The 144,179-nt window shown below is 42.6% G+C and overlaps 1 protein-coding gene across 2 annotated transcripts; it reads right to left on the bottom strand.

The window, feature by feature from the left end:
* Positions 1-2,844: 2,844 nt before the first annotated feature.
* Positions 2,845-96,642, bottom strand: ST18 (ST18 C2H2C-type zinc finger transcription factor). 2 transcript variants are annotated; one of them, XM_043484023.1, is made up of 22 exons: positions 96,604-96,642; positions 95,371-95,470; positions 88,465-88,519; positions 85,452-85,482; positions 62,952-63,151; positions 54,596-55,390; positions 48,844-48,978; positions 47,621-47,711; positions 46,555-46,659; positions 43,584-43,771; positions 41,165-41,376; positions 31,606-31,851; positions 22,914-23,029; positions 18,934-18,996; positions 18,098-18,166; positions 17,515-17,577; positions 17,330-17,410; positions 15,453-15,674; positions 8,970-9,058; positions 6,494-6,597; positions 6,245-6,388; positions 2,845-5,195 (listed from the first exon to the last, which is right to left on the bottom strand). In XM_043484023.1, the coding sequence occupies exons 3-22, from the start codon at positions 88,517-88,519 to the stop codon at positions 5,055-5,057; spliced, it is 3,150 nt and encodes a 1,049-aa protein (XP_043339958.1). In that variant the 5' UTR covers positions 95,371-95,470; positions 96,604-96,642; the 3' UTR covers positions 2,845-5,054. The 2 variants fall into 2 exon arrangements, with proteins under 2 accessions (XP_043339958.1, XP_043339957.1); XM_043484022.1 differs by having other exon boundaries at positions 85,452-85,485.
* Between the last annotated feature and the right edge of the window lie 47,537 nt (positions 96,643-144,179).

Consider the following 144,179-nt stretch of genomic DNA (forward strand, 5'->3'; position numbering starts at 1 on the left):
TGGGAAGGTCCCATGGAGAGGGAAATGGCACCCACTCCAGTGTTCTTGCCTGGAGAATCGCAGGGATAGAGGAGCCTGCCTTGCTGCAGTCCGTAGGATTGAGAGTCGGATGTGACTGAAGCAACTTAGCACACATGTGTCTGGGCCCAACAAATCTTTTTTTTTTTTTTTTAAACATTCAACTTTGGAAAAGCACATAGCAGTATTTATTAGAGCTGGCTAAAATCCCATTCTTAGTTTTAGACCTGAAAGAAATAAGTGAATACCAATAGATGTCATAATCTTGACTAATTCTTGTTTTCTTTCTTTGTGTTGACACAGCTCACAGGTAAGCAGACAGAGCCCCATGGCTGAGATACTAAAAACAGTGGAAAGTGGTCCAATCCGACTGTATCTTTTCCTGGTTTTCTGGTCTTGGGCAACTTATCCACTTTCCTGAGCAACAGTTTCCTCATCAGTGTCTTTGGGCCTCGGGATGTTTACTTCATAAACGTGCTTGAGGATTTCAGGACATGACTATATAGGCATCAATGATGGGGTCTGACGGTGTTGACAGTGATTAACCAATTAAATCTGCTTGTGTCGTAATCAACTGCTCAATCATGACAGGAAATAGCAAGGTACTGCTCCCAGACCACAATAAAATGGATGTGATGTGTGGAAAGAGACATAGAAAACATGAGTTATAAGATTAGTAAAATATTTACGTATCATGATGTCAACTTTTAAAACATTTTCTAGGTAGCCAAATCAAAAACTCATTTACCCTCTTCTTTTTGCTCATAACATAATTACAGTGGAAGAATTTTACTTCTCTGCCTAAAGGCTCCAGGACTTTTCACGGGCTGGTGACAAGGTTTTCACCTGAAAACAACCACAGCAAAACTCATCATCAGTTTTTATTTCCTACCAAATATCAGAGGTACAGCACTGAACACAATTGTATTGCATTCAGGTAAGAAATTGTAGGGCTTCCCTGGTGGCTCAGGCGGTAAAGAATCTGCCTGCAATGCAGGAGACCCAGGTTCAATTCATGAGTTGGGAAGATCCCCTGGAGAAGGGCATGGCAACTCACTCCAGTACTCTTGCCTGGAGAATTCCATGGACAGAGGAGCCTGGTGTAATTGTTTGAATAGGTGGAATACATTGTCTTTAATGGAGATTTGATCCTTCTTTGGTTTTAGATCTTTCTTTGGTATTCTGAAGTCTGCGTGTGGAAATTACAATTCTTTAGCACAGATGTTTATAAAATGACCCCCTCTCCCACTTACCTGGGCTTCTTGCTTCTTATGGCCTCACTTCTCACTTATTTTGCGATATTTCAAACACCTGCTTGGTGGATGACCGTCTCATTGTCATCTTTTGTAGAAGCTTCTCCACGCTGCCTGCAAATTCTTTCTTCTAACTTGCCAACTCGTCTGTAACCAGCGCTTCTTTCCAGGGAATTGGAGTCAGGGTGGTACCCTGCTCACTGTGTCCACAGGAGGCTGTGTCCCTGTCACTCACTTCCCTGTCTCCTGCTAGGCGGAACTCCCCGGGAGTGGGCCTGGCACACACGCCTTCTGATAAAACACCTGTCGTCTGAACATCTCTGACTCGGCATCCTGTCTTGTTTCTCCTCTTCTGCCACATCGACTGGGATGTGTATGTGGCTCGCAGACATAAAACTCCATGGAGGGCAAGATGCCTGTGCTCTGCAAGGGGTTCGTGGAGCAGATTTGCAGCTTGTGATCCCTTTATAGGATGGATCACATGTGCATCGTAGATAGATCAACTGGTGATTATAAGCGAGCTACAAGGACTTCCCTAGTGGTCCAGTGGTTAAAGAATCAGCTTAGAAATACAGGGGACATCTGTTCGATACCTGGATCAGAAAGATCCCACATGCCTCGGAGCAACTAAGCCTGAATACCACAACTACTGAGCCGGCATGCCTAGAGTCTGGGAGCCACAACTTGCGAGTCCAGAAGCCACAACGACAGAACCCGAGTGATACAGTGAAGTCCCCCACTTGCTCCAACTAAGATCTGATGCAGCCAAATAAATAAGAATTTTTTAAAATATTAAAAAAAAACAAGCTAAATATATCTTTAACTGCTGTGTGCCAACCCCTGTGATGCAAAGGTCTACTCAGGTATCTGTCTTTTCTCTGGGGACCCAGACTCCCTTTCAGTCAAGTTTGCTTTAACACAAGGATGACATGGGTTTGTTTTTAAAAACCATATTGAGTATAAATGGCAACCAACCTAGAGACGTGTAAAAGTGAGCAAGAAACTGGAAAATTAAATCAAGCTGTTTGAAACAAGATAGGAAAAATATGCAAGACAAAGAGGTGCTGTGAAGAATTAATGATTTTCCTTTAATCTGAGTTCATCTGGCTTGTAGGAATACACAGAGATACTCCTCAAAGCAGGGTTAGCATTAGGAGGGTGGGGCCTCTCTCTTACTGCTCACCAGACGCGGGTGAATTTCCAGCAAAGGTTTCCTGACATCAGAGGCAGTGGCCCTTCTGTATGTGCATTTACTGGAACCCAGACTGGGATGGTGTAGCAGCTGGCAAAAAGTCCTCTCCACTTGGGGTGAGAAATCAAGCCAAGCAGACTGGTTGATGGACCCCAAAGAATCAAAGTGACGCAGAGGCTCAGGGGTGCCCTCCCCTCCCCCACTGAGCTCCTGGGGTTGGGGGAGAGTGTTTATCATGGGCTGGCCACAAGCCTCTCTATATAGCAGCTCGAGAAGGACCACACTGAAACTCTTTTCCGTTTTTATTTCCTACCATACACCAAATGTACAGCACTGAACACAATCGGTTGCTTTGATGTAAGAAATATTAATTGTTTGAAGAAACGGTGTACAAACTACTTCAAATTAAAAAAAATGCATACATCATTGCTTTTTTTGTTTGTTTGTTTACAAAAGACCCAATTTACAGTATCGATCATTAACATCATGGAAAGAAACAAAAATTCAGTGCACGTTACAAAACAGACCAAGTACAAAGGAGGCAAATAAAAACAAACATCCTTCACAAAACCATCCTGTTCAAACTACGCAAACACAAATCAACGAACCTGAATTGCAGTAAATTATGGTAATAAATACATAGGTTGGTGTAAGAGATTTCTTTTAAATTAAATAAAATATATAACAAACTCGTTAAAATATTTAGCAAATTAAACCTTTGTCTTTGTAATAAGTGAACTCATTTGTATGCATCTATCGAGGACTGTATAGCAAAATGTTTGTAAATACATAACTTTAATAGAAAATTTCGTTTGGTGTCCCGTTTATAATAGACAGCACACGCGTTAGCTCTTTTTTCTTAAAGTTGATTTTTAAATACTCACCGCTCCTACCTAAGAACTGACATCTCATTTTCACTAGACTAAGAGTCAAGGATTTCAATGAACGCCAAACCAAAGATAAGCCCCACTTCATACAGAACAGTGACTAGTGTCGTGGTGGGGGGATTACTGCGCATGGCGCTTCAGCTGGTGCAGCAACGGTAACAACAGTGGAAAACAGCAAGCCTGCCAGCACCGTGGCATCCAGTCCACATACACATCCATGTTGCTAAGAAAAATAAACACTTTGTTACAGCACAGAAATCAAGCCCATTTACACAGAGGCACGTCGCACACCCAGGGTGTGTGCACAGCAAAAAGGCAGTTTAGCTGGTTGTCTATACCTTTCTCTTAAAAAAAATAAATATAAAAAAACTTTTGAAACAATGCTTAACTACTTTACAATCCCTGAAATAGACATCGCCTTTCCTATAGCAACTACTAACCTCTGATCCATCCAGAAACTCGAGATCGAAGGCTCAATCTCGCGTCGGTGAGCGTGTCTGTGTGCCTGTGGGTGTGAGTGTCTGTACTTTGCAGCACGCCTCTGTCTGCAGAAAGACTTTTGTCAAATCAAAAGCTGTCTGTTTGCCTCAGGAGGCTGAGACAATGTTGCCAGTGTTTAAAGCAGTGACTCAGATCCGGGTACCATTCTTGCTTGTGTGACTGTATTTTCCATTCCTTTCCAGTCAACCCAGTAAGATAAATGCTATTTCAGGGGGATATGGTATCTACACAGTTTTCCATGTGGGTGCGTTTACATTTGCTAAGTACAAATCTACAACACTGTCCCTTGTGTATTGTACCAACAAGTGGCAGGAAAGCCTGGCCAGTCACATCGAGTCTTACTTCTCGTCTTGGGGTAAGAGCTGCCAACTATCTGGTGTAACCTGAAAAACAAATAGACAAACCTGCATCGCTAAAAAGCTTGTTTCTTGAAATAATTTCAAATAAATACTTCATATGAACTGAAACCAGACAGCGAAGTCGAATACTTTGCTGATTGCTCTATTTAATTATTGCTAACAAATTTGAAACAGGCTGGTTTTCAGTCCACTGTGCTTCTGTAGGACACACATCCTGTGAGTGAGTGCCTTTTATCTTGTGCCCCTCCACGTGTTTTACCCAAGCCCATTCATAAACACAAAGCTCGTGAAAGGGGTTGGGGGTGAGGGGGTAGAGTGTGCAATAAAAATTAAACTGGACCACAGTGCAGTCCTTAGACAAGGATTTTCCTTCATATTTTTTTTGTCTTCTCCTTTAAACCCAGCCAGATATGTGATTTGAGAATAGCATTTCTAATATTTAAATTCTATTGGAAAATAAATTAATAAACACACTTGTAAAAATATGGCAGACTTCAAAATGCAGTTAAAAGATAAAAAACTCTTTGATTAGAAATAAATAAAATATAAAAATGTCACATTTATTTTACATATACTGTACAAAAAAAAACCCAAAAGAGTGCAATGAAGGAATAAAAGGAAAACATATGAAAATAAATAAGATCTAATATTTGACTGCATTGCTTTTTCATCCAAAGAGTCTATCATAGTTTTTCTTTCCTTTTCACGTCAGCTGGAGGGGGATAAATTAGTGCAATGTTGCAATTGTAAATGCAGTATGGCCACTGCCTGCCCGGGCGGCCTGGAGCCCCCCCAGGTGCGTCTGTGAGGCTGGCAGGGCTCCCCGGGGCTGGGGCGCTGCAGTCTACACGTGGATGCCCTTGACCGCCTGCCTGATGCTCTCCAGCAGAGCTTTGCATTCCGGCGAGGAGTCCTGCTCCAGGTTGCTGTACATGTCTGTGAGCGTGTTGACATACGCCTCGAAATTCTGCTCACTGATGGGCCCCTGAAGGAGGACAGAACACGGGGCTCCAGTCACGTGACCTGGGCTGCTGGGAAAGGGGGAGCAGGTCTACAGGGTGTGGTATTCTGACCCTGGAGCCTGGGGAGGCAGGAGGGGCCCCGTGTGGCGGTAGGAGTTCAGGGGGAGGCAGGGGTGAGTGTGTGATGGGCGGGTCTGCTCACTCTTGACTCGGCTACCGGGGTGAGTGTGACCCCGTGTCTGTGCGTGTGTGCCAAGTCCCTTCAGTTGTGTCCGGCTCTTTAAGACCCCATGGACTGTAGCCCACCAGGCTCCTTTGTCCATGGGATTCTCCAGGCAAGAGTAATGGAATGGATTGCCATTCCCTACTCCAGGGGATCCTCCCAACCCAGGGATTGAACCCACGTCTCTTACGTCTCCTGCATTGGCAGGCAGGTTCTTTACCACTAGCGCCATCTGGGAAGGCCATCCGACTGTCCATACTTTGGGAAAAGCTGGGAGCCACACAGGGTGGAGGTCTGGCTACTGGGTCAGGCCCCTCCCAGCTACACCCGTTCTGCACCCCTTCTCCTAAGGAGGGGTCTCAGCCTCAGCTCATGTGTCCATGAGCTCAGCACGGAGACCTCATCTGTGGAAGGGGGTGCAGGCCAGGTGGGGGAGGGGAGGCCCTGCTCATGCCAGAAGCTTCCCCAGACTGCCCTGAGCTGGGACCAAAGGAATGTGGGGGTGAGGGGGCAGCTGTGTGGTGGGAATTGTCCTCCTTCACCCTCAGACCCCTTTGTCCACATCCCGCTTCCGGAGAGTCAGAGGCAGGCTCTTTTCCCCTTTTCTCTGTCCCTCCAGGTGATGATGGGAGCCACAGTCAGGTTTGCTCACCTCGGCTCTCTGTGTGCTGGGGCACCTCCTCTCCCTGACCTGATGGCTCAAACTGAACAGCCCCCCGACACATGGAAACTGCACATGAGTGGAAGGACCGAGCGACCAGCAGGTCTCCCCTGCCCGAGCCACCCCTCTGCCCTAGCCCTGGGAGGGAGCCTGGGGGCACGGGGAGGGAGCCGTGGCCTCAGACTGACCATCTGCGGGAGCTGGATGTCAGCAAGGCTGGAGATGAGGGCCTGGCTGAGCCCCGCCAGCTCCTTCAGCAGGCTCTCGTTGTTCTGTTCTATCAGCTTGTTCTCCTCCTCGATGGTCTTTAAGTTGCTCTCCATGGACGTGATCTGAAAGGGAGAGAACTTGGGAACATGGAAGCAGATTCCGGAAGGACAGGGCACCAGGTGGGTCTTGTCCCATCCTGACCCCCTTCCCTCTTTCTTTCTTTTTACCTGCGTCTGGAGTTTCATCATATCGGCTTCAATTTTAAGGTTGGACTCATTGAGTTCCTTTATTTCTTCATCCAAATGCCTAATTTCTTCATCACTCTCTATACCTGTAAAAAGTCAGATTATTTCAAAGTGAAAAAAGAAGACTGACAAATCTGAGTCCATTTATGTTTAATGTGTGGTTTGCTAAGTGAGAGCTGGACCGTAAAGAAGGCAGAGCACCAAAGAATTGATGCTTTTGAACTGTGGTGCTAGAAAAGACTCTTGAGAGTCCCTTGGACTGCAAGGAGATCAAACCAGTCAATCTTAAAGGAAGTCAACCCTGAATACTCATTGGAAGGACTGATGTTGAAGCTGAAGCTTCAATACTTTGGCCACCTGATGCAAAGAGCCAACTCACTGCAAAAGACCCTCAGGCTGGGAAAGATTGACGGCAAAAGGAGAGGGTGACAGAGGATGAGATGGTTGGATGGCATCACCAGTGCAATGGACATGAACTTGGGCAAACTCCAGGAGATGGTGGGGGACAGGGAAACCTGATGTGCTGCATTTCATGGGGTTGCAAAGAGTCAGACACGACTTGGCGAATGAATAACGACAAGAGAAAGTAAGACTTTAACTTGAAATGCTGAATTTTTACCCAAACCCATGCCCAAGATTCTAAGAAAGTGGGTTTAAAGAGTTGCAGGATGGACTCCCTTGGTAAGACATGCCCTAGGGTTAAATGTAGCTCTGCTGTGTTCCAGGTCTGCTGCCAGATGGGTTCACAAGTAAGGTCTCATTGGAAGTTGGCTGGACCCTGTGGGGCAGGAGTCATCACCCCTCCTCCCATGAAGGCCAGAGCCTCACAAGGCTAAAGGAGGCTCACTGAGCACCCACACGACCACATCACCTGGCTGGGGCCAAGGGCAGGGGCAGGGCTGACCTGAGATCCAAGGCCTGTGAGTCCTCTTGTGCACAATGCTACCGGGACAGGAGCACCCGGACTGAGCTGATTAATGACCAAATGTAGGGACCTTCTGAGCCACTGTTAGAGGCAGAGGGGGGTCCTGGCAGGGGGGTTCGAGCCCAGGGACCCACAGCTTGGCTTCTTCATGGACTTTAATCAGAAGCAAATGTGGTCTGGGGGCAGTGCGGCTTTGAATTCTGAACACTGCCTGACCCTTGTTCTTGAAGTTGAGTTACTTCACCTCCTCATGCTTCAATAAAATGCTGTGAGAATTAACACAAAAAAACATAAAGTGCTGAACAGACAACAGGTTCTCAATGAACGGGGTTATCTTCCTGTCATTCTTTTATAAGAGGAATATGAATGAATATTAAAGATTTTGAAAGCTAGGAATAGTGGCTGATATTCAGAGGCCAGGAGCCGGATTTAAGGTCATCTCAACAGTCCAGAATGACAACTCTAAACCAGAAGATGACAATTCAGCAGGATAAATGTGGTCACCAGCATTTAGATTTAGTAAGATCAATGCCTGGAAGTAGGCTGAGTGGGACTCGACAGCTTGTGTGAAGAGGTGCAGGCTCTGGTACCCTCCTGGGTGACTGTTCTGGAACAACAGTGCATCACCTACTGAAGTGGGGCCTCACAGGCTCCACGGCCCAGCAACTTTATCCCTAGGCCCGCACCTGGGGCAAACTCTACAACAGGAAGATGTGCAAGGTGCACGAGGCATATTGTGCATGGAAGCACAACCTGGAAACAAGACACTATTTCTAAGAGTCATGCATGGATTTAAAAGATGGAGCAATGCTTTCAGAGAAATAAAGTAGCAACAACTGCGAGTCCCTGGCTCAGTTCTACTCGTGTAGAACTGAGTGCCAAAGATGCCATTGACTAAAATCGATAAAGCAAAGTAATGACTTCACCTCTGTTTCCCAGATGCGTCAGGATGATCTTGTAAGAGAAGAACACACGTGTGAGAAAACACTGATGAGAACTCAAGAAAAGTACTCGGGAATCAGAGGGACATGAGAAGATTCCAGTAGGGAGGATGGCTTAGCCACTGTGTTGGGGGTCGGCCCTGGGAAAACGTGCAGGGAAATAGACACAGAGATCCTGAATTAAATCATCTGGATTCACCATAAAAATATCATTCTGGGTGTAGGACAAAAGGTAAGGATTCAAACATGGGTGCCCAGACCTTGAAATTTGATAGAGGGCTCATACCAGGAACACACATACATGCAGGCTCATACAAAAACTGTCATTTTAAGATTGAAGGACACAAGTTCAACCAGTGTACCCTAATTCATCCAGCATCATTGACCGATTTTCTCTGTTGGAGATCCTTATTAAAAAATAAGGAAAAAAACCAAGACATTGTTTTTTAGAGAAAGTTATAGCTTAGTTCAAATTTCAGGAAAGTGTCTTTCTTGCCTGTTTAAATAGCACTTCCAGCATGGAGCAGGGTTTGGATGTGGGCCCCTTGGGGGGCCAAACCTCGGGGGTCGTGGCCCCACCCTGTCCTCCTACCTCCAGATGCTTTGACCTTGATGGTCATTAGTTCTTCAGAGACCTTGCCCTTCTTGATGGCTTGTGCATTGAGAGGACATCCGGACAAGCTGTGAAAGTGAAAATTACACCAGTGGGTGAAACCAGTACTGTTTCTTAGAAAAATTAAAATTTTGTATTCACTACATACTCTTTAGTCTTTGCCTGCCTACTCATTACATTATAATCTGCAGTCTCTGTGCAGAAAGTAACAATATCTTCTAAAACAAAAGCAGTGAAAGTGAAAGTCTCTCAGTCATGTTTGACTCTTTGCGACCCCATGGACTATACAGTCTGTGGAATTCTCCAGGCCAGAATACTGGAGTGGGTAGCCGTTCGCTTCTCCAGGGCGTCTTCCCAACCCAGGGATCGAACCCAGGTCTCCCACATTGCAGGCAGATTCTTTACCAGCTGAGTCACAAGGGAAGCCCAAAAGTACTGCAGTGGGTAGCCCATCCCTTCTCAGGAGGATCTTCCTGACCCAGGAATTGAGATGGGATCTCCTGCATTGCAGGTGAATTCTTTACCAGCTGAGATACCAGGGAAGCACACAAATAATGTAAAATGTTTTGTATTTTTTCTTAAAATACAAATAGCTACTGTTGATCATTATCATTTAATTAATTTTTTTAAAATATCACTATTTTGTATTTTTGTGTCATTTTTTTTCTTTTAGCAGTAGTTACTTTATTTTCTGTAAATGTAAAATTGTACCTATATATTTTGAATAAGATTTGCTCCAAATTAGTCAAAATGCCATGGATAATAAATCTAGTTCTTTCTGTCTCTATACACACTGTCATTGGATCTTTACAGAATGACTCAAAATAATACAAGCTCAAAATAATTATTCTACTCCGTGATGGCAAATTCAGTTTGGGTAAGTGAAAGTTTCAAATTTACTCTTTAATTTTTCTTAAAAAAATTGTTTTGTTGGAGTATAGCTGTTTTACAATTCTGTATTATTTTCTGCTGTACAGAAAAGTGAAGCAGCTATTCTGTAACTTTTTTATTTCCCCTCTAAGACTTCATTTTGTAAAAATGATGTTTTGCTTCTTCAGAGCTTTATTTTCCTTTTCTTCTTTTTTTTTTTTACTTAATAATTTTATTTATTTTTTCTTTCAGCCATGGATAAAACGTCATTTTTCATTAAAAAAATCTCTTTGTTGTTGTTTAGTTGCTAAGTCGTGTCTAAGTCTTTTCAACCATGTGGACTGTAGCCCGCCCGGCTCCTCTGTCCATGGGATTCTCCAGGCCAGAGTACTGGAGTGGGTAGCCTTCCCCTTCTCCAGGGGATCTTCCCAACCCAGGGATCGAACTCGAATCTCCTGCATTGGCAGGCAGGTTCTTTACCACTGAACCACCTGGTACCCGACAGGAAAAGAAAAGGAGGGGCTGCAGGCATATTTATGTGCCTTCACTGCTCACAGTGCACTGTCTTGTAGACTGTTTATATATCTTTCCTATGAAGCTGTTCCGTTCAGGCCTGCTTCTTTCATCTGTTTTATTTAAATTGCACCAAAATGATAATGACAACATTGAACAAAACATGTTTTCTGTTGGACATGACGAGATGATTTTTTGTTCTAAGCAGCCATTAATTTTTTGTCATTTGTTATATTTTTGGATCAACAATTTTGAAATAAAATTAAAAAATTATAATAATCAACCATTGAAAATATTTTTTCCCACAGAAATTTGGTTTCTAATTATTCATGAAACAATCATTTTCCATCCAAAGATTAGGACATTTGGTAGAGTGAAAGAGGATATTTCTGAAGCAAAACCCTTAGTAAACGCTTGTAGAGTGCATGCATATTTTGAAGAATTTAAAATTAATATTTAAAATATTAAGATGATATGAAATAAAACAATACAGATATGTAATACTACATGTAAAAGGAAGGCTGTGTGGTTTTCCAAGACTTGATAAATTATGAAATATTTTAAAAGGGAAAAAAATAATGAAAAAGTAGAAACTGAACTGTGACCATGATATTTTTTTTTGGAAACTGCTCACGTAAAGGGTGGCCTCAACTGGCACAACACTGCAAAACAATTATCTTCCAATAAAAAAAAAAGAAAGAAGATGTGAGAAAAAAAAGAAAAAATCCTCTATAAGCTGCATTATCTTTTTTTTTTTTTTTTCTGGAAAGTTTTTGCAAGGCTGTCTTGTTTTAAGTCACCTATTGTGTTCTTAGAAAAGGGTCACAAACAGGATTACTGTCTAGTTGGTAAATGGGACTTTAAAAGTGTGAAACAGATCACCAGCCCAGGTGGGATGCATGAGACAAGTGCTTGGGCCTGGTGCACTGGCAAGACCCAGAGGAATCGGGTGGAGAGGGAGGTGGAAGGGGGGATCGGGATGGGGAATACATGTAACTCCACGGCTGATTCATGTCAATGTATGACAAAACCTATTGCAATGTTGTGAAGTAATTAGCCTCCAACTAATAAAAATAATTGAAAAAAAAAAAAGACTCTGAGTTGCCAACAAAGGGGGTGCAGGCTCAATCCCTGGTCAGGGAACTAGATTCCACATCCCGTGGAACATGGCCAAAAGATAAAAATAAGAGTAACAATAAAAAAATTTTTTTTAATAAATAAATAAAATTAAGTTAAAAAAAAAAAAAGTGACCTGTGGGAGGCTGGTAACAAGATGGAGGTTAACACCTCCAGAGAGTTCTCTGACTCTACCCTTGAGGGTCTGGGTTATCCAGGCAACACGGGGTGAGAGGAGCGGTTGTGTGGATGGTCATTGAAGCCCCACAACCACGGGACTGACATCTAGTACAGTTCATGACAGATGCGAGACTCTGGTCTAAAAATGCCACTGCGGGCTTCCCTGGTGGGCCAGGGGTTAAGAGTCCAAGCTTGCAATGCAGCGGGCACGGGTTCCATTGTGGTGGAGGAACTAAGATCCCACATGCTCGTGGCGGGGCCAAGAAAATTTTTAAAAACACTAGTGGGTATTTTCTATCTCCTGGGATATGAAACAAATTCTAAATTTAAGAAAACTGGGGCTTGAAAATATTTTTAAAGTTCCTTTTTCTTTTGAGGAGGCCAGGTCCTCCACAAGGCTCAGTTCTGCTGCTCAGGGAAAGGGAAGGTTGGCTGGGCATCACCTTCAGGGTCTGGGCTATGTGTTGTAAAGGCAGAAAAGATGTGCTTTTTATGGCTTGGACCAAATTCACAGTGCTATTGAAGTACAGGAAGGCAATTTTAAACTATATCTTTGTCTGCCCTGTTATAATGAAATTGCAGGCAACACATTTGTGTGAGGGACATCCCTCTATAATATATTTATAATCTTCAATAAAATGACAGTTACATGTAGTAGTAAATGAGTTATATTTAGTCCCAGGACTTCTGGTTTTCAGCTTCGAACATCCATGAGTGTGTGCATTTGTTTGTGTATTTAACACAACACCATTCGTCACCTCAGTTGCCATTCTTTCAAAGTGGAGGTTTGTAACATGAAGACGAAAAGCAAGGTTGTAAAGTAATTAGCATGTAACCCTGATGCTAGAAAAGATTGAAGGCAGGAGGAGAAAGGGGCGGCAGAGAATGAAACGGTTGGATGGCATCACTGACTCAACGGAGATGAGTTTGAGCAAACTCCAGGAGATAGTGAAGGACAAGGAAGTCTGGCGTGCAGCAGCCCACGGGGGTTGCAGAGAGTCAGACACGACTTAGCGACTAAACAGTAACAACAAACACAGCCCTGACGTCAAGCACATGTAACTGTTCTCTAGGCAAGTTTCATAATTATTCTCGTTTTGCTGAATCTTAAATGAGAAAAGTTACAGACCGTGCCTTAGAGGATGGCCAAGAGAAATCTGCAGGAGTGTTTGCCTGGTGGTTGGAAGGAGCCAGGAAACACCAGGGGTGGGCTGGGACCTAGCTCAGAAGAGCTTTGTGTCCTGATGCTGTGAGCTGTGCACGGGGGCAATTCTTGAACTTCCCCGCACAAGGATTTGTCTGTCAACAGAGGCAACCATAGCGCCTGTAGCTCATGGGGTTTGTGAGAGTTTAAAGGAATAAACAGTGTGAGGAACTTATTTGGAACAGGCTCTCTGCCAGGACAGAGCAACCTGGATAGCGGCGGGCCTTTGGCAGAGATGGGAAAGACAACCGAACCACGTCAGGATGTTAGGGGAGAGAACAGGACAGATAAAGGTGTATCGTGGGTCAGTAGTGTGATCCTAGCACAAGTCATTCCGACTGTAATGAATTATTGCATACCTGCACATATATTAATACAACTGTACAAAAGGGAAAGGAAATAGTCTGTGTCAAACACTTATTATGTGACAGGCAATAAGCTAGGCATTTTATTATATTACTTGTATGAAATCCCATACAGCGTAAAAGAAAAGCATTCCACCTCAAAGAGAATTTCCCCAGGTGACGTTCAGGCTCTCTGAGTAGCAAGACTGAAAAGCAGTGAAATCTGAATTATTCATTTGTCTAAAGTCTTAATTGTTTCTCTTCTATAAAATAATATCTCCGCATTAATATTGCAGCCTATACTTTTTGAGCTCCTCATTTCTTTTTTCATGTTATGAAATAAACGATCTGTACATAGATACACACAATGCATATCTGCAGTTGAAAGAACAGCCTTGAGGGGTTTACCACGCATTTACCTGCAAACACAGAACATGCTTTCCTCACCAGCCCTGTAGCAAGAGCTGTCTCCTGGCCCCCAGAGATGGCCACTGACTCCAACTATAGAGGGATAATTGCCTGACTCCTTAAAAATGGGATTTTGCTACGTGTTTTTTCACTTGGTGGAAATAAAATCACATCACACGTGTCCCTCAGTACTGAGTCACTCAGTCCCTGCTCCAGTCCTGGAGGCGCCTTCAGGTCCACACGAATCGGCAGCCTGCACGTGGAACCACTCCTGTTTCCTGTGCTTCGGGGACCATGGTGGGGGGCGGGTGGGGGGCCAGTGAGGGGCTGGGGGGGGGCAGGTGGGCCCCAGCCTGGAGTCAGGGGAGTGGACTTCCTGGGACACGTCTGTCTCTGGCTCCAGGTTCAGGAGGGTCTCTGGGGCTGAGCCAGCAGCTGGATGGCAGGGCACCCTCGCCCGCCTGCCCCATGACACCTGATACATCAGCTTCCTGACACAGTTCTTCCAGCTCCTCCTCCTCCATCCACAGCCCTGAGGGTCCCTGCACCCTCATCAGGCCTTGGTGTCATCATGGAAGACTACCTGGGAGTTCACAGAGAATTCTAACTGAGGGATGTGCTTGCCACCGTCCAGCATTGATGTCTCATTATTGATGCCAACACGGATGTTACAGGCTCTGCGATAAGGAAGCATGACCGCTGTGGAGCCCGTGTGCCCCTCGGCTCACCTGATTTGTGGCTGTCCTTCCTAAATAGGAGATGACAGTGCAGACCCAGCAGAAAACAGTGTGCATTGCTGTGAAGGTGATCAGGCATCTGAGAGCCATCAGAAAAGAAACCACCAGAAGCATTCAGGGGCACTTTCCTGGTGGTCCAGTGGCTAAGATTCCGCACTCCCAATACAGAGGGCCCAGGTTCAATCCCTGGTCAGGGAACTAGATCCCAAAGGCTGCCACTAAAGATCCTATATGTTGCAACTAAGACCCAGCACAGCCAAATAAATCCATAAGTAATAAATAAATGTTAAAGGATAAAGAGTCCAGGTTCCTCTACAAGCAGGTGTGACTCTCGGAGAAGAGAACCTCATTTCCAGACACACAGACGTACACCTGGGAATGGAATCAGCTTTGCTGTGTTTGCATCCTGCCCATGAGCAGAGCACCAGGACTCCCTCATGCTTTATTAGATCTTAAATCTGCATCATGAACCACGGCCCCACGATGGGAAGGGCACAGTGCCAGGAGAAGTGTGCAGGAACCCTCCAGGTCCTCTCCTTGGGGTGGAATGAGGACGACACCTGGGCTAGGATCAGTGCTCCTGGCCACGGGCCGGGGTGAAGTACATGCCACTGAGTGAAGAAGGAGCTGAGTACTTGGGAAGCTAGAAAGGCTTTTCTAAACCTCTCCCGCCCTCTGTGTACTTAGCAGTGGCTGTGTCCTTTACTTTCTGGCTGCTGGGGACGAGTCACAGCTTCCCAGCTGCAAACTATCTATATGACATCAGAGAGTCGCTGTCACCACCCAGAAGTAAAACAAACCCTTGAAAGACAGAACCATCCGAAAAACAGTGGCACAGCACGAGCGACATTTTAGGACAAAAGACACAAGCACAGTTTCGAAAGTACCTGAAAACCGAGCAGGGAATTTCAGAAATAGAGGAAAGAACATTTTCCATCCTTCAAACTGGTCTAATATCTCTCTGGCAAGACTCATTGCTCGAAATCTAAGGTGCTCATTGCCCAAACATTCCTGACCTTGGGGGTCTCTCCCCCGAACCCAGGAGGTGACAATCAATCACAGCAACCACAGGAAAGACAGCAAAGCTCACCTCCTGTGGGTGACGAACACGTTGTTGACATGGCCCAGCCCATTGCAGCCTGGCAGGGGGCAGTGAGGAAGCTCCTGTTTGTTCAGTTTCCAGGAGAGGGGTGCCCCATTGAGCGGGTTCTCCTTCTGTCTCTTGGCAGCCAGGGGACATCCAGATGCCGTGCGGTGGGATGTATATTTACCTGATATATGACCTTGGCCATCACACCCAATCACAGGGCATCTAGAGAGACACAGCACAGTCATTAGCTGCTGGGGGGAATGAGATAACCCAGGTGAGGTGCTGTGACTTAATCGAGGAGGCGATGGTGAGTTCAAATCACACAGGAATCAACTGAGGGAGATGACATGGTTTACCAGATGTCTGGTAGATGCTGTCTCCCTTCGACCAGGGACACAATGGATCCTGGCAATAACAATGGTCCCCAGGTCTGAATTAAGCAACTGTCATGCATCATCTGGAGGAGAGAGCTGTCATCCCATTTTATCATGTCATTGTGCCAACTCCCTTCAGTCATGTCCGATTCTTCCTGACCCTATGGACTGTAACCCACCAGGCCCCTCTGTTCAAGGGACCCTCCAGGCAACAATACTAAAGTGGGTTGCCATGCCCTCCTCCAGGGGATCTTCCCAGCCCCAGGATCAAACCCGCATCTCTTAATGTCTCCTGCATTAGCAAGTAGGTTCTTTACCACTAGTGCCACCTGGGAAGCCCATCCCATGTTATAGGTGGGGAGAATGAGATTTTGAGAGCTCATGGAACCTGCCACCCAGTTTACAGGGAGTGGAGGCTAGTTTGTGGCCACACTCTCAGCTTCAGAAACAACCAGGGAAGCACCTGGTTGCTGGTTACATTGCCTCCAGACAAAGTTCAGTTCAGTTCAGTCGCTCAGTTGTGTCCTACTCTTTGCGACCGCATGAACCACAGCACACCAGGCCTCCCTGTCCATCACCAACTCCCAGAGTCTACCCAAACCCATGTCCATCGACTCAGTGATGCCATCCAACCATCTCATCCTCTGTCGTCCCCTTCTCCTCCTGCCCCCAATCCTTCCCAGCATTAGGGTCTTTTCCAATGAGTCAACTCTTTGCATGAGGTGGCCAAAGTATTGGAGTTTCAGCTTCAACATCAGTCCAGACAAAGACTGAGGGTCTAAATGTTAACAGCCTCCCTGCATCACAGAGCCCATGGCTCAAAAAACAGGAGATTTGGTTTCCAAATGTCTAAGGGTTTCATGTTGTAGAGCAAAAATTGGTACATTTCCACACTTGTCTCTGCATCCATCCCCCAAGTGAAAGTGCGAAAGTGTTAGTCTCTTCAGTTGTGTCCGACTCTTTGCAACACTATGGACTGTAGCCCACCAGGCTCCTCTGCCCATAGGATTCTCAGGTGAGAATCCTGGAGTGCATTGCCATGTTCTCCTGCAGGGGATCTTTCTGACCCAGGGATGAAACTCACATCTCTTTTGCATTGGCAGGTGGGTTCTTTACCACTAGTGGTACCTGGGAAGCCCATCACCCAAGGCTTGAGGCATATTTCTCAGGGGAGGGAATTCAGTTTAGACAAAATTGTGTCTAAGGCAGAATGGAAGTTCCAGGGGAGGTGCAGCCACATTGATGACACCAGGGCACATCCCCAGGAGACCTCCTTTTGAAACAAACTGAGAAAATAAACCCACCATGCCTCCTGCAGCATCCGAGAACCGAGCGAGCAGAGGTGGGGAGGGGAGGTTTCCTCCAGCCCCTGACCGCTCTGTCTGTGCTGTTCCAGAGCTTGTGATGCTCATGATGCTGGGTCCCCAGCCACCTCCCAACCTGGATCCCAAGTCCTGCCCACTGACCCTCACGAGGCTTCTGCACTGAAGCCGGGTCGCTTACTTGAGTTCAGGGTCTTCCTTTTCTTCCTTCGTAGGAGTCACCTTGACACCACCTTTTCTGGCCCGAGGGCAGCCGGACAGGCTGAAACAGAGACCCAACAAAGAGCAAGAGAGAAGCGTGTGATCTCACGGCATGCTGCCGCCCCGCTGATCTCCATCTCGGGGTGGGGGGGGGTTCTGTCCTACCTGCGGTGGGAGGCATAGTTTCCGGTCACGTGCCCTGAACCGTCGCAGCCTGGGGTAGGACACCTGGAAAAATGAAAGCAGAGCTGGGGCCCCGTGGGCGTGGAGGGGGTGGGTCCCACCATACAGCACAGAGCCAGGTATTCAAAAACAGGATGAGCCGATTTTGGGGGGCTCTTTTTGCTTAAATATGACTGGTTTTGGCTAAGAATCCATTTTTAAAATGGAAATGCTGATATGTAACTACTGCCCAATGCTTGGGAGAAACCGTATCTGTTGTTATTCTGCACTCTTCTTTTCTTCTTTTTAAACATTATTTTGCAATAACCTGAGATTTGACCCAGAGTTTACCACTGGGCACCTGTCAACACCATGCAAAGTTCTCATCTTTTGCTCAAGGCCAGTACATTTCCAAGGCCAGTACATTTACAGGCCAGTAAAGGAACTAAACTAAATTTCAGGGACTTGGTTTTAGTTGCGGACTTTTGGTGAGAGGGTACGCGGTTGTGATTTACTGAAGTGCCATCTGCCCCTAGTTAGGACCACCCTGGCCAGACATAGGTGCGGAGGTTGGGTCTACACTTACTTGAGCTCCTGAGAGTTGGCTGCCATGAGGGATTTCAGGGTCTTATCTGCCAGGGGGCATCCAGAAACACTGAAGAGGGAGGAGAGAGGCAAAAACAGAGATATGCTGCCACACTCAGGCCCGACCCAGGGGCAGCCTCAGCTTGTGAACAAACCCATGTTCAACCCATGGACAGGGGTCTGGGAAAAAGAAGCAGGTCTGAACCCGGGTTTGCTGCTCTAGCTGGATCAGGCTTTGGACACCTGGGCTACTTCTAATAGACTGTGGTTTGCTATTTACCAAGCCAGGGGCTTTACCCAGGGAAACCCAGACCCTAGTGATGACCGACCCAGAGAACCCTCTGTCTGAATCCTGAGGGATGGTGCTCAGGGTTAAAGCCACGGCCAGAGGGACAGGGAGCCACACAGTGACGCAGGAGGGTGGAAGGGCCGAGCTCCCACTGTCTGCTCCGATGTCTCTTTAATCCTGCACCAGCCGCCTGCCCCGGGGAGGAAGTCCCCACAGCCTGAAGGGTCAGCCCAGTTACTGCTGTCCTACCTAGGTTTCATGTAAAGCTAAACAGGACCACAGCCTGAGGTGAACCCTAACTTCTGGGTTGTAGCCTGCACCACAGGATCAGGAAATCATTTTTGATCACAAAAGTATAATTTCTTTACAACATAAGTAGAAAGACTGAAGATTTAAGTTAGCTTTATTTCTGAAAAACAAAATGAACCAAACACCCAACTAACTCAGCCCCCAATTTCTGATGGAGAGAATGTCTTTCTAGAAGGGGTGAGGACAAATCTTTGAAGAGGATGGGATGATGGAGCCTGACCCAGCAGGCGGTGAGCTACCTGCGGTGAGATGCGTAGTTGCCCGTGACGTGGCCACTCCCATCGCATCCTGGTGTCGGACAGCTGGGTCAATAAAAACACAGAATCAGGATTAGGTGCATTCGTGGGGGCACTGGCTCTGCCTGGCTGGTCATGAATGTGGTAGCTTCTCTTTTAAGACCAATTAACACATGTGAGATGTGCAGAAGCTAAAGTAACTAAGGAACTAAGGATATAGCTATATAAGGACCTGGAGACTCGCTAAGAAGAAACTTGTATGGGTTGAGCTGCTCAGTCATGTTTGATTCTTTGTGACCCCATGGACTGTGGACCACCAGACTCCTCTGTCCATGGAATTCTCCAGGCAAGAATACTGGAGTGAGTTGCCATTTCCTCCTCCAGGGGATCTTCCCAACCCAGGCATCAAACCTGTGTTGCCTGCATTGGTAGGTGGGTTCTTTACCACTGAGCCACCTGGAAAGCCCAAGAAGAAACTTATGGTCCTGAATTATGAGCTTCCAGCCTTGTATCAGTTCTCTGATTCAGAATGATGCCAGAAAGTGATGTTAAAATGTGTGTTCTGGTGATGGGTGAGAGTCAACAGTCAATGCTGTTCTAGTTCTTTGAAAATAAGAGTTAAAAAATAATTATTATAAACCCATGCTTTATCATGATAGCAGCTCTTAGGAATACTGGTACCAACTACATCACAGATTTCAGAAAGTTTTGTAAATTTTTAAAGAGAAAGATAACATTGTAGCTTCATAAACATGTTAGAAATCACCTGAAAAAGATCTTTGAAAATATGACCTATGGCTGACACGTAAATTGACATTTCAGATGGGAAAGCTGCTCATAGTACAGAAATAGGTAAGAAGTTTAGTTAATAAAGCTGTGATCAGTTTTATCCTAAGGTTCGAACCCACCAAAGACACTCACGAATCAACAACCTAAGCAGTAGTCTCTCCCACCCACCTGCCCAGAGTCTGTCCCAGGCACTTCATTCATCTGAGAAGCTGGTCACATTCTGTGTATCTTATGTGTGGTTTAAAAATAATGAAAGAGGATAGTTATCCTGAACAGGTTTACTCCCATAGTTAACAGGTATACCTTGGTTTCTCAGCCATTTATTTTTCTCTGACACTGCTAAAATGTTGCTGGGGTGAGCAGATTGACCCCCGCCCACTCAGCAGTCTTTATGATGGTGCCAATAATCAGAGGAAGCATCAGCTACTGATGTTCTAGGCACCCTGCCTTATGGAGAGGTTTACCCATGGGTGGAATCAGACTCTGTCCCTTTAGAGGGGTACCTGGGGATAGTTTTATGACATTCAAGATTTCTGAAATGTCACCTTCTCAGTATAATTTTTCCTGTAAGCTACTTTCCAATAGTTCTCAGGTATTCTAAAGAAACTATAAGGGTAGAACACCTCCACCTCTCGGGAGAGGCCTAATTTTCAGAGCTTAACCTGAGCTAAACCAGCCAGCTCTCTGCCCACCACCATCTTAGACAGAACATCAGGAAGGAAAATTCAAAACTACAAATATATGCAAACAAAAAAAGAGAACAACAATTCACATCTGAGCTGAGTTATCCCGCAAGTGACATTCGCCCGCTCAACAGAGAAACAGTCTTTTCTGATCATTATGCAGCTGGAATATTCAGAGCGTGAGGGATGGCTTATAACGGCCTGGGAATTCCCACTTTGGAAATACATCGCCACCTGGTGTGCCAAAACAGCGTTGCGTTTATTTTATTTCACTTTAAATTTTATTTCTATTTTTTAATCATCCTTTAAAGAAGTGCCAATGATTTTTAAACCAGACAGTGACAAATTACTTAGAAAGTATAATGATAAAGTGTGCATTTAGGAAGTATAATGATAAAGCATGCATTTAAATAGTGGCTAATTATTTTGTTTAAGCTTTGTGCTTTAAAGAGGTCAAGCAATAAAGCAAAGGCTGAAGGAGTGACATAGTAGGAAAAATTGATGCGTTGGGCTCTGATGGCTGGGTTACTTTACAGATCTTCAATGAGAAATCTTACACAGTAACATGTACCAGTTGGGTGATAGGTTCTGGGAAGATTTGCAAAGGAAAGCGTCACAGTTTAGAGAAAGGAAACCAGCTAGTTCCCTCAGTAAGTGATGCTCAAAATCTAAATGAATTATTGTTGATCCCACAGCATCGAAAAATCTATTCTAGCCAGTTTCTAGTAAGCAATGAAGGTACATTTACCGGTTAGAAACATAAAGCATAATAAGGACTGGGTGAGTTGTTTACAGAACCTGTGTGTGAAGCAGGTTTGTGGGAATGCGTGGTACCCACCCCAGTGCTCACCTGTCCTGAAACAAGAGGAAAACCACAAGGCCTCTAAGGAGTTCATTTCCTAGGAATTCATGACTACATTCTGAAAATCATTTACCACATTTTCGGAGCCCTTTCCCTTTGCACCAATGAGAAGGGCCCGTGACAAAATAATCGCACTTCATTTTTCTGTTCAACATGGTGATGCAGGTTAATCATCAGTTTTTCACACTACATTTAGTTTGAAACGACTCTGGAAATTTCCAAAATCTGCCTTCAAAGGATAAACATTGGCCCTTTTTGAGAGTCTTTGAGATAATATGCAGAAACAAAATCCATACAAAAATTTTAGAAACTTGACTAGCAGGCCACAAGGACGTAAGTAGATGGCTGCCCAGGTCACCTCCCAGAGGCTACAGTGCTCAGTGAAGCTCAGGCATCAGGAAACATTATTCTTGTAAGGGAACCGGATGCTTGGGCGTTCTGCCTTTTCTGCTTTGACTTCGTTGAATTTCCTGTGGCATTTGAAACCACCAAGGGCCCCGGTGGGAATTTTCTGAGCTCTCAGCTCCCATGACCATCACTTTCCTCCTTGCCCCCAGGTCTGTATTCTTTGTGGGCGTCTCTGACCCTCTCAGGTCCCAGCAGGATGCGTGCTCTCGAATTCTGGGATGAGCACTCTGTCCCCTTCCTTCTATATGTCTTCCCCAGAGGCACCGTCTCCCAGGCCACATCTCACGTCTGCATCTCTAGTTAATGTTTTAGATGATCTTTCTGAGCCCAGACGGTCCCCCACATGCATACGGCCTCAGAAGAACTCGGAACACTGCTCTTTCCCAAATAGCCCAGCACGAGCTCATGTTTCTGCTCAAATATCTTACGGTCTGTTCATGGAAAACTTGCAAGCAGGCCATCTTCTCAGGGCGCTTGTCCTGCCCCACCTTCTGACTGTCTCTGTCTCTCTCCAGGCCTCCTGGTGCGGGGCTCGGTGTAGGGCCTTCTGGTCCCGGAACCCCTTCCTGATGGAGAGCCCACTGCAGCTTGACCAGCACTACCTGCCTGGGTCTTTCAACTCTCCTGAGTCACAGAACTCCTTGAGAATGTAACAAAAACCATGAACTCCCTTCCCAAATAACATCCTGCAGGAAGTTTTAAAAGTTTCTGGGCTTCCTTGGTGGCTCGGATGGTAAAGAATCTGCCTGCAATGCGGAGAGCCTAGGTTTGATCCCTAAGTTGGGAAGATCCCCTGAAGACAGGAATGGCAACCCACTCCAGTATTCTGGCCTGGAGAATTCCATGGACAGAGGAGCCAGGCGGGCTACAGTCCTTGGGGTCACAAAATGTCAGACACAGCTGAGCGATTAACACTCATGCAGACTATCTCTGGCCCTAATGGCTCCTCTGAGGTCAGGGAATGTCAGATTAAGATTTCTGATCAGAACATAAACATTTCTAATTGTGTTGCATATTTTGTTTTCAGTTTGACTTTTAATTCCCTTAGCACAAGATCAAGGCATGCACCTTTTTCCATAATCTTCTTAGTTCTGAGTAGAGGTCTAGATACACACAGAATATTTAACTATTGGTCAGTCCAAAATTGCCCTAAAATAGTGCCAAGTCAGCTCCATAAACCAAGGTGTTATTACTTAAGGCTTCGATCAGCAGTCTCCATTCTAGAACCATAGGTCACTCACGTGATGAGTTCTTTCTTGAGATCTCTGGTGTGGAGCTTGGGTTTAGGGCTTGGTATAGAGGCCTCTCCAGAGAACTTCTTTTCCTCTAAATTTTCTAGAGAGCTCACTGGGTCTTTCTGGAAATAAAAAATACAGAAGCACACAAGGTATTAGGAAACCCTGGAAAAACAATTGTATTTGAAGTCATCAGGGTCAAACCTCAGTTTTGGCTTAAAGACTTAGATGACATCCCTCACTGGATTTGTACACAAAATAAATAAGATAATAAGGGTACACCCGGACTGCCATGGACCTTTATCCTTGGTAAAGAGTGAGAAGTTTTAACTCACAGGCACAATTTAAAAAAGTTCACATGTTGGCAGATAAAACTACAGAGGAATTTCTTGAGCCATGTAAATAAGTTAATATCTTAATATATTAACTTCAACATATTTCAAGCTTTACAGTATAATAAACATTTCCTAGAGAACATGGAAATAGTTCTTTATGTACATAGCATGCAAGTATGCTAAGTCACTTCTGTCATGTCTGACTCTTTGTGACCCCACATACTATAGCCCACCGGGCTCCTCTGTCCTTGGGATTCTCCAGGCAAGAACACTGGAGTGGGCTGCCATGTACTCAGTAGTCACTGGTAAAACAAAAGTAATTCTGCAAAAAATGAATCACACAAATTTTTAAATAGAGAATGAAGAAGTAAATTTAGCTTATTAGAATGTCCTTCCTGATATGCAGATAAGATTTAAACTATTTGTTTAAATGCATAGTGGCTGAGTCCACAATGTCTCGGCAGCTTTTAGCTTGATTTTTCTGGACACCTGTTTTTAGTCTCACATCAGTCACTTCCTGTTTTCCTTAAATTACCTCTTTTGCTAAATTGGTTTTTTTCTCATGTTTTTACTCTCTGGGTGGACTGTCTTGTTGGATTATCATTAATTTTCATGGTCTCCTTTTAAGCTTAGTACTGATCCTGATTTCATAAGGAAATCTCATTGATCCTTTCACATCACTTATTTACCATCTGAAATATTATTGTCAGACAACTAATGATGGTTTCACTCAAACACATAATTAGTTTACTTTTATCATTAAGCTTATATTCAGTAAATGTAATACTTTCTGGATTTAATATTAAAATCAGGTTAACTACTATTTTTAAAAAAAAAACTGTCTCCTAAATCTCAAAAGTATTGATACATTTAAGATGAGAAAACAATTTTGAGTTACTGAAGGCAAATCTCATTTAAATCACATGGACATGACATTGCAAGGATAAATACAATTTTAATCATTCTGAGTTGACACTCAAAATCAATGGAAAAACAAAATCCGTGGATTTTCCCAACCTAAGAAAAATTCTAAGCCTTGATCTCAGTTATAAAGACAAATGTAATTTCCTTCATTAATTACTTGGGTAACAGTTCAATCGATTATTTTACATAAGACCACACAGTGGTGAAAAAAATGTGTGAATGACCTCAAAGGAACAGGATCTTCAGAGCAAATTAGTAAAACCTGATTTGGTCTAATTTCTTTTTTCTTATTATTTTTAATACTGAGTATTCCATTTTAAATTATTGATGTTTGAAACTAGTAGCAGAAAATCATACACCACTAAAAAACAAAGAGAAATGGGTACTTGATGATCAGTGTCTATTAAGGTACAAGGAGAAGGGTTATTTTAATGCTGCTTCTGTGAAATCTATAGAAAACAAGTGAATGATGCTTATCCTTTTCACCTTTCACAATGTGACTAGAGCGAAGCAATTCCTAATTATAAGACCTTAAACTGGATACACTATTTTTTAAAAAATAATGTTTGTTATTTATTTGCTGTGCTGGGTCTTCATTACTGCCTAGGCTTTTCTCTAGTTGTGATGAGCATGGGCTACTCTCTAGTTGTGGTACATGGACTTTTCATTGCAGTGGCTTCTCTCGTGGAGAGAAGCTTGTGGGGCACAGGCGCTAGGCGCACAGGTGCTTCAGCAGTTGCAGCTCCTGGGCTCCAGAGCACAGGCTCAGGAGCTGTGTCGCACGAGCTTAGTTGTTCCGAGATACGTGGGATCATCCTGGACCAGGGATCGAACCCATATCTCATGCATTGGCAGATGGATTCTTTACCACTGAGCCACCAAGGAAGCCCCCAGATACACTATTATCCATTTCATTTGGAGGTGCCTGGATTCAGCATGGGTAGTGTTTTCCACTATAATTCACAACATGTCTGGGCCTTTTGAAAGTGGATACAAATGTATATCCAATGACCTCTTCTGCTAAGTTGATATTTTGTAATGCTTTTTACTCACTGGATGGAATTGCTATTAACTGATCCAAAAGCAATGTTGGATCATTACTAATTTTCATGGCCTTCTTTTCAGTTTAGTACTGATCCTGACTTCACAAGGAAGACAAAGAACAGACTTTGTTTTCCTGTTCAGATGCTAGATTTTTCACAAAAATGGCATAAAGCAGAAAAGAGCTATTTTATTATTTTCTTTGTGATAGAAATGAGCAAAGTATCTCTAAGAAGGCATATACATTTACAGATGAACATATAAAGGTTATCAGTTGTTGTTTGTTGAATCTGCACATTGTAGAAGACAAGGGAATAAGATTTTGAAAGAAATAATCAGCTATGAAAGCTTAACTTACTTGACTCAAATACATTCAGAATTAATTCTAGCAGAATATATGGTATTTAACTTAGCACAGTAAAATGTAGTGCTGTTTCAACAGAATAATTTTATTGGATATGACCTTTGAAATATTTTGCAACTTCCTTAAAAAATTATGGACTCGGGTATGCAATCGCATCATGAAATAATTGTCTCTCCTTTCCTCCTTTTTTTTTTTTTTTTGGCTCAGCATTCTACCTCTAGAAACTTGCAGAGAGCATATATATTAAAATACAGGTGATTATAAGAATGTTTAATTTTGTTACAGAAGCATTGTATATCATATAAACTCCTAAATTGCATACCATAAAAAACATGTCAACATCATTTATCAGATTTTTTTTCAAAATTTATAGTATCCTTTTGAAAATAATAATTTATATTGGAGATACATAAGAGAAAATGTGGCATACATATATGTGTGTGTTTAGAGAGTGCATGGGTGCGATGAAATTCCTTTAATGTACAAATAAGAGTTTATATTGATTTTAGTAAAAACCAGAACATAATGAGAGCATGAATAACAGATAATAGCATCTGGCACTTTTAACATCTGAAGTCTTTGGAGAACTGACAGTTGAACAAAACTGACAGCTCTAGTTATTTCTCAGCACTTTCCTTTCGAGATAGTTTGAGTTTTTTCCAGATTCAGGATTTTTTTTTTAGGGGGCATCTGGACAGGCTATTTCACTGAGAGAGACAGACAATATTTTCTGAAAATTACCACCAAAATTAAGCAACTGTTGTGCATATGAACAAGATAACAATGAATTAGAAATAATCGCCCAGTTTCTGGTCATGGGTACAGGCGTGAGTGTCGTGTGGGGTGGGGGTGTGGGAGGTATGGGGAGTGTGGGGTGTAGGGGTGTGTGGTGTGAGCATGTGGGGAGTGTGGGGTGTGTGGGGTATGGGGGGCTGTGGGGCATGAGGGCGTGTGGGGTGTGGGGAGTGTGGGGTGTAAGGGGTGTGGGGTGAGGGTGTGTGAAGTGTATGAGGTGTGGGGTGTGGGGAGTGTGTGGAGTGTGTGGGGTGTGGGGTGTAAGGGGTGTGTGGGGTGTGGGGAGTGTGGGGTGTGTAGGGTGTGTGAGGGTGTATGGAGTGTGTGGAGGTGTGTGTGGAGTGTATGGGGTGTGGGGTGTACGGGTGTGTGGGGTGTGAGGGGCTATGTGGGGTATGGGACTATGTGGGTGTGGGGTATGAGGTTGTGTGAGGGGGTGTGGAGTGTGTGGGGTGTGGTTATAGGGGTGTGTGGAGTGTGTGTGGAGTGTATGGGGTGTGGGGTGTAGGGGTGTGTGGGGTGTGAGGGGGTATGTGGGGTATGGGGCTGTGTGGGTGTGGGGTGTGAGGGTGTGTGGAGTGTTGGGGTGGGGGTGTACGGGTGTGTGGGGGATATGGGATATGGGGCTGTGTGGGTGTGGGGTGTGAGGGTGTGTGGAGTGTGTGTGGAGTGTATGGGGTGTGGGGTGTAGGGGTGTGTGGGGTGTGAGGGGGTATGTGGGGTATGGGGCTGTGTGGGTGTGGGGTGTGAAGGTGTGTGGAGTGTGTGTGGAGTGTATGGGGTGTGGGGTATAGGGGTGTGGGGTGTAGGGGTGTGTGGGTGTGTGTGATGGGTGTGGGGTGTAGGGGTGTGTGGGGTGTGAGGGGGTATGTGGGGTATGGGGCTGTGTGGGTGTGGGGTGTGAAGGTGTGTGGAGTGTGTGTGGAGTGTATGGGGTGTGGGGTGTAGGGGTGTGTGGGGTGTGAGGGGGTATGTGGGGTATGGGGCTGTGTGGGTGTGGGGTGTGAGGGTGTGTGGAGTGTGTGGATGTGGGTGTGTGGGGTGTAGGGGTGTGGGGGGTTGAGAGCAGCCCAGGTTCCCAGTGCACCCTGGGACCCTGAGCACACCTTGGCAGAGCTCCCGGGGACCACAGCCAGGACCATCCGTCCCTGGTGTGCGTGGTCACTGGCCATGTTCTGCACCCGGGCTCAGAACTCTGGTCCTGCCGACCTGAGAAGCACCAGAACCACTGCGGCCTCCGCCACACTCCTGGCCGGGCACTATCTCATCATTATTCTCTTTTTTCTTTCCTTCCTGCTTTTTCTCAACATTTTCCAATTTTTGTGTGTATTATTTTCTTCTCCTTTTCTCCATTTACTTCCTTTTCTTCATTTCAGGGAATGCCAGGCCCATTACTTAATTTCTATATGACCAAAGAACAGCAAGTTCACTCCATCTGGCTTCAATTTCCTTCTCTAGAAACTTTGGTAATAATCCCGCTCTTCAGATTAGTCAGGAGAATGAGACACTGTACAGAAAGAGCCATAATCCTTATTCTGACTCAGTGTGGCCACCCTCTGCTAGCTTCGCCACGAGGACACTGACTACCATCGACTTCTACAAAATAATAACTATCGAGCATCACATTGCTCATTCTGGGATTCAGGACAGAATGTGAAAAATACTCTCGGTTCGTGAATCACCTTGGCATGGACGCAGGAACAAAGAGCCGGGGTAAAGAACCATCCCGGGGCTTACAGGGATTCAGAAGCACTTCTGTGTGTGTCCCGCGGGGACAACTCAGCGCCCAACAGTGAACCACCCACGCTCAGACCCTGACAATAGGCACTGAGCTTAAAAACTACCTTGTCAACTCAAACCTAGTGCAAGCTCTAGGACTCCAGGAACTCAGCATCTCCAAAGCCATCTTTGTTCTTGCTGTAACATCGAACTTCCCGTAGCTTGTCAATCCCAGATGTCAGATGTGTGCCGTGTGCGAAGTCCCTTCAGTCATGTCTGACTCTTTGCAACCCCAGAGACTGTAGCTGGCCAGGCTCCTCTGTCCATGGGATTCTCCAGGCAAGAATACTGGAGTGGGTTGCCATTTCCTTCTCCAGGGGATCGTCCCAAACCAGGGATTGCACCCCTGTCTCTTGTGTCTCCTGCACTGGCAGGTGGGTTCTTTGCCACTAGCTCTACCTGGGAAGCCCAGATGTCAGATACTTAGATTGCAAATTGCAGTGAGTCTGCACTAGAAGACCTGAAGGAAGTAAGCCACTCTGAAAAGAGCAGACGTCTAATCGAAATGATCCATCTTCCCCATGACTGTGCTGGGACATCAGCTCCATCAGCATTAGATAGGAACGGACCCCAGCTGAATCCACAAAGCTGCCCAGATGACTCCTCACATGTTTCTAAAGAGAGAATATTTGTTATGAGACTTCACTTTCTGCTGAGTGATAAGAAGTATACACAGCCAAGGAGGTCCCCAAGGTACCTACTTGACCCTCAAGTGGCAGGAGTACCCCAGAATATAAGGGGTACCCTGCAGACATTGCTACAGAAATTATGGTGGTGGTTTACAGCTAAGTGATGTCCAACTCTTGAAACCCCATGGGCTGCAGCCTGCCAGGCAGCTCTGTCCATTTCCAGGGATTTTCCAGGCAAGAATACTGGAGAGGGTCACCATTTCCTCCTCCAGGGGATCTTCCTGACCCAGGGATCAAACCTGCATCTCTTGCATTGGCAGGCAGATTCTTTGCCACTGAGCCATCAGAGCCTATGTCAAATGACACAAAGACCCCGAAAGGGAGCAAGAACCCACTTTGCTTTGTTACTGATGGGGACTGGACTGGACGTCTGACTATGTGCAAGCAGAAAGGAGACTTGTGGTGAACACTGACCATGGCCAGTATACAGTGGGGTTGCGAGGGTGAGGAAGAGAAAGTCCAAGCCCCCAGCCCGTGGCACCAAGCCTCTCCAATGTGGGGGGTTTCATCCCAGTGGACTCGCTCAGGAACAGGGATGCACTAACAGTCACTCTGTAAGGGATCGTCCTTCGTGCCACACATTTTTGACTGGACCCCACCTCCAGGTCTCATACCTGGGATTAGGTGCCCTCCATTGGGAGTGGTTTAGGCAAGGGACTGGTTGGCAATAGGGGGTCTCCTGGACTGGGGGTGTCCCTGACTCAGGAGAATCACCATCCTTGCTCTCATCCGGTCTATGCTTCCAGAGGATCCACTCCCACCACCTCACCTCCACCTTGGACCCCAGTGTGGAATCATGGCAAATGTGAATGTAGACACATTTCTGGGTTATACGGCAACAACATAAACGAGGTGTAACTTTGGGGACTTTGCACGAGCTGGACTGATCAGGGAATGCGGAGGAGCACAGAGACACATGTTCACCAATTCTCAAACACCACCTGAGGCAAACCTGCTTCTTACAGTTTACAGGGTCTGTTTTATATTAAAGTTGAATGTGTATGATTTAAAAAAGTTTTTCTAAAGTAGTTTTATGATAGATTAAGTCAAACCATCCCTAAATACTTGGGTGAACTTTTAAAAGCCGAGCAGAAGAACAGTGACTAAGCCCCACATGGCAGAATCTAACCAGAAGCTGCTGCAGTGGGAGACCCCTGCCCTCCTGGGAAGGTGTGGCTGGTGGTGACGGAGACGCAGACCTGCCCTGGGTCCTGGAGGCTCCTCCAGCCCCACTCCCAGCTACTCTGCACGCCTGCTCAGCTGCTCACTCATCCAGGAGCTTGGCTACAGGTTGGTCCTCCTACCAGACAGGTGTCCTACATCCTCGGGGCCAGTCTCACTGGATATGGGGATGCCAGTGAAAGTGCAGGAGGGGTAGGGAGGAGGGAAGGACAGAAGGGGAACAGAAAACACTCCAATCTTGTGATTACTGCCATTGACACTGACTCATGCCCAGAGATGTTAAGGAAGATGCTAAAGTCACACAGGGAACTATACTCAGTATTATGTAATAATCTGTAAGGGAAAAGAATCTGAAAAAGAATACACACACACACACACACACACACACACATACATATATATGTAGAGTGAGAAGTGTTAGTCGCTCAGTTGTGTCCGACTCTTTGTGACCCCATGGACTGTAACCCGCCAGGCTCCTCTATCCATGGGATTTCCCAAGCAAGAATACTGGAGTGGGTTGCCATTTCCTCCTCCAGGGGATCTTCCCAACCCAGGGATCGAACCCAGGTCTCCTGCATTGCAGGTAAATTCTTTACCATTTGAGCCCAAATTCTTTACCATTTGAGCCACCAGGGAAGCCCACATATATGTACACGTACATGTACATGTATATGTATATGTATCTGTATCTGAAGCACTGTGTTGTACTCTTGAAACTTATATGATATTGCAAACCAACTATACTTCAATAAAAGATAAAGTGTATGCTAAAACCAAATTAGCCTCCCTTCAAAGTCTCTGAGCTTCAAAAATCTGAAAAGGGGGGATGATGCTTACTTCCAAATGTCTACTTCAGTTCTTCAAACGTGTCAGCTGGCAAGCACCAAGCACTTCCCTAGGACAGACAGAATCACTTGCAGGAAGGCTGGGGTCAATGTGCAGTGACCCAGAGTTTAACCAGTGGAGGGTGTGGCCGTGAACTCTTTGGAATGGCACTGAGTCAGGGCTCATCAGACCCACGTGGGGGCTCCAGCCACGAGAGGAAGCTGATGGCTACCTACAGAACATCTGACTTCTGGGGTGACGCCACCTCCAGGGATAATCCAGCCCACAACTCTGGGGTTGCCACGGCTGGGACATCCAACAGCCAGGATCAGTCCCTGGACTACAGCTCTGCACGTAGGGATGCCCACACCACCCCTCTGCGAAACCACGGAAGGGAATTTGACAAGAAGCATCCTTGTACCAGATTTGCTCTCGTGTTCCAGCCTGTGGTGCAGAGACGTGTGGGCTCATGGCTCACAGGCTGCTGCGTCCCCAGGATAGATGACACCACCTCTCAGCGCACACAACCCAACCCTGTGATATGATAGACGCTAATGACATCTCGTTTTACGCAAGGGGTGGGAAATGTTGAATTCATTTGTAAATACCTCCTGAAATTTAAAATCATCACTTTACCAAAATCGAAAACCAGCTACAGAATTACATATTATCTAAATAGGATGGTGAGAAATGGGGCAGGAGGAATAAGTGGACCCCGCTGTCATGTTCTGTCTCCAACTTATTGATCGACACTGGAACAGTACCTCTTTCTCCTCCTCCGTCTTCCCGTGGGCTTTGCTATAGTTGATGGGAGCATCCCAGCCCTCGTGGTCACACAGGGCCTGGTAGAAGGCGGCATTCACCAGAAGGCTGCTGGTCTTGAATGGGGAAGAGGAAGCGGTTGGAACAGAAGGATTAGTGGAAGTTAGGGGTGCGGCTTTGTCCAGGATTCGAGCTTTTTTCATGCTTAAGTCCAACGTGCCATTCTCATCCACTTCTATCTCGGCCCCCTGTATATAACAGGAAACAAAAAAACCGTGTAAGCAGTTTGCAGTGGTAGCCTGGCCATGTGGGGCTTTTAAGGGATCATTTTAAATGCAAGCTTTTATGGAAGTATATCTGATTTTAAATCTCGCTTTCTGATTCGCTTTGGTTAATGTTCAATTCTTAGGCAGACTTTTCAGAGCAGCCCCATTAGGGAGTTTTGTGTTTCTGGGTTTAAGCAATGTAAGCCTAAATATAAGTAAGATGGTCCAAATACTAAATGTACTGGCTAAACCTATTTTATCTTTTTTTTTTTTTAAGTTTAGCTTTAAATCTTCCTTTCTAATTTGCAGAATTATCACTTCCAATTCATCCTTTAAAGCATTAAAACTGGAGTTAATAAAGAGACACACTATCCTCCTCCCAACATTAAAAACATGCAAAAAACAACCAGCTGGGAGAGAATTTTTATTGGGAAATATTAGAACCATATTAGATTACTGTGACAGTGACATTTTACCCTGGGTGACTTGAACCAGAAAAGCTTGGTTAACTCGTGGGGGGCGGGTTGGGGGGAGGTGGGCAGTGCACGCCTAGTTCCCCCTTGGGGCTGAGGTGGCAGCTGGCAGCATGACCAGGGTGGGGGTAGGAGGTTAAGTTCTACGTTGAAAACTCCAGAATAAAGGTGATTATTTTCCAGATACTCAGTATGAGACTTTAATTCTGCCTCACGACGTTTCTCCTCGGGAGACCTTGGCTAAGCTTCGTTTTGTTTTTAAGGCTCAAGTGCCAACAAGGTCCCCATGCATCCTGGCCTTTCCACAAGTCACGTGCCCGAGGATGGTGTGCGCGGTCCTGAATCACAAACGCTGCCAAACAGTAACTCCCGGGATGCTCAGAGAGTGAGCTTGTTACCCTCCTAAGTGGGTCAAAGGAATACCTTCCCGGTGTTCTCATTGCCATCCATCAAGTCACAGTTAACTTCTAGACAATGTCTCTCCTCTGTTCCTTTTGACTGGAAAAGCAGGAGACTTCCCTGAATATGTTCCTAAGATCCTTAACAGTTACTTCGCAGGGGTTCATTTTAACCCCCCAGTTACACTCTGCCCTTACCCCTTCCCCAACATTCCCACTGAGATGAGACCCACTGTACTGTCACTGAATTAAAAAATAAAAGCATCTCTTCTGTCTGCTTGTTTTACCTGCAAAGTTTTTGTTCTCAGTCTCTCAAGTAAAGATGCTTTATGATATCTGTGGGAGGTAAATACACTTCTAATGTATTTGTACTAAGATGCTTTCGTCCTGTCTTTCTGTCCTTTTTAGTAAATAGTTTAATCTCCTGTGATAGTTTTAAGCCCTGAATTTCACAGTAGAGCTTATCCAGGATAATAACTTAGTAACCACCACATCTTATGCCATCTGTATAATATCAAATACATTTTTATACCAGCATTAATAAACCTTAGTTACAAAAATCCAAGATATTAACCATATCTGTGCTGCATACTCTCTCCATGATACAATGCAGTCTGCCACAAGCACATCAAAACAACTTTTGGCTTCAACGCTGATATGTAACTATAGCAATGAAACAGAGCTATAGCAATCAAGTTTAATGGCCAATGTAAAGTAAAATGCTAAATATTGTAGTTGCTGACATTTTTTTCATAAAAAAATAAAAAACTTGGGTTAAGACTGCACAACCAACATTCACATAAAATTCCAGACCTCTGTGACAGATGGCTTAGGAAAAAGGAGCCACGTGACTGGGCTGCAGCGTTTTATAGTGCAAAACCCATAAATAGTGCAGATTCGAGCTTGCTGAAAAAAAAAAAAAAACCCAACTATTCCAAGACAACACCAATATACATTTTAGTTTTTACAGGAAAAAAAAAAAAAAAAAAACTTCCAATGAATAAATGAGAAAAAAAAACAGAGATTCTCAGAGTTGTGGTGGTTCTACATCTTGAGTAATCATGGGCTGATTGAAAAAAAAAAAATCATTCCTAATGTTTGAACGAGGTGGTTTTCTGTGCCCCGCGCCCCAGCCGGCTGCTCTGAGCACCTGACCGTGCTGGGGAAGGGGAAGGCGGGTAGCAGGCGGCCATGCGGGTACAGATGGGCTTTAAGTGAGCTCACAGATGCACTCGACAATTACACACAGCACCAGAGAAGGGCCCCTTTCTGCCCATGGATGGGTGGATCACACGTTTACTGCATGGATTTCATTCAGAGCAGTATCAATAGACATCATTTCTCTCTGTGCCTGAAACTCCACATGGCAGGGCAATGAGGAGGGGGGTGGTGGGAGAGGCCATCGGCGGGGAGAGGCCAGCCCTACCCAGACAGGGACCCCCAGCCCGACTCCTAAGATGTTCATTTCTCAAAGGGCTGTTTAGATCTTATTTTAATCGTTTGAATTTTAAGCTTCTTGAGCCTGGTCTAACACTGCTCATATACTCTCCAACTTGGGAGCAACATCAGTGACCATGTAATTAATCCACTTCTGAGTTAGAGATATTCTCTGTGATGTGTTGATTTTCAAAAAGATGGAGAAAGCACATACCATTTTTAAGCCACTATATTTAGGGCAAAAGAAAATGGAAAAATCTAGTGTCGCTGCCTTCAAGAAGCTTATTTGATGCATACAGGACGTTTTTAGTGAAAAAGACTACAAATTATTATTTTAGTTTATATAATTTATGTATAAATTATACAATTATAAATTATTATTCAGCTGAAAGTTGAGGTGATTATCTATTATAAGCCTTATCTGTACTATAAAATCAGTAGTGACTCAGATGTCTGCCAACAGAGGGACAATATTACACTGCACCTATTAACTGGCACATTATGTGATCAGTAAAACGATACTTTCAAGGACTTTGTCTCAACAGGGAAAAGACTTATGTCACTGAAAGCAGGAGACAACCTGGAATTCTGGTTACACTTACAACTAGGGAAAATGGGAAGAAAATCATTTTCTGAAGAAGAACAAAAGGGAAAACACAGAAATTCTTGTGAGCATAGGCTAAGGGCTCTTTTCCTTGAATATTTCCCAGGAAAATGATAATATTATATTGTTTCAATAATAAAAAAATTATCTTACATTCAAAGATGGTGACAAAGTAAATAAAAAACAAAACTGAAATTTTACTTTAAATGTTCTGATTATGAAAAGCATTAACTCCCAAGGCATCGATACAATAAGATAGCCTTGTTTTCCTTATTTGGCATATTTTCCTTTGTTAATAAGGAGAGGTTGAACCACCTCCTTGTTTTGTGACAGGACTAAGACAAGAGCAAGGGGAGGGGGTCTGCAGATGGGTTTCTGCTCCATCTCTCCACTAAGGCTCTTCTGTTCTTGATTCAGGGGGGTTGTCTGGGGAAACATCTTCTTCACATTGAAAGTCCTCTGAAACATGTTTTCAAAGTAGGCGGGGTATTGAATACTGTTCACTGTGCTATACAGAAAGTCCTTGTTAACAATACCCTGCCTACTTTGAAAACATGTTTCAGAGGACAAGAGTGTGTATGTTAACCCCAAGTTATTTATAGCACAAGGCACTCTACTCAACAATCTGTTAATAATCTATATGGGAAAAGAACCTGAAAAAGAATGGATATGTGTGCACGTACAATTGGATCACTTTGCTGTATACCATAAACTAATACAACACTGCAAATCAGCTGTAATATAAAATAAAAATAAATTAAAAATCTAATTAATATAAAAAAATAAAATATTCTTGCCTATCCTCAAAAAAAGTAGGCTAGGTACTAACCATAAACAAATGGGGACTTCCCTGGTGGTCCAGTGGTTAAGACTCTGTGCTGCTTCTACAGGGGGTATGGGTTTGATCCCTGTTCAGCGAACTAAGATCACACATACCCCCCAAAATTAAATGAATAAATGAATAAAATAAATGAACTGAAAACATCTTATTCTTACTAAATTGCAATTGAGCATTAATATTAACACTATTAAGACTATGGCTCGTAAGATATACTAATAGAAATCCTGTGATGAAATTCAGAAGAGAAGTAAGTGACTGATAGGAGGTGTAAAATTAAAAACTGTTGCTGTGTTAGTCACTCAGTCATGTCTGAATCTCTATAACCTCAGGGACTGTAGCTCACCAGGTGCCTCTGCCCATGGAATTGTCCAGGCAAGAGTACTGGAGTGGGTTGCCACTCCTTTCTGCAGGGGATCTTCCCGACCCAGGGATTGAACCCAGGTCTCCTGCATTGCAGGCAGATCCTTTACTACCTGAGCCACCAGGGAAGCTAAATTTATAATCTTTTCCGCTAAATCTTTGTCTGACACTTGAAGTCATAGTGAAAACTCTTGGTAGACCAGTAGTTTGTACACCAGGGAATGATAAATTCTTCAAGGAGATCAAAAGTTAGGCATGAATTCAAGTTTTGTCTCTAATAGTCGTAGCTGTTCCACTTAGGGGCAATTATTTAATATCTCTGCACTACTTTCTTCACTTGCAAAATGAGATGCCATTCAAGTAATTCTTGGACTTCCATGGTGGCTCAGATGGTAAAGAATCCGCCTGCAATTCGAGAGACCTGGGTTCAATCCCTGGGTTGGGAAGATCCCTTGGAGAAAGGCACAGCAACCCACTCCAGTATTCTTGCCTGGAGAATCCCATGGACAGAGGGGCCTGGCAGGCTACAGTCCATGGGGTCGCACAGAGTCAGACATGACTGAGTGACTAAGCACACAGCACGTTATGGGCAGAGGGCTCATTTACAGTGCATGACACATAGTAGGTATTCAGCAGACAACACAACTGATAATAACCATAATTTGATTGGGTTTTTGGACTCTAAGAGACCTCCCTATGCTGTTCTACATGGAAGCAAAGAGGTGGTTTCCCCACACACGTCGCTGATTCCCTGAGATCCTGACTGCAGTCCCTCAGAGCAGCTCACTCACATTGTGCAGCAGCAGCTGACTTCACATTAAAGTTACTGAAAAAGGCTGATTTTGGATTCTAACCACCCCCAGAGCCACCGGGCTATTTCTGAGAGAAGGCAGCAGGAGTGGCGATGTGATAGCGTGTTGTTTCTCGGCCTTGTTCAAGCACAAAACAGACTTTGAACTTTAAACATTTCAAGCAAGTGTCAATTTTTTGTTTTCTTTTAAGGCACACTGTGCATATGCCACTTTGTCTAAACAGGTGGGGAAAACACCAAAACAAACAACAGAACACTTGGCAAGCGGCAGTGATTGGGATAAAGATAGACTGTGTGCCTGTTCCTACCTCTGCTCACGAGGGAGGAGGAGGAGGAAGGTGGGGAGGAAGGAGGATGGAGTGGGCTTTGCAAACCCCCGCTGCTCACTCCTCCTGCTGCCTGGTTCTTCCCAGTCCTGTGCTCATCTCAGAAGCACCATCTCCAGACTCAAGGGGGAATATCTGAAGCTGTGGTCCATCTATGTTTTGCAAACTCACAGGAATTCCACATGGAACTGAAGAACAGGCTGCAAATCTCAGGACCAAGGACAGTTCTAGTACCACACTGTGGCTCATTCTTCAAACAAAAGTGTCCGTAACCACAATGATCTCCACTCAGTATTGCTATTACTAATTTTTCTCTGACTTGATTTCTCAAAGAGATACTTAAAACACCCACAGGTGATTTAGGCAGTGTGGACATGCTGTGTAAGTGCTGGATTGGATTTTAACAGAAGCAATTCTTTCTAAGATCTACTTTTAGGATGTAGTGGATGTGAGCTTGGGCAGCGACTGACAGCGTTTGCCCTGGCACCTCCACCCAGGGCTACATGGGTGTGAAGGGGGTGGGTGTGAAGGAGGCGTGTGGGGTAGGCAGACAGTCAGGCTGAGAAACTCGGGAAGGAGAACACTTCAGAATGTTCATAACGTTCTTCACTGTTTTTGGAAGAGGTTCTCTTGCCTCCCTGAGGTTTGCCTCTGCCCTCTTATCTTCCACAAGAGTAGGGATTTTGCATATCACGAATTCAGTTATCCTGCCAAACTTGGGGTGAGTTATGACCTTGCACATAGCTTAAAAGAATTTGTATTAGCCCTGATGAGTGGGTATGAACGCAGTCTCAAGGTCAGGGTCCTTTGGCTTGATTTTAACAAAGTCATGCCCACATGCAAGATTCGTAACTTGTTCTCTCTCAGGCTCTTTAAACAACTTCTGAGAAGCTCACTGGGGGAAGGAAAGGACCAGATGGAGGCACAAGAAAATAAATCTTTTGTCAAAGTTCTGGTCAAATTCCTTACAGAGTCACCCACACCTCCCCTGGACCTCAGGAAAGGCCCCTCTGAAGACCTTGCTCTACACCTCTGGTGACCACTTTTTTCGTCCTTCTCTGACTGTAAGCTCCTCGAAGGCATTGTCTCTGAGGGACTCTGCTCCGTTGGGCAGCCCAGCACCTACAGACTTTCCAGTTGGGGCAGCTGGATCCTCCTGCAGAATCTCTCTAGTCCATCAACAGTGCTTCTACGCTCAGCTCTAGAAGTTGAGAATGGGGAAAAGCTGTGTATTTCTATATCCTTCTTTCCGAATTAGGAACTCAAGAGGTCTCGGATTCTGATCAGCAAAAACAAACGCACCAAACACCCACTGTGGAGGAAGCCCCGCATCCTGGTGGAGAGAGAATCAGGCTAGTGTTCAGTGCGGAGCGAGACTGTTTACACTTAATCCCACATGAAACAAAGGGCACGGAGCAGAGGGCGTTGCGGACAACAGAAACGGCCGGCCCAGGGCACTGCTGGATCACAGCCCGTGTTTCAGGGTTAATTACTTTGGCTTTCTCTCTCTCTCTCTTTTTTTTTTTTGCTACAATAATTACTTTTTGTGGTTTCAGGAATGTATGAGGTTCTCTTTTAAGGTCAGAAAATAGAATCCAACCAGGATAGAATTCTGCAAATCGTTACAGTGGTGTACAAAGGCCTGGAGGAGGGTGACACAAGGTGACAGTGTAGGGGGCCACACTGATCCTGTTTATCACCCACAAAGTCCAACAAGACAATTTTCATGGGAAAAAGGTTTTGAAAACGGCCAGCATCACAGATGCTCTACAAACCGACTGCCGCACTTTCTGCCCCTTCCACTCTTATGGTCTCATCCGTGGTTGGGCTCCTGCAGTTAAGGTGTGGTTGAAAGTTTTGGGGCTCGGACATTTGGGGGGTTCCTGTCATCTTTGTTGGATTCACTGCTTGGCTCCAGCGATTGACAGAATGTGGAGAATACAAAGGTAAAAGGCAGAAATTCAAAGGAACCAAGCGATAGATATCTATCCACATAGAGGGAAAGCCTTCACCCTACAACCATTCACTCAAGCAAATTTCAGTAGCGTTAGCCATTGTAATGCTGGCGCTTTGCTTATGTGTGAGTGTGCTCAGCTGCTGGTCATGTCTGACTCTTTAAGACCCCATGGACTGTAGCCCACTAGGCTCCTCTGTCCATGGGATTCTACAGGCAAGAATACTGGAGTGGGTTGCTACGCCCTCCTTCAGGAGATCTTCCTGACCTAGGGATCAAACCCATGTCTCATGCATTACAGGTGGATTTTTTACCGCTGAGACACCAGGGAAGCCCCTTTATTCTTACAGGACAGCCTAAACTGACAATAAAGCAAATAGGAAAGAAGACAGTTTAGTATCACTCCAATGAGCTTCACATTAGAATATCCCTTTAAGAAGGAGAAATGTATTCAGGTTTTTAAAAATGAATTTAAGAATAACCAAAGTTACATTCTAAAGGACCCAAAATCATTCATTTATGTAAATAATCTCTGACTGTGATTTCTGGGGAAACTGGAGTTTTCTTTATATTTTTGAGGCAGTGTGTTTTCCTTTGTTTAAGGAACTCATTTGTTTAAAACGGTTTTTGAGTGGTTTTTGGCCACCAACTCTTCCTGGGGTTTACTTGGCTCAGACCTGTCCAGAAGCTAATTCTGATTCTTCTGTCAAATGCGCCATGCCACTGTGCGCCCTGCTCTCCTGAAGGCCTGGCACGGGCACAGGTGAGCAGCTGACTGCACCGGGACAGGCTGAACTTAAAGGGAAAGGGGAGCAAATGCCTGTGCTGAGTTTGGGTTAGAGTTTAACCAGGGCATCTTCCACCCAGAGCAAGGGGAACTCTCTTTTCTAATCACCACTTCTTTGGTGGCTCAGATAGTAAAGAATCTGCCCACAATGCGGGAGACCCACGTTTGATCCCTAGGTCTAGAAGATTCCCTGGAGAAAGGAATGGCTACCCACTCCAGTCGTCTTGCCTGGAGAATCCCATGGGCAGAGGAGCCTGGCAGGCTACTGTCCATGGGGTTGCAAAGAGTTGGACATGACTGAGTGACTACCACTTTCACTCTTCTCCAAACCAGCCTGGGCATGCTCTGTCAGCTAGCTTCTGCCAGCTAGGTAGGAAAACAATTTCTTTTAACAGCCTTCCATGTAGACAGAAGTTACTGGCTCTAGCTGCCTGCGGCCAGTTCTGGCACCCCCATCTGAGGGTCACTGTTACTCTAGAGCATCACAGCTCCCTCTTTGGTTATTATTTTCATCAAGACATCCTAAACACAGATGTCTACTTCTCCTTGTTAGTTGGAGAGGAGAGGTTATTAGAGAAAGGTGATTAATTTTGTGAGCTCTTCCTAGAATTTGGTTCTCGATTTGAATTTGGGCCCTCTTTGGTTATTATTTTCATCAAGACATCCTAAACACAGATGTCTACTTCTCCTTGTTAGTTGGAGAGGAGAGGTTATTAGAGAAAGGTGATTTATTTTGTGAGCTCCAGAAAGATGGGGATCTCCAGAAACTTCCTAGAATTTGGTTCTGGATTTGAATTTGGGCCCTGAACTCTCAAGACCCCTTGATCCTTCTTTTGTTGACTTAATGGACCCAGGTTTTATGATGTCCTTTGAGAAAACTACAGCATCTCAGACCATTTTATGCTCTATGATGGTTCCACACACAGTAATGAGATGTCATGAATTTTGCCATGTTTTACAAGTGGCAGTTTCATTAACCACATTCTACCATCTTTGATTCTCAGACAGCGAACAGTTTCCGCTGTTCAGACAGATTCTAGTTCTGTCTGTGTTCATGCCGCTGTGGCCAGGACCCCAACACAAAAAGAGGTTTGGAATCCACTGGGCTCCCCAGCCCAGTCTCCACACCCTCCTACCCAGCACAATCTGCAAATGAGCCGTGGTCTCCCTGAACCCACCAGGCTCACCCCTTCTCAAGACAAAGGGGGCCAGGCCACGGGGGTGGTGAGCATGGCCAGGATTGCGGAGGCAGCCTATCCTCACAGCGAGCCGCTGGCCCCCCTCCGTGCTCTTGGCCTGCCTACCTTGGCGTGCGGACCCTGCTGTCTGTTGGCGAGGATGTCGGCGGCTTCCCGGCAGCGGGTGGACAGGTTCAGGATGGCCGCAGCTGCTGCGATGTGGGTGTCTTCACTGCGCTGGCCGCAGCCGTAGGAGCTGGCACGCCCTGGGCTCTGTGTGTGGGCGCCTGCACTCGGCAGCCGGGGGGGAAATTTCCCTGGACTGGAAAAATGCTTCGCTGTTGAAGAGAGATTTGATTAGCAATTGCACAAACATGGATTTACTCATTAAATAGACTTGTTTGAAAGACAGAACTTCTTGCATGAAAATACGTGAAGAATACATAGAAGCACACTCCATTCTCTCTGGGTACCTTAAATGAAGATTATTCAGATTGGTTTTCACTGGAGTTCATAGATCAAACAAGGTGACTGCTGAGAAAGAAGGCCTATTCTTTTAATATTTTTTGTATTTACACATTTCATGAGAAAAACTGTAACTCAGGTTACTGGGCATGTGCTCTGGCAGCACAGGTGGTAAAAATGGTAGATTCAAGTCTATGCTGGTGAAACTTATCAGGGACTAAAGAGGCTTAAGGCCACAACATCCACAAACAGTGTAGGTATGAGAATCAGCGATCCCTGTGGAGGAAATGGACTGTTTCATATTTGTTCTCACACTAACAATTTATAATTAGATGCAGAATTGCATGCTTTGCTATCTGTTATGCAGGTTTGTCTTGTGCTTAAATCAGTAGAAGTTTCTCTTCCTCCAACTTGGTGGACCTGAGTAGATGATGAAGCTTGCTTTTTTTTTTAACTTCATTTTTGTGTTCAGGTGCAAGGCAGGGAGTAGGGGATGGACTGAGCCCAGGTTCTCAAGGTGAACAGAAAGGCACTGAATTAACAAGGTTGAGTCCTCCCTTACTCTTCTGCTGTTGGTACCAGGGTATCCCTGAGAGAATTAAACATGTTTCTCTTTACTCTGGGTGTTTGTAAACATCATTCCAGGACCGGGAGGCACATCCAAAATTTAATGTGGGATATATAGGCATTTGGCTGTTTTACTGTATGTAGTGTTTATTTTAAATATTTGATCATTATTTTTCATAAAATATAGTTAAAAACATTACCAAATATTCCTGAAGTTATAAAAATGTCAGTGAAAATTCTACTTTTTAAACCAGTATCCATATTATATGAATATTTAGAAGGCTCTTATTAACTAGTTTCACCTGAATTAAACATATATGTATGTGTGTATATTTTATATACATATAAAATAAAACTATCTGCACATAGATAGAAAACACTGTGTGTGTATTTGTGTGTATAATTTTCCCCATGAATCTAATAGGTTGTCAGTGGTTACCTATGTTGGTTATGCTTTATTTTTAGTAAGAACAGGTAAAACAATCTCTTAGAGTACAATATATTCTAGTTGATGGACACACTCCTCCCTAGTCTGTTTAGCCACTGTTGGGTTTTATACAGCATTCAAGTTCTTTGAAAAATTTGGTGATTCATATCACAGAAGGGAGAAACATTCTGTGTTCCTAAGAGCACCACATCTAGGTAACTATGTGTCAGATCAAAGGGAGTCCAGGGATCTGCACAATGCTGTAAACAATTCGTGGTCTATGGAGGACTCCAACTGGGGGATTATTTCCCTTTGTAGAAATCATTCCTGGATTTATTCCCAGGTGAAAAATCTCACCTTTTCATTAGAATATTCAAAGACTCTAAACAACTGGAGGAAACTGTTAGAAAAAACATCAAGTTTTATGTGTTACAAGTGCCTTTGCATTATGACTGTCCATACAAATGTGTCATTGTTAGAGAATAAACACGTTTCTGCATTAATTCTTAAATCTGTGGGTGAACATCTCCATAGTCACACTTTTTTTTTCCTAGTAAAATCTTGATTTCTGAACTGTGAGTTTCTTCTTAGACCTTTCACTTTTTCTCCCACCTTAAGACTGAAAGCTTTTGCTAATGCAAGTAATACTTTAAACAGTATTTCACTGTTTTACCTATTAGATTTTCATAATTTTAATATCAATTAAAATTACTGTATTATAATAGCTATTGCAGTTTTCAGTATACTAATCCCAATCCTGGCTAAATGAGAATTAAATATTTTGTCAGAATTACTGTATTTAGATTCAACAATGGCACCATATTTGTAGAATAATTAAAACACGAACTATGCACCATACTCAGTGTAACATCATGTAATATCAATTGTATCGATTAACTTATTATTGTTATTCTTATTTTATTTCACTGTATATTTTCTCTCCTCCCAGCAATAGTATATTACCTATTAAATATTGCTAAATATTACCAACAAATAATATATTACCTATTTAAATGCATCCCCTCCCATAACACACACATACACAAGATACATTTTTTTTGAATAAGTATTGGAACTCAAGCTTACATTCAGGAAATGGTGGTGTTTTCCGACCTGTTTGTACAAGGGGGCGTTTACCAAAAACCTGGGCATCGAAACTGGCGTAATCAAAGGGTACTTTTCCAAACTTCTCTTGCTCTTTTGACACCGTGGCTCTGGGAGAGGTGATGGCTTGTGATCGGAAGTTGAATTCGATTTGCTTCACCAAGCTCGTCCTGAAGAGAGAGGCACAGAGCTCGAGAGAAACAGGACACTCTCATGAGCATCCCAGCGTCAGAATTTAAAGCAGGTTGGATATGTCACACCTGTGGGTGCTACAGAGACATGCCCTGGGGGAAAAAGTAGTGGTCACAGTCGGACGGGGTAGAGAGACAAGGAGATGCTTTGGGCCCTGGGTGGCCAAGTCAGGGGGTGTGGGGGGCAGTTGTACATGGCTTGTCTGAGTCTCTCATCTGTAACAGAGGAAGCATCATCCTCCACTCATTAATAAAGATACTTAAGGAGCAAGTATGTGATGTCTACTTGCACTCCGAGCTACTTAGAGAAAAGGGTCACGTTACTATCACCAGGGCTCTGATAAGGTGCACACATCCCGCTGTTCGTCAGAGTAGCAGTGAAAGTCACGACGGTCACTAGTGAGGAAATGTCAACATATTCTGTTCGGCAGAGCCAGCAGGACCCTGACGTCCAACAGGGGCGGTGTCGGCACCAGACACTGGATTTCTGAACCATGAACTTCTTCTGAGCCTTTTTACTTTTTTCCCCCCAAGTTCAGATTAAATGCTTTTGCTGTGTTAGATAGTATTTCAATATTTTATCTATTAAATTGCCATTGTTTCAATATGAATTGAAATTACTATAATAGCTATCACATTAGAGTTATCTCTAATAAACATGACTTAAATATTCCTTTAGAATTACTGTCTGGATTAAACCAGGGCATCATGTCTGTGTAGCGCCAACATCAACCAAGGAAAACACAAATGTGGTGCTGTGGTCTAAGGCCAAAGAACACAAATATACCTTTCACTGTTTAGTAGTATCAACATATATTATTTTTCTTATTTTTCCCACCGAAACATACTTTGCTCATCACAATGTCAAAGTTTCTGTGATATTTCTTGGATTAGGTAAAAAGCTTTTGAGTGCTACATCAAAATATTTAAGTGATTAGTTGATCTTGTTATGGCATAAATAACTAGATTTATAGCCTTAATATTGCAGCAGTGTTCTAGCCTAAAATAATATGTTTCTTTTAAGAAATGGGCAAAATGAAACAATGCTATTTCTGCGTTTGATAAATACCCTCCTTAGGGAACTTCCCTGGTGGTTGAGGGGTTAAGAATCCAACTCCCAATACAGGGAAAACAGGTTTGACCCCTGGTTAGGGAAGATTCCACATGCCATATAGCAACTAAGCTGGTGCACCACAACTACTAAAGCCCTCAGGCCTGGAGTCCGTGCTCTGCAACAAGAGTGAAAGAAAGTTAAAATGTTAGTCATTCAGTCATGTCCGACTCTGTGTGACCCCCATGGACTGTAGTTCACCAGGCTCCTCTATCCATAGGATTTCCCAGGCAAGAATACTGGAGTGGGTTGCCATTCCCTTCTCCAGGGGATCTTCCCAACAGAGGGATGGAACCTGGGTCTCCTGTATCGTAAGCAGATTCATTACCATCTGATCCACCAGGGAAGAGCCACTGAAACTGGAGAGCAGCCCCTGCTTGCCACAACTAGAGAAAGCCCTGCAGGCAACAAAGACTCAGAATAGAAAAAAAAAAATTACTTAGGGAGAAACTAGAAAATACAGTAATACTGACAAAAATTTTTGTTATAAGATTTTTAATTGATAGCTACTCAGTAATTCATCATGATCTTTGCTTGACTTATCTTTTTCACTCATGTAATTTTGATTCTTGGCAAAGTCATACCAACTGCCCCTTTTAATTAAATCTACAGAAGCAAATATTAAAGGAACACCGTATCATGAAAATGTTCCTAATAACTGTTTTTCTCAGCTCAGTGTCTCAGTAACAACAATAAAGATCTGGTTATCTGTTGTAATCATGAAATCATTTTTCCTGCATGTGTGATTTTTGTGTTAATAAGTGCACCCACCACTTCACACTGTGTGGTCCTCTGTCGTTACTTAGGTGTAGGTAAAGCCCTCCAAAGTGCTTGAGACAATAGAGGACCCAGGACTAAGAGGAGGTATTTTATTACTAGTTACCAATTCGGAATGAATGTCTGTTTTAAAGAAACTATATGCATATCTGAAAGAGAAGGATGGATATACAGCATCACATATTTTGAGTGATGAGATTTATGAGATGGAAAGGTTACGTCAACCATAAGGTGGTGCGTGCCTGACTCGTGGGAGGGCTTGCAGTGAGTGACCCAGAATTTTGATTAATACATGCTATCATATGAAGTGAAACTGAAAGTCGCTCAGTTGTGTCTGACTCTTTGCGACCCCATGGATATACAGTCCATGAAATTCTCCAGGCCAAAATACTGGAGTGGGTAGCCTTTCCCTTCTCCAGGGGGTCTTCCCAACCCAGGGATCAAACCCAGGTCTTCTGAATTGCAGGCAGATTCTTTACCAGCTGAGCCACAAGGGAAGCCCAAGAATACTGGAGTGGGTAGCCTATCCCTTCTCCAGCAGATCTTCCCAACCCAGAAATTGAACTGGGGTCTCCTGCATTGCAGGTAGATTCTTTACCAACTGAGCTATCAGGGAAGCCCATGTCATCGTATACTTCATATCTTTTCGATTCATCCACATTATGTAACTCTGCACACAGATTAATTTTAAGTTGAACTTCTGAAGGGTCTAGCAGTTCATTTCAGTGACATGATGATGAACTGGGCCAGCCTCTCAAGTGGACAGTGGCTGCTGTGACCTGAAATGAAGGTGGCCCATGATGCTGGCACATGGGGAGCGAGGGACCCTCAGTGTGGGATCTCCGAACACAGGGAGCATAGGGGACTGTCATACCTGTGACCCTGCTCAGGACACTGTCCGGTTTTGGGAGAATCAAGCTGACTTTTGTCCTGGGACATTGCCAGTTTTTCAGCTGCAGCAATTGGACAACCAGAAAGACTGTTAAAAAGAAAAAAAAGTGGGCAGATCTGAGTTAAAAAGAGAATGTAATTTGCTTGGGCACCTACCTCACTCATCCTTGGCGTACACCAAATGTTAAGTCGCAATAATATTAATAATTTTCTTAGCACCATTCTCATCCTAAAAGATCCCAGAGGGCTTTGCAAACTATTGTGTCAACGTTTTTCCCCAAACCTCATCTCAGAGGTGATAGAAAACAAACTCATTTTAAAGTCAAAATATTATGTAAAGGAGATATAACTGAATTATTTGGAAACTTGGTGGTATTTTAAGTATTAACAGAATGAAATCATCCACTGGCAATTGTCCAACTATAGATAATTCCATGATATAACAGCTTAGGGCCTTTGGCAAAATGTGAGGAACTTAATTTTACATCTTAGTTTAAATGGAGATTACAGAATATAAGTTTTCTAGCAATATGCATATGCATCAAATAGTATCTCATGATTACATAATCTATACATAATACATGTAAAACAATAAGCATTTCACCAAAATACTTATATGTATGCAATATATTTGTACATAAATGCACATATGTGTTTTAAGTTAGTTGCAATCTCTGTGGAATAACTCTCAATGAAATGATGTTTGCCTTCAGTAATCTGAAGCTCTGTGGTGACTGCTTTAATGCCCATTGGATGGGGTTCAAGAGAACCCCTAAGCCACTCTTTCCAATGTCAAACAGCTCTGGGGAGGTTCAGAGCAGAGGTCACGGTCTGTGTGTGTCCCTATATGAGCATCTACCCCCGGTGTTCAAATATGACTTTTTTTGTTGGCTCCTCTATGAAAATTTCTAGGGAAATTATGAGGCATTTTATTTTTTACTCTCCACACATTGAGAATATTTCTTATCTGTGTTAAGTGCTAACATAGTTGACAGTGATCCAGCAATTGTGATAACACAGGGAAGTCCCCGGAGTCTCATTGGTATTACCTCCTGTGTGTGTTGCGGTTGCTATTCACATGCCCTCGTCCCGTGCATCCCGGGGTGGGGCACTTGAGCACATTTTCATGCATGGCAAGAACTAAGCACAAAATAGCACAGAAAAGAAAAGAGCAATTTACTACCAGTGCATCACATGCCAAGAAACTGATATCTCAACTTCGCATCCAAATGAATTTAGTTACAATCCAGCTTGCTCCCTTCCCATACAACTTTGGGTTGAAGACCAGGAGCCCGTGCGAACATCCAGTATTAAACGTCTTTGGGGCGGCTGGCACTGAGACATGCCCATCAGGGCGGGCTGTGTGGCCTAAGAGGTGTTTCAATAAGAGGCTCTAAAATGGAGTACAGAGCCTGCAGGTATTTCAAAGCTTAGGAACAGCTCTCCCCTCCCCTCTCCCTCCAGTTTTGGGGCTCATGGGGGGGCCATGGGTGGAGGGACTAACAAGACCCTCACTCAGGGCCCTCAGCATCTGCAGGAAAGTCCTGGGCGATGCCTCAGATGCCAGGTGTCCCTGCTGCCAAGAGAGGCGGGGGACACAGGTGATGCTCTGGAATCTCAGGTGAGAAAGGACCACAGGGCCCACAGAGCATCACTCAGGTCTTTTATCTCCTGTATATTCTGAGGCTTTGATACTGCGGTCTCGCTGACTCTGGGGAGATGGCCCCACCTGGGGCCCCCTAATTCCTAGAGGTTGTAAACACTTTTCAAATGCAAACCAGGCAATTGGAGTCCACGTCTGACATCCTCCCCTATCTGATTGTCACTCCAGGACACTCTCCACCTGTCCTAACCCCCAGGGCCAGGTCCCAAACCCCCAGGCTCCAGAGCTCCCTGGAAAAATTCCAACTGGTTGATCTGAGACCGGCTTACTTCGGCGAAGGCTCTTGCCAAAGATTCTTCCCCGCTCTCCTCAACTCCCCACCTTCCCTGCTGGCCCTGGTGCTTCCCTGGAGGCCCCGCCTGGCCTGAGGAGCCCCCTGCTCTTGGGAACTGTGAGAAGCAAGTTATGTTTTCAACGTCAGTCATCTCTTGATCTAATGGCCTCACTGCACCCCAATTTTTTTTATGAATACACTGTATTTTAAAACACCCGGCTAGACGGGAATTGTCTTGACACAGAGAGAAAACTCGGTGTTTCCCTGTCTAATCCCAAACTGGAGGAGAAGGTGGGTGACCCCACGGACGTCCTTCAGGGCCAGGCGGCACTCACTCTCCAGGGGGACCCGCACTTTGTGGGGGCACCCCGAGAGGCTGCGGTGGTGGGGGTACAGTCCCGTCACATGCCCCGTGCCGTCGCATCCAGGGATGGGGCACTTGGTCTCTCTCTTCTCAGGCCTCGGCGAGTCTGTGGAGGAATTAAACAGAGAGATAGCTGGTCAGTCCTCGCCCGCCCTTCAGAGAGCGGCCCTGTGGGGCGGCCTTCTCCTGCGGCTCAGCCTCCACAGAATAAACACTCGCCTCAAATCGCCCTGAATAAGACCCTCCACGAAGACCCGCGGGAGCAGAAAAAGTGCCTCCTCTCTGATTTTCTTGGTATCTTCAGCAGAGTCTGAGACAGGGCGAGGGTGTGTCAAAACTCAGTGACGGTTTCAAGTTGTCATGTCAGATCGTAGCTGTGAAAAGTCAGCCCTACACCAAAGGATGAGTAGGCTCCAGAAAAGCAAAAGAGAAGGAACGTATTTAAACCCACACAGTCTCTTATTGAGGGAATCTGGAAAAGCCAGGCTCAACCATCACACGGTGAAGAAGCTGTCCTATTTGGGGAGGGACTGCCTGGCTGGCCCAGCGGGTCCTGGTGGCAGGTACAGTGGCCCCAGGGCTCTGGGTTCCAGCCCCGTGGGGAGGCTGCCCTGACAAGAGGCCACCTCTTGCCACTCCCGGCTGGTGGACAGGGCCGCAGGGGCCCGGGAAGCCCAGACCCCCGTGGTCCACAGCCCTGGATCAACTCGCCCCAGCTGTGGAGGAGAAGAGGCTATGGTTTCACTCCTGATGCAGAAACCGAAGGTGGAGTCCTGGCAAGGACACATCCTTGGGGGAGACCTGCAGAGTATGGGAGCAAGAGAGTGGGGCAGCCTGGAGTGTTCACAGGGCGCTGTCAGAACACGTGGGGGTGGGGGTAGACCACATGCGCAGCTGGTAGAGGAAAGGGACGCCTAGTAACCCACAGTCAGGCGGCCTGGAGGGCGTGGGCTGACGACAGCTCAGGGTCCTCCTTTTCCAGCACACGTGAGGCTGGGGGTTAGATGATATGTGTGAGTGTGTGTGTCTGTGTGTGCATGTGTGCTCAGTCATGTCCGACTCTTTGTGATCTCATGAACTGCAGCCCGCCAGGCTCCTCTGTCCATGGGATTCTCCAGGCAACAATACTGGAGTGGGTTGCCATCTCCTTCTCCAGGGGATCTTCCCGACCCAGGGATTGAACCTGTGTCTCCTGCATCTCCTTCATTAGAGGTGGGTTCTGTACCCCTTAACTACTGGTGAAGCCTGAGGGTTAGATCAAGGATTACATCAATACATAAAATAAATGAGGACTAACATGAATATGCTTATATTCATGACTGAGAGGGAAGATAAGCTTAAAAGCGAAATGCATTCTCAGAGCTGAAACTGCACTCTAGTGAGTGAAGTGACAATGCCAGCTTGGGACAGGTCTGTCCCTCACATCTGGGGCTTCTAGAGAACCAGGATCAGAACGGGCAGAGAGGGCCTCAGAGAAAGGACCAGTGTGGTGCGGAGGCTGCGGCTTATTAGAACTCCAAGCATCAGGAATCGGGAACACATGATGCTGAGAGTGAAAGTCACCAGTTCACGAGGTCCTGCCACAGGGAAGCCACGGGCGATGCGTACGGGCAAGGTCCCAGCTGCGAGGACGCCGAGGGCCCATATGCTCCGGCTTCAGAGGCGGCACAGAGCGCCAGGCAGCGCTGCCGATGAATATCGTTGAGAGCAGACGTGCCTCAGTGTGGCCACGCCACCCCAGTTTTCAGAGGGTACACGGTCCTGGGCAGATGGGCACAGCAGGTCATGTGTAAAGCAATTATTGGGGGCGGGGAGGGGGGCGCTGGTTTTAACAGAGGGGGAGGAGCCAAGGACCCTTGGAGTTAGAAGCGTTGCCTGGGGAGGGGGGCCAGGGATCGGCAGGGAAAAGACGTGAAGGTGGGAAGAGACACTGGAATAGCTGGTGTGCATGTTTCCTGAGACAGGATTTAATGCCGGGGTGTGGAGACTACACTGTTTTCTGTGAGAGACAAAGGGACGCATGAAGAGTTCTGACATGTACGATTTTGTGGGGCTATTTTTCACTGAGTCTGAAAATGCTGCCAAATTTCAAGTTCGTTTGGGTACAGAGTGTCTGCAGAAAGCTAGTCAAAACCCTCGATGTTTGATTAACATGAAATCGGGCTGGGGGGCTGCTGACACCCCATGAGAGCGTGTTGGAAAGAAGAAGCAACCTGAATTCTGATGGCCTCCCTCCCTCGGATCTCGGCCAGGTGAGGCCACATTTCCAAACCACGGTGAGAGGTCTGGCCGTGCTATCTGCCTGCGGGAAGCCAGAGGGGGTGTGGGAGATAAGGGAGGTTGGCCCCTGCCCAGGTGGGGGCCGTGTCTGCCAGCCCCTCCTTGTGGGAACAAATATGCCCGCAATGCTCTCTAGGGCCAGCCCTGTGCCTGAACCAAGCGCAGCGGCCGCTCTGGGGGTGGGAGGGCTCTCTGGCCTGGCTATTCTTTCTTCATTTTCTTTCCTGGATGCTGCTTAATGAAAATGACCTTGTATTCTGGTGACCTGACATCCTGATGGACTCGTGGGCTTGTTCCCATGGCTCCCCTTCACCCTGAAAATGTCACAGGCTGTAGAATAAATTTTATGGTGACTTTACTTACACTGCGACCCCAAACCTCCCTGTGGCTGGTGGCAACAGGACAGCCAAACCCGGTAACTGAAGACTTCGGTGAGACGATACTTTAAAATCCTAGTATTCTTGGAGAGCGAAGTCCCATGCCCAAGGCGCATGGGAAATTAGTGCTAACTTGTTGTTGTTTAATCACTCAGTTGTGTCCAACTCTTTGGGTCCCTGTGGACTGTAGCCCACCAGGCTCCTCTGTCCATGGAATTCTCAGGCAAGAATACTGGAGTGGGTAGCCATTTCCTCCTGCAGGGGATCTTCCTGACTTAGGGATTGAACCTGCATCTCTTGTTACGGCAGGTGGATTCTTTACCACTGAGATGCCTGGGAAATCTGGTGTTAACTTCGGCGCATGGAATACACTCTCAAGAGAAAAAAAACAGCTCCTCTTATGATCCCACACCAGGGTTGAGAGGAAGAGTATGAACTTGGACATCCTCTGGGAGAAGCCTGAAGTCCCTGCAGTCGGCTTCACTGTTCTGCCTGTTTCTTCCTGTCTGGAATGAAGTTCCCTGCATGGACTTGACACCCCAAGGCATGACCTCACCCGCCTCCCCCACCCCTCACACAGGCTATACCGTGGACTCATCTAGTCCCATCAGTGATGCTCTAAGGCTCCACCGTGACCTGTATTCCCTAACTCACATTCTATTGCCTTGTTAATTTTTGTAAACAAAAACATTTTGAAAGTTCCATGAAAGAGACCAAGGTATTATCATGTGCTTTAAACTGTGGTACAAAGTATCTCCAAAGTTGAGATTTCATTGGCTGAAGATGCCATCGGTTGTAAGAGGAAACATTATTCTGTGTGCCAGTGAGAAAGGAAAAACAATTGAAAACTGAAAAATGGCACACCCTTATAATTTACAGAGATGCTAAAATGGGAAAACTGTGTGTCTTAGAAGGGAGGAAATAGAGTGCTTTGGAAATGATGGGGTTTTGGAATAGGAAGTAAATTTCATCTTTTTTTCTGATTTTGTTGTTCATTAAAACACATACAGTTGTGCGCGCGCACACACACACACACACACACACACACGGGTAAGTTCCACAAGCTGAGTGTGAATGGAGTGCTCAGGGCTGCTTATACAGCGTCCTGCCCCAGACCACAAGCTGTTCCTTAATATTCAGCCCTTACAGTATGTACCCAAAGAACTACTTGTCTTATCCCTCACCAAATGACATTATTTTATTCTTTTTTTCTCAGAGATGAGCTATAACACAGTATTAGACAAGATTGCAGGTGAGTACTAAAATGGACTTAAAACACCCACCTGATTTCTCAATAAATTTCAGTGATCAGAACATCTAGCTAGATAGCACATTATTCTCAACAACCCTGTAAGTCCCCAAACTTGACCTTCTCTAGGATATTCCTCCCCTAATTCTGTGGTTCTCAGATTTTACAGTGTCCAAGAATCACCTCAGGAACTTGCTTTAAAAAAAGCAAGTTATGCACATGAAATGATGCTCAACATTGCTAATTACTAGAGACATGCAAATCAAAACAACAGTGAGGTACCACTTCACACCAGTCAGAATGACCATCATCACTAAAATGTCTATAAACAAAAAAATGCTAGAGAGGGTGTGGGGAAAAGGGAACCCTCCGGCGCCACTGGTGGGCATGTAAACTTGTTTAGCCACTATACAGCACAGTATGGAGGTGCCTCAGAAAACTAAAATAGAGTTACCGTATGACCCAGCCATCCCACCCCTGGGCACATATCTGGAGGAAGATGTGGTTAGTTCAAACGGATACATACACCCCAGTGTTCATTGCTGCACTATTCATAATAGCCAAGACATGGATGAACCTAATGTCCACTGACAGAATGGATAAAGAAGATGTGGTACATACACACAATGGGATATTACTCAGCCATAAAAAAGAATAAAATAATACCATTTGCAGCAACATGGATGGACCCAGAGATGATCATACTAAGTGAAGTAAGTCAGATAGAGAAAGACAAATATCATATGATGTTGCTTATATGTGAAATCTAAAAAAATGGTACCTATCCATGAAACAGACTCACAGATATAGAAAAAGAACTTATGGTTACCAGTGGGGAAGAGTGGGGTGGAAGGGAGAAATTAGGAATTTGGGATTGACATATACACACTACTACATGTAAAATAGATAACTAACAAGGACCTACTCTACAGCACAGGGAATCATACTCAGTGTTCTATAGTGACTTACATGGGAAAAGAATCTGAAAAAGAATAGATATATGTACAAAGGGCTTCCCAGGTGGTAAAGTGATGAAGAATCCACCTGCAACGCAGGAGATGCAGGAGACACAGGCTTGATCCCTGCGTGGGGAAGATCCCCTGGAGGAGGATCCAGTATACTGAAGTAGGTTGCCATTAAGGACCACCCCTTGGGAAACCTCGCTTAACTGAAGGACTCATCACCAGGCCCACAGAGTGCAAAACTCGGTGGTGGTAGTGGGGTATGTCTTCATGGGAGATGCAATTTCCCAAAATCTGAAGATCGGTTTTAAGGTCTCCCCCAAGCACACTGACTTTCTCATTAGAGTTTGGTCCAGATGTTTCCAGACCCAGAGTTAGAGAGCTTGTTCAAAGCATAGGCTTATAAAGGAATTAGCTCCCAGTCTTGTCCCAAGAATGATAACATCTTGCCTGGCTTGCAAGTAGCCTGATGTTATTTTGAAACTCCAAGCCAATGAGATGATCCCAGAAAGAGGGTGGGAAATAACAATTAAAATTCAATAAATACTAATGTATCTCTAACATATCCAACATAGCACTTCTTTTAAAGAGTACTATATATTAAAAAAAAAAGTCATATTAAGAGAAATACAGTCAATGATTTTTCTTGTGTGTGAAAACCACGTAACACCAACCAAGCCTGATTTGAGAACAAGCTAGAGAATAGGAGAAAAATTTGGTAATTTTATAGTACAAATTAGATTTTTAAACTGTGTTGTCAAAAAGCTATCTGGCAGAAGCAATCAAATCTCACTCATTCCCCGCCCCCAACTCTAAAGCAATTTTAAATGAAATAAAAGCAAAACCGGGTCTTACGTTTATTGGGAAAGACTTGTCTTCCACCCATGTCGATGACTTTGGTTTGCCTCCTCTCCCCCGAGAGATGCTCCAGCAGAAAGCGGTCCAGCTCTTTGTAGGTGTTGTGGAAGACGCAGCCTCGCTCAGCCTGCAGGGCGATCGCCTGCTCCAGCAGACTCAGGTTCCCCTTGGCTTTCTCCAGGGCAGCGGCCTCCTCCGTCCTGGTGGCCGGACACCCACGACCGTGACCGCGGTCCTCACTCCCTGGAAAAGAGGGCTGGGCTGGGCCATCTGATGGGTCCAATGGGGTGTTCTGAGGGTCTTTCCTTTCTGTTTCTGAATCACACGCATTTTTGCACGAGATAAACTTGTTGCCTTCAGTTTTTATTTCAGGAACTTCCAGTAGGTCTTTCCTATCATCCACTAAAACATACTTTGGGGCCCTTGGAGGTTTGGTTTCTTCTGAGAAGTTGGAGCCACTGTCCCAGCCATTCTCCGCACTTTCAGAGTTACTGTCGCTGTCGGAGGAGGGAGAGAACCGCAGCTGGGAGCTGTCGGCCTTGTCTTTTCCATCATCGGAAGGAACCATAAAGCACTCGTCCACTTCGTCCCCCTCTGCTTTTAGAGACTGGATGCCGCTGTCGTTTAAATTTTCACTTATAGTCTGAACAGATGCACTTTTTTCCAGGGTCCCCAAGTGCATTAGGGATTTGGCCACGAGTTCCTGATAACAGCCGTATCTGTCTTCCTTCCCATCTGAGTTTTCTTGTGCGGTTGAATGAAACTTCTCTTCCATGGGTTTTATCATGATTTCTTCAAGGGGAAAAAGAAAGCCATTATTTGAAAAACAAGAATGAAAATATTTTAGGGCAATTACAATGATCAATAAACAGACAGATACATGTACAATGGGCTTCCCTGGTGGCTCAGGAGACACTGCCCTGTTTGAAAAGTACAATTTGAACACCCACGGTTCGAACCCTGGGTCAAGAAGACTCCCCGGAGGAGGGCATGGTGACCCACTCCAGTATTCTTGCCTGGAGAATTCCATGGACAGAGGAACCTGGAAGTTTACAGTCCATAGGGTTGCAAAGAGTCAGACACAACTGAAGCGACTTAGCACATACACATACATATATAATAGATGCAATATGTGAATATGTGGACTTTATCAATTTTATAAACATTGAGTAGAAAAATATACACTTTTGACAAAACAAAACAAAGTAAAATTCAGATCTTAATGTTCTTGAGAATTACCTTTAAAGAAATGAGCTATTTGAATTTTCAACAGTCAGAGCTAAGTGTGTTTATAGTTACTGAAATAAATGCTCAACCATCAGAGTTCTGAATGTGAAATTCACATTATTGTACCTCTTATATTTGCAAGTCTCAGCCAACTGGAAGAAAATCAAATATATGTCCTATTATGCATTTTAAAGGAAGTATTCATTGGTTTTTCTCTGCTAGCTGGCAATATATTTTCAAAGCTTATTCAGTCGATTTTCTCTACTTCTGTAGAGAAACAAACTTTCAGATTTCAAACTTTCCCAAACAAACTTTCAGATTTTATGGAATGTTAGCTAAAATACACAACATGTCTACACAGAGATGGTAACTAAAAGAAGCTCTGATCACTTTCATACTTGTAACATGGAAATTACACACCAAGGGAAACACAAGTAAATGGAAAAAGAGTAAGATGGAATAATGCCTCGATTAGTAGCACAGTTTCTGGACTGGTACCCACGTACACTTATGTGAAAAGGGAGGTGGGGGATGGTTGGAGGATGCTGAATGTCAGCTAGTTGTTCCCAGTCCTGATGGTCAAGAAGGCCTGGGACTGAGGACCGGCGCCCAAGTGCCAGTCTGTCCTTGTCGTACCCACATCCAGAGCAGCCATCAGTGTCACCCGCCTTCCCTCTTGGCAGTGGCCTAGTCGGGGTGACAGACGGTGTGTGTTTATTTATATACACTGTCCCCGTGCAAACACACCAACTGAGGTGCGGGTCCGTGGGTGCCCCAGCCCCAGCCTGGCACCTGGGGAGGGGTTGCCCAGGGAGCTCAGCGCTTGCCAGGCTGTGAAATACACCAGACAACCCGGCAGTGGTCCCTGGCACTCATGAAGACAAAAAAAAAAAAAAAAAGCAGGACCATTTCTGTGTCTCTACAGGCGGAGTGGGGGATGGGAAGACAAAATAATAAGCCTCCTTAAAGACTGTTAAAGACACCAAGTGCAGGGCATTCTGCGTTAATGCATGTCTTGGAGGGGAAGAAGAGCACAGGCGTCCCACGGAAGGGCTGCGGGAGAGGGTGTCTGTGCAGAAGACAATATGCCTTTTTTTGGGTCCCATTTAATTTTTTATAAACATTGTCTCTGACAAGGACACTCAAAAATACATCTCCATCATCTTCCTTTCTGGTAATTATCTCCCTAAATCAACACTGGACTGCCAGGATCAAGTAAATATTGCCATAGTAACTAAAAGCATTTTTGGATGAAGAGAAGAATTGAGTCACAACACTAGCCCCTTTAAATACCACTGATTATAGGGTGCAGTCCTTTGTTGGGATCTATTCAACATAAACTGAAAAATTTAACATTTTACTTCCTAGAAAAGAGGCTGGCAAAACCCAGCCCATAATATTTGAGAGGACGGTCTATCCTCTCCTGAATTCATATCAGAGGAACTCCAGGTTTAAATAATATATTAAACATAGTCTAAAATGCAAATGAAGTTTTTCTCAATATCACGGCTGGCTATTAAGAGAAAGTGTAAAGGGTTATGATAATTTTAGAGTATTATGAACTACAGAAAACAAATAAAAAGCGTTTTCCGTGAATATGCTCAATTCATTGAACTATTCTCTCAACTCCACTTAAGTACCCACATGTGTACAATAATGATTTATAGACATTATACCTAATTATGCATATTTGGGCTGTGTGAGAGTGCTAACAAAAGCTCTGGAAAGCAACAATTACCTCTGTTGCTTAGCTACATAGTTTAAAATATTCCTATTAAGTGCAGATCGTCGGAGAGGCGGGGTGACAGCCGTGCACGTGTGCCCGACAATGCGTGTCACCGAGCCGCTGCCAACGCGAGCGTTTTGGGTCATTTCCAGTTTCCATAATTGTTTGGTTCAACTGTTGGTTATATGCTAAAAGAAAATATTTATTAATTATTCTTCAGAAAGAGAGGAGCCCTGCCGGGAGAGGTGCCGGCGTGCGGCGTCCGGGGATCTCCAGGCATGCTCAGCAAACCTGCCAACCAACCTGCCACGCGCCCACCCCCGCTGCTGCCACTGTCCTTGTCACAGAGAGAGACCCTGAGTTCACTTCGAGCCTGACAGATCTGCGACGGGGCGCCCAGGCTCCCTATATTCTCTATGCTCATGCAATTTTACTTTCCGGGGTGGCTCAGTGATCTGTTTTGTGCTTCTGCCCCTGGAATAACCCAAGAGACCTGCACTGGAGACCTCATTTGAGTCTGGGCCTGGCGTGTGTCTGTGTCAACCGCGATGGCTCCTCAGCCTCATGGGACGGCAGGTGACACCCTACGGCCTTCAATAAAGGATGGACACTGTCCCTTTCCTGACGCTGCAGCAGAACAAGCGATGGTAGAGGAGACATAGGAGCCTCCACCTGGACAAGGTGGGGCCTGTCTTCATTCAGAGTGAGGAGTGACCTGCCGGCCGTGGAAGGGCCCAGTCTTGCCCTGAGTCTGAAGAGGACTCAGCCCAGGTCACCATTGTCCATGTCACACACACTACGATCACACACGCTACGATCACCAGCTGCCTTGGGAACAAGAGGGTCTGTGCACAGCGTGGAGGGAGACTCCCCCTGCCCAGGTCTGAAGTCCAGAGACTGAGGTCATGACCTGTGTAATCTCAGGCAGGCCACTGTCCTCGGAGTCCTGGGTCCTCATCTTTAAAGCGATCACGAGGGGCTCCCCTGGTAGTCCAGTGGTTGAGAATCCACCTTTCAATGTAGAGGACAGGGGTTCCATCCCTGGTTGGGGAACTAAGATCCCACATGCCTCGGGGCAATGAAGCTGGTGTACTGCAACTGCGGAGCCCGGGGCTGCCAACTGTGGAGCCCACGGGTTCTAGAACCTGTGCTCTGCAACCAGAGAAGCCCACTTGTGCTGCAGCTAGAGGAAGCCTCGAACCACAACAAAGACTCAGCACAGTCAAATTTTTTTTTAAAAAGGATGATCCGATATCCCAGTGACCAAAGAACCAATGATAAGATACCCTGACAATAAACTGGTATGTCCCTGGTATGATGTCCAGTTACTTATTTCATTTAATCTTCACAATAACTCCAAGAAAGGTACCTTTGAATCTCTTCTACCAAAGGGAAACCAGGGTTCTAAAGAGCTAAGGGCTTGCTCGGGTTCACATGGCCAGCCAGTGGGGGGCTAAGAGTCAACTCTGAAGCCCGGTGCCTACTGTTTGCCCAAATCTGGATACTTTCAAGACAGAATTATAGGAAAATACTAAAATACACCTGTCAGCTAACTGATGATGAAAAACAACACAACCTAATGTATAAATAAAAATACATAAAACAAACACAACAAAACAAAAACTAACATCATACATTTCACAACAACATGTGATGGAAAATTCCTCTGGTACATTCCCAGGCTTGGAGAGGGGTAACACTTTCCTCATAGAGAAAAAAAAAACTGTTTTTTGGGGGGCCTGATATGTAAAAGCTCACATTTACTTTACACCAAAGTCTCTTCTCTGAGGGGTTTGGTAATCCTGAAGGGACAGAGCAGTGATCACCCATGCATGTCAGCTGTTCTGCATCAAAACAGCTTAAACAAAAGAAATCCCCCTGGTGGTCCAGTGGTTAAGAATCTGCCTTCCAATGCAGGGGACACAGGTTCAAGTCCACGTTGGGGAACTAAGATCCCACATGCTGTGGGACAACTAAGTCTGCGCGCTGCAACTAGAGAAAGTGTGTGCTGCAACTAAGACCCCATGCAGCCAAAAATAAAAATAAATAAACATATATTAAAAGAAAGAAAGCCTCTAAAAGTCATAACATGTTTTGAGTTTGAATCCTTTAGTATAACTAAGTTTCAGATTTTAGTTCTGTTTCTAGTTAAATGATTTTTACAGGTAAATTAGTTTTCCAGGCCTCCTGAGTTATGTCAGTTTTGCTGAGAATGAAAGCCCTAAGAAATGAATTCGTCCTTCAGAGTTTTTAAGTGGGAGTGGCTTATCCCTTACTTGCTGTTTCTTGAGAGATAAAATGTTCAAAATTATCACCGCAGTCCCCAGAGCTCCCACTGGTATGAGGAGTTTCTCAGATTCACGAGCTAGTGCTCACAGCCTGGGGAGGACTCCAGACAATGGTTCACCCCACTTCTTTCCTTCATCTGCACTGGGAATACATGAGCTCAACCTGCCTCCTGATGGTGCTTTGAAAGCTCACCTTCTGTTTGCCCTAGTGAAAAAGGTGCATCGGCATTGTTTTGTCTAAATTTTCTTCTATCTATTGCTCTTTTTCTAAAAATGTTTATTTATTTTGTTGCACTGGGTTTTTGTCATAGCATACAGGATCTTCAGTTGCAGCATGTGGGATCTAGTTCCCTGACCAGGGATCACACCCAGGCCCCCTGCATTGGGAGCTCAGAATCTTAGTCACTGGATCACCAGGCAAGTCCCTCTTCTATCATTATCGCCCATGGGCAGCTCCTGGAAAGACAGCTGGCAGAAGGCACATGGGGCACAATTTTGCCATTAAAGGGACTCAAGCTCATGATCTTAGCTTTCACGAGCTTATATCCTCTCTCATCACCTAAACTGCCCGCTGAAGACACAATCAGGCACACACCTGGTCAGGTAAATACCTTGGGGCACCTGGATGGTAGATAGAAGCCCTTAGGCTGGGCTTGGATGAAAATCCAGCTCTCTTTCTCTCTGGGGGACTTGCTTAGGAGGCTGAAGGCCACTTAGAGTTTTCCTCTTTCAACCAGGGAAGGGGGCACCTGGGACTGGTCATTTCTGGATATGTGACTTCGTGATTTGACACGGTGGGGACTTTGCCCAATCTGCCTTCTGAAGGTACTCAGAGCATGAGGATTGGATTATGGAGCATGGTTATAGCTGAGAGATCAGAATCTTGCTTGTCCTTCAATTGTCTCTTAATTATCTCCTTTCCAACAGCTACAAGCTGCATCACCTTCAGCATTAACTCGTTTGTCCTCAGTGGTCTCATCTGCACACCTGTGGTCACTATTACACAGTCAGGTCACTGTTGGATGGGTTAAGTGATATGATTTATGTGCTCAGGATATAGTAAGAATCAAAACTAATGGCCACCACAGTGTAAGTTTAGCATATTCATTATTAGTAGTAGTAGTTCTAATATTGAATATAAAAAAGAGTGAACCTTTCAGAAGCTGCAGAGAGATGTCCATCAGCGCTTATAAGTGAGTATTTAACTGAGAACATTTGACAGTATATTTTCTGGTCAATATCAAGCACCTACAAGGATCATTCAGCGACAACAGAAGGTGGGAAGCCCGTGGGCAGGTATGGACCTGGTCCTCATGGCACCTGCAAAATGTTTTGTGTAAAAGATGTAAAAGACTTGGTAAATTAATGTCAATGGTATTAATTATTGTGTGTGTATATGCTGTGCTCAGTCATGTCCGACTCTTTGTGACCCCATGGACTGTAGCCCGCCAGGCTCCTCTGTCCATGGGATTTCCCAAGCAAGAATACTAGAGTGGGTTGCCATTTCCTACTCCAGGGGATCTTTCTTACCCAGTGATCAAACCCATGTCTCTTGTATCTCCTTATACCTCAAGTCTAACCATACTAAATCAAGGATTTTCCCTGACACTAGATTCAACCTGCAATTTTCAGGAATCAACAAGAAACTGACCAGCCCAAGGAAACAAACAAGTCAAGGATGATAATTTACAGATGAGCCATGAGGCTTTAAGATGTATGTTAAATACAGAAAAGCCAGGAAATTTACTCCAACACAAATAAATAAGAATACATTTGTTTTAACTACAGAATCTCACACTACTTGCAAGTTGGGATTACTGGAGACTGATGATTGTGCTCTAAGATTTGCATCTACTCAGTCAATCCACTTTGACACTTTTTCTGTTAACTCCTATTGCAATTACTACCATTCTATATGCAATAGGTATTTATGACCTAAGAATCTCACTGCCTTAGGCTTGTATAATGTATACTTCTTTCCAAATGACAATTTATTTGGTATGTTTTGATTATTTAAAAACACATTCAAAAAAATGTGTATGTAATAGCACACGAAAGTGAAAAGTGTTACTTGCTCAGTTGTGTCCACCTCTTTGCAACCCATAGACTGTAGCCTGCCAGGCCCCTCTGTCCATGGAATTCTCCTGGCAGGAAAACTGGAGTAGTTTGGCATGTCCTTCTCCAAGGGATCTTCCCAACTCAGAGATCAAACCCGGGTCTCTCACATTGCAGGCAGATTCTTGACCGCCTGAGCTACCAGGGAAGCCCATACTTAGGTCTAATAGCAGATACGTACATTTAATTTCACTTTCTAATTAAGTCAAGCTTTAGATCTCAATATATTTTTAAAAACAAACTTTTGAGATACTTCACATGTCCTTCAATGTCAGCCTCATGCGCAAAGTGGTCTGTGATGGTCTAGCTCCTGGAGGTACTGTGACAACCAGGTCTAGTGGGTGTGACCATGAACTGGGGAGAAGCACATTCTAAAAATTTCAAAATAAAATTAGGGAGGGGGATTAAGAGCTAAAAACTACTATGTGTAAAATAGATAAGCAACAGGGTGTATCATACAGCACAGAGAATTATAACTGTTTATGGTGTACATTTATAACTGTTTATGGTATACAATATGCTGAAACATAATATTGTAAATCAATTATAAACGTCAGTAAAAACTTAACAAGTAAAATTTCAAAATAGAAACTGCACCTCATATGTCATTTGGAAATGTGGTAAAGCTCATTTTGAGGTTTTCTTTTTTAGGGATTGGACATCCGCCCCATTGCTGAGTCAAGGTCCTCTTCAACTGCAAGGCTGAGCAGCTTTTTACCTTCTGCAGAAAGAGGCACAGTCCAAGCTTGTGCTCCTGCAAATGGCCCAGGGGCAAGGATGCTCTGTGGCTTGTGTTTGACCTCCCCACAGTAACGGAGGAAAATGGTCCTTGCTAGCGGATGCTGAGGGAGACCAATGTCTGGTTTTGATCCCACGTTGGGATGTGCTTTCCCACCACACATGTGGCATGTTCCCCCTAAGGTGGGCCTGGGTCTGGGGAGGAAGTGTGTGTGCTGGGGAGGAAGTGAAGTAAAGCTGGGGCCAGGCCCCTCGCTACCTGTGCTGGGGTGATGGTTGGTTTCCAGGCAATCATCTGGCCCCTCCGCCTCCGTCTGGTCTGCACGCCCCTCCTCACAGTCCACGCTGGGGCTGTAGTGTCGGGGCTTCATGAGCAGGGACTTTCTCTTGTTGACCGGGACCCCCAAAGCCTGCTCCCCGGCTCTCCTCTTCTTGGCCGTGGTGCAATCGTGTGCAGCGCTGCAGTAACAGACACAGGTTAAGAACATGGCAAAAGAGTTCATGGCTGCCTGACCCTTGACCATCACCAAGTAAACCCAAAGGAAGTTGTGGCCCAGTTTGGGATTAGTTGTCAGCACTAACAAAAACAGCCGGTGAGTTGAATCCATTGAACTGTGTAGATTCTATTTTACTGCTGATCAGAAGAGTTAAAAAAAAAATCATCCTTAATCCTGAGTAAGCATATGTTAATCTGAGCTTTGCCTGGCACTAGACTAAATACCCAGGGACGGATGAAACAAGATTTGCACTGGTTTGTTAATCCCAAGAAAGAGCTAATGTGAAAAATATACCACCAGCTACAAGAAATGTGTCCAGTATGGATAAATCACAAGGTTTTTTCGGATAGTTGTTTGCTACTGAAACTGCTTATCTCTGCCACAGTTGCATGTCAAACTTGAGATGCCATATCCTGGGCTTTGACTTGAAAGACGGGGCATTAAGTGGGGGCGTGGGGGGAGGCTGTGAACATTTGATCAGCCCATCTCCAGGTGCAGAAAAAAGTGGAAGGATGCTCATGGCACTCTGCCGTTTGAGTCTCACCCATTTGGCACACAGAACAAACAAATAAAAGGAGGAGAAAGGAGATTGGATTTCACAAAAATGGACCACAGTTTATCCTTACTCCTGCTCTCATTTCATTTTATTTGGAAGTCCTCCTGAGGATGGCCCTTTGAAAACACATTTCCTACATATAGCTCGCTTGGCGTCAGTGCAGCTCACTGTGCTGAAGTTAAGACAAACATTCTCTTGGTGAGATCTAGGAAGACCAAAGGGTTCAGCCAACATTGAGCCTCTGACATACATTTATTAAATGCTCTTTGGAGAAAAACGCAAGGGCTTAAGATGAAAAGATCCAGATGAGAGTACCCTGGTTGCAGAGTAATGAGATATTATTTATTCCATCTCTAAAAGAAGGTTGCATATTCAGTAATATTAAGACAAGGCCTTAACTTGTTCTTTTAAAAACGTCAATACAGAGAAATACCAATGGTGGCCCGTTTGTGAAAATTATTTGATCATCATCATACATGAATTCTTGGGCTTCACAGGTGGCGTAGTGGTAAAGAACCTGCCTGCCAAGGCAGGAAACTCAAAAGACTTGGGTTCTACCACTGGGTCAGGAAGATCCCCTGGAGAAGGAAATGGCAACCCACTCCAGTATTCTTTCCTGGAAAAACTCCATGGACAGAGGAACCTGGCAGGCTACAGTCCATGGCATCACAAAGAGTGTGACGTGACTGAGCACAAGCATAGATACATGAATTATTGAATTTAGAAGGGTAGATTTTTAAATTTCAGAAGAAAGTAAGTGCTCTTTCTTTTCTGGGAAGTAAAAGATTCTGGAAGGAGGGATAATTCAACAGGGTTAGAAATCCCTCAAAAAAAAAAAAAGATTAAAAATTGAGAATTGAAGATTATCCTGATGTGGAAGAGAAGAGCAAGTTTCCGAGATAAACTAATGTGCTTTAGCAACATTTCTCTGATGAGCCCAAATTTGAAGTGACCATGTACAGACGATGGGGTAGAATAGAATCTAAGAAAATGAGCAGGAGAGCAGACAGGGGCCTTCAGGAGGAGACTAGAGGGCCTGAGCCTGGCCAGTCAAGCAGAATAGTCTATGACACATGTGTCTTATGTCATGGGAGCAAACGCAGACACAGAAGCAGACCTCCCGGGGCCCAGGAGGACGATCTGTGAAAGGAGAGGGATAAGAGAAGAAAGCTCCCAGGAATGTGAAGAGGGTTCAAGAAGCCCCCTAAACCAAGTCTCCTAAACCAAGAGAGTTTCCATCAAGATGCTCACAAAATACACAAGTAAGACCACTTAATCACTATCCAGAACCAAGAAGATTCATAGAAGATGAAAGAGGCTTCCAGCAAATGACATTCAGATGCTAAAACGGGGAAGGAAAGTGGACTCTAAACACCAATGTAAGCAGAGCATGGGCTCTGGAAAAGAGGCTGGAAAGGTTTATTCAAACAAAGCTTCATCAGCACCAGGACAAGTACTGATCACAGAGACCTGGCTGGAGGACTTGGCCAGTCCCACAAACACCATTTCTTTCTGATGGTTGGGGTGATGGATGAGGTGGAACATCTAGTTCCGGTGGGATTCTTACAGATTTTGCCTTGTCAGTATATATTTTTGAAAATAAATTATCTCCTGGAACATTTGTTCTCATTTTCTTTTTTTTTAAAATATAATTTTATTTATTTATTTTTGACTGTGCTGGGTCTTCGCTGCTACACGGGCTTTTCCCCAGTTGCACCAAGGGGGGTCTACTCTCTAGTTGCAGTGTGCAGGCTCCTCATTGCTGTGGCTTCTCTTGCGGAGCATGGGCTCTAGGGCGCACGGGCAGGGCAGGGTCTCTAGAGCACAGGCTCAGTAACTGCTGCACACGAGCTTCATTGCTCCAAGGCATGTGGGATCTTCCTGCATCAAGGATCAGACCCATGTCTCCTGCATTGGCAGGCAGGTTCTTTACCACTGAGCCGCCAGGGCAGCCCTGTTAATATTCTTATCTTGTTAATGTTTTTATCCAAGTTTACTTAGGAAGACAAGGAACTTCCCAAAAGCACGTGACCTGTACCTGGTGGGGCTGATATTTGAATCTGGCCTGCTGGTCCCCAAAGTTCATGCTCTCCCTACATGTTGCCAAATCAGAACAAGCAACCTGGGCAATTTCCTTCTGCCTTTGACAACTGGGTGGAGCAAGCCCTGTTAAACCAGTCACTGCTCTAACCAGAGGAAGCCACCTGCCACAGGGCTGATCCCAATGATTCAGGTCTCATTAAACCAGGAGACGATACTCAGTCAAAGCAAAGAAAAATGTCACAAAACGTGGTTAAGACACAGGCTCCCCACACAATGTCCATACTGTGGAGCAGTAGAACGAACATAATGAGGAGACATTAGTGATAATAAAGATCAAGTTCAGCATTTGGGTCCAAACAATAACTTGTGGAAGGCTGAAAAAGATATTAAGGTTCTATCAAAAAATACAAATACAGCTTCAAAGAAATGAATGCATTTGGTACTAACAATGCTAATATTAGCTGTGTCATCTGCAATGAGTAATTGAATCTTCTGGGATGCTAAATTCCTCATCCAACAAAGAGGGATAACAATTTCCATATCACATGTTGTGGGCAAAGAAGGTGATATCCGTGCTGCTGGTGAAAAAAGCAGGTCGGGACAGGGCGGTTCTGACTCCCGGTTCTGACTCTCTGTGCCTTGGACTCCACCAAAACCCGGATGAAGCCTCCACCCAGCAATTCCAAACTCTTCCCCCACCGGGTTCCCTGCACAGACTGACGCAAGCTTGTGTGTCTGTAAATGTGTTCTACTTTTCCACATCGTATTTGTATTTACATAAATTACATTAGATTTATACACAACATTTGCTTTAAATCTCACATCCTGTGCATTTCTCCACTGCAAAGTAGCTGTGGCCCAGGCAGCATTTGGAGCTGAAATGAAAGCCTTTATAATAAATATTACCCTTTGTGTGTGCATGGAGAATGGTCCCTCTCCCTCGTTTTCCCCGAGGGCACACTGTTTTGGCTTTATTGTGACACTTCAGTGTGACACTGCAGTGAGGGAAAGCCAGGCTTTACATGTCACTGAAAGAAATGCCACAAAATGCTAACATATCTTCTCAAGGTTGCCAGAAATCATTTCCACTGGGTTGTGTTTTCCCATCTGCGGAGCTCTGAAATGTTAAGGAAATAAATGAGCTCTATTATCTATATTTTTCTAGTAGATGAGAAAGAAAGAGAAAAAACACACTCAGCCCTGCATTTATTGTTCTATTCAATCAAACTGTTGCTTTAAACATGCAGAGTCCTCCAGGGAGCGTTACTGATGCACCGAATACCTTTCAACGCCATATTTCATATCTGCAGTTTTGATTTTATTAAAAATCTTTAGAAGATCTGTATTTTTACCTGAAATTTTTGGCTACATATTCATCAAATGCTTCTATTTAGTAACCTGAATTCTAACTGGAAATGGTGCTCCCTTTGATGACAACATATAGCTGAAATTTTATTCAAAAATGATGGCAGACAACAGCAATTAGATAACACTGACGACAGAGTCATTGCCGGAGGTCTGTTAGGTCAAATTCACTGACCTTTCAGGTTTAGGAAACTGTGAGTCCCTCAAACCTGTGCAATGAACACTGGGTTCTAGAATAATTTTCCAGCTTATTTTACACAGTAATAAATCCTCAATGCAAGTTAACAGAAGATATGTAACACATTTAAAAACACAGGTTCATATATGGGAATGGGCTTCCCAGGTGGCACTAGTGGTAAAGAATCCTGCCTGCCAATACTTATGTAAGAGACGCAGGTTTGATCCCTGGGTTGGGAAGATCCCCTGGAGGAAAACATGAAAACCCACTCCAGTATCCTTGCCTGGAGAATCCCCATGGACAGAGGAGCTTGGCGGGCTACAGTCCTTAGGGTCGCAAAGAGCTGGACACAACTGAAGTGACTCAGCATAGACATATATTGGGACATCCATTCCCAACATATATGGGAGTAGAATCTAAAAAAGAGTGGATATATGTATATATATATATAACCAATTCACTTTGCTGTACGCCTGAAACTAACAAAGCATTGTACATCAACTATTCTTCTATAAAAATTAATTTTAAAATGTAGGTTCAGCAACAGCTATACTTTGAGTACATCCCCCCAAAAGAATAGAACAAATGGAGTTATAAATCCCTGAGTCCAAGAAACTATTTATGTGCTCCAATATTTCCAAGGAAAATTCATATTGGGTATCCCTGTTGTTTTCTTCTGGTTAGAAAGAAAAGCACAGACTCACAGGAAGGGATCCAGAAGTATGAATCTGAAAAATGACTGACAGGAAAAAAAATGCAGGTATGATGTTTGAAAAAGAAAAACTTATACTATTATTTTTTCAGAGACATGATATTATTTGAGGAAAACCCCAAAGAACCTAAATTATTAAAATAAGGAAGCAAATTTAATGAAGTCATTGTTAAAATGATTTGAACTTCTATAAACCAGTGATAAAAAATGAGAAAAAATTAAAATAAAACCATTTATGATGCATGGAAGTATGAAATACTGAGGAATAAGTTAATACAAGACATGTAAAACTTATACAAAGCAAATAACATTTTGAGAAAATTGAAGACAATCTTCATAAAGGAAGAAATAGAAAATGTTCATGGAATAAAAGATTCAGTACTGAGAGATTTCAATTCTTCTCAAATTTTACATACTAGTTTGAATGTAACCCCAAACAAAATCCCAAGAAGAATTTTTTCTTTCTTTTTTTTTTTTTTTTTTTAGCAATTGACAAGTTAACTCTAAAATTTGTATGGAAACGAAAAGAACCAAGAACAGCAAAAATGGTCTTGAAGAAGAACAATGAGGAAGTTGAAAGACTTACAGACCTGGATGTCAGAATTTATCATAAACCTTTAGTACCTGAGACAGGTATTTCTGGTGCAAACATAAACAAATAGAGAAAAAGAACAGAGTATACATTCCATCTACTGGATCCAGAAATAAACTCACACAAATTCAGTCAATTTATGGCAAAGGTGTCACTGGGGAAAGAGTTGTCTCTTCAGTGGCTGGCACTGGGTCAACTGAATATTTATCTGAAAAAAAGTCTTGACTCTTAACTGATGGTGCATACAACAAACTATTCATGACAGGTTATAGATTTAAACCATGTACTATAAAACAATAAAACTTCCAGAAAAAAATGTGAGAAAGTCCTGTCATGACCTTGGCAAAAACTTCCTAAGCAGTTTACAAAATGCAATGATTTAAAGGAAAACACTGATAAATTAGAATACCTTAAACTTAAAAACCTTTATTCATCAAGAAATATTCATCATACGCAAAAAAAAAAGAAATATTCATCAAGTTAATAAGGAAAGCTTTCTGTCAATATTCTGGTTTTTAATCTATTTACACAAACTTGTTTAGGTTGTGAAAATTCATTGAGCTCTCCTCTTATGATAAGTACACGCTTCTGTAGATATATTATACTCTTCAAAACAATAAAAGGCCAGTAAGACAAAAAATTCTTTCAAATGAATAGGAAAATGACAAGTAACTTAAAAGTGGGCAAAAACATGGCAGGAAAACTGATACACAAATGAAGAGGCACTCAGGCTCTTTCCTCTCCAGGTAAACACAAAAACCTAACTGGCTTCTTGGCAAGTGAAGTGGGAATCCTCTAAAACTTCTCCATCCCAGCCTCAAAATAGTAACCCCCAAACATCATATTCTAGAAGAAATGACAGTGATTAGTGTCACTTAAAATTTAGAGGACGCATGGCTGGTGGGCCCTATGTTCTTTCTCTTCATTAAATCTAACAGTGTGAGTGAAGGAAGTTAGAGAAATAGCATATGACATCCTTTATACATGGAATCTAAAAAGAAGCGATACAAAATAACTTATTCACAAAACAGAAAGGGATTCTCAGACTTAAGGAAGAAACCTGTGGTTGCCTAGGGGGAAGGATGGGGGGAAGGGATAGTGAGGGAGTTTGGGATGGACATGCACACACTGTTGTATTTATTTATTTATTTTTTTTTTTTACAGTCCTTTCTTTTATTAGAGTTCCAAATTTTAAAAACTGAAAGTAAAGCAATCATTCAGTGGTTCAGATAAAAGAAAAGCATCTTTACCTGAGTAACCCATCAGGCCTACTCTGACCTGCCCTAGCTCTTCCCAGAACAAGTTTCTGGGTATCTAAACAAAACTGTTTGCATGTCGACTCCATTAAAAGTCATCTCTACTACAGGGGTCAACTAACTATGAGAACAGTTCTTCTCATACCTGTTAAATGTACACAGTTCACAGTTAGACCTCTACAGAGGTCTACAAAATGCTCTCCAGAGTAGTTTCTTTGGGGCCCAATAAGGTAGAGATTTCCTGCAAGGATTTTTTTTTCTCCCCCAGACTTAGGGTTACTTATAGGGTCTTTCACTTATACAAGTTCCCTGGTGTACAAGAACTGATCATTGACAGAAGTTTTCTCATTCAGAGAATTCATAAGGTCCTTCATCAGATTTTCTTTTTTTGGGGGAGGGGGGGTTGCAAACCCAAGAAGGCTCTTCACTTAATGCTTTTGCCACATTCAAGGCAAATACACAAATTTTCACCTGTATGGCTTCTCTGATAGGTAATAAAGTCACAGTTATGTTAAAAGGCTTTTTTCACAACTGCTGGGGTTTCTTTCCAGTGGGGCTTTCTGATGTCCAATGAGGCGTGCATACTGTCTGAAGCACTGTTTCACAGGGCATTAAAAAAATATCGTCCTCTGATCTGAATTCTCTTGGAATGAGGAGAGGTGAGCATTGCTACAGAGCTTTCTCACATTCACCAAACTTGTAAGCTTCCCACCTGTATAAATCCTCTTGTGGGTGATCAGACATGAGCTTGGACTGAAGGTTTTCAAAAAACTCAGGGCATTTGTAAGGTTTCTCACTGGAGTTATTGATACGGTTCTGTAAAGACAGCTCTCTGGTCAAACCATTTCTCAGGTTCCTATAACTGCAGATTTTCTGGTCCCCAATAAAGTCTGAGCTCTGAGGAAAATCTGAGATTTGCTTTGAGTTCTCCATCTTAAATGAGTTCTCTTACATTGTAAATACATCTTTTTTTGTTTGTTTGTTTATGGTATAATAACTACTTGTCTGGTCAAGACATCTGTGAGGCTTCTGATACATGGGGAGGGCTGAGCTCAAGATCTTTCTCAGCCACATTACAGATATATGGTTTTTCACCGATGTGGATTGTCTGATGTTGAAAAAGGGCTGAGCTCTGGTGAAAGCTTTTATCACAGACACCGTATTTATAATGCAGCTCCTCTGTCTGAGTTCTCATTTTCTGCTGGGCAACGAAGTCCATGCCTAGGAGGAAGCCACTTTCACATGCAGACCATTGATGCGGTTTCTCTTCCATGTGAATTCTTTGATGTACAATAAGGTCTGAACTACAGCTGAAGCTCTTCTCATATTCAAGGCATTTAGAAGTGTGAGTGTGAGTTGCCTGGTGCCGAAGTACAAACCTCATAAGGCACCGAAGAACTCACACGGGTGAGAAACCGTTTAAGTGTCTGGAGTGTGAAAAAGCTTTTAGTGGGAAATCCGATCTTATTAGCCACCAGAGAACTCATACTGGTGAAAGACCCTACAAATGTAATAAGTGTGAGAAAAGTTACCGACACCGGTCAGCCTTCATTGTTCATAAAAGAATACATACTGGGGAGAAGCCCTATAAGTGTGGTGCCTGTGAGAAATGCTTTGGCCAGAAATCAGACCTTATTGTACACCAGAGAGTCCACACAGGTGAGAAGCCGTATAAATGCTTGGAATGTATGAGAAGTTTTACCCGGAGTGCCAACCACACTGTTGTATTTAAAATGGATAAGTGACAAAGACCTACTGGACAACACGGAGAGCTCTGCTCAATGCCACGTGGCAGTCTGGATGAGAGGGGAGTTTGGGGGAGAATGGAGACATGCAGATGTAGAGCTGAGCCACTCTGCTATGCACCTGAAACTATCACAACACTGTTAATCAGGCTATATTCCAAAATAAAACAAAAAGTTAGAGTGCAGACTTTTAGTAAGACTGATCCTCGGGGTTAACAGTGGGCAACCACAAACTCAAATAATAGTTCTAATTGCAACTGCTAGACCAAAAGAAAGGATATTTGCTTTACAGATTAACATAGACACAACTATGAGTGTTCCGCAGTCACTGATGTGGCAGATACATACTTTCCAACTTCCATCAGCGAGTGGAACCAGGACTGTTGGCATTCCCCCCACCGGCTCAGCGGTAGAGAACCCTCTTGCCAGTGCAGGAGATGTGGATTTGATCCCTATGTCCAGAAGATCCCCTGAAGAAGGAAATGGCAACCCACTCCAGTATTCCTGCCTGGGAGAATCCCAAGGACAGAGGAGCCTGGTGGGCTACAGTCTGTGGGGTCACAAAGAATAGGACACAACTGAGTGACTAACACACACACAACATGTATTTGAGTGTGGATTCACCTGGCCCATCTTCAGAGCTTCAGACAGCACTGCTATCTGAACGTTCTGCCAACAAGAATTCTCATAGGTCTCTAAGAGACCCAGCTAGGAAGACAGAGAAAATAACTGGATACACCACTGGTATGACTTACAGCACATCCCGGCCTGACGGAGTGACAGAATAACCTCTGAAAGGCAAAGCTGAGATGCTGGTTTGAAGGTGCTACCCTGCCAAGAGGGCATGCTTTCTTTGGGGCCAGTATGCACACTTGATGACCATTATGTAGTGTTCTGCCCTCCATGGTTTGGATATTTGGGCCTAAGAGCTAACAAACAGGTGGAATGAGGAATGACTTGGTTTAGCATGATTCCTAATGACCAACTTGAAGGATCTGTATATTACTCCCCCTAAATCTATCCTCTGAGGGTCTAAAGGTCCTGGTCCCCTAAGGGAGGGCTTCCACTGGAGGACACCTGAGAGTCTGATCAAAGTTTCAGCTCTGCCTGCCTCTCAGTCACGTGGATCTCTTGGGTGGGGAGTCCAGCAGGCAGGAGGGTTACAACCTCCTGGCAGAAGTATGGATCCTGGCTGTCGAGAATAGCAAGGCTGCCATTAAATTTGGGGAACAGAGAAGAACACATTTGGCCCTTTAGTGACCCTCTTGGCCTCTCCTGGTTCTTTCTGGTCAGACTTGACAGCCAATCAGCTAAGCAGCAGCCAGAAACTTGAAGGTCGTGGTGACCAGGGCTCAGGTCCCTTAGGGATGAAGGTCACTAGGTAAGCCATTTAGGCAAGCAGGGATGCTAGGCAAGAAGGAGGGTGTGGATGGAGGGGTGTGTAGACAATGAGAGGGACCAAGCCTGGGAGCAGCCCCCACAGCTGAGTACCTGGGATTGTGTGCTCACCCGGCTACTCTCAACTTCTATGAAATCAGGAGACAGGCCCCTGAGGGAAAGTTAAGTCTGTGTTCACTTGAAATGGGCCTCCTGATTTCCAAGTCACAGGCCACTGCAAACACAAGTTTACTTTTACACAGACGAGCCTGGGGAGTCACTTTTCTTTCATTGAGGACAATCCCCGAGTCCACGCCCAGCTTGCTCAGCCACATGGTGGACACTCGTGCCCACGCTCACGTTCAGAGAGCTGTGTGAAGCACAGCACCCAGAGAAAACCTATAATTTAAGCTTCTCCTGTGACTCCTGTCATCAATTCAGCAGCCACGTCGTTGCTATTTATCGATGGTTGGTTTGCTGTCATGGAACACTGATTCCATCGGCAAGGTTATTTGATAATATCAGGTTTATAAGAGCAAGGTTTTTTTCCCATAAGGCCAGAGCTAATAGATGCTTTTTCCTCATTTAATTGGGATTAAGTTTTATGAATGATCAATTACTTGCATAATGCCCACAACAGTTTTTTCATAAAATAGTCAAGCCACTAAAAGCCACATTGTAATAACAATAATGATAACAACAACAACAATAATAAAAACTTGCTCTGAATCCTGAGTAACAGTGGAAGGAGCTAAGAATACTCCCTCAACCCTCCTGCTCCCCTTGCCCCACCATGCTGGTGAACACTCTTCCCTGGGATATCATTTTGACGACACTATTAGAACACACTCCTGTGCCACCATGGGGGTCTAGAAGTTTCCATGATTGTAAAACTTAACTCCCTAATTGTCATTGTCTCTCCTAGTAACCTGGAACTGTCTAAAAGGGAACAGAGTGCTTCTTGTTCATTTCTTATCTCCTGTACATCTATAGACTTCCCAGGGGGCGCAGTGGTAAAGAACCCGCCTGTCAATGGAGCAGATGCAGGAGACAAGGGTTTGATCCCTGGCTCGGGAAGATGCCCTGGAAGAGAAAATGGCAACCCACTCCAGTATTTTCACTCCATGGAAAATTCCATGGACAGAGGGGCCTGGAGGGCTACAGTCCTTGGGGTTGCAAACAGTTGGACACAACTTGAGCATGGGCGCACCAGCACCAGTGCATCTATAAGGCCTGGGTCTTGGTATCACACTTCATAAACGTGGCCTGCAGCTGAAGTCCATCCAGATGTAAGTGTATGAAGATGAATTCATGCAAACAGGAATTGCCTTTCCCTGGGAGAGGCATCAAAACCTACCCAGTGACTGTTCAGACAATGTGGCTGCCCATTCTCCTTGGAGCAACAGGTCATTGATCCACATGGAGTTTTGCTCCTAGTTGCCCTCTCCATCAAGGAAAGCCAAAAGAGAGCTGGTTGGGGATGGGGTTAACAGGAGCAGGTGAGTCAGTAAATCCTACTTTATTCATAAAGTAAAATCATGAACTAAGGATGGGTTTGCAGCCTCTTTGTGATCGTGGGGCAGTCACTCCCAGAAACATATCAGGACCACACAAGTAAACCCTACATTTGGTGGCTTTAAATGAAGATCAGGAAGCATAAAGTACCACCTATTTTAGTACTGAATGACTAGAACACAGGCATCCTCCGTTCTCTCCTATGAACATTTACTGACTTTTTCTTTTTCCCAAGATGTGCAGACATGAACTTTCTAAGGAGCAGGCTCTGAATGGCTCTGAATATTGAGAATGACAGACAGTAAGGCTTAATTCGTTTAAAAATTTGATGTAAGAATGAAATGTTTTGGGTGCTTCCCAGGTGGTCGAGTGGCTAAGACTCCACTCTCCCAATGCAGGGGCCCAGGTTTGATCCCTGGTCAGGGAATTAGATCCCACATATCAAAACTAAGACTTTACAGGCTGGAACTAAAAATCCCCCATGCTGCAATGAAGAGCAAAGATACCGTGTGCCACAACTAAGACCTGGTACTAATTAACTAAGCCAAATTAGTTAATTAATTAAAAAATAAACATATTAAAAACAAATGCAATGTTTTTACATTCAAAAGATAATCATAACCATATTTGGCATATTACCAACTAACATAGTGGCTTCATGCTCTTTAAAATATAATGAATTCACTTCTTCAGATGACATTTATATACACGTACTTCTGCCAGGTAGTCTTTATATTTGATTATTCTGTAGTAAGAAGGAGAGTCACATCACTTTTGTCATCTAGAATGGATTTTATCAATGTTGACCTTTTTCATTATTTGCTGATTTCTTTTCCTGGTCATTCCTGGTGTGGTTTCTACTATGGATGTTTCTCAGTGTTCAAAAGAATGGTTTTCTCCATTTCAAGAGGGGTGGGTCTAGCAGAACATTGAAAGCAGACATTTGCAGCAGAAGAAAAGGTAACATGAAGAGAAGGAAAGGGAGAGAGAGGGAGAGAATGTGAGGTGGAAACGTCAGGGAAGGGAGGCTGGGAGGAAACTGTGTGTACCCATGTGTGCATGTGTGTGCACTGTGTATGTGCCCTTGTGTGTGTGAATGTGTACCTGTGTGCGTGTGTGCATTTGTGCGTGGGTGTGCCGAGGGCATAACGTCAAAGACCAGCAGAAACAGACGCCAAGAGCGACCAACATGAGGGAGAGGCTCACCCACTGACGGAAACGAAACGGACCAGGCACCCACACAAACTCAACGGCACAACTCCATCAACTAACACAGTAACGTCTGGCTTTTAACACGACTGTGACAAAAGACACTTTTAGAGCATGTGGCTCTTTTATGACTACCGTCGTAAATGCCGATTTTATTTCTTGACATTTACCTGAATGCAGATATTTGGTCCATAAATCTAGTTTCCTTTCTTAGTTCCCCGAACTAAAAAAAACCTGGAAACTTACAGATACACACAAGGCCATCGGTATGAACAAGAGTTGTCTGACATTTGGATGGCTTCCATTTATCCTTCTCCACTTCACCAAAACATATCATGAATCATTTCACAGAACTTGCTGCCGTGCAGGAGAAATATTTAAAAGGAGGTTCAAGCATTAAATAGTCAAGTGAGTGCTGAATTAGCAGGGATCATCTCCTCCGATGTATTATTAAAATTGGGTGTATGTAAATGTATGTGTCATCTCACTATATATGTGTATGTGGAAGTATATATATGCACACACACAAATCTGTGCAGTGCTTTGGCAGCCAAGTATTCCACTGAATCAGAAATAACTTGCTTTAAGAGGCTGTCCCTGATTTAGAAGCTCTCAACTAAAGATTGAGCCTGCAAGTCCACAGGTCACTTCCCATCAGAGTGAGTCTGAAGTTCAGGGAAGAGCAGATCTGACATGAAAGTGGATTGAAAGCCTGGAAGAGTTCACCAAGAAGTCACCAGCAAAGAGGGTCAGGGACACATCTGGGGTGGGGGTCCAGTGTTTACAGACTGGGGAGCTGAGGAAGAACCAGAGATGAGAGCTGAGACAGAATCAGAGAAGCAGGGGCGGTCAGGAAGGTGAGTGGGCCTGCCAGTCCTTCCTTCCTGCAAGGAACTTGGAGCCCTTGACCCCAGGAGAGACGGTGGGCTCTGTGTCTTCCTCTACCTCCAAGGACACAGACCTTTGGAGGGCTGAGGGGTCTGAACTCTCTCAGCTTTCAGGGGGTACCAGGAAGGGCAGAGCTGACTCCATGGTCACCCGGGGCATAGGAGAGCGTTTCCCGACAACTGTGGCTGTCCTGGCCTGGAGAACATCCTGCCCCATGAGCAGCATGCCATAGAGTGGAGGCATGCACCCGACCTCAGGTGGGACCACGTGAGCACCTTCATGGATCAGATGCTCCAGTCCGCGCCTTCCTCCAAGTATCCATCCATCCAGTAGCAGCGGTTCCACCTGCTGCCCTGTGACCCCAGGCCTCCTGTCCACAGACTCACTGGCTGATTCCTTACAAAAAAACAGATCTCAGAAGCGGGCAGTAGGCACTTATATTCTGGCTGTGATTTCTTTTCCTGACTGAAAATGACCAAAGGAAACTAAGGGAGAAAGTAACAGAATTAACAGCACCTTGTTTTTATGTTGGATGAAATAGACTGTAGGGGAAAACATGTATTGATGGTAGAAAATAAAAGAGAAATGATTATTATAGTGAGAGTGGCTTGGTTTGTAGTCAAGGGGCTGGTGGAAGCCCTGCCAACTAAACAGTCTTGATTTTATTTATTTTTATTACTTTTTTTGGCACTTTTTATTATTTTATTACTATGGGGTCTTAACCCTTTTAAAAGTCTTGACTTTGAAGGGACAGAAGTAAGGAAAGAATTGAAGAATTTGAAAGCAGAGAGGTTATAGGCATTATATAAAAGAGAATCAACATATTAAATAAAAATTCCTTCATACGAGTCACTAATTACATCAAGGTAAAGGTGTTTGCTCAGTCGTGTCTGACTCTTTGCGACCTCATGGACTGTGGCCCACCAGGCTTCTCTGTCCATGGGATTTCCCAGGCTAGAATACTGGAGTGAGTTGCCAATAATCCCTTCTCCAGGTCTCCAGGTCTTCCTGACCCAGGTATTGAACTTGGGTCTCCTGTGTCTTTTGAAATGGCAGGTGGATTCTTTACCACTGTACCAGCTACAAAACCCACTAATTGCATTACTTATTCTCTAAATGAACATTGGTAGACAATAAGGAAAAAAAACCTCAAGTAACATCATGTACTAAAGATACAATGGTAAATAAAATAGATTTCTTGTTTTCAAAAAGTTTACAGTATATCAAAAAGAATTATGTATGATTCATTAAACTTTTGTTCAATAGTTTGCTCTTTTTTTGAAGTCTCACCAACCAAATTCTAAACTTGAAGGCAGGGGATCTGCTTTCTTCTGGATGGGTGGACAGATGGATGAATGAATAATAAAATAGCTATAATTCAAAGTAATAAGTGCTTTAAAACAGACAGGAAAAGAAGTGCTTTGGGGACACAATGGAAGAAAGTATTAGTCAGCCTGGGAGGTCATGGGGACAGCTCATGGCGGAGATGACATTAGTCATTAGCCTTAAAGAGTGACTACAAATCCCACAGGGGAAAAGATAAAGGAGAGAATGTTGCCAGGAACAGATGTAATAGAATTGAGATGGAAAGAGAATGATATAACATAAAATGAAATAAGAAGGAGTTTTAGGGTTGGGATTTCCTGCAGAAAATAGTCTGGTGATGAGACTGGAAGAAGAACATTTGGAAGTGGATGTGATACAAAAAAAAGCACTTTCTGTTTCAGGGAGGATGAAATAAACAAGGAGAATAATCACACAAGGAAAAAAACTAAGTGAAAAGATAGAAGAGAGCTTCAAAGGCAAAGACAAGTCAGAAGACACTTCTGCATAAAGGTGGAGGTCAGTTTAGCTCTGCTTGGAGGTGGGGGACAGTTAGCGGGACCCAGAGGCTGAGACTGAAAATGCTGCATGGAGCAGCCTTAGTCAAGAAGGCAGAGGGATGTGACATTTGAACATGGCTCCGAGGTCCCACAGAGGGTCTGACCCACAGCGAGGTCCCCTGGATCCAGGGCGGCAGTTCACCCAGATTCTCCCCAACACACTCTCCTGACAAAGTCCCAGTCTGTGTTAGAGTTTCAGGAAGTCACACACGGAGAGGAAACACTGCAACTAAAGCACACACACGCTTTAGGGGTAGGGAGTTGACGTGTCAGTATGTGGGACACGTTTATCTGGGTTCACACTTCCAGGAAGAAAAACACAACAAAGTGTCAGAACTCTTATGTTTGCAAACACACACTGTAATTGAGAGGACACTTCCAGTGGGTATATTAATAGCTTACTTGAGAGATAACAGCAGAGATGAAGAACCTGCCAGTGATTCAAGTTAATCGTTCCTTCTCAGAAGATGAAGGAGAAATTAGAGATGGGATGAAATACCTCTACATTGGGTTAGAGATGTTCCATGGAACAACTGGGTGAGAAGACAGGGACTGTATCTGAACTGTGACGTGCCTGGGCAGGTTGAAAGGAACCTCAGTGCATTGGTTACCTACACATCCAGGTGACAAGGCAGTCACGTGGTCCATGGAAGCTGAAAGAGACCCTGGATTTTGTCTGAGACATAACCAAATCCTCTGAAAATACATTGTAGATGTCTGTGAAAAGTGAAAGTGTTAGTCACTCAGTCGTGTCTGACTCCTTGCAACTCAACAGACTGTGGTCCGCAGGCTCCTCTGTCCATGGGCTTTCCCAGGCAAGCATACTGGAGTGGTCGCCATGCCCTCAGAGACCTCCTAAGAATGCAGGTTCACTCAGTCTGGCGTTAGCCTGGGAACCTGCACTTCTAATAAGCGCCCAGGGGTGCTCCAAGCAGGTAGGCTCTGGGTGACACCTGGTCCCCGAGTAGGAGCGGACCTCTCCCTCCTCAATGTCACCCACAGGGATGTTATCATATAATCCCCGGGTTTATTATACCAATGTGCTAACTGGGGCAACACTGGTGCAGAGGAAGTGCTGAATGAACACCACAGAAGGAAATAGCCTTTCCTCAATCAAGAGGAGCAAATTGTGCTGTGTAAAAAGGTTTGTGTATCCAGGTGGCGCTAGTGGTAAAGAAACTGCCTGCCAATGCAGGAGAGGCAAGAGACGCGGGTTCATTCCCTGGGTTGAGATCTCCTGGAGAGGGAAATGGCAGCCTACTCCAGCATTCTTGCCTGGAGTATCCCATGGACAGAGGAGCCTGGCGGGCTACAGTCCATGGGGTCATAGAGTCGGACACAACTGAAGCAAGCAAGCACCAAAGAAAGAAGAGCTAAGTGGATAAACAGTGATCTCTGTGGTTGAGTTCTGCAAACCTAAAGCCTCGGCAGGCGTGTCTTCATGTGTGGCCCACAAGGGTGGCCTGCATCATGGTTTTAGAAAAGGTCTGGTTTCTGGAGATGTTCACGCCGTATGTCCTAGAGCCGTTGGCTGACCTGTACCACCCATATCCTTGTGATAACATTGGAACATGGAAAGAAAAGGTAGAGAAAAGAAAGCACATTGGCTTTTTCTTATTTTTTCTGAGAAACTTTACTCGGAATATTTAGGTATAAGCCCCATGGTGTTTTTCCCAAAATGCAGGCTTTAGGCTGAAAAATAGAACATACACAACCAAGCTGGGGAGCACCCGCCCCATGCAATCGCCATGTTATGGCTGCAAACTGGAAAGCACGGCTCTTCGGTCTCTCAGCTCTGCGTGCTGTGTTGGCCCCGTTCTAAATGCCCGTCCTTGGCCTCAGACCAACGGCAAAAACAACACACACCTCAGGATCTGTAAAATCCATCTCGGAAGGACAAGGCCCACGACAGTTCATCACCTGGGAGACAGTGTTTGGAAAGGAAAACAACTAGAATGAACAGAGATTTGTAGGAACTCCAGGTATTTTAACACAGGCTTAAAAATCACATAACTCATTCATGGAATACAAAAATCCGGAAGGAAGGACAGTGATCTCTAATCAGCAGTGCTGTGAATTAAGAAAACATGCTAGGCTTGGTTTGTAGGTCTGATACAGTCCACCTTGATTTATTCATCTATTGATGAGGTGTAAGTAAATATTCCCCCAAATGTGGATGCTAAGATGGGATCTCAACATGCCAGTGCAGGTTCATCACTTGTAACAAAGATACCACCTGGTGCTGACGGTGGGGGAGGTTGTGGGGATCTATGTGGCATTCTCCACCTTCTGCTCAGTTTTGCTGTGAATATAAAACTGCTCTAAAAAGTAAAGACTATTGGGGGAACAAAGGAATGCTAGGGTCTGCAGTAACAGGGCAATACAGTGACTACACTGTGTCCGGTGAGACATGGAGTACACTCTGGACCGCAGACAGGCCCACAGTTCTGACTCTGGTCCAGTCTCTCTCAGTCCAAGACCTCGCGGGAATAAAGCACTCACTTCCCCCAACCCAGATTGTCAGTTAAACCTAGACAATGTCACTTGAAGTCAACACTGAATATTCATTGGAAGGAATGGTGCTGAACGTGAAGCTCCAATACTTTGGCCACCTGATGTTAAGAGCCAACTCATTAGAAAAGATCCTGATGCTGGGAAAGATTGAAGACAAAAGGAGAAGGAGGTGGCAGAGAATGAGATGGTTGGATAGCATCACTCAATGGACATGTATCTGAGCAAACTCCAGGAGATTGTGAAGGACAGGGATGCCTGGCTTGCTGCAGTCCATGGGGTCACAAAGAGTCAGACACGATTTAGTGACTGAACAAAGTAAAAAGAGACAACTAAGTTAAAATTTTACTACAAAACTTCAGCTAACTGGGAGGCAGCAATAAGACCATGAAAGGACAGTGGGATTTACCTCTAATATAATTAAGAGCCTTGAATTCACTTGTGCCTCTAAGGAGTCACATAGAAAAGCCATTTCAGAGGCTGGAATATATTTTCCTAATGAGAGGAGAGGGGCTGGACTGGTGTAAAACACTTTGTCGACGCAGGACACAATTACCAATATTAGCAGATGCAATTGCAGGAGGATCAGATTAAGGATAACAGTAATAAAAGAAAAGAGCACAGAAAATCTAACAGTCATGATTTAGCGGACGCGTGAGAGCCCCCTCAGCACCACATGTAACCTGAATTCTGCTGGAGGAAAAGCTGGAAATGCTAATAAGACACATGATTAAAGGTGGGTCTGGGGTTATAAATTGCTTTTTTAATGGTGAGGATAGTAGCTGACATAGAGGATCATAAGAAGATGAGAATGTCAGTATCAATTTTTATTAGTGTCAGGAACAATATGCAATATATTTAAATCAGCTTCATTTGTATTAGCGTTTTTGTAAGTAGTAGCTGTAGAAGCAATAACACGTCCAATGCATTCTAAAAGAAAGAACTAAATAAAGTTGCCAAGGTTCTCTGAAAAAGAGCCACAAGTTTTACACTGGGGAAAATCAGCCACATTTCCTTAGATACTCAGAATTCAGGGGCAACAAATTCTGGGTTCTGGACCAGAACAAAGCTGCAGAATCAGTCAGAGGAACAGCTGTAATGAATGGATAAAGTTGGACAAAATTAAAAAGAGACCAAAACTATAATTTTCCATACGAATCAGACTTTTTTTCAAGGTCTATATAGAACGGCAATTAGGGTTCATACCTGGATTAACCTGAGCCATTTAAGAAACAGCTTGAGACCTATTTAGCCTGAGCATGATCAGGCTGTTGAAAATAAGTAATTATCAAATTAACAATAATCAGTAATTTTTATAAACTCATTCTCAGTAAAGAAAAAAATAGGTGAATTCATTTTGCTTATGAATTTTCCAGCAATTACCACAAGCTTTCTGAATTGATTAATTAATTTAATGACAAGTTAGGTAAAATTGAATATCTGACAAACATTTTTTTAGAGAATTAGGAGACTGGGAAATGTTATCTTTAATTGAAGTGTATTCTTTTTTGAATTTCAGAAAACTAGGCTTTGAAATGCAAGTTCGATCCCTGGGTCAGGAAGATTCCCTGGAGAAGGGAATGACAACCCACTCCAGTATTCTTGCCTGGAGAATCCCTTGGACAGAGAAGCCTGGCAAGCTACAGTCCATGGGATCACAAAGAGTTGGACACAACTGAGCAACCGAACACCAACAGGCTTTGAAAAATAAACTGTAAGGGTTAAACTACAAAACTGTAACAATCCAGATTCTGAGGACATGGATGGCAGACTTTCTTCTTGATTCATATTCTGGACAATCAGCATTAACTGCACAGGAGAGAGCATGCAGCCAGGGTGAGGAGCTGGCCTGAGTCCGAAGTCTGAATTCCTTACTAGTTGTTTAATCTTAGGCTATTTATGTAGACTATTTATTTTCACTTTCTTCATCGGAAAATTGGAAAAATAATAGTTTCTACCTTGTAAGGTTCTTGAAGAATTGATGAGACAAACTGCTCCAGGACACTCAGGACTCTCTGACTCTCAATAAATATTAGTTTGACTGTAATTATTGATGTTAATAAATATTAACATATTTAAATATCACTTAAATAGTAATCTCTATTTCTCCATTAGTTAAGTTCAATTCAGTCACTCAGTCGTGTCTGACTCTTTGCGACCCCATGGACTGCAGCACACCAGGCTTGCCTGTCTATCACCAACTCCCAGAGCTTGCTCAAACTCATATCCATCAAGTCAGTGATGCTATCCAACCATCTCGTCCTCTGTTGTCCCCTTCTCCTGCCTTCAGTGTTTCCCAGCATCAGGGTCTTTTCCAATGAGGTTATTTAAACAATGCTGCTTCTCTCACAAAGTTGTTTCTCTCTGCTAAAGTTTTCTTTTTTCTCTATGAATTTTAGGTCAAACACAAAATATATTCATTACTTCAGAATTTTCCTTTGCTTTTCACATTATTGTTCAAGACACACTCAAAAGGCCTTCCCTGTCTCTGAGTAGTTCTACTCCCTACAAAGAACCCTACTGGAAAACACACTTAGCTCTTCAGCTGTGAGACCTCCAAGGAGCCCCCCTGGGAGGGCATGTATCTCAGACCCCTGAATCCTTGAGCACTGTCAACTTCTCTCCTCTACTCCTCAGAGATATCATCTCCAAACAAAAAAGAATTGTCAACAAGAAAAGATGCAAAAGCAAGAATTTAAGGGAGCCAGATACTTCAGCCATTTAATCCTGTCCCTATGTGTGGGTGTATTCTGGGCTCTACTCTTATAAAAGCAGTTTAAAATGCAAAATTCTCAATGACAACATCCATGTAGAAAGGGCCATGGCTTTCCTACAAACACATTTCCACAGAGAAAAGCACCAGCATGAAGGCTTGTACCCAGTTCTGACAGATCCCGTCCCACTCAATTGATGAATGGACTGAAGGTGCTCCTTTAGGAAGTCACAGAGCACAACTGCCTGGAAAAATGACTATGTAAACTGTCAATGCATACACTGTAAATTTCCAGGTGTACCAGACACTGTTACACATTCACACGCCATTACAGGTCCAGACACTGTTGCCCGTACTCGTTTTCACACACTTCCCCCGAGGAACACGTATACTATCGCTGTTTTCAGAAAGACGGATTAGACCCTGAGCTTGGGACTTCCTGGGTTTGCACACCTAGAGAAGAGACAAGGGGTTCCTCTTGCTTGACAGAGTTTGTTAAAAAATAGCACCAGGACAGAAAACATATCAGCAGCATATGTTTCTTTTTAAATATGCACTTCAAAACAAAACAAAGCTAGACCTTGCAAAGGCTCAATGAAAGAAAACTTATGTATTGGAGTTTATTCTGCAAAAACTAGTCCACTGGAACTTCCAGAGCATTGCCTGAGGTCCATATCACAGTCTCTACACCTGAAGTGCTTAGATCCACCCCAAATTCAATGTCACGTTACCTTCAAATACCTACAGTCAAAAATTCACATGATTATCTGATAATCTTTTTTTAAATCTTTTAAATTGAAGTATGCTGATTCACAAGGTTGTGTTAGTTTTTGGTACACAGCACAGTGATTCAGCTACATATATATCATATATAATTTCTTTTTCATATTCTTTTCCATTAGAGGTTATTACAAAATATTGAGTATAGCTTCCTGTGCTATACAGTAGGATCTTGTTTATTGATTTGATATATAGTAGTGTGTCTGCGTTAATCCCAAACTCCTAATTTATCCCCTTCTTCCTTTTTGTGAGGATAATTTCATTTTCTATGTCTTGTGAGTCTACTTTTGTTTTATAAATAAGTTCATTTTTATTAGCCAAGACATGGAAGCAACATAAGCGATCATCAGCAGATGAATGGGTAAAGAAGATGTGGTACATGTGTACAATGGAATATTCCTCAGTCTTTAAAAGGAATGAAGGAATATCCCTTGTAGCAATGTTGGTGGACCCAGGGATTATCAAACTAAGTAAAACAAGCCTGACAAAGAAAGACATATCATGTGATACCACTTACACGTGGAACCTAAAAAAGAATTATCTGATTATTAAGGAGAAACATGGAGCACTCTGGACTGGGCTTATTCCTCAGTCAGGGTCTCAGATGACCTCAGTTCTCTGTTTCCATCAGCACGAAAACAAACCACAAGCAGGGTATGTACACAGAAGCAGCACACCCTATGAGGGGAAAGTGGGAAACCACTCACGATACAGAAGAACGGTGTCTTGCTATCAAAACATAATCTTGGGTTGTTTTAGATGAACCGTCAGGAGTTTCTCCCCTCCTCTGTCTCTTTGGGGTAGAGACAAAGGTACAGGAAATAGGCCCATTGGCTTAGTGCTCACAGTAAAATGAGGATCTGTGGCTTAAAAAGTACAAAACATTCTAATAATTAAAGCCAGTCAATCTTAGAAAAAGTAAAGTAGGGCAACTCTTACCTCAGCTCCTGGATTAGAGAATCCATTGGTGCTACTGACAAAAAGAAAGACAGAAAAGGAAAATCAGTGTATAATTTCGAAAACTGTATGAGAGAAACCTTTCACCTCCTCGGGATGACAACCAGTGCATGGTTAGTGCAGTACATGCGTGCTAAGTCACTTTAGTATTGTCTGACTCTTTTCAGCCCCATGGACTATAATCTACCAGGTTCATCTCTCCATGGGATTCTCTAGACAAGAATATTGGAGTGGGTTACCAGACCCTCCTCCGACCCAGGGATCAAACCCAAGTCTCCTACATCTCCTGCGTTGGTAAATGTGTTCTAGCGCCACTTGGGAAGCCCTGGTTAGTGCAGACCCAACAGTTTCCGTCTGGGCTGATTCATCTTTCCAGTTCTGGTTATTTGGATACAAGAAGACAGGTGATCACGGCCCAGACATATAGTTCTGGATTAGGCCTCCAGTGACCCTGGGACTTTGCAGTCATGGATCAACTTCCAAACACCTGTCTCTAGAACCTCACTGAAAAAGTACAGGAGCACAGAGGACAAACTATTTTTTATTTTATTTAAGTTTTTTTTAATGTGGACCAATTTTTTAAGTCTATTAAATTTGTTACACTATTGCTTCTGCTTTATGTTTTGGTTTTTTGGCTGCAAGTATGTGAGATCTTAGCTCCCCGATCAGGGATTGAATCTACACCTCTGCATTGGAAGGTGAAGTCTTAACCCTTGGACTGTGAGGGAAGTCCCTGAACTACTTTTTAAATCAATTTTATTGTCTCTAGGAAAATTTTCAAAAGAATCTTGTTTGCATTTTATTTATATTCTACAAGCATTTAAATAGAATGGACAATATTTTATTAATAAATGTCCTAAGATTCTGTTCCATAAATTTTATTCCTGGAGAAAGAAGAGAAGTTTGAGTCATGTTAATTTCAACCTCCAATTAAAAATAAGACACTTATAGAAAGAAGAGCTCTGATTTTTCTGAAGACTTATGGACAGAGTGAGAGGGGAGGAGAGGGTGAGATGTATGGAGAGAGTAACATGGAAACTTATATTACCAAATGTAAAATAGACAGCCAATGTGAATGCTGTACAGCTCAGGGAACTCAAACAGGGACTCTGTATCAACCTAGAGGGGTGGGATGGGGAGGAGATGGGAGGGAGATGAAAGAGGAGGGGACATATGTCCACCTGTGGCTGGTTCATGTTGATGTTTGACAGAAAACAACAAAATTATGTAAAGCAATTATCCTTCAATTAAAAAATAAATATATTTGTAAAAGAAAGCAGTTAGAGAAAAAAAGAAATGATGGGAACTAAAGAAGTTCATGTTTATAAATACCTGCCTACCACAGAGTAAGCAACATATTGAGAGAGACAACAGGTGGTTTTAAAGATGACTCACGCTACATGAGAAACAGTTGTTTCATTTCTTCAACATTTTGGCTCTGTTTAAGAGTGCTTATGTATGTGCCAAAAGGATTCAAAGTCCAAAGAGAATGGCAAATTAAAATGCATTTGAAGTATGAGAGAGTCGTATGCTTTCAGAAGTCAGAACAAGAGATTCGAATGATCCAAATAGTTTCTAGAATACTAATATTTATGGCAGATGTGAGCCTATCTTAAATAGTGCTAGGATATTATCACTAAACTCTTATTCCATGGAGAACCTTGCTGCCTAAAACTTTGATGTTTCCAAAATTGCATTCCAAATATTAGGGACTGTAGCCCATCAGGCTCCTCTGTCCATGGGATTTCCCAGGCTGGAGTGGGTTGCCATTTCCCTCTACAGGAGATCTTCCCGACCCAGGGATCAAACCTGTATGTCCTGCCTTGCAGGCAGGTTCTTTACCACTGAGCCAGCAGGGAAGCTGTTCCAAATAATAGGACATATGATGTAATTACTTTTAAAGTAACTTTAACTAAACCTGGTTAAAGAATACTGTACAACTTCAGTTTGGGTAGAGAAAATTTCCATATCTTGGACCAAATGCAAATGCATGATTCTGCATTTTGGTTATCATGCCTAATGATAATCAGGGTTCTATTTTAACTGAAAAAAAAAATCAACCTGGAATTTTAAAAAATGGGTGATTCCATACTTCACTGAAATGGGGATTACGTACCTTGACTACACAACACAAACACTGCTAACAAAAGCATTGAATTTGATTAGATGCTTTCAACTGTAAATCTCAAAATGCTTCCAAACGACTGCGTGATCACTCCCCAACCCAACCCTTCCTCCACCAGGAGGCCGACCTGAGGAGGGTCAGGCTGGGAACAGCCACCCAGCTCCCTCCAGAGGCCAGGCCGAATCTTCCGTTTAGAATGGAGGGTCACACAAATATAGCTAATTATAATAAAAGTTATTTTCCTTAAGGGGTATTATTGCCAGTCAATCCTGTTTTCCAGATGTTTCGATCATCAAGGGCCTGTTTATATTTCAATATTACATTACCATCTGTTGGTTACAAAAAGAGAGGGTAACCGGCAAGTTAAACCTTTCAGACATGACTTTGCAGAGCTGCCGAAAATCCCCGGCGGGGACAGTCCAAAACCAAACATCATCATTTTACTTGCGTGAAGTTTAGATTGGGAGCCACTAAACCAGATAACATAAAAATCAAAACCCACTTTGGCAATAAATGAACGGTTTGGACTTCTCCCTTGGGTGTTAAAGGTCACATTGATAATTTGAGGTCTCCATGAAGCCTTCTTCCCTCACTGACCCTTACACTGTTTTGCAGGATGTTTAAATCTACTCATGGTTGCATTTCATAAACATTAGCATCCTACATTATTTGGGCTTTTCTGGGTCCTTTAACTCATGGTTCATATTCTTTAGCCTCTTAGGGCCATGATGCAGCGTCCTGGCTTGATTTAAAAATGGGAACCCTGAGGAAGTTGTGATCCTCCTGACTACACATCGGGGACCAAGCATGGGACGCCCACACTTCACGGTGTGCTGGGCACAGGGTCACAGAATCTGCATGTTAACTCACCCTTGGTTCCTTTTGCACGGGTACGAAGCATTTTATCTTCAGCCTCTGCATCCATCTGTAACGTGAACACAAAGTCCTGGGTCATTCCTTTGACATTGACTGTAAACACAGGCCACCAGAAGTTCTGAAGGTCATTATGAAGAGCAGAAGAGTTTCCCCGCTCCCGAGCAGCATCTGACTCTGCAGAGACAGAACTGTGACTGCTCTCACAGCCCGCAAGTTCTGTAACACTTCTATAGATGCTGATACCAGGGTGAGTGGGCAAGAGAGCAGATGTTCTTGTCTGCAAGTGCTCACTGGTGACTCAGACACTTTGGGCATCATGAAGATGGAAGGAAGAAAGGTCTGATTAACAGTGGTTGTGAAAGAGACCAAACCTTAAATACCAAACCAAAATGCTCCAGACTAAGTTATTCAACCAGATTCGCTTGTATTTCTAGACCCTTTTGAATACAGGCCTCTTTCTAAAGAACCTGCCTACCAACGCAGGAGACACAAGAGATGTGGGTTCTATCCCTAGGTTGGGAAGACCCCCTGGAGGAGGGAACGGCTAACTCATTCCAGTATTTCTTGCCTGGAAAATCCTATGCATAGAGGAGACTGGCAGGCTACAGCCCATAGGAGTTGGACACAACTGAGCACACACGCATGACCAGCTTCAGATACAGGCCTGTTTCTAAGTTAGGGAAAAAAATTCCCAGTGTAAAAAACCAAAGTAACACAAAACCTCGAAATGCCCCTATTGTAAAATACCACTGGAAATGTTGATGACATTTACTCTGGTAATTCCAGAATAGAGGTGAATTATAATCATCCACATCTATAAGGAGAGAGAACTTTGAGTGTTGTTTCTGTCAGCATCAAATTCCCTAAAACATCATTACTAATGATCTTAAATATAACCAAGTGAATTATCAAAAGGGTGCCAAGCTTTAAAAAGTCTGCTGTTTTTGTCCACATGGAGATAGATTCTGACCTGACTACCTCCAACCATTTCACTAGGATCTTTTAAGCATCTCCGTTTAATTCATGTTTGCACTTTATCAGAAGGAATTCTGAAACAGAAAGTTGTTTTGCTTGTTGAAAATCAGAGGCAGGCAGAGGTGCTCTCCACGGCTACCATCCTTAAACCCTGACACAGGCGGGGATGCGGTGTGCCTGCAATGAGGATGGGAGACGCATCTCTGCTCTCCGAGGCTGAGTTGTGATGGAAAGCGCTGACCTGCCATAGACTTATAATAGGGGAGCAGGTGTGGCAATGATGGACTTTAATTTCCTTTAATAAACCTTTTATGTGCCACACTTTTACTGCCATTTGACGCTCTCCAAGGTCCTGCACATAATAGGTTCATTACTTTTGATTACTATAGTCTATTGAGACAAACAACTCCAGAACACACTATATATTATGTTCAGTTAAACCAATATAGACTATTTATCCATTGTGCATTTTTTCACCTGCAACACTACAGACAAAATTAACGACAGCCCTCGTAAGCTAAAACTATTAAAACCACCAGCACCCTTTTGTCATCATTTTATAATAAACACCACACCAATCACTGAACTGTTTTGCAAATTAGCCAACAAAAAGTGTCCGCTGCTTTTTCGAGCAGCCGTGGCTTTAGCTTACATAAAAACAGTCCATTGTTATAACTATTTTAAAACTACATGATATGAGAAGACAACAAGAAAACAGAGGTTTTTTTTTTTTTTTTCTCCTATAGATGTCCCTTCTTTTAAAACCACGCGGATTTATGACAGATGTGACACTGTCTGGGATTAAAGTGGCTTGGTTTACACAGGATGGTGAGCCCTGTGTTGTGAAATCCTCCTCTGTGAGTGTCCCTGCTGCATATAAAGTGGATCAACTCGTGCAAACCCCTCTCCCTGCGTGTTAATCGAGTCGCTTGATTATAACAAGAGAGATCAGCAGCTTAAGGGTTAAAATGGTGAAAACCATCCATTTTGCTTCTGCTGCTCACCAGGGCGGGGCGGGGGTTGGGGGTGGGCGGTGAGAATCCCCTCAACGTGAATCTTAAGATTATCCTGCACATAGGCGCTCTTAGCCTCCAACCACTCTGAACATCGCCAATTCAAACACAAGTGAAGGCTGGACTCCACAGATTTCTTTGCGAAAACTGAAACACTGTGTGAAGAGGAGTGTCAGAGGCACATATAAAAGTTTCAGAAACCTGCTTCAACGTAACCTTCTCTCTAACAGCTTCAAGACTGTTTCACAATCCAGCTGTCTAAGCACCTGACGGGTCTGCCTTCACCCGGAGCAGCCGCCTCCCTGTCACAGTCCCGGGAAGCGAGGCATAAATATTCATGGGCCCTGGCTTGAGGGTGCCTGGAGTGCCAGCCTCAGGACGGCATTTTGTGATGCTATTGTCCTCTGGTTGGACAATAGCATCATACTGGAGCACATACATCCCATTCAAGCTTTGTAAGAACTGGTAACTCATCCACAAAGCTCAGCGTTCACCGTAACATGTGGGCCAAGTGATGGGTGTGGGAGGGATCAAGGCCCCCACATACAATTCACCCATTTCAGCTCTCCCTCCTTGCACACCTGAAGGACAGTTCCTAAGTTCAGGGTTTAGTCACATCTTGCAGCAACTTGGGGATAAGGATATATGACATCTTGGGCCTTTCTTTTGGGGCAAGAAGTTTTAACATTCATGAGAAAGCTTGATCTCCTGGGAGACCTCAGCTTGAAAATCAGCCTTTGTTCACAAAAACCTTACACCTGGGAGCAGAAACCTGTAAGCATTCTTCCTATGGATTATGTTCATGGACTTCAATAAACTGTTGATGGGTAGACTTAATTTTTGTAAAATGGAACCTTGGATTCAGTGGGCACCACATTTCAGGGATGGTTCCTTCACAGGAAGGAGGCCTTGCCTCATTGCTGGTGCTCAGACATGAGGGGTGTGCATGGCAGAGGGGACCAGCTTCCTGGTCAAGTTCTCCTGGTTATAGAAGCAGCCACCACTGTAACCAACATGGGCTGCATTCTGAAAACTCCACTTCTTATGGAGAACATTATGTTTTGTTTGTTTTTTTTCCTATTGGAAAAGGAGGCTTGATCAACTTTACTGCCTATGCCCCAAATGCTATGAACAAGCCTGCAACTGACTTTGTAAAACTTAATGAAGCATTTCTTCCTCAAAATAGAGCTTTGATTTTCCAAAAAGCTGTCCTTCTCCCCATTTCTTAGGGCCTTTATCTACATCCCATTGTTTATGGATGGGAATAAGACATTTTCTGAGACTCTTACCATGGGTTCCTCTTGGCTATAGCAATCAACTCAATCGAGATAAAACAGTAAAGGCAAATTTTGCCACTCTTATTTTTCCTGAAACTACTGAGATAAGTTTTATTAACCTATAACTATGGATATGTTACATATAACATTTATGTTGAAAGGAAAAAAAGGGGTTGCTACTTGTTATCTATTGCATAATGAAGTCATGAAAAAAATTTTTTAAGGAGTTTCTCTCCCAATTGTCTGGGGAGAGGAATTAATACAAGGACAAATGGCAAGAGGGAAAGAAATTTATAAAATAAAGGAGGCAAAGGAGCAAACTTCAAGGAAGGCTATGCCAACCAACAATGGAGATAAGCAGAGATGCAGTGAAGAAGAAAGATGACTATGAAATACATTCTCACTACTTACTTGAAATTTGGAAAACTTTCATGTAACATCTTCATGGGATTTACAAAGCTATGTGCAGGTGTCCCTAGTGACATGAACTTGATCACCTCCTAGTGACATGAACTTGACCACCTTCTCCTCCTGGCACTTAGTTACATCAGGGACTATCAGGGGATCTTCCTTCTGCATCACTCCACAGCACCGACCAGAGCTTGGTGGGGCTCGGTTGTGTCCAACTCTTTGCAGCCTTATGGACTGAAGCCTGCCAGTCTCCTCTGTCTGTGGGATTCTCCAGACAAGAATACTGGAGTGGGTTACCATGCCTGCCTCCAGAGGAGCTTCCTGACCCAGGAATCGAACCTGGGTCTCTTGCACTGCAGGCAGAGTCTTTACCATCTGAGCCACCAGGGACCCCTGGAATTGATAATTTGTGGAAGGGAGAGATTCAAGGAGCAGGACACCAGATTGATAAACTCAGTTTTGCTTCCATCACACATGCAAATGACTGGTATGTGAGGAGATTTAGTTCCCTTTGATTTTATTTTTCATGTAAAACTCTATTTTGATCAGTGGTTAAACAAAATTATTTGCCCACAAAAACAACCTCCAAGTAAATATTTAATCACTTCTTAAGATTGGGGTAAAACAAATCTCTTGGTAACTTTAAGCTTTATTTCTCCTGAATTCTATCCACTGACATCCTCGATATAGATTTATAAGTAGTCTCGAATTTCTTAGTATTAGTAGAAAAGCCATGGTGATAACATTTTGAGGACACTCTCAAAATCCTTATACAATTAATTGTAACCTTGTCTGAAAGTGAAAATGTTAGTTGCATAATCGTCTCCGACTCTTTTCGACCCCATGGACTGTAGCCCCTCAGGCTCCTCTGTCCATGGGATTCTCCGGGTAAGAATGCTGGAGTGGGTTGCCATTTCCTCCTCCAGGGGATCTTCCCGACCCAGGGATCAAATCAGGTCTTCTGTGTGGCAGGCAGATTTTTTACCATCTAAGCCACCAGGGAAGCCCTGTCTAGTTACATATAAATTCACTCCTGTAGCTACTTTTAATCTGTGAAGTCTTTCACATACATTTGACTTACAAGAAGTCCCACTTTAAAGAAGATTTCATAGTGTTCCTCTCCCGGGAGTTGTAAACCAACAAAGCAGTTCTGTCTGTTGTGTCACGTGACTCTTCCATTCCTGAGAAGCTCACAGTGATGGCGAGAGGAACTTAGTCCCGAGCCTGCCGAGAGGAGGTCCAGGGGTCCTCCCCACCAGGAGCCCCCCATCCTCAGCGGATGCTTCCTTTACAAAAGTCAGGTTTTTTTAATCACAAAAAGAAACTCAGGAAGTTGGAAAAGGCTAACCCCAGAAAATGGAACAGCTAAATGGTGTCTGTACCTTGGGACAAAACTTGGCCAGATCGAAGAACAAAGAACCCTACACTGAGTGCCCTTCCTTTTGATGATTCTGGCATCATTTTGTTTTCAACAGAGCTTTGAATCAACTGAAAATGGCAGCAAAAGATGCTTCCCTGTTGTACAAGGAAAAGATGGGGGAAATGAGCTATGATCCTAAAAGCACAGTTGACTCATTGAGAAGGAAACCAAGAGTGAATGATCAAGTATATTTTTCCTCTGTTCTTACCCTCCTTTTATTTTCCTGGTTCTCTTTTCATACATTTACTTATTTCTCAGGGAGAGTAATTCAGAAAATAAACGTTAAGGACTTCTCTGGTGGTCCTGCGGTTAAGACTCCATGCCTCCAATGCTGCGGGCACGGGTTCAGCCCCTGGTCAGGAAAGTTCCATACGCCATGTGGTGCAGCCAAACATAATAATAATTTGTTTTTTAAAAATTTTTTTTAATTTGCTTTTTAAAAAAGAAAGTAAACTTAAAAACATCTAAAGGGATAAAATCAGGAAGTTTGACAGCATCCTTGATGCCATATTTGTAATTTTCTGAAACTTTTTTGAATCCTTTCTCCTAAATGAAATGGAAAATTTTCCAAATCTTTTAGTTAGGGCATAGGATCCCTGATTTCAACTCTCTGTTCCTGTCCAGCTCTATCTGTACTGCTTTGGATTCTGCATAAAAAACTGAAGAACCAGACAATGGCATCCTGCACGTTGGTGATCCATCCCATGTCCCCTCACCCCTGATGGGGAAGCAGGTTCAGTCTTCTCAGACCAAGCACAGCTGTCTGGGGAGAGCTCTTCCTGAGGCTGAGGGCATGCACACCCCTACAGAAGAGCTGCCTTTGAAAGGGAATTTCTAGAGTCAAATGGAAGAAACCTTGGGCCTGTGAAAGCTTGGGTGGCTTTAAGAGGAGGCTGATGTGTTTGGAGTCTCACTTTTGATTTCTGAGTTGCTGCTGCTCCTGTGTGCAGACTAACCCTCTAACTTTGCACAACTGGCAACGTGACCATGAACCAAAGCCATATGTCTGTGTCCTTTTGCCAAACGACTCCAGCAAATAGTTCTATCATTCCCTTAGGTGGACGCCGGGTGCCAAGGATTTCTATTAGTCTCTGTACCGCGGCCTCCAAGTCACAGTTTTGTGACCTAAGGGGGCAATCGCCAGCTTTGTGTTTTCATAGACTTAAAAATACTTTTAATATGCTCTGATTAAAGAGAACTCAGTGAAAGTAACATTCTGAAACCATCTGAAAAAAAATTTTTTCTTGCTGATAATTTGAGATGCATGTGTTGAAAAATGCATAAATGTTAGAAAACAAGCTTCTTCATAGAGGGGTAAGCCATTTTAAACAGATTTTTCCCAAGGATGTCCCAGTTCCTTACTTTTCAGTGTTTGTAGGAATTAACTGCAGAAATCAGCTACAATGCTTTTAAAAACATGCTTTAAAAGATCTCACTTATTTACTCTTGATCCTTAAGTAAACTAATTTCTAATACAAATGAATTCAAATTGGAATTTTAAAACAATTTTAATGCTGAGTCTCTCTCTAAGGGCAAACATGTGCAAACAAATAACACATACTAATCAATATGCAAAAGGGCTTGTAGGCTCAGAGAACTTCACCTGTTTAATATTTTAAAACAGTAAAGTGATCACACTTCTGACAAAAAAATCACAATCCTAAATCGGGCATTAACAATATATTTTTGTGAAAGTAAATCAACAGAGATAAAGCAATGTCATAGGGGACAGTCTTTATAAACGCTTCAATCAGATCCATTTTATTTCAACATATTCTGCTTTTTAATAAAAATGTTGCCTTACCTCTTTCTCCAGGTAACTTGTACGCTGACTCGGTGAGCCCCCCTCCGTCAGAATGAATGAACACCTGTGTTCACTTTAGTGCGAAATCTTGCAATTCATTCTATTAAGATAAAAAATAAAAGAAAGAAGGTATGTAAGGTAGGGCAAAAAAACAGAAGAGCAAAAATAACCAGTGATGTGAACAGTAAACAATTACCTATAATTCCAAAGGACTATGCTATAAACAGAATGAAAATGTCATACTATTTAATAATATATCAATGGGGAAAAGATGTTTACCTTTATCCTGCCTGTCTGTGTTAGTTGCTCAGTCATGGCTGACTCTTTGTGACCCCATGGATTGTAGCCCACCAGGCTCCTCTGTCCATGGATTCTCCAGGCAAGAACACTGGAGTGGGTTGCCATTCCCTTCTCCAGGGGATCTTTCTGACCCAGGGAGCGAACCCAGGTCCTCTGTATTGCAGGCAGATTCTTTACCCCCTTTACCTTTATTAAGGTAAGCCAAATCAATTTTTGTTTTTCTTACCAAACTAGATATATAGATAAGATATAGATTAAGAAGGGCATGGCAACCCACGCCAATATTCTTGTCTGGAGAATCCCCATGGACAGAAGAGCCTGACAGGCTGCAGTCCATGGGGTCACGAAGAGTTGGACACAACTGAGCGACTAAGTACACATATAGATATAGATATAGATAAAATGTCTGCCCTTTACTAGGAAAATTGTATAATAGGGATTCTCAATGTCATTATTGTTGGTTTTATTTTTAACCACCAGAAGAAAAAGATCAGTCAAGGTTTGGCACGTGCTATCCTCAAGAAGTCACAAGAGACAAGATCCCAAAGGCATGTGGATTTAGAGCTGCTCTTGAATGAGGTGTCCTGAAAGGCTACTAGCACTTTTTGCCAACATTTTATCCTGCTTTCCATGGGAACAATCTGCATGTGGCTTCCTTGCTTTCAGACATAACACACAGGCCTGAATCTCCTTTACCTGGTCCCAGGGATGGAACAGAATCTGTCTTCAGGCTGTTTGGCCCTTGAAAGAAAACTCTGAAATTCAGTGTTAATACACTCAGCCTGACAGCAAGTGGCTACTGACATGAACACTATATATATACACACACACATACACACACACACACATATATATATAGCAAGTGTGTGTTAATATAGGTACTTGCTACGGTTTGTCTGTCGGCACTGGCATTCTGGAACACAAGTCACCAACCTTCCTGGCAGATGATTTCTAGGGTCCGTGTTTACCCTTTGCAGTAGGTTGGCGCGTCCGGCTTTTTAACCATGGATTTCTGCGTTACTTGAAAGTTTTGACCAGACATTAAGCAGATGCTTCTTCAACTCAAATCAGCAACTGTAGATCCTGGTGAAAAATGGGGATAAAACCCTTAAGACAGAGCAGATGTCTTAAGACACAGATGTCTCAAGACACAGGATGTCTTACACAGCAAAAGTCTCAAGACATAGGAGGGAAGGACTGAAAAGTCACATAGGACTCAGGAGTTCTTAGTTTGCTTGATTGCAACTAAAAAAAAGCAAAAACAAAAACCAGCTCTCTCTACAACCGTGTTTGGCTTATCCTCCCTCGCCCTCGGTCGGTCCACCTGCCTGTCCCCTTTGTTTGCCACACTCTAACCTAAGACAAAAGATCTGGAAAACACTGGTGGGCAGAGCGCTTTTCTAAACCCTGAAAGTAATGGCTTTTTGTCTACACCCAATCGTGGTGTGTGTTTATTAGCAATACATTTTCCATTTATTTTCTCAAAGATTGCCAATAAAGAACCGAATCACAGAAGGGAGTAGCTCTAAACCCTCCGAGTTCCCTAATGTCAAACTCATTAGCATCCGAATAAGCACACAGCAGCACCTCATCTGCACAATCGTGATTTTTTACTACTTTTAATAGCGTTTCTCAGAGGGCTCATTTTCAACTTTCTTCAGTGGTTAGTTGGTTCTCAGGGGAAAAGGAGCTTCCTGACGCTCGCGGCTTCCCCGCAACAACCCGGCCGTTTGCTGTCAGATGCGTCAGCCCTCTGCCCTAACCCCATCTGCTGTTTCTCCCCTCCCCAGGGAGCAGAGCAAAGGCAGCACAGCTGAGATCCACGTGGGGCCCTGCACAGAGGATGCCGGCAAAATATAAGTTCAGAAATGTGATGTAACACAAAAGGCCTGGAAGTCCAAGTGCTCAGGAATACGGGCGGGAAAGAGGAGCTGCAGAGGCTCGCTGTTTCAGGCATCCATCGTTCACAGCTCCACCCACGGCCTTGTGGAAACACACCGGCTGATACCAAGAGGAATCTCCCACTGCAATCGATTCCCTTCACTCCCTGCATGCGTCCTATTACTGTATCAGAGAGGTACCCTTAAAAACCCATTTTCAATAGTTGTCATATTTTTTCTTAACTTTTTATCTTGTATTTGGGTATAGCTGATTAACAGTGTTGTGATAGTTGCGGGTAGATAGCAAAGGGACTCAGTCATACATACACATGTATCCATTCTCCTCCGAACTCCCCTCCCATCCAGGCTACTACATAACATGGAGCAGAGTTCCCCGTGCTGTACAGCAGGACCTTGTTGGTTATCTGTTTTAAACACAGCAGGGTGTACATGTCCATCCCAAACTCCCTAACTATCCCTTCCCCTCACCCGTCCCCCTGGCAATCACAGGTTCTTTCTCTAAGTCTATGAGTCAGTTTTGTAAATAAGTTCATTTGTATCATTTCTTTTTAGACTCCACCTATAAGGGATGTCATATGATATTTTTCTTTCTCTGTCTGACTGACTTCACTCAGTATGACAACCCCTAGGTCCATCCACGATGCTGCAAATGGCAATAATTGCCATACTTTTAATATTTTTGCTGATCTTAAACCATGCTGTAAAACTTAAGGACTTACTAAAATATTCTTAGGAGATAAACATTTTGGAAGACAATTAACCTAAAACTTGGAACCTTGGCCAAGCTCCCCCAACTTGTAACTGAGCTAGTTCTTTGCCTTCATGAAACAGCAATCTTAGGAGGTGAAAAGACAAACCAAGGTGCTGGGAACCTAGTGGGCTGCACAATCTCTCAGTGTGTGCTGTAATTAAGACATGGCTTCACTCGTTAAATGGAGTCATCACAGAGGACTCCATTTGTGCATTCTGCTTCATGCCAATGATCATGGATGGAGTGCTAAATTTACAGACACTTCAAGGATAAGTATTTGCTTCAGAAAAAGACAGTTCTTTTTTATTTTTTAGCAACTTTCAAATATGCACTACAGTATTATTGCTTTTAATTTTTAATTGGAGCATAACTGTTTTACAACGTTGTGTTGGTTTCTGCTATACAACAACTAAGTGAATCAGCCCTAAGTATCCCTTCCCCTCTTGAGCTTCCCTCCTGCCCTCATCTCCACCCCTCCAGGTCATCACAGAGTAGCCAGCTGAGCTCCCTATGCTATACTAGCTAATTTACAGATGGTAGTATGTATATGAAAGACAGTTCTTTAAACCTATGATATGATGTAATGAATCTGAGATGTTACTTTTTAAAAGATATATCAGATTATATTTTATTGGTGGTGGTGGTGGTGAGGTGACCTAAAGTGATAAAGATGCAACTGTCAATTGTGTCCTTAAAGTAGAGAACCATAGATTTACTCACGATTCAGAAAAAAATCCTATATTAAAAAAAATCCTCCGGACTAAACTCAAAGTGAAAACTTTGACGAAAAGGCAAGGAAATTGAATATGAAGCATGATAGTGCTGGAAGCCCTCTGATACAACTGCTGCGTTTGGAGTTTACTTACCAGTGGGACTGGTCCGACGCAAAGGCCCGGCAGCCTCCTCTCAGAAGTTGGCTGATAATTCAAACTCCAAACATCACCCTCAGGTCTAGTTTCCTGCCAAGTAAAATGAAACGGGATAATTCAGCATGTTAACCTCAGCACTGGGCTACCCTGCTGGCTCAGAAGGTGAAGAATCCGCCTGTAATGCGGGAGACCCAGGTTTGATCCCTGGGTCAGGAAGATCCTCTGGAGAAGGGAATAGCAACCCACTCTGTATTCTTGCCTGGAGAATTCCATGGACAGAGGAGTCTGGTGGGCTACAGTCCATGGGGTTACAAAGACATGGACACGACTGAGAGACTAACACATACATAACCTCAGCACTGTTGACTCTGTCTCCCAACCTCCCAACACTTTTAACCTCTCAGTCACTAATTTTGGGATCTTCACCACTTGTTCATTAGTTGGAATGGTGAAAAGGAGGGATTTTTCTTGCTCCTTTTTGTTAATGGGAAAGCAAGTCCTTTATAGTTCTAAGTGTCGAGTTTTATTTTTTTAATTTATTTTTTAAATGGAGTATAATTGCTTTAAAATGTGTTAGTTTCTGTGTACAATGAAGTGAATCAGCCATATGTACACATATATCCCCTCCCTCTTGGGCTTCCCTCCCACCTCCCTAGGTTTATTTTTATATTAATCACCATGATAATTTAAGTGAGAGTCAAACTTCGTATAAATTTGCCTGGACAGACGATCGAATTCTTCAGCTTTCCACTTGCCATGTTTCACCATTAAATTTCTAATGAAAGTTTAAGCCTCTTATTTTGAAGTTTTTCATCAATGAGCTTTCCCATCATAGCAAGAGAGTATATATTTAGAAACTGATGTACAAAAATGACGTTAGCCTACTGTCACATTATATTTATGCTGTCAAACATGACTTCCTTCTTCTTAGCCTTCCAGATTGATATAAGGAGGACTTGCTTCATAGACAAGAGCAAATGAAGAGAATAGTGGGTTACTTTTAAGTTGTTTTAGGCAAAGAAAAATACTGTTTATTGGCTATAAGCTCTACTTGTCACAGTAGGAGTAGAAAGAACTTCATCAAAACTGAAACGGCCCTCACTGCAAAATGGGGCAGTGGCATTGCTTCCTTTTAGGGGGAATGCCTTGGGTTTTAAATCACAGCATATTCAGCAAGACTAATTATTTGATATCAGCAACCAAACTGCTCTTCATGATACATTCTGAATGTTTTTTGCTTCCCCAGTGATCACTGAAGTTCAACTACAAACAAAACTTCTTATGCAGTAGAGTTTGTTATTTCACAAGAACAGAAACATGATTTGTCAATGTACAAAATTTCCACTGAAGGACTTAATTGATTTTTACTGGTTTGCCTGGCTTTTTGAGCTCTCTGCCCTGTGGAGTCTTTCAAGGAATCTGAAGTACAAAGAATGCTATGGCAACTCTGATCTTCTCTAGAAAATGAATTTTTTTTTTTTTTTTTTTTTTTGCTTTGCAAATTGCTGCAGTCATACAGAACATCAGAATAACTTCTGGTTTCCACTGTGATCAATATGAAGTCATTGCACTTGTACTAGCAGGCATTATATTATTCATATTTGTCCTTCTACCACCTGTAAAAATAAAGCACAAGCCCCTTCTTCTGAAACTCTGAGGCAATGCCAATAACTCGTGCGAGACCCATACTTCTCCCTGCAAGAGGTTTTAACTTCCACCTGATTTAAGTCACAAAATAGCCCTCAAAGATCCTTAAAGCCTTGCTGCAATTAACATAAATGCATTCAGATGCCATTCATGACTGATAATTCCAACACCTTGTGGGAAAAAAAAAAGTTGCATGCTGTAAACATTATAAACATATTCAAATAAGCTTAACACAAGCTGCCATGCTTATTTCTGCCTAGATCATGGACCAGCGAAATGGTTAATGCAAATGGATTTATAATTTGCTTTGGGGGGCCAGTTTCTTCTCCTTATTTATTAGCCCAGCTGATGGGGTAGATTTGATGAGGCACTTCTGGAATAATTGAGTCATCACACAAAGAAGGCCGCTAGCATTCAGAGTGGTTTTATCAGCAGCAAGCAGGCCTGATTACTGACAATTACACTCTGATCCGGTGATGGAGGAGAAAGAGCCAACGAGTGGGAAATGTCCATGTTTCTATCCAGGAATAATTTCTACATTCATTTTACATGCTAAGTGTTTCCTATCTCTGCATAATAAACTGTAAACAGGAATCGATGGCACAATGTCCCTTAATATTTCCTGGTAATGAAGACACAAATGTACAGTGAGTGCTGATAAATATAGATGAAACATAAGCTATTCTCCTAGTCGGTATTGTTACCTTTAAAACAAATGCATTTTTCTGGTAAAAGCATAATCAGAGCTAATGCAAAAAAATGACAGAAGATTGAAACTGTCCTTGTAACTACATAGAAACTTTGGGAAAGTCCTGTTAATCACTGCCGCCTTAAAGGCTCACAGGCTGAAGGTGAGACAGTGGGAATCATGTCACTCTGCTTCTCAACAGTCAACGGTGAAGAGCTCCTTGGGTTGCACACAGCAGAGGACACAGCGACAGTAACCATCTCTAGCACTCAGAGTGCATCTCCGCGAACTGGCATGAGGAGGATTTCGGCTTCTTCCATCAGGCCTTCTGACAGAATGGTGATTGGGAATAACCAAGTTAGACCTGAGATGGAGAGTAGGGCGGTGCTGTCTCCTGCATGGGCTTTTAACCACTTGTTTATGAAATGGTTCTTAACAAAACACTGTCAGCATAAATTCATCTCATTAAACCAGCTTTCTCTCTGACTGAGATGCTAGTTGGGAATGCCCAGGGATATGGAATGTGTATAGTTCTTAGTGTGCTGCTATAGATTTTAGAGGGAAAACTTTAATTTTCTGTAATATCAAGTTTCTACTTTTAAACAAGCCAATCAGGTGCAAAGCCCTGCATAATGAACCTGCCTGGGTCTGTTTGCTGAATCTTTTCTCTAAAGCCCCTTTCTGGCTTCCAAAGAAATAAAAGTTATCTTCTGTTCTCCCGTGGTAACTATGGAAACTCTGTTTTATTAAACTAACCACTTAACTTCAAGGCTTGCATTGCAACTAAATGTGCTATTTTGAGTAAATCTATACTAAACAACCCTATAATGTCAAAACATTTTTAATAAAGTTCAAAGAGCACTTGTTGATTCAAAAAGGAGGCTTTTTATTATGTAAAGGGAATTTTCTCTATTTAAGCTGTTTATTATATAGATTGTTACACAATATGCTTGATATCTTAAGATATTTTCTATTTTCCTTGTCCGTTTCTAAGAGGTTTTCTTAGAATTTTTTCCAACAAGTGTGCTGTTTTGCCCAGCAGGAACTGTTTGTTTTGCATTAAAATCCTCACCATATTCTGCACAATTGGATTAAGATAAAAGAATAGAGTCATTTATCTTTATTGTCTGACCAGGAAATATGGAATGGGAGAAACTAACAAAACTGACAAAAGAAATGACCTGATTCTCAAATGTTGAGGCGAGTGGCCATTGGATTTTTGCAGAACGGTTTTTGGATTTTGTCCTCATTACAGTTAATTTAATGATTCTTTTAACATAAGTCCTTTTCTGCTAAACACTTTACTTACTATTGGTTCAATACACATTTATTGAGAACTGATCTAGGAAACTCCATGCCGGTCTTGGGCATTTAAAGAAACAGAAAGCACAGCTCTTATCCTCATGGTACAAATTAGCAAACTGAGGATTCCAATAGGATGTGGAAATACGACAACAGAGGAGACAGAACAAGCAATGGGAGCACGGGCTGAGGCCAGCCTGGAAACGCTTCCAGAAATGATGAATCATGAAGAACGCATCTTTGGAGATTCTGAGACTTTGGCTAAAATAAATAAATGTCCCCAAAGACCAAATGAAAAACCACAGTCAAAGCTGTACTTGGCTTGTTTAAGCAATGTATTTAAGCCACAGTTTTGTATAGCTAGACAAGGGTCAGAGGAGATTAGCTGGTCAGGGTAAAGAGCTAAAATGAAATGTTTAGGATGTGTTGATTTTATTTGAAACTTTCAAAGGAACTCTTCCCTTTGGTATCAGAGCTGCAAAATGTGTCTGCTGAGAAGCAGTATCATCTATGCCATGGTAAAGCGACCAAATGGCATGGACTTGTGAGTTCCAGTCCTATTTTGATGGCACCTCCAACCCTGACTCCTTGAGCTCCCTGACATCACAGAGTCAAGCTCACTTTATCCTCCCGGTGCCAGTAAGCTTATGGACTTGAGGGGATGTGTCATGTTAACCTTTCACTGAAACACAATGTGGCCAGAGTGGGTGCTCAATACTGAATTGAATTGAATTGAATTCAGTTACTACTGAATTGAATTAAAATAAGCCTAAAATAATATTCCTTGGATGCCTGCGATACTATCCTATTAATTGTATTCAATACATAACATCCCAGGACAACATCTGGAGCTTATAGATTTTGTCTGATTGCTATGCCAGTTAAGAATTTACAATTTTGTCTTCAATGTCCTCTTCCCTGATGTAAAAAAGTCAGCTCCCAAAACACAAAGGAGAGCAAGCATAACAGCGTAATAGATTTCGCAGTCAGTTTCTTCCCCAACGTCTACTTTTATCTGATTTACATTAAAAATAACAGTACTTGATTTAAATCAGTCCTTTCATGGGAATAAAAGCCAAAGGTAACATGGAAATATTAGTCTTATTTTTCCAAATTTGGCAAGAAAACCATTTAGGAAGATCTTCAACTCATTTAAACTATATCCAGTTTCCAGTTTCTGTACCTCACTTTTTTTACTCAGAATTTGTCAGTATGGCCACTGTCCTGACTTAAACATACTTACATTTTATTTTAAACAGCGTATGTCCATGTCCTTCAAATAGATGAGCTTTGTACTGGAGATAAAAATGGAACCACAGGGAAAGACAAAACTAACCCATTACTTTTAACATGAAAGTAAAATGGTATGACATTTTCTGGGTCAGGAAGATCCCATGGAGAAGGAAATGGCTATTCACTTGAGTATTCTTGCCTGGAAAATTCCACGGACAGAGGAGCCCAGCAGGCCACACAGTCCATGAAGTTGCAAAAGTCAGACACAACTCAGCGACTAAATAACACCTTGACCGAACTCTTTCCCTGAGAAAGGCACTCTCATGAGCACTGTGGTGCACTCTTTTCCTGTCATCATCCCATGCCTATAGGGAGTTGTCACCATTTCACAATGAAGAAAGCCTTCCATGCTAACACCAGCTTCTGCATGACAGCCCTGTGATTCTAGGTGCCAGGCTTCGTGAACCCTGTAATAGTCAGATCAGTTTTCTCTCTGCATCAGGGACCTCATCTTTCCCACGGACATTCTATTCCTCTTGCTCAAGCTCAGTGAAACACAGACATACTAACTATCCCAGTAAAGCTGGTATTCATCTGTACCTCTGATGATACAAGCATCATGTTTACAAAAATACCACGTGGAGAACATTTTTGGTGGGAGGAGGGGTGTTGCAACGTAAAAGATGGAAATCTCAGAATTCATGATAATCATCATCATGATTTACAAATTCCAGTTCCTAAAACTGATTTCTCAGTCTTGGGTACTCAAGAAATCTTTCTTCTCTTCATTTACACACAAGAAATTCTTTAGAGGATTTACACTGGCAGCTGTAAAATACATGTAAAATATCGGTTGACTTATCCTCCATATTAGTTTTCTGTTGTTGCTGTAAAAAGTCCGCAGACTTCATGGCTTCACACAAATACATTACCTTACAGCTCTGGAGGTCCGAAGTCTGGGACAGTCTCACCAGGCTAAGATCAAGTCAGGCTGTACTCCTTTCCAGAGGCTGTATAGGGAGTTCGCCAGAACTGGGGGCATACCCCAGTTCCTTCCTGTTGTAGGTCTGAGGTCGTTGTTTTTTCAGGGGCCATTCTCAGTGTCTCGAGGCCACTGCATTCCATGGCCCATGGTTCCTTCCTCCCTCTTCAAATGGTGGGTCCTTCTTGGGTCACATCTCCATGACTCATCCACCTGCCTTTCTCTTACAGTCCCTGGGATAAGTTGAGCCCACCTGGATAATCCAAGTGACTCTCCCATCTCTAGACTCTTAATTTATTCACACTCCTTTTGTTTGCAAGGTAACGTATTCACAGGTTTCAGGAATTAAGACATAGACATTTAATATCACTGTTAATATTTGGGTTCAAAGTGCCATGTTTCCATTTGTTTTCTATTTGTCTTATCTTTTGTTATATTTTTTTCCTCTGACTTAAGTTCTTTCAGATGTTAAAGATTTTTTTCCCTATTTATTCAAAAAAAAAAAAGACAGTTTGTGGAAGCAGGGTGATTATGCTGCCCAGTACATTCTTCAGCTACGTATGTAAATCCTGATTGTGTTTAAGTATTAATGCTCCTCATATGGGACAAGTGACATCATTACTCAAGAAGGCCTGGTGGATACAATTCTCAAAAGAATACATAATTGTAACTCAAATGACCAGGAAGAGACCAACATTAACAAAACCAGGCATCTTTAGTTGCCCCCGAAAAACAAGTACCTTAAATTCTCAACTTTTTGGAGGCTATTAGAAAGTTAGGGGTACTTCTTGCTGTGGGGGGGGGGTGGAATTTATTTCTAAATAATCTTCACTCACCTTCCCTAACGTCCACTGGCTCTGAACTGGAGACTTTCCATTGCTATGGACAAGAAGTGTCATCAGAGGGAAAATGGAAAGAAAAAGAGAAACTTAATTAAACAGTAATTATCTACAGCTTATTAACTGTATGAAACAATCTTTTCAAGTAATTTACATATTGACTATGAGAGAATGGACCAAGGCACTAACCAATCGTCAACAGTCCAACAATATTCATTTGAAAGAACTCCCCTCAACAAGAAAAACAGGTGTCTACTGTGATCAGAAAATGCTTTTTAGATTTGAGTTCCTTTGTCCACAAGTACATTTGAGAACCTTTTCTGGGCACACACCTGAGAGTGAAAGTGAATTATCAATGACAGTCTTTTTTTAAAAAAAAAAAAGAGTCACTGGTTTAACACTAATTTCTAATCAGATCCTACAGAAAGGAACAGCCCGCACGGCAGCTGTACTTTTCCCAGGGTTAATTACCTTCCACTGCTCTCTGCTAATGAGTCAGCTGTCCCTGTCAGCGCACAGCCCTGGTTCATCTGGAGGCCTCGCTGTTGGACAAACAGCTAGTGACAGTCCTATTTACATACGGGGGTGTTTGTTGTGCAAAGATTTCCAAAGGCTTTAAAAAAAAAAATCCCTTCATTTTCATGTGTTTCCATGCTACAAATGTTCTTACAAATAAGATTCTACTTGGTCAAGTCTACTTTTCTGCTCAGGCCACTGGCTTCACCAACAGAAGGTGGAAAACGCCAAGTCCTAGAAAGAGGCAAACTTCACAGCCTCAACAGAAAGCTTTGTCTTCCTGGATCCTCAGCACCGTAACAATGACCCCGTGGGGATGAGATGGGACTCGAAAGTTTACAACCTTCTTCCCCGGTAAAAAGACTTTCTAAGAGAGACATTCTGGAAAATTAAATTTGAGGGTAGAAAAAGAGAGACATAAAACATATCTTAGATTTATCTGTACATGAAAAGTGAATTCAAAAATTGAGCTTTCAAAAATTACTTGAAAACTATGCTCTCACTTAAAATGTCTAGGTCATTGTGGGATATATAGATATATGTGTGTCTGTATGTATGTGTTCCTGTGACCATACATGTATATATGTATGTGTATATACATGCACACTTAGGATTTATTATCCAGTTTATAGCTCTGCTCCCTAGACCATGGTTCTGTTCTCCATCTCACAATGTAGACACAATGTGCCTTTACATATTTCTGAACATTGTGACAAGAGATTTATACATCTCTTCCCCCTTTTCATCCCAGAAGGAACTGAGAGGGATCCACAAACAGTAAAGTGCCCACTGTTACCACTCAACAAAAAGGGGTATAGTTTGCAAGCCCTCTGCTAGAGGCAAGGCTTCATCCAACCAAGAGATGACTGCAAAAGTTTTGGCAAAAAGATACATGCTGAGAAATTTTTTAGCTAGTTGAGAAATGAAGACTGAAACAAGCATTGAGTTATAAATATAGGAATATCACAGAAGTGCTTTCTGTTCTGACAAAGGCCAGAAAAACTGGAAAATGGAATGAAATCATTGGTATAAGTGGTACAAATAATGACTGGGATTCAAGGTATATCATTTAAACTATAAAAACCAGCCAGCAAGAGATTTTTTTTTAAAGAGAGAGAACTAAAGAAGAGTAAAAACAGAAGCATTGATATATTGATGTAAAGTAAATACTAGAATAAAATTAACAATGTCTACCAAAAGAAACTAAAAATAGAAATCACATACTATAAAAAGCTATGGTACCTTTAACGAGTAACACTGTCTTGAAAATAATTAAGGTTTAAAGGTAGTATTTCACAGTGATTATTTATTTTGTTAGCTGAGTGACCTACCAACTATCTTATAAAATAAGCAAAACACATGAACTCTACTTTTCTTATGCTGTTACCTACAAACATTTCTTTCTGTACTCTCAGAGTTATTCCCACTGTTCCCTTAATATAAACAAGCTGAATTAGGCTGTTTAAATATATTGTAAGATGTTACAGAAAAACCCAAACTAACTTTTTGGCCAAACCAATATTTGGTGCAGTGAAAAATAAGCATCACTGGTCCCACTTTGACAGCTTCTCAAGTGCCCCTAAATGCTCTAACCTCAGGTAAGTGTCCTGCTCTGACCTCAGGTCAGTGGCTCGGTTCTCCTCCACATCAGGACCACCTGCTTCTGACGCCCCAAACTCCTGCACTGCTAATAAGGGTCCGGGGGCTCACGCTACTCCACGGACCGTAGCTTGAACAGCAGAGTGTCAGAGCAGCGGTTCTCAGACCTCAGCCAGCACCACGGTCACCCGCAGGGTCGTCTGGGGTGGGCGTGAGCATGGCCCTTCCCATCATGTTCCCAGGCGACCCAGGTTCTGATGGTCTGGGGACCGCACTCTGAGAACTGTCACCTTCAATGTCGTGAACACAGGCTGTGAGGCAAGTCTAAATTCCCTACGCCCACATGGAACAAGGCATTCCCCACTCTGTTCTCAAGCTATGTATCTGCTCTGTTTTTAATACTTTATACTAGAAAAGAACAGATACAAAGTGAATGTTCTGGCCCCTCACTGGAGTACATTCTGAGAACCACTTTATAGCTTATTGAACTTGATCTTCCCTTCAGATGAAGCCATTCATGTTGAGAAAGAAACAGTAATTATGCACTTCTTCATTACAGGTGCCATTAACAAATGTAAGCTCAGAAATTACGGATCTAAGACTGCACCAGCCCTGAAACTAGCCCAAAGCAAATAAAATAAGAGGATGAATTAATTAAAAATGATACCATAAAATGAATTTCCATGTCAAGCAAGAATGCATTTTTCCTTGAGACAATCAATGTTTTACCAGCCTTACTCAATTTTCACTTATTCCTAAATGGTACAGCAAGTTTCTCAGAGACTATTGAAGGGTTCAGGTCACTGCTATGTTGAAGAACACATCATCCTGAAAACTTCTTGAAGGATGAAAACACCTTTTAGTCTAAAACTAAAAAATCTATTTGCATTGCTGTCAGGGTAAATACCTCAGTGATAAAGTTCTTACAAGGGGATATGCAGGATTGTTCATTGGAATACATATTTTAGAACTAGAAGTGTGAGAGCAGTTGGAAGTAAAATAAATTAATTTTGTTTATAAAAAGCAATTTATTTTGTAGAAGAAAACATCACTAAAGAGATGGAGAATGATTCCCCAAACGGAAAGTGACACATGGAGCAGAAGTGAAGTGCTTTTGCAGGGATGTGCCCAGACAAGGGAAAACTTTTTAGTGTCCTGAGCCACGAACTTATTAAACAATATTCCAGTAAAACTGGGAGAATTATGGCTCATCGTAAGAAATCACAGTAAGCCAATAAGAACAATTTTAAATTTCTTTTTCAAATTCTGCTCTCATTTAGGTTATCACAGAGTATTGAGCAGAGTTCCCTGTGCTATACAGTAGGTCCTTGCTGTTTATATATTTTAAATATAGCAGTGCGTATGTGTCCATCCCAAACTCCCAATCTACCCCTCCCCACTTCCCCCTAGTTCCCATAAGTTCATTCACAAATGAGAACAATTTTAAAGGAATCTGTGGCCCTTCTGGAATTCTTGCCACCTCTTATTTGGTCTTGCTATCCCCCTGAGATTTTATTTAACAGAGGTATTCTAAAAGTACTAACCTCACCTAGAGACAAGATAACATCACAAATAAGAAATCTGATTAATGCCAGTATAACCAAACTTCTCCATATAGAACAGTACTATTAAATGAACACATTAACTTATTTACTCAAATCCTCACTAAGCACCTATTCTTCTAGAGAAAAGAGGAAAGAATTCACATAAACAGGTGTACTCCTGGGGAGTAGAGAGGGGTTTGAGGTGTGTGCCCCTCTCATAGGACAAATGTTTGTGTTGCACAAACCAAAGAGGTGATGAAATGCAAGTCTTTGAGGAGATGGCGGTGCTGAGTATATTTCTGTGAAAGTCGGGAGAACCACCTGAGGGTCCTGGGTTTGAGGAGCTCTCCTGCAGAAGTAGAAACATGAGCTATAGAGTCTGGGCAGAGGGGGCCTCATAGTCCTACACATCCAGATCTGCTGAGCATGGGCTGTCACAGCCGAGACTGCGGTGAGAGTCCAGATCTTAACCCACATCTCTGCTCGGGCGCCTTTTACGAGTTATAATGAATCAGACTCAGTAAGAGCCTCTGGTCATCTGAACATCTGGTTTTCCAGAGAGACCAGGACAGCTCACGTCAGGCACTTCATCCTGTGCTTATCCAATTCCAGAACCATGTTGGTTTTTACTAGTTTCTCTCTCGACCCCCACGTTTCACTATCTGTGGAAGATTACTGAGGAAATTTCACCTTAGTTTTCTGTCAGAGGCAGCATACTACACATTTTGGGAGGACATTAAATTTTTCCAAAAGAGTGTGTATAAGAAGAAAATTCCTCGGATGAACTACATAATCCATCTTTTAAAAACTTAATTTATATACTGTGATTCCAAAGTGAATAACAAGAACACTCATGAAGTGAAGACTTGGCCTCCAGTAACCCAGATGGGTTTCCTCTCACATTCTAACTCCTCCTCCCAAGTGTGGTTCTGTGTTCCCACAGGAAGCCACGTCTAGTCCAATCACAGCCCCTGATCCCATAATGTATCACCCTCGACATGCTCTTCACACCCCACCTACTGATGGCTCCCATGGGGCGGGGACAACCTTGTCTCTGCCTCCTCCAGAGTCCAGAAGCCCAGTGAGAGTGCTGACTATTTGAAGACCGCTGACCAACTAATTATTAAGAAGACAGAGAACTGTGATCAGGGCACTGCCTCTGGGATATGAATTTTGAGAAAATAATATCTAAAGATAAAATATGAAAGTATCCTTTAAAATAATATCTAAAGATCAAATACAAAAGTACCCATAGCATGTAGCAAAAAGTCATGCAGATGAAAATATACAGGGTAGATCAGCTTATAAGACTAGTACATATGATGCTTAAAGTAAATTATTGTATTATTAATGTTATATCTGAAAAGTAGGGATGTACAAAATAACAATCTTATGAACAGTCAACTTGTGAATTAAGATTAACTTTAAAAATTAAAAATAATTTGCAAGTTAAAATGTACCCCAAAAATTATGTAATCTTGCAATTACCTTAATGTTGATACATATAACTATTGATTTTAATTCCAAGTGGGGGGGGTATTAAAACTTAAGGACTGTCATAGCCAATTCAATCATATGCTAAAAACAGAAGAGTGACTGGTGTGTTACAAATAGCTAAAGAAACTAAATTGGGCAGCTCTTAAGATACCGTGAAATAAAATTGAGGTAATAGAAGAAACACAGTATTATTTATCATGAATGTGCCAAGCAATATTCTGACCCTAAATTAGGTAGAGGCAGTAGGGAGTGGTGGAGGGTGCGTTAAGCGATCGGCAGGAGGCAAGAGGTAAACACAGAATCAGAGGAGGCTTTTAGCAATTGCCGTCTTCAATCATACCTGGACACCAATTCACACACTGGACTAGGCATCTCATGGTCGTATTATCTTAGTTAAGCCTCACATCAACCTAAGGAGGTCGACATCATTGTTCCTATTTTAAGTTGAGCTAATGCTCAAGACCCTGTGTGATGCCAAGGTTTCTCCTGCTGTGTAGCTGTGGCTAAAATGGCAGGTGGAGCTTGTATGTCTTTCTCTGAGACATAGAAAGACCTAGAAATCCTAGAATCCTAGAAAGACCCACAACTGAGTCGGAGCTCACAGAATGGGAATTTCTGTGCTGCATTTACTGGAAACTGCCTGGAGAAAGTGTTCAGAAAGTCAGTAATGAGTGATAAGATTATGGAGACAATGAAATATGGTAAAAATCATAAAACCAGTTGGTGGGGAAAGAGTGACAAATAACTTGGGAAATGCTCGTGGTTAAAGGGACACTCCAAGCCCTCACCAAAGGTGGCAGGTGTAAAGTGGTGACACCAACCTGAATTTAAATCCTAACTCTAACATTTGCTAGCTCTGTGATCTCAGGACTGCATTTAACTTCCCTAACAGATCTTCAGGGTCTTCAACTGTTAAAAATGTACCATAACAGAACCTCCTTAAAGAGGTTCCTTCAGAGCCCTGAAGACTTTTGAGATGTCACTCATAAAAGGCATGGAACATAGTAGAAATTCTGTAAAACTCAATGATTCCCACATAGATTAGTTTTCATGCAAAGCCCACAGGTAGCTGGTACCCAGTTAATAACCTCTCCTGGTCACAGTGAGAATATGTGTTGATGAGACTGATTAAATCTTTGGAAACTTAACAGCTCATTTTCCTTGTTAGTAGGAAAATTCATTAAGTATTCATTCAAAAATATTTGCTGACTTTTTTATTTTATTTCTTTGTGCTAAATACTATTATAAGTGCTTTATTATATACTAACTCATTTTGCATAATGACTATATGAATCATCGATTATTAATTTTTCCTGTCTTTCAAATGAGGAGATTAGAACACAGAGAAGTTAAATACTTGCCCAGAGTCACCCAGCTCTTGAGAAGCAGCCCTGGGAACTGGACACCTGCTGAAAAGTGCATGTGTTTAATCACGATAGCCTCTCATTGTCGTGAAAGAGTAGATGGAGAAGCGGGGCTAGATGAGACAGAAATTATATTCTTGGGAGCCAAATCAAGAGAAAAGGAAGCAATGAATGTATAGTGCAATTTGAAACAGTGATAAGTACTATGGAAAAAATACTCAAGAAGCTGGGGAGTATTTTAAATTGAAGTAATAGTAATCTTTGCTCATTTAAAGCAAAGTACAAGAACTGTGCCTATGGTGAAAGCAGTTAGAGCTCTCTACCCAGAATATATAAAAAAGATGACAGTTCAATAATAGAAAGATGAACTACTCACTGAAAATGGGTCAAGGACTTGAACAGACATTTCTCCAAAGAAGACGTACAAACAGCCAATAAGCACATGAAAAGATGCTCAACGTCATTAGTCACTAGGGAAATACAAATTGAATCTGTGATGAGAGACCACTTCACATCCACTAGGATGGCTATAATAAAAAGACACACAATAATAAAAAGACACACAATAATAAAAAGACACACAATAACAAGTGTTGGTCAGGAGGTGAAGAAATAAGACCTCCCTACACTGTTGGTGAGAATGTCAAACGTTAGTGAGAATGTCAAATGGTGCAGCTGCATTGGAAACCTGTCTGGCGGTACCTCAAATGGTTAAACATGGGGTTACTATGTAATCCAGCAATTCAACCCTTAGGTACATACTCAAGAGAAATAAAAACATATGTCCACACTCACAAAAACTGTACATCAATGTTCACAGAAGCATTGTTCATAAACAATGGAAAAGAGACAACCCAAATGTTCATAAACTAATGAGTGGATAAATAAAACATGGTCTATCCAATCAATGGAATATTGTTCCACAATATAAAGGAGTGAAGCGTTGATAGATGAGACAACATGGATAAGCCCTGAAAATATTATACCGAGTGAGAGAAAAGTCGGAAAAGACCATACACAATGCTATTCCATTTAGACGAAACCTCCAGAGTAGGCTTAGCTACGAAAACACAAGCAGACAAGTGGTTGTCTGGAACCTGGGGCAGAGGGAATGTGAGCATGATGGCTAAGGGGTGCAGAGTCTCTTCTGGGAAAAGGAAAATGCTCTAAAACTGATACGTAACTCTGAACATACTGACGACTATTGAACTGTAACATTAAATAAGTAAGTTGTTTGCTATGTGAATTATATCTCAACAAAGCTATTCGAAAAAACAGGTGGAGCCACACAGAGCATAGTGAGGAGTCTGCATTTTGGGTTAAGTGTGATAAAATGCCTTTGGACAAAAAAAAAAAAATGCCTTTGGACAGCTGTGCACAGAGGCGTGGAAGGCTGGGACATCAGTGTCCAGGCTGTGGCAGTCACCTGGGTACAAGGACGTAGACCTTGTCTAGGGTAGAGACGGGAAAGAGAAAAAGAGGCAAATGGCTAAAGGTCCATCTTCAGTGTAAATCAAGGTAAAGTACAAAAAGAAGAGAGGCACGTGGATGAAACTGGAGCCCATTATACAGAGTGAAGTAAGCCAGAAAGATAAAGACCAATACAGTATACTAACGCATATATATGGAATTTAGAAAGATGGTAATGATAACCCTATATGCAAAACAGAAAAAGAGACACAGATGTACAGAACAGACTTTTGGACTCTGTGGGAGAAGGCAAGGGTGGGATGTTTTGAGAGAACAGCATCGAAACATCAAGGGTGAAACAGATCACCAGCCCAGGTTGGATGCATGAGACAAGTGCTCAGGGCTGGTGCATTGGGAAGACCCAGAGGGATGGGGTGGGGAGGGAGGTGGGAGGGGGGATCGGGATGGGGAATCCATGTAAATCCATGGCTGATTCATGTCGATGTATGGCAAAAACCGCTACAATATTGTAAAGTAATTAGCCTCCAACTAATAAAAATAAATGGAAAAAAAATAATAAAACAAAAAAAAAAAGAAGAAGAGAAGTACAGAAGTGGATCTATTGCCTCCTGTGATCTAAGCCCACGCCTTCCAGTGTCCTCACGAGTCCTCAGGGCAGAGGGGTCAACGCCTGCCCCTCTTGTTCACCTCCTCCTTCTCGGTCCCAGAAGACACACTCCTCTTCCCTTCCCCCACCACCTGCATCTTCTAGGACAGCTCAAAGCCCTTGCTTCTCTGGTTCTCTTCCATCTTCTGAGTTTCTGCACCAACATCCTTGATATATAACATTTAGGAGTGAAGCAGAACCTTTTGTTTTTAATACGATGTAAATATAATAATAAAAACATATTAAAGGCACTTAGAGTTTAAAGCCATTCCACACAGAGTTGATACAGGACTTTGCTGCCAAACTTCACAGAAAACGTGGGGCTATCTACTCGGAATGGTCCTAATACACCTTTCCATGTACAGACATGCTGTTATCTGCATCCTCTCGTCTGTCTCTCTTTCTCTCTGGTTTTAGAGGAGAATGCTCCCTCCTGATTTTGGGCTCCACTACAAGTGCTTCCTACCTGATCAAGTTTGTTTTTCATCCATATCTTGTTTCAGCCTTCTATACCCTCTGGTTCCTTTTCTTCAGTATATAAACGTATTTCTCCTCGATATATTGTTTTGTTTTTTTTTTCCCAGTGATAAACCTATGCTATTTTATTTTATTTTTTAATTTTTTTTCATTTATTTTTATTAGTTGGAGGCTAATCCTCGATATATTGTTAACTCTGTTCTTCAAACTCTTTAAAATCCCCAGAGGCTTTCTGTTCTCACCTTACTTTCCAGTACAACCCATGGTGACCCAGCTCCCAGTCCCTGAGTCCCCCTGAGTGTCCATGGCTGAGATCACCAGTGTTCTCATGGCTCATTGTCCGTCTGTTTTCTGAGCAAGTTGTTTACACCCTTGTTTTCTCCAAATTGGAGAAATTCTCGAATTTCTCTAGTTCTCTTCATTCCTCTTTTGTTGGCTCCTCTTTTCTACCTTCCCACTAAAACACTGATCTTCCCCGGTGTCGCTAATTTTGAGCCTCTTCGCACTCCATACAGTCTCCCTGGAAACCACATCCAAATGTCCCTCTCAGATCTTGCCCTTGTGTCTCAGATCCATGGATCAACTGGATACTCAATATCACTACCTGGTTGTCTTGCATTTATCAGCTTTTCTTCTAAATAACCTCTTCCTTCTGAACCTCTTAACCTGGCTAATCACCCCCACTGTGATCCCAGCCACAGGGCTCTCATTTATGACTCCTGACCAGTTTTCAAATCGATGCTCTGGACCTGCCTCCTGAATAGCATGGGCCCTACTGGCCTGTGAATGTCAGTTTGTTTGTGTCACCTGCTGTGGTAGGACATCTCACAATACTTGTGTCTGTATCCACAACGCTGGAACACAGCAGACTTTCAATAAGCTGGTCAATGGATGGATTCGAGGCTCTTTAAGTGGCTCTTCAACAAAATCTTCCCTGAGGCCACAGCTAAGCAAAAGCAGTCATTCTATTCTTTAGGCCATAACCTTACCTTTTAGGGGAAAATGGAACCAACTAGGCCTGGTGGGCTGCTCTGGCCCCACATACAGTAGGGACAAGTGGCAGAGTGGAGTGGCATGTGGCCATGAGGAAACCTCCCTATCACATGAACAATGACCCAGCCAAGGCTGGTGACTTCAACCACACCACTGTGCACCACTCCAGCTCACAAAGTCCTCAAGGGCAGGTAGCATGACTTACATCCAAGAGTTTATCCTGGCAAATTCTAGACACATCACTATTTCTTAGTCAACCGAAGGCCTGAATAACCTGTTTCAGTTTTCTAGTGCTGATATTTACATTTTTTACTTCACTGGGAAACTATAAAATACAAACACTATCTTAAATCATATCCAACCGGAACAAAATATTTTAATCATATGTGAACTTGACATGGTATCTACCTAGAAGAGTTCCACTGTGATCGAAACTCTTCATCCTTAGATTCTTTATTTAAATAAACACTTTTGCATCTTGCACAACGTTCACAGTTTCTGTGCTAGATAACTTCGATGTGATGATGTTCAGCACAGAGCTAAAGCTCACACAGTTCTCAAAGTTTCTGTGCTAGATACTGAAAAATTATTTTAAATACAGGCTTCTCTTCTAAAGGATTTTTGTCAAATCGCATTAACTTGACTCTTCTTACTCAGTATTATATTTTCAACATGGTATTTGCAAAAGATTAGACAATGTTTTTGAGTTAATCTTCTATAATAATTTAAGGAAACTGAGTATTATAATAGTAACTGCTTAATTAAGATCTAAAATGCAAAAATAAATACTACGATGAATCTACATGTAGTTCATAATCCTTAATCGATGTCACTTTTTCTTAAGCAAAGTGAAATCTTAACGAGTCCACAGAGAGAAAGGGAACACAGTGGCTGACTGTGAAACCCATGCTGCCTGAGGCCACAGTGTCGAGCAGGGTCAGCCAGGCTCTGATCTGAAGCCCTGAGTTCTGGGCAGGCTCATCCATGTCCCCAGGGCACGGTCACCTCGTCTACGAAAGGGATGATGACAGACCTCACTCATGGGCTTTTCCTCTGGTTGTTCTTAGAATTAAAAGAATTCATAACTGCAAAGGATTCAAAATAGTGGCCTGCATGAAGTCAGCACTGTGTTATTATCACAGTCAAAAAAATTATGTCTTCTGCTCGACATCGACATCCTCAGAGGAAGAATTTAATGATCGGGTGTTTCCAGGTGAGTGTGTGCTTTCGCTCACAGACCTAAGATTCTGCCTGTTGGGCTAAATGTGTAACTTCGATGTGCTAATGTTTAGCACCAGTGCTAAAGCTCATACAGTTCTCAGAGCAGGCTACTTCCGATACCAGGTTATGGCCTGCTAAATATCTATGTATTAGGTATATCAAAGACTTATGCTGTCTGTGAACTATTTTTCAAATTTGGGGATGTCTTCATTTTTAAAAAGTTCATTGAGTTACAAATTGAGGGAATGAAAAGGACCCACCACACCCAACCCTGAATATGACAGATGTTATCAAAATAAAGCAAGTTGTTGGGTCAGGATCATTCAACAACTTAACGATATTTGGCTGTGAGTAGAACCCAAAGTCCGTGGGATCTGATCACTTGACACTGTCGCTGACAATGTTTTTCCCCTAATCTCTGAGCCCAGAGACCACATAGCATAGAAAGAAATTAAGAGCATGGATTTGGGGAACAGTTAGATTTGGTTTCAAGCCTCGATCCTGCTGCTGACCTCCAGGAAAGCGCCTGTATGGGTCTCAATATCATTTGGTTTATCCACAAAAAGGGGTACGAAGGGAAATATTACAAGTAATAAATCGCATAACACATAACACAGGGGCTTAACATAGGACTGGCACAGTGCATGCATCAGTGAAGGTCAAAGATTGTCATTTTGTTATTACTGTCCCATATATCATCCTTGTCACACACACGACGTTTGTACCAGAAGTTCTTTTCCTTATTGGCCAAACCTAAGAAATTGTCCTTGGGTCAATGGTTTAACAGGTGTGTGAGTATGTGTGAGTGTGGGGGTTAGAGAGGGAGAGGGAAGAAGGGAAGTGTGTGTTTCCATCATTTGACAAAGCCAAGTCCTGGATCCCACAGTTGCTGGCGTCGCCCTCGGCTCACCTGCAGTCTTGCTGAGATACGGCCTAGATACCACCTCCAATCACGAAACCTGACTGTTGGAGTCTCCTGGTTCACCAGGTCCCATTACATAAAAACAGTCCCAAGGAAGTAAGGGAAGCAGACATGGGACATCATCAAGCTTCAAATGTTCACGGGAGCAAAAAAGGGACCCCAGAAGATTCCTGCCACGCGACGTCTACTCAGCACGAGATTTCCTACAAAAATACTTAGAAACTTGACCTTCAAACCAAAGGTTTGTATCAAAATGCACAAACTGTCCTACAATCTGAAATCGATGGCTGGGAAGTGATTCAGAATGTATTTCAGAAAAAAATAAAACCGGTGGAATATTCTGTTAGCTCAAAAAGTCTCAGTGAAATGCACTCCACTTACCTGTGAAAACCAACGTGAGGATTATTCAGAGAGGTTTTTTATTTGTTTTGTTTAGACTTAGAACCTGCCTTTCAGGAGTAAAATGGTAGAGCTTTAATCCTTAGGTAAAAAATTCCTAAATACATCATAGAACTAGGATAATCCATGAAGCCAAAAGCAAAAAAAGAAAATGGAAAAATAACTTCCTCTACCCTTAAAAATACCCTCTGCAGTACACCATCTCTGTTCCTTCCCTTCCTCAGGCCTGACATTCTGTAGATGACCGCCCTTATTTGTCCCTACATGTTTTCCAAAATATAAAAGTGAAATAGAGTCCCAAGGGCACTGTACTTGAAAGGTTATGAGAGTTAGAGAATTTTAACCATGCCTGCCAAATCAGCAGATGGCTTGTGATTATAATTATATGCATCAATAAAACGAATAATCTTTACAAAATTTGAATTTCTACTAAAGTAAGGGATTTAGTAAGCAGATGCAACAGAATGCATTTTCTTTAACCCTTTTGGTAGACACTGGTATATTTCACACACAAAAAAAGATCAAGGGCTGTATACATAATGGGTTGTGTACTCGAATCTCTGCCCCCTTTCTAGAGTAGTCATTTTGTCAGCCTCAATCTTTTCTTGATTTCATTTTCTTCATGAGCATATTTCCTCCTCACCCCTTTCTCACCCTTCAGAATAGAAATGTTAAGACTAATTCCCTACCATTGTTTTTTATTTGAAAGAAGAAAATTTAAAAGAGGTAAATACCTTCATTCTAATTCATACCAAATATACTGTAGAAACAAAAGAGCGCACGCTCATGCATCTTCCTAGCTGACGGGTATTCCTTTACAAATTAGGTTTTCAATAACAAAATTTCTCATTTATTGTTTTCTTATTCTCTTTAATCTACATGCCAGGAATGAAAATACTGTTTATTCTATTTAAATAATTAACCATTTCATTTCAGTCTGCTTCTGCATAACACTGTAAGTCGAGACAACTAAGTTTTGTCTCATGCCAAGCATGCATTCACTCACATAGAAACTGGACACAGACAGGGCATGCCTGAAAAAAAGGATGAGGCAAGGTTTACACAGTGGCCTTGTGTCATGCTTCCTTCATGAGGAAAAGCTCAAAGTTTAGGAAATGAAACTGTCTTTGTTACTTTTAAATTTTGAAAAAGGTGGAGAAAATGTACCATCTCCATTCGTAGATTTATTTTGCGATGAAATCATGATGCAAACATTTTTCTCAGAATACCAAGTGTAATTCTTCATCTTAATAGCATATCAATTAATGCATGTTTTACTCTGACAAACCAACAGTATTTAGGAATATTTGGAGAACATAAACTGCATCAAGTACCTCTGTTCCTTCATATTTATACTGTATAAGTCAAATAAATTAAAATATTTGTATTTTAAATGCTATTATAGTTTTGTAGTTAATACTACTTAGTATAAATAAGTCACTAATAAGACTTTGGATGCATTCACATTTTTGAGAGTACCTGTAGACACAAGGTACACAAGATCAGAAATTCTTCTTAGCAACGAAATTCTCACTAAGTTGCAACTTTAATATACAGGTCAAACCCTAGCAGAACAAGTATTTCTACAATTAAATCTGAAGACTTAAATGAAAAAAGTAACACATTTGTACCTGAAAGCTTACCAATTTGATACTACACTTAGAGTTCACTGGAATAAAATTTTAAAATATTTAGCAGTCAACTAGGTTCAAGTTTCTTTAGTTAATGGAATAAAATATTTTCCAATCATAAAGTCCTGAAGAAGAAAAATTTACCAAATCAAAGTATCAATTATAAGAAATAACCTACACCAAAACCTTATGAAATAAATCCCAAAGGGACAAAAAACATACTAAGTTAAAAAAAAAAAATGAGGAGTAATCCTAATAGTAGATAAAGACTTTTGCTTTCATTAAGTACTTAAATTAGGGAATGAAATACGAAATTTCATTTCAAATTCTTTTCTGAAATGAAATGAAATTCAGTATTTCTGCTTATAGAAGTTGAAGATCAAATGTAATGAAATTTTAATATACATTTAATTGCTATTAATAAAACTATGCATAAGAAGCCCATCGAATCACATACATCAATATACATTTGGTATGTTTAACTTGTTTACCTTAGACTTGGTATGAGCACACAGCCACGTAAAATGGACTTTTCACAATCTTTCAAGGAATCTCACAAAATTGAGGGCTCTGAAAGTGAAAACACGAGAAAGAGGTCTGTACTGGTGAGGCAGGCATGGAGGGATCTTCATGCGATGTTGGCAGGTCCACCCACTGGTTCAAGCTCCAGGGGAAAGTTAAGGCAGGAAAAGCTTTTTAAATACTTATGTAACCTTATTTAATTTTAGCAGAAGTTATGACAAGAGCAAAATTTATCCACCCACCCCCTATCTAACAGATCAAGAAACTGAGGCTCAGGAAAGCTAGCTAACTACCCAGGAGCACAGATCTGGTCAGTGGAAGAACCAGGTTTCAAACACATGAACTTGGGAAGGGAGGAAAGCAGGTACTCTCGTTACTCTGTGTCACTCACATGGCACTCAGACGGCCTCATCTCCAGCAAACGTGTCATAGTTCTTTTCCTTAGGACTGGAAATGAGTCCTCTGCACTACCCATAGCAAGCCACACGATCCTTTGAACTTACAACACTCCTCTCTCAAATCAATCTGAATAAAAGTTCCATAACACAAAGTTTCCTTCTATCAACAGAAATGAAGTTCCTCCCGTTTCTTTTGAAGAAGAAAGTTAAACAGCAGGTAGAAGCATTTTCTTCATGTATTTTCATAGTTAGATTTTTTAAAACATCTCTTAAATTCAAGACCAATCCTGATGCAAACCAGTTCCCATAAAGCAAAAGTAATGACCCAGGCCTTCTGATCTCAATTGCAACACAACCCGATTTTGCTTGGAAGAGTGACAACTATATTTCTGTGGAAGCAATCCCCCTCGATTTTATCCACAGTGATGCGAGTATCAGACTTGGGCGCGCCTGCCCAACCTTAGCTGCACTGAGGAGGACAGGTGTCAGACATGTACAGCCATCCGAAAGGACTGTGTGTTTTCTGAACATCTCATTCCTGTGTTAACATGATGAACACAAGCAACCACAGAAAAAAATAAACTATACTACATGAGATTCAAATTTAAAATGTTTAGTAGAGGAAGAGAACCTCATGGATCTACAATGTCCAAAAAGAAAGACTGACTGCCTAACTTGCATAACTCTGCCTTAAACTGGAATTGTTAGTGGCAATTGTAGCCACTTTCAGACAGCCTGGGCTTTCCACGATTTCTACCCCATTAAAGGCCTGGTGATGAGATGACATATTCAAAATATCTGAATTGAGTAAAATCAAAGTACCTCTTTCTTACTTGAAAGAACAAGACACTGTTAGAACACTTTCTTCACAAAATCTATTTCCTTCTAAATTCTGGTTACTATAAAAATAATACTTAGAGTTCATAATACATAGTATATATTATATACTGTCCACATATATAAATGACTCATAAAGAAAATGAATGCTGGGAACACATTGGAAAGAGAAAAGTACTTCAAGACACAAAAAAAGTATGTGACCTCTGGGTCAGTGAGATCCCGTTCTAAACTTCTATTATGAATCTCCCATGAGTACTAATAGTAAGCAATCACTCTGTATCTTAATATTTCCATATTCTTATATAAATAAAAATGTTTCAGGGCAAGTAATGCAAGTTTGGAAACCAGTTTCTGTGTAACACGGAGAGTTTTAATTCATGAACAGATGACACGCTATTCTAATATTAAATGACAATGTCTTCAAAAATTGAATCCTGACAATATTATGAATCCAACTATTTTAAAACATCACACTTAACAATACTTTTTTAAATGTTTTCAATGAGAGCATCAGGGTTTATTAAACCATTGACAATCCACTTAGCTGACAGTCCTTAGAATAAAATACTGAATTTACCTGAATTTCGTGTAACAATGTCATTCTCTCTTGAACTAAACAGCCTCTGAGTACACACATGTAAGGCAGACAGACATTTCAGCAAGGCAGATAAGACTTTCCGGCAACTTCCTGTTGCCATATTTCTCTAAAAGGATCCTGCAATGTTAGAGCTCAATACTAACTGCATTTTTCAAGGGATACAGTACCCCCGTGTTGCTCAGTGTCAGAGCTTAGATTCCCCCCCCCCAAGTACAGCAAGCAAATAACCACTAATCCTATTCAACATTACAGATCCACAACAATGATTTTATTTGCAGATTCAGGAGAAGTGGAACGCACAAAAAAAAGGAGCTTTCATCTCCTTGTTCTGTTGTGTTTGATTGATTGATTTTTAAGATACTGATTGAGGAAATGGTTATCTCACACATGTTAAATACATTCTAGCGGACGGGACAATTTCATATTGACAAGAAGCAACTTCACTGCCCCCATTCACACCCCAGTTTCCGTTCTCTCTGAAAAGCAGCAGGACTAACTAAAATCAAAGTTACCTCATGCATCTGAAAGTTTTTCAAACCTTCACACACACCTGAACAGCCGTCCCTCGCAAAAGCCCCCTTCCTCCAGCCAACAGCCTGCCTTTCCAATTCAAGTCCCCTTGCATTCTGGAGGACACTCGACTTTGAAATGTAAAAACTTTTATGAAATGGCAAAAACGAAACGAACGGAATGGCCACAGAAGAGCTTTGATCACTGAAGCAACATTTCCAGGAGTGATAGCAAAACCCCTTCATTCTGACCTACTTGTCGAGCATCGGACTTGCCTCGCCACGGTTAGGCTAAGATTTGTTCAACTTCTCCCTGGGGCTTAATTGCCAGACTGACTTACCCGCACCTCCTGCCTTTGTTCTGCTCTCACGCTGACACCAGGGAAGCAGTGATGTAGAAGAAAGCAGGGGTGGGCCAGGGTAGTCCAGTGTTTGTATCGTTGTGTGGTGTGCAGGGACACTCTGTGATACTCTAGTGAGCTGCTAAGCTTTTTTTGTAGGCTTTGTGTCATTTACTTAACGACCAATCTCATTAGCTGCCAGGGTACAATGGGCTGATGCATTTTCTATGTACATACTCTACACAGTGACCCTCAAGGTTGCCGAAGGTCTATTTAATCAGTCAAATGCTGAATATATTTGCAGTAAATCACTAAAAAAAAAAAAAAAAGAAAAAGAAAAAAAAAATGAGACTCCCGAGGTATATTGCAGTCTCACTGTTTTAAGGGTGGTTACTTGCAGGTAATAAAATGCATGCATATTTAGCCAAAACAAGGGTAGAGCAGGCAGAGATGAATTCTCTGGTTGGAACGGGTGACCTTAATTTAAAAAAAAAAAAAAGAACTTTCAGCATCAAAGATATTTTCTGTGTGCAAGGACCCCAGATTTGAAATTTAATTTCTGCCTTCACTTAATCATATTAGCAGAATCCAAAAGCACTGTTCCCTTTCAGTTTCTCCGGACTGTCAGGTCACCCCCACCCCAGTTCTGCCGCCCGACCCCTCCCCTCCAGCAGCCCGAGCAGCCTCAGGACTGGCAAAGTTGCCTCTCTGCCCTCTTTCCGTGACAAGGTAGAAACCCTTTTAACTCCTCCGAAAAATGAAAAGCTGACAGCAGAGTGAATGACGACAGCTGTCCATAAGTATCAGGGAGCGCTCCATTGTCCAGCCAGTCCCTGGATAAAACGAATACTTTGCAGCAGAGGCTGTTCGGCTTGGCCACAGAGCGTGGGGAGAAGCGGAGGAGGTCACTGGAGATTTCGCACACTAATTTAATCTGGGAAAAGGCAGGCTCTGCCTCTCCCCTGAACAGACTGGCAGCAGTCTGGGCGCCCACAGAACTATCTCCTTCTGCCTGTGCTCTATTTATTCCTTATCTCTGTTTACCAACCGCTAGGTCCCTTTCATTCACACCATGAGGCCGTTTTTCCTACTATCAGTCAGCAGCTGACACTGTGGAAGAGCCTCAAAGGCAAAAAAAAAAAAAAAAAGCCAAAAAAAAAAAAAAGATCAAAACTAAACCAAAGCTGTATAAACAATGCAACAGTACAAGTAAATGCATAAACCCTGATTCTTAACCCAACCCACAGGGTGCAAACAGAACCTTTAGAGCAAATCCAACAAACCCACCACAGTGAGCTATGGCCACAGAGAAAGAATAGTCAAAAACCATTCATGAAATCACCATCCAAAATGAGGGGCTCAAATGGATGCTGATTCTAAAGCAGGTCAGGAGCATCCTTATCTCTATCGTGATCAATTCATTGTCACCCAGGACATATTTACCTCTCCCAGGAAGGTGAGCACCACACTTCTGAAGGAAAACTCGCTCCCATTAAAATGCCAGCAGATGGGAAAAAGATCCACTAATATGATTATGATTATCAGTTAAAGGGAATTCAACCACATTAACTTTTTCAATACCTCACCATGTTGGTTAAATTTAAACAATTCAAGAAACTGAGCATCAAATCGCTATCATTTTTATATGAAGATACTAAAAGTTCCGTGCCATGCAACCAACTGAATCTTTTTTCCATGTCCTACGTCAGCATGATTAACAGAGAAGAAATGCTGGGAAAAGACAACTGCAAGTACAACTTTTTATCTTTGAAGTTCTTTGCAGCCTGTGAGTAAAAACAGAGGCTGGAGCAACTGGTTTGAAGTGTAGAAGGAGGAGAAAACAAAACAAGTGTTATTTTGAACGTTGTAACTTTTGAGCAAATATGAATTCTGAATCTGAAGGATGCTTACATTAATCTTAAGGACTAAGGAAGTTCAAATATTTTGACAAATGGGAGGATGCCAATTAATACAGGCAGTTCATTGGAGTGATTCAGGATACATATGATTTAGAGAATAAATATGTATATATTATAAGCATAGACACACACTGCTACCCATGTACACACACACACACAAAATGAGAACATGTATAATTTCTAATGTTCCCTAGATTAAAAAAATGTGACTTAGTTTAAATTTCCTTGAGTTTTTCATCTTTATTATTGAAATGATTGGGAATGATTGGTTATTCTCATAAAAATCAACACCGTATTGACTCCATCACTAAGACCTTTACCAAAAAAGGGAAGACAAAATGTGGCTCATTATCTTGGATGATCAATTGGACCAGATTTCAGTTTGTGTTTTCACCTCTATGCATTATGAGCAATGAAGTCTTTACTACTTCGGATCCTTTTTTCCAAATGAATTAATGAATTAAATTTATCCTTTCACCAGCTGCTAGGCAGCAGATGGAACCATTTCTGAAGCCTTGTTGAATTCAATCCATAAAACTCATTTCCTAGGATTAGCAGTCCAAAGTTTCTTTTAATGTTTATATACCGCTTGGGATTTTGAATTGCATGATGTTAAACTTTCAATTTAACTATTCCTTTTGCATTTCATATCAAACAATTATGATCTTTTAGATTTCTATAGCAGACATGGCAGGTCACATAAGGACAGGAATTAATTTCAAGAGCAGTAAAGTCACACAAGTTACATTTTTTGATGTTTGTTCGCATGGTCCTACTACCATGGAAACTATTTGCACTGTGCTTTTCTGTTAATGTAAACCTAAATAACTACATAACTAAGAGCTTATGATTTTTGTTTACTTACTCATAAATACTTTAAAGCTGCAACTGAAACATTTATTACATTATGGAAGTTTAAAGTTTTGCAATTGAATTGTAAGAGTAAGGTTGTTACTTTATCTGCAAATAATTACTATATATACCCAGTTAATTTACCTAATAAGAATTTAATCCTGACCTTTTAAAATGGTAATAAGACCAATTACACAGTGTATGTAGATATACATTTTATAACATCTAACTTTTTAAAGAGCATGCTACCATGGACAGCTCCGAGCATTTCCACTCTTTTCATTTGCACTTAAAATGTCTAAGTTAAGAAGAACCAAGAAACTTTAAAACTTACTGGTTGATGTTATAGCAGAATAGCAATGGCCACTCTTAAAAGAAAAAAAAAAAGACTCCTTTAACCATAACTAAATTAGAATCTCCATAAAAGTTCCAATGTACTTTAAAAGGTTTTAAATACAACTACCTTATACTCTCCAAGGTACAGTATATCTAAATTTAAAATATGAAAGCTTTTAAGCTTAAAATGATGCAGCTTCTATAACATAAATACAACTAAAAAAGAGTGAATCACTCTTATGTGCAACAGTGATTTCCGCTAATTTGGCACAAGAAATCTATATTAATCTAATATTGGAGTAAGCCAAGAAGGCCACAATAATCACCAGTGAGTAATTGAATATTTAGAATAAGGAGAAAAGAAATCACTGGTAATCTTAGGTTACATGCATAAAAGTAGGATAATATGCAGATGATATTTGCAAGGGGAAAAGTTAGGGAAAGTCTAATTTCAGTTTTATTTTAGACCATGAATTTGATGGTTTCCTGGTCCTTATTTACTTTTTCCCTAATATAAAGATTGTGTACACAATTATGCTTAAGATTTCTTCATCAATTCTTTTCTCTCGAGTTTTGCAGTGCTAGTTATTACATAAGGTAAGAGTTGGTATAACTTTTCTGACAATAAGCCACTTTCATTAAAAAAAATATTGAAGAAGTTATTTTACACACTTTGCCTATTAGCTGCTTTGTTCTTTGAAATTGAAAGAGAAAAAGCTCACTATACCCCTTTAGGAGACATCTATTATTTCTACATGTATCAAAGCATGTTTAATAAATGCCTTGTTAGGATGAAAGGAACATGAGGCAAAAGACTGTTTATCAAGGTATTTGAAAATTTTCTCTTTCTTTTAGTAATATTTCATTGAATTCATCCTTCAACAAAATTTTGTTCAAGGTTCATATTAAGTCTTTCTCCTTCTTCAGCATTTTCTAATATCACTCTTTAACTTTCTAAAGTGTCTCCTGATATCTGTATTTATAAAAAAAAATGAACTGTCTCATTTTTTAAGAAGGCTGCTCTGATTCAGTTCTCTAAATATTTAAAGACAAGATTATAAAGACCATACTTATCATTTTAAATATCTCTGGGACTTCAGACAAACTCTTTCCCTTATCTGTAAACATGACTAGAATTTGTGACTTTCCAAAAAAAATATGAAACACCTTAGATATTGGTAATTTGTTTATAAAAATAATCTATATTGTTGTGCTGACAACCCACTTAATGCCCCCACCCTGCCCCCCCGCTTCCCCAGAAAAGATTTCCTCCATCCTAGTGAGATGTCAGATTTGCGATCTCAAGGACAGTTTTTGTGATCTCAGAAATTATTTCACTTTACTTTGTTTCAGAAAAAGAAGTGTACCAAGTATCATTTCATATCAAATATTCTGTTGCAAATGTGCACATTTCAAAATGTATATGAACAAAGACAATACTGATGCAGTACAAATGCAATTGCACCAAGATATTTTATTCTGAAATCCTTCTCCATGAAGATCCAAAAACCTTTTTTTTTTGCAAAAATTTAAAAAAGAGAGATAGAAAGGGCATTAAAATGTTGACCAAGTATCTACCACAGCAGAAACCAGAAACCGAAGTTCCAAACAAACATCAGAAAAACCATCTACATACTTCCAAACTTCAACCTTTAGTGGTATCATTTTCCCCCCCAGGAACAAAACTCAACATGACGACTTAAAACACAGAAACTTACTAAAATGCTGAGTGACTTAAACCTCCATGCTAGCAGTAACGCAGTTCCAAAGTTTTCAACTTACTTTTTTGTTCGCTTCCAAAACTTATATTTCTCTCCTCCCTTGTGTGCTGAACGGAAACACTAAAGCTGTTTCTTTGGAAGGTAGTTCCCATGATATGACATCCAGTGCCTTTGACTGCCGAGAGATAAGCACCTGCCTTGTGTCCCCTCTTTACGTCACACCTCCCTATTCAGACCTTCTCAATATGACTCACATTTGCACATCAACAGCCTCATGCGCATACACAGATTTTTTTTCGGCTCTGGGCCCAAAACTTTCACTTTAATTTTCATCACATGATTGCCGTGGCATATGTCCTTCCAAACCTCCCATATATCAGTCATCATGCAAATGAGATGGAGTATCACTCCTCGGCAGCAGATGGCCAGGGATGATAACAATGGCTCAACAGAGGAGATTCAATGTCCCTGACTTTATCGCCACGGCAACAACAACCTAAAATATATGTAATGGAAGTGGTGCTTATTAATTTTGCAGGCTCGAGTGTTCTGATTTTGTGAGTGAATGGGCTGAGTTGAAAAGGGGGCTGTGTCCTCCTGCCTCCAGAAGACTATCTATAAAAGCCAGGGACCTGGAAATTATTTTCAGTGACTAAGAAGGCAACAGCCTAGCAATTATTTGAGTAATTAGGTGTAATTCCTCCCTGTAGGCCTTGTACCCTCCTGTGCTTGCTTCACAGAAGCTCACGAATTAGACAGGCACAGATACTGAAAAGAAAAGTGCCTCAAGATACAGGGGAGAGCGTGCGGGAGCCCTGTCACTTGGCCTCCACCAGGCTTGGTAAACACAAGCCCCAAGCTATAAGTAAATAGAGGCCCCACTTCACAAACACAGACCAATTAAAATGACAAAGGCGACCACACTTCTGGGTGGAGCTTAGGGGAGCTGGATGCTGCCAGGAATGAATGGTCTTGGGTTCCCAGCCCGGTGCCCCCACCCCTGCAACTCCACCCCTGCCTCTCACACTGGGCTTCGATCCCTCTGCAGGTCGTGTCCAGCTCTTCCGGGAATTTTTTCATGTGCCTCCTTTCATCCGGACTCCTAGTGGATCCTCGATCTGCTCCTCACTCCTAACCATATCAAAGAAATGAAATTATGGAAAAAAAACAATAGATCCTTCAAACTGTGCAGCAAGCCCTTTTACCTCAGAAAGGGACAACCCCCAGACTGCCAAGACGAGTGGGAGCTTTTAGGAAACGGGACAAAAAATCGGCAGGGACAATCTTGCCTCCAATTATTTACCTGGAGGCTATTTTTAAAATACCTTTGGTCTATTTTTCAACGAACTAGTAACAGAATGAAGATCTTGCTTCTCATTTGTTTGTAGGGTTGAACCACATGGCAACATTTTAAAGTTTGAGTAGATTTATTTTGCAAAGAATAAGCCACCATGGCAGTAGCATCTTAGAGCAAACTAGAATCTGTGTCCATAATAGAAAAAAAAAAAAAAAAGACATTGATTGATAAAAGTTTATTGTCATAAAAAAAGGACAACTGTATAAATATTTTTTTAAGAATTAAAAACTTTTCCCATCCTTTCAACACTGAACAAACCTCATAGCCACTGCACCAGGCTCTCTGAATAGAGCAGGGTATGAGATGAGATGAAGGACCCCAGTCTTCTCCTCTAGCAGGGCCTCAAGGGATGGCTGGAGACCCTTTGCCCCCACCATTCTGTGTCTCGGTTTTCTGAGAGGGACCGGAATCCCACCCTCTTCCCTGTCTGCAGACTTCCTTCTAGCCAAACGCCCTCCAAGGACCTGGAGGCTGGGCCCAGGATAGAACCCATCCAGCCTCTAAGTCTCTGTTCACCAAAACAAGCAGCCCACTCTTGCTTGGGCAGGGACAATATTAAACGCTTTCTGACCTGACTTTTTGCTTCCCTTGTGGCTCAGCTGATAAAGAATCCGCCTGCAACATGGGAGACCTGGGTTCGATCCTTATGTTGGAAAGATCCCCTAGAGATGGGAAAGCCTACCCAACCCAGTATTCTGACCTGGAGAATTCCAAGGACTGTATATAGTCCATGGGGTCACAAAGAGTCAGACACAACTGAACAACTTTCACTTTACTTCACAGTTCCGTTTCCTATGAGGGGAGGGATGGTTTACACTTAGACTCACTGTCTTTCCTAGCATGTGGTCTATCAACTTATTCACGTTTTGCAACAGTATTGCATGTAAATAATCTAAGTGCCTAGTGCAAAATTTCATTGTGATATTTAAAGCCCTTCAATAAAGAGCTTCCCAGGTGGCTCAGCAGTAAAGAATCTGCCTGCAATGCAGGAGCCTCAGGAGATGCGGGTTTGTTCCCTGGGTGAGATGCCCTGGAGCAGGGCATGGTTACCCACGCCAGTATTCTTGCCTGGAGAATCCCATATGCCATAGACAGAGGAGCCTGGTGGGCTACAGTCCACAGGTTCTCAAAGAGTCAGACATGACTGAAGCGACTGAGCACGCACATACACACGCACTCTAATAGAACTCATAATGGTTTCATGTTATGAATAAATTTCAAGAGATACCTAAAAAAAATTAAAGGTAATACTCCAATGCATATTAGGAGCCAAGGATATGCAATCTGAGAATACCCACCTTGGGAGTGGACAGTACTTTGACTCCACCTTGTGAAATGAGTCCCTTTCCTGAGCTCTGAGCCATTCCACTAGCGAATCCACACAACATGCAAATGTTTCCAGGGTAGTAATAACATGGATTTCTAGCTGGCAGATCAGACACTTGATTAATTTCAGTGACTTGATCGATATTATTGACAATGAAATAAACAATCTACTACTATTGAAAAATTATAAAAGAACAGCTTTACTGAAATATAAAGGACACACCAAATTAGTCACCTGTTTAAATTATGCAATTTAATGTTCAGCATGTTCATAGTCATGCAACCATTATCACAATTTTTGAGCATCTTTATCACCCTCCAAAGAAATGCCATAACCACTAGCAGTCAGTCTCCATCCACCTCCCAAACCGCCCCCCTCCCCCCGCAGCTGACTCCCTTCTTCAGGCGCAGATAACTCCTATTCTCCTTCCTGTCACTATAAATTTGCTTATTTTGAACGCTTCATAATAATCGTACAATATCTTGTCCTTTGTTACTGGCTTCTTTCACTTGGTATATTTTCAAGATTCATCCATGTTGTAGCATGTATGAGGACATTATTTTGTACTACTGAATGATATTTCACTGTTTAGATATATTTTTGACTGCACTGTGTGACATGCAGGGTCTTAGTTCTCTGACCTGAGGTGGAACATACACCCCATGCACTGGAAGTGCTATGTCTTAACCACTGAACCACCAGAGAAGCCCCTGGAGACACACCCTATTTTACTTATCCCTTCACCAGCCAATGAACAGCTATGAATAGTACTGCTATAAATATTCATATACAAGTTTTTGCATGTAGGGTATGCTTTCCTCTCTCATGGGTGTATTCTGCAGAGTGGAATTAACTAGGTCACTTAGTAACCCTACCTTCTGGATTGTTTTCCAAAGCAGCTGCACCATTTCACATTCCCATTGGCATTACATGATAGTTCTAATTTCCCCACATCTTCACCAGCACTTGTTATTATCTTTTATCATGGCCATTCTGGGTCAAGTGGGTGTTACTAATGGTTTTGATTTATGTTTCTTTGAAAGTGAAAGATGAGAGTGAAAAAGTTGGCTTAAAGCTTAACATGCAGAAAACTAAGATCATTGCATCTGGTCCCATCACCTCATGGGAAATAGATGGGGAGACAGTGGAAACATTGTCAGACTTTATTTTTTCGGGCTCCAAAATCACTGAGGATGGTGACTGCAGCCATGAAATTAAAAGACACTCCTTGGAAGGAAAGTTATGACCAACCTAGATAGCATATTAAAAAGCAGAGACATTACTTTGCCAACAAAGGTCCGTTTGGTCAAGGCTATGGTTTTTCCAGTGGTCATGTATGGATGTGAGTGGACTGTGAAGAAAGCTGAGCACCGAAAAATTGATGCTTTTGAACTGTGGTGTTGGAGAAGACTCTTGAGAGAGTCCCTTGGACTGCAAGGACATCCAACCAGTCCATCCTAAAGGAGATCAGTCCTGGGTGTTCATTGGACGGACTGATGCTGAAGCTGAAACTCCAATACTTTGGCCACCTCATGAGAAGAGTTGACTCATTAGAAAAGACCCTGATGCTGGGAGGGATTGGGGGCAGGAGGAGAAGGGGACGACAGAAGATGAGATGGCTGGATGGCATCACCGACTCGATGGGCATGAGTCTGAGTAAACTCCAGGAGTTGGTGATGGACAGGGAAGCCTGGAGTGCTGCGATTCATGGGGTTGCAAAGAGTCGGACACGACTGAACAACTGAACTGAACTGAACTGAATGGCTAAGGGTATTGAGAATCTTTTCATGTGCTTAATTGGTTATTTGACATCATTTATTGGAGAACAGATCTTTTGCCCATTTTTACACTGGGTTTGTATTTTTGAGTTGTAGGAATTCTTTATATATGTATCATAGATACAAGTCCCTTATCAGATATATAATTTGCAAAATTTTGCTTTGGGGTCATAACTAAGAAACTATTGCCAAATTCAAAGTCACAAAGATTACATCTATGTTTTCTCCTGAGAGTTTTATAGTTTGAGCCCTGACATGTAGGTTTTTTATTCACTTTGACTTAATTTTTGTACTTAGCATAAAGTAGGGGTCCAACCGCATTCCTTTGCATGTGAATATCCAGCTGTCCAAGTAACTTTGTTGAAAAGAATATGTCTTCCCTGTTGCATTGTCTTGGCACCCTTGTTGAAATCAATGTACGATGGAGGTAGGGATTTTGTTCCAGACTCTCTGTTAAGTCTATTGATCTATATGTCTATCTTCATGTCCATGCCACACTACCTTGATCACTGTAGCTTTGCAGCAAGATTTGAAATTGGGATCTGTGAGCCCCTCAACTTCGTTCTTATCCAAGACTATTTTGGTTACTATGGATCCATATTACTATATGGATTCCTATATGAAACTTAGGATCAACTTGTCAATTCCTACAGAGAAGCCAGCTGGGGTTTTTGATGTGCTTGATCTGCAGATCACCCTGCTTAATATTGCCATCTTGTTGTTCATTCACTCAGTCATGTCTGACTCTTTGCGACCCCATGGACTGCAGCACACCAGACTTCCCTGTCCTTCACTATCTCCCAGAGTTTGCTCAAACTCATGTCCATTGAGTCAGTGATGCCATCTTAACAACACTGAAATTTCTAATCCACGAATGTGCCTTTTCATTTATTTAGGCCTTGTTTCACTTCTTTTAATAATGTTTTATGGGGTTCAAAGTTTTACACTTCTCTTGATAAATTTATTCCTAAGTGTTTTATTCTTTTTGATACTATTGTAGATAAAGCCATTTTCTTACCTTCATGTTTTGTTTTATTGCTGTGTGTAGAAATACAATTTATTTTTATATATTTATGCTGTAACTTTAAACCTTACTGAACTTGCTTATTAGCTCTAATAGTCTTTTCAGTGAATTCCTTAGTGTTTTCTATATACATACCTATATACCATATCACATCATCTGCAAATGGAAATGTTTTACTACTTCCTTTCAAAATGGATGCCTTTTATTCCATTTTCTTGCCTAACTGTCCTGGCTAGGACCTCTAATTCAAGACAGAAGTGGAAAGAACAGACACCATTGCTTTGTTCTTGATCTTAAAAGGTAAAAATTTGGTCTTTTTTGTACTATGCATTATGTGAGCCAACTTTGGAATTTTGAAAGCTCGGTTTAAAAACATTTTAAACAGAAAAACTAACATCTACCTGGCACAGTAAACTGCCCTACATTGGTATAACTCCTGGGGAGACCAGAAAGAAATCATCCAGCTCTGCAATTTTACAAGAACCTGGTGTGGAATCTGCCACGGCATCTCGTTGTTGCTATTGTTGTTGATCAGTCTCTAAGTCATGTCTGATTCTTTGTGACCCCATGGACAGCAGCACACAGGCTTTGCTGTCCTTCACTATCTCCCAGAGCTTGCTCAAACTCATGCCCATTGAGTTAGTGCTGGCATCCAACCATTTCATACTCTGTCACCCTCTTCTCCTGCCTTTCAATCTTTCCCAGCATCAGGGTCTTTTCCAATGAGTCAGCTGTTCACATCAGGTGGCCAAAGTATTGGAGCTTCAGCTTCAGTCTTTTCAATGAATAGTCAGAGTTGATTTATTTTAGGATTGACTGGTTTGATATCCTTGCTGTCCAAGGGACTCTCAGTCTTCTCCAAAACCACAGTTTGAAAGTGTCAATTCTTTGGCACTCAGCCATCTATGGTCCAACTCTCACATCCACACATGACTACTGGAAAAACCACAGCCTTGACTATACAGACCTCTGTCAGCAAAGTGATGTCTCTGTTTTTTAAGACACTGTCTAGGTTTGTCATAACTTTTCTTTCAAGGAGCAAGCATCTTTTAATTTCAAGCTACAGTCATCATCCACAGTAATTTTGAAGCTCAAGAATATCAAGTCTGTCACTGTTTTCATTTTTTCCCCATCTATTTGCCATGAAGTGATGGGACTACGTGCCATGATCTTAGAAATAGACACCACTGTAAAAGTTTTCTAATGTTCTGCCTTCTGAACTTCTACAAAGTTGTTATCATTCAGGATAATGAACATTGTTCATGCAAAATTAATGGAGTCAATAAGAAATTTTAAGATCTTTCTTTTGCCAGGTGATGCTTTTCATTTAGGAATCAGATGAACACTAAGATGCAGATTAAAATACAGCAAGAAGTAAAACCTTTGCTGAGAATCATGGTACATGTACATCTACTTCTGCATCTGTAGGTGCATCTTTACCTGTATCTATACCCACACCTATATCTGTATCTGTTCTTATCTATTATGTTCATATCTATATATTTGCAATATGACACAGATACATATAGTGTTGTTTCATCACTGAGCAGCTGAGCTGCATTCGGTCCATGGTGGGCAGGCAGCTCACTCAGCCTTGTGATGGCAGCATTACTCAGCTGCATGAAATCTGTGCTAAGATCCCTGTACCTATTTCATTTGTGGTGACATGGTGGCCTTGGGTCCTGGAGTCAGGGATCTGAGCAGGGTCGCCATGGTGATGGCTCATCCGCATCTCCCTTCCACGCTCTGCTGGTTCTGGATCACATCCCCGTGGCTGGAAGTCCAGCTCTGTGCACACATGGGGCACACGCAAATCATTCTAGGTGTGTGGGCCGTTGTTCTCATTTCTCTGTACAACTGCTCCTCCTACACACATGCGCGCACGCGCGCACACACACACACAGCAGCTACTCCACTTGGGTAGATTTTTACAATTCCACTTGGGAAGAGTCCTGCATCTTCTGACTTCCTGGTTTCCATCTCTCTGAGACTGATGGAGTGGACCATGAGGTCCCCAGCAAAAGCCTCTCTGTGGTTTCTACAGTTCATTTTGTGAAGGTGTTTGAAATAAGTGTCCTCATGACTGAACAGCTAGCATTTAAGGCAACAAAAAGAAAAGACAAAGCAGAAGAGGAAGGATGGCTTCAGAATGAGAAGACAGAGAAAACAGCAAGCCTGCTAGCCACACTCTGAATGTCCTTAATGGCAGGGAAGGCTGGCGCAGCACTCTGGGTGCCCAGCTTTCGTCAATGACATTTAAATAAGTGAGAAGATGAAACACATCTAAATAAATTAGTGGCAAAGACTAAAAATGTTGAGCGAGTTTCCAGAGACTGCACAATACTTTCTGACCGACCCTTGGCTGAACAGATGATACAATCAGAAACTGCTCAGGACTCCACCCTAAGAACCCAGGCAAGAACGATACATGATGTGACTTGGGGTATCTCGATTCAGGGGGCCTCCTGCAGTCCAGCACTCACCCCTGGTGGCCAGCACAGCTCCAGGTCCTCAGAAGCCTATAAACACCATACCACTGGTCTAGGACTCAGGGCTCTTGTCCTTCTCACTGTTCCATGTTGGGTTAAATCCCAAACATCAGCTTTCTCTATCTGAGTGGGATGTTCAGCTGTTAGAGTTCCAGTCCCATGAAGTCACTGGGTGGTCCCCTTGCTGACCAGTCTCCATGCTCTGTATGAGACCCCCACCCATACATCATACAGGAATCCAGACTCCAGGGCCCCTGCCATCCCTGTTGTTATACCCTTTACAAACCCCCATGAGTATCCCTTTTCCACCCTGCCTCCAGGGCCTGCCAAACTCCCATCATCCATCGTCTGAACTCCTAAGACATTCTGGTACCCATGCTCATCCACAGTCCCAGGAAGGTGCTTCTCACCAGGACATCCTTCCCCCACCTCCAGTATCATTTTCCAAGAAGGCAAATCTAGTTATGTCCATTCTATGGCTTTACTTTTATTCCTGAACAACTACCAGGCTAAGTCTCTCTCCCTCCTTTGAGGTTAGCTGTGTCCACATGCAGAGGTAGCACGTGTCAGTCACTTCCAGTCCAGCCCACAGAGCCTCTCCAGTTGTGTGAAAACTTCATCCTTTTCTGTCAAATGCAGAGATGACCTTGAATGTCACGCGATGAAGATGGCAGAGCCCCAGTCAGTCTGAGTCCTGAACGACTGCATGGACCAAAACCCCCAACTCCCCTTAAAAAAAAAACAAGAACTTTTGAGCCTATTTACATGATCAAAATTAAACTATTCTTGTATTTGTGCTATTGTACATTTTTGTGTGGATTTCTTAGACAGCTAGAGTTAGCCAATAAAGATATCCTCTGCTTAGAAACTTCTTTGATCTTCAGGACTAAGTCCAGCTGTCTCAGTACTATTGAGGTTTCTCAGTTTGACCCCACTTTGCCTCTCCAGCTATTTTAAGTGTTTCTCTTTACACAGAGACTCCACAGGTAGCTCCTCACCATTTCCTGGAAATGTCATGCTCATTCTTGCCCAGGGATAACTTAATTTAATCTCTAGCATCATTTGAAAGAGGCAATGGTAATCACATTACCATGATACAAATGTATCAAACTTATAATATAAATGTATAAATTTATCAAATTAACACACTGTACACTTTAAATTCATATAATGTTATATGCCAGATATGGGCTTCCCAGGTGGCTCAGTGGTAAAGAATCTGCCTGCCAAGTAGGAGACGTGGGTTAGATCCCTAGGAGGGGAAGATCCTCTGGAGAAGGAAATGGCAACCCACTCCAGTATTCTTGGCTGGGAAATCCCATGGACAGAGGAACCTGGCGGGCTACAGTGCATGGGGCTGCAAAGAGTTGGACATGACAGAGCATAGCACCATATACCGTATGTCAAATATATTTTAGTTTTAACAAAGAGTCATAGAAGTGATTCCACTTCCTGGAAGACTCCTCTCAAAAGGGACCCAAACTTCTCTCACTGTTGTCCTCGGAGTATGGCACTGCTTGTGGTTTTTTCCCAGAAATCCAAATATCTGGAGCAAAACTGAGGTCTTGGTGTTTCTCAGAAGGGCTGCTTCTACCTTTGTTGTCACTCTTCACTGTGCAGGCTAAGTCACTTCAGTCACGTCTGACCCTTTGCAACCTGGACTATAGCCCTCCAGTCTCCTATGTCCCTTGTATTCTCCAGGCAAGAATACTGCAGTAGGTTGCCATGCCCTTCTCCATGGGATCTTCCCAACCCAGGGATCGAACCCGTGACTCTTATGTCTCCTGCATTGGCAGGCGGGTTCTTTACCACTAGTGCCATCTGGGAAGTCTGAATTATTCACTGTGGTGAGGTGAGGAACTAACGGTTTAGGTAGTTAGCATGGTTTCTGTTTTCTGCAACATCCCCACTGGGGAAACAACAAGTGATGAAGGCGCTGTGATTTGGGTGACTGGATTCTTCCATCTCTTATGGGGAAGAAGCGTCATTTCTGTCTCTTCTCCTCCATCTAAACCAGCTCCCAGGCAGACCTATATATGGCTCTGAAATACTTTAATCTTTGCAGAGAAAAAAAGTTAGATAAATAATCCCAAAATGTTAAGATAGACCTGTAAACCACTGATGTTAGAAGATATTGCAGTTAATTCTACAAGCATCTGGTTTATGGAGGTTATATTGAGATGTTGTTACTGTTGTTTAGTCACCAAGTCATGTCCAACTCTTTTGCGATCCCATAGACTGCAGCCTGCCAGGCTTCTCTGTCCATGGGATTTCCCAGCCAAGAATACTGGAGTGGGTTGCCATTCCATTCTCCAGGGAATCTTTCTTACTCAGGGAACAAACCCACGTCTCTTATGTCTCCTGCATTGCAGGCAGATTCTTTACCACTCCGTCACCAAGGAAGCCCTATAGTGAGATACCTGTATTTAAGCTTTATGGATGCAAATACTTGATGAGTACTTGTCAAGTTTCCGCACTCACGCCCCATGGAGGATGAGACCAGAAGTTCCCATCTGATCCTGTTATTTAGAAGTTAAGGAGTGCTGGCATTGGGAAGACAGAGGCTCCATGAAGTCAGGTTTTCCAGCCCTGCTACGGTGCCTGGGCACCGGCACAGAGCTGAGGAGAATGCTGTAGACTGGTGCAGGAGGGTGCAGGTGGGGCAAAGGAGGGCTGCCAGGGTGCATAAGGATGGACTGTGGCACCTACACTTGTACAAGAGAGAAAACGATCAGGAGACAGGGTGCTTACAATACCCGCTCTGCCAGGTGGTAGCTACTGGTGATGACAAGGTCATGAGTGTCACGTGGGAATGAACTCTGAGGGGGATAGAGGGAAAGATCACTGAAGGCGGAGAGGTCAAGGAATCCAGGGGCCAGTACAGAGATGGTGACCATGTCACCAAGAGCAGCCTGAGGAGCAAGGTAAAGATGAAGCAGCGAGTGGAGCTGGAACCTCTGTGAACATGCAGGGACCACAACAAGGGGCAGTAATGGGTGGTGAGGGTCATGTCAACTTCACAAAAACTGGAATTTTCAAAATTTGAAGGAGAAATTAGTGGGAATTAGCCATGGGGGCCAAGGCTACTAAGTCTCCCTCAAACTCAGAGGTGAGTGGCAAACCCCATAGCCTCCTCAGAAGGATTCGGGAAGATGATGGACCAGAAGGTCCTCATCCTCTAGGGCTTCTTGGTCTAGTGGGAAGATACAAAGCATCAACTCATCAAACACACAGCAGAGTGGTTACCACGCAGCTCGTATTTAAGACAAGTGTCTACGTGCTCTATGCTCCTACAGATTGTAAGCCCCCTCCACCTGAAATACAGGGAGCGCAGGCTGTCAACATTGGCAACAAAGAGCAGACACGTCCTCTGCTGCCGCCCTGAGTGGATCTCGGATGCATCCTCCCTAGGATTCCCTCAACTGCTGTCTCGCTCCTACCTTTCATCTTGACATTTAATTCATCCCGGCATTGAGAGTTGAGATCAGAGTGAGATAAAGAAGAAGCAGGTATGAAAACATTCAAAACGAGCCTAGCACACCCTGATGTAGAAATTTATGGTTGCTTCTTCACCTCATCGGCAAGTTCCCTTTGGACAGAAAAGAGTGAGCTAATGATCATTCACTCTGTATTCAGTGATTATGACAAATGGGGAAGAGCGGAGAGCATTTGGGTCCAGTGTGAACATGACTCTCCATGAAGAATGTATCCCCAGCCCTCTTCACTTCTAAACATCGAGTGTCAATCGGGATAGAAACCACAATCAGGATAGCAGCTCCCCTGAGACTCCTCAGAGTCAACTTTTCTGTCTCACCTGCTCCACAAAGTAATGACTAAAATAGAGACCAGTTCCTTCCTTGAAAAAAGGGAAAGTGAAAGTCACTCAGTCATGTCCAACTCTTTGCAACCCCATGGACTATACAGTCCATGGAATTCTCCAGGCTAGAATACTGGAGTGGGTAGCCGTTCCCTTCTCCAAGGGATCTTCCCAACCCAAGGATTGAACCCAGGTCTCCTGCATTGCAGGTGGATTCTTTAAAAGCTGAGCCATAAGGAAGCCCAAGAATATTGGAGTGGGTAGCCTATCCCTTCTCCCGACCCAGGGATCAAACCCAGGTCTCCTGTATTGGCAGGCAGACTTTTTACCACTGTGCCACATGGGAATATCCCAGTACAAAATAAAAGGCTTAAAAAGAAAAAGAAAAAAGAAATGTCACACATAAACATATAGATGTGACACTGACTTTTTAAACCACAGCAGCAGGGACTTCCCTGGTGGTCCAGTGGCTAAGACTGTGCTCCCAATGCAGGGGGTCCAGGTTTGATCCTTTGTCAGGGAACTAGATTTCACATTCTGCAACTAAAACCAGTGTAGCCCCCAAAAACAAAACTATGGCAGTGTCTATAGATGACACAGTGAAAACTGTATATGATGTGATACATTTTTATGGAAGGACAAGAACATCTCAAGACTTTGTTCCAAAAGGTTGTGAAGTTGACATGGGAGGTTTTACAGGAAATGGATCCTACAGAAGTCATGTGAGTGAGTCTCTCTGTCATTCACAACAAGCATTTTCCTTTCGAGCTCTCTGTTCTCCACCCATGTGCTGTGACTACCTCCAACGCCACTCAGCCCCCTATAGCTATCTTTTCCCTCCTCCCAGATTTATTCTCCGCTGACTCGTCCTCTCTCCTGAGAGCAGAAAGCATCTTCCACACAACCCAGTGCTTAGGACAGCATAGAACATCCAGCCAGAGATGCCCCACAAATGTGTGGAACACACACAAATGAAGGACAACTGCTTTCTTGGCAGTGTTGCAGGTAATTTTCAAACAAACTTCTGGTCTTTAACTTCTTAAATGCTAAATTTGACTTTAGAAACATAGGCATTGAACAGAAGAGAGAAAAGATAAAATAACTAAAGTATTTGCAAATTCAAGCAGAGAAGAGTTCACTGTATGTTTGAATATATGACCTAAAAGACTCTCCGAAGACTCTCAGTATGAGAAAAAAATCTACAAAAGTTGTAAATGCCTAAAAACAGAAGGTTATCAGGAAGAGCATTTTGAGCCTGGCATTCCCCTAGCTGTCAAAATAGCATAATAAACAGCATTTCTACAACACAGTGAAACAAGTTAAGTGAAAATATTCCATGATTCCTGGTGTCTAAGAGTTTCGGTTCAACTCTAACACTATCTGCCTAGAGTTTTTAAGCTTAAAAGAATATAAGTTTCTGTCAACAGAAGCCCTTTATTTCTTTTCAACAAGAGAACGCTGCTTACAATGTGACACCAGCTGCTCGGACAAAATGGGTTCTATCAGAACTAATTTAATTTTACGTAAGTTGATCTATTTGCATCCTGAGTCCTGGGTTAGATGACTAGATACTACTTTACAGACTGATCTTGTTTCCAGCTCCAGTGTGTGGACAATGCTTAATCAGTGTGTACATCAGAAAATACACATAATCATCAAGTACACTAATTAAGCCTAGAACTGTTATAACACGCATACAGCGTATGGATTAACAAGGCAATTCATTAAAAATCTTAATGACGAATCCTTTATTTCTCATACATTTTATTCCACAATGCTTCAGAGGAGTTCAGCACTTCTGTAACCTATTGACATGCCTCTCTTCAGTGAATTTCTTTTGAATCATCACACATCTGGGTACCCTCTCAACCCTGATGGCCTCTGTAGAAATAATACTTCTCACCTTAAACCAGACAACTTGACATCTTTCCTTACAGCAGCTAAAGAAGGATAAATCAACCACTAGCAGAAGCATCAAAAGTAATTAAAATTAAAAGATGGAAACATATTAAATGCAATCATCACAAAGCAGTATTCCGCTTCTACACATTCACCCTTGAAATGTTATAATGGATGTTTGTGTGCTGTTCAGATTGCCTTTAGAAGAAAATACATCAAAAAAGGTTGAAATCATATATGTATGTAGGTAAAACATTCATATCTATATACACATGTGTATATACTACATAAATGCATATGTTAAATATATTAAAATATATGTATGTGAAATATGTATGCCCTTTACCTCCAAACTTAGTTTTCAGAAACCAGCATTTCTCAAGCAAAATTTTGTTCATGAATGTAACAAAAAATAGACGGGAAAAAAGAGTTGCATGATATTTCTGTGATACAACCTGTTTTTCTTCCATAAAACAGATAATTTTCAATAATGTACAATAAGTAAGGGGAGGAGGTGGGAGGTGAACCCTGTTCACTTCATCTTGTTAAACACCTAACTATAAACACAGAAATGGAAAGCAGAAAACCCTGGTTTCATGGCAACACCACATTACATCCTAATGGCACATAGCTTTGATACATAAAAAATCAATTTCCAAAAAGCCATCGAACTAACAAATAACAATCCAATTTTTAAAAAGATGTACACTCATACTTTGAAGACTATGAAAAAACATCTAGTTAATTTCATAGTTTAATAAGTGGTGCATTATTTTCTCTTCTCCGAACTTTTTGAATTCATAGGAAGCAATTTATTAATAAGAGAGTGAAATTTTACTTAAATTTTACATATATACTTGTCAAAATATGTCAGATAAACAGAGAAAAGTTTTTTATCTTAAGCCAAACCACATACAGTTTTATAACGTTTAAATCCTGATGTTCTTTTACTAAAAACATTACTTGTTTCGCCAGGTCAAATACCCACCAGTATTGGCAGGTTTGGTTTCTCTCTGATGTTTAGTCAAAATCCTAGATACTAACTGATATAAAATTTAAATTAGAATACTTAAAAATAATTGAAGGAGGGGTACTTCTATGTCTTTTTTTTTTTTACTACAAGTAAAATCAAGATATACCCAATGAACTTAGAAATGGGGAACTACATAGGTGAATAAAAGCTTTTTGACCTTGTGAATAGAAAATTGCACACCATCTTCTACTATCTAGCTTATAATATTGTCTATTACGTCCTTTTAAAAAATAAATTATAACTGAGATGGATGACTTTTGTTAAAGTTCACTTCAAGTTGAAATTCATTTGTTTCAGTTTATCAACTTGGAAGCAATTTCGTCTCAGTGCATTTGGTGTGTCATATCATCGAGCTTTGCCAAATCCAATCCATCACAGTTGAAGGGCCAAACAGTCATAGTTTCTTCATTACTGAAACGTAAGGACAGTGCAAGCGGATGTTTATCAGAGGTAAATTATCATCCTTCTAACTAAAAAGTTAGCGGAATCATAGAAAAGGTGCCATGAATTCTAGCAACTAAGCAGACTGATCTGTAAGGTAGGCTGTTATATCATTTAATATGTTTTTAGGAAGAGGGTATCAAAAACCATTTTGTGAAGGTGATAAAAGCCGTGGTCCCTATTGCTGGGCAAATCACACGCAGTTATAAACACGAGATTTTTCATAGCACCAGAGCACAATGCTTCTCACCCATAGACCACAGAAGCAAGATGAAAGAAAGGCTGGGAGTTTCCAAAATTTGGAAGGTCAGAGACCACCACTGGGGCAAGAAACAAACACCAGATGCTCTTCTCCAGGGAGCCGTAATTCTGGAAGAAACACACACACCTATTTGAACAGGATGTCCTCCAAGAAGCCCAGAAAGATTTTCCCAGTTCTTATAAACTTTGATCGACACCCGGGATCCTGTATTTCCCTCCTCCAGGTCCGGACTCAGAATCTGCACCCAGAACCCCCACCATTCCCCAACAACTGGCTCTATCACCCTAGACCAAGTCCAACTCTTCTAACTCCACAGGGACTTGATCTACTTTGAAAGTCGAAAACAAGAAATTATTTGTCCAAATTATGTTCAAAGCTAAGAAACGCCTTATGTTTCAGCTGTGTTTGAGACTTCAGATTATCTGAGGATGGATGAGGGCAGAGGGCAGTTTGTGAGCAAGCCTACTCAGAGTGGCTAACACTCCCGTGTGAAGGGGGCCAAGGTCTGACACACTCAACTTTTTCCCTGCTCATCGTGAGCCCTATTTCTTAACAATATCACGGGTCACCTTATATCCTCTCCTGCTTCAAGTC

This window comes from Cervus canadensis, chromosome 12 (assembly GCF_019320065.1).
Source record: "Cervus canadensis isolate Bull #8, Minnesota chromosome 12, ASM1932006v1, whole genome shotgun sequence".
Classification (NCBI taxonomy): Eukaryota; Metazoa; Chordata; class Mammalia; order Artiodactyla; family Cervidae; genus Cervus; species Cervus canadensis.

Bases quoted from the DNA above. Each gene is read 5' to 3' on its own strand.
- ST18 (XM_043484022.1), bottom strand. From the start codon at position 88,519: ATGGATGCAGAGGCTGAAGATAAAATGCTTCGTACCCGTGCAAAAGGA. The intron at 41,377-43,583 runs GTAAGCTTGAGT...TCTCTTCAACAG, and splicing joins AACACCACCATTTCCTGAAT to CGAAGCATTTTTCCAGTCCA. The intron at 31,852-41,164 runs GTAGGCAGGCCA...TGTTATATACAG, and splicing joins AGCAGGGTCCGCACGCCAAG to GGGGCCGAGATAGAAGTGGA.